The sequence below is a fragment of the Macrosteles quadrilineatus genome, unplaced genomic scaffold (genome assembly GCF_028750875.1).
Source record: "Macrosteles quadrilineatus isolate MER2022 unplaced genomic scaffold, UCM_ALF_1.0 Scaffold_1__1_contigs__length_201487025, whole genome shotgun sequence".
Taxonomy (NCBI): domain Eukaryota; kingdom Metazoa; phylum Arthropoda; class Insecta; order Hemiptera; family Cicadellidae; genus Macrosteles; species Macrosteles quadrilineatus.
The window spans coordinates 140,971,477-141,107,206 of NW_026542594.1; the positions used below are offsets into that span (position 1 = coordinate 140,971,477).

The window sequence follows — 135,730 nt, forward strand, 5'->3', positions numbered from 1 at the left end:
CCGGCAAAACCTCATTTTCGGCCCTATGTACGAAATATACTATTTCAATCCATTGGGTGCTTCATCCGTGGCCAACCTTGTTTCGGGTTAGGACACAACATTGCAGAAATTCAACAATAGTCCTCACTATTCTGGCTCTTACTTCTTCAATTTATCACCACCACAACTCAAAACAAAAAAAAACATGTCGCCTTCAATAGTAAACTAAAACAATACTTAACAGATAGGTCATACTACACAATCTCCGAATTCATTGTAGAGCACACTTTCCATCACCTGAGACACGAATAGGCCTACAAATCCATTTTTACCCTGGTCCCAAGAAGAAATAGATTTCTTCCCCCCTTAACAGGGGTATTTTATTATTATTATTATTTTATTATTTTTGGGGGTGTATTTGCCCCCGAAGGGGAGGTAACTGCTCGGTGTTGAAATCGGCACTGCAAGTAGGCCATAGCTATGGACCTCTGGATACGCCAGCCCCTTAGGGGGAGTTCCCAGTGACATTCCTCCATCCAGGTTGGTGGGATGTTCAGCTCTGCAAGAGGTGGAAGTGCTCCATCAATCTCTCACCTGCCTGTGGCTATGGTTCTATGGGTTTAGGCCCGCTTGCTGTGTGCGAACAACATTCTGTGTGGCAAATCCCCGACTTTGGAAGTAGCCTTTCCTGGAGGTGAAAACGGGCGAGCACCCGTAAGCTCACGGGGACACTCTAGGGGAACGTAACTTTCCGCAGTGTGAGGGTAACGGCTGTGGGCACTTCCTCAGCCAATCCCTGTCCCTGAGCCCGGAAGGTATGGTTATCTAGAGTGTGGGGGTTCTCCCTGGAACCTCAATTGAGTTAAGGGTGTCGCCACCTTTGGTGGATAGGTTCATCCGGGTGGGTCCCACTTCTAAACCTGCCTCCTTTTGGGAAACCCTGATGGCCAGGCAGCGATGTTGGGCTAGTTGGGCAAACGAAGTAGATAGGGTGCTGGGTTCAAGCCCGCCAGGGGTAGCTGGGGATCTATCGCTCTTGTTATCTCTGGTTCCCAGCAATGGGTTGGCCTCGATCGGGTAGTGGTGTAAATAGGTGGTGGCCCCCCTCCTCCTGGCTATGATGGCGGGTTTCGGCCTGTCAGGGATTAGATAGGTCCCGAGTGTTGCTTGCACTAAATGCGTCAGGGCATTCCACTATGGTCCTTCTGGGTTTTGTACCTGGGGGAACCCAGGTGGAGTGGACGCTTGACCAAGTAGTCGGTATCTCTGGTTAGGATTGAGGGGCAACCCTCTTTCCGATGGGAGTACCATTTGGCAGCCGATGAGCCTGATGGCCTTAAGCCATTCACTCATGGTGTCGTAAAGGTCAGTGCGCAAGTTCTGGCTGGCATCATGGGTCCCGGGTTATGTAATATGTACCGGGCGACCGTCTGAGAGTTTCGGCTCTTTGGACAAACACTAAGTCTAAGTCTAAGTAAGGGTCCCAGGAAGAAGTTTGACGATTCCCCGATCCCTGGATTGTGGAGAAGACACCGGATGGTAAATGGACATTGCTTTATCGGCCCCAAGCAGAGAAGAGTCACCTTAACCTTCCATTTCATGAAATCCGTCAAATATTTAGAGTCCCGAATCCCACTTTTAATTATAAAATACGACATACCACATCTATGCTTTTTTACTGACAAAAAATGTATTCACCTTATCTGGAACTTATCTGGAAAATAAGATTGTATCGTTAATGGACAACCAGATAGAACATTAAAGTCTCATGGGTATAAGCCCCAGACCACCTTATCTGCAAGGAAAAAACCCTTATTATTATCAGTTACTTTAAACTCGACGTTCTGTACCCACGGGCACATCTACTTCCACATTATGCACAGGGTAGGGGAGGATCTGGGGGAGGGGAGGATAGCAGAGTCGCTCGTGGGTACAGAACGTCGAGTATTGGATAGTTGTCGGCTGTCACTGGGACTGGGTTAGCGGTTAGCTTTCTGCTTTCTTGTAATTGGCTTATTTGATTATTCTGTGTTAAAACGTAGATTTGATATTAGGCCTTAGGCCTATGATTGATACCTGCAACAATTTATTAAACCTATACGAGACCCGCTCTTTATGAACAAGGTTTTAATTTAACGTTGTCATGAAAACCTTCGATAATATTGAGGTAAGCTATGCGGTGATAACGCCTTGAAAGGTTATCTTTAATCTTTTGGATTCTAAGAACATGTAAATTCAAATATTATTAAAATTACCTACGAAGTAGGCCTACATACACTTTAAGCTTTGAAAACTTAAATATAACTTTGTAAATTCATTGACTAGCCTATACTGTAATTTGTTAATTATAATTTGTAATTATACCGTAATCTACTACTACTACGGTAATAGCTTATTCCCTATATGGGAAATTCGCTAAAACAAACCAATATACACAAGTTATGTATACGCACAAAAAAAAACTTTTCCAAACGCAATATTGCAACAAACCCACATTTATATAATCCATATGATTAAAACCTGACAACATGCCTTTCTTTTTAAATTTTGGTGTTTGTTGAGAAAAAGATTTATAAATTTTGTGAGGGCTTTAACATGTACTAGTTGCTCTGCCCGTGCTTCGCTACGGGGTGAGAATGCAGAACAGAATAATTCGGTTTTACTTTAAGATACTATATTATACTAAGAGAAATAGTTACACCACACTTACCAGGAAACATATAGGCAAAGACTCAATCATGCTTATTGATTATTTAAATTAAGATATCTTAATGATTAAAGATATCTTAAATTATAATCTTTGACTGGCTGGGTAGCTGAGTGGTTATAGTGCTCGCCTAGTAATCAAAAGGTCGCCGGTTCGATCCTGAGAAAAGTTAGTAGCTTTTTGATGGTTCGAAACTGGACCCAGCTGTTCCTGATCATTGGGCTTTAAATAAATGATCCTGACTAATGAAACCGCTGATCTTAGTCAGTAACAAAGCTACACAGGTCATCACACACCATTCTACACTCATCCTTCACTCATATTTGGGTTAAAATACGCACCTAGGTGGCGTCCCCATCTCAATAATTGATTGATTGATTGAATCTAGTTCTCATAGCCTATTGCCTGCTACTCGATTATGTTGAAAGCATTAAGATTAACTACCAGACATACCTATTAAAGTGTCCCAAGATGAATCACTCACAGAAAGTGTTGTTTTTTTGTTTTTATCTAGGGTATTAATTGTTGCATTGTTATCCTTTGTTGTTAGTAAGAAATCAAACTGTTTTGTTAATTTTTTTTCAATGACTCAAGTTTTTGTTTTGGATCCACATGTCACTTATAACGGCTGAACTTTCTGTCCTACACTCATTCGAATGAATCAATATAATTTATCGATTATTTCATTCGATAGGCCAGAACTTAACTTATATCAAGTTTAGTTAAGTTAACCTAGCCTAAACAACCAAATGAAATAATGGATATGTAGAATAATCTATATATCGATATTTTTCATTCGAATGAGTGTAGGACAGATTTTACTAAAGTGCAACCCTCATATAACTCTAACGTTCTAAAAACGATTTGTCTTCCACCTGTAAAGGAGGACTATCAGAATCATCTATGGTCTCTCCTACAAACACACTTGTAGAGGTGTGTTTAAATCATTATTAATTTTAAAACACTTTAACCGAAACACTGGACCTGAGGGAAAATTGATTTTTCTGTAGTGGCAAAACTGCTGGAAGAGCGTGCCCCTACCCCTCAGTACCTACCTTTGCCCCCTCCTACTCTTCTCCCTACCCCACTCATCAGCGCCATTCACCAATCAGCGGTCATTGAGTGAACATCTCCATTTTTAAAATGTGGTGGTCTCTAGTGCCGGACCTTTCGAGCTCAACGTATATCGCGCTTCCGGTTTCAAGTACCGGATGTTTCGATTAGTGGATTGTTGATCTGTTGTATAATTTTTTAATCCCTTATAATTTATTACGGTACTTTACTGTTTTTTATGCGGGAAAATTTAAGCGATGGAAAGACAATCAACCTATAAGAGTGTCAATGTTCATGACTATGACTTAGACACTCGCATCAATAGAATGCTTTATAACAAAGTGTCCAAAAATGAAAGCTCATGTGAAGAAATAGACGATTCTGACAAGGACCCAGCCTTTGTTCTACCAAGTGATCATGAAAGTAGTAGGCCTAGTAGTGAAGATGCAGTAGTTGAAGATGCCGCCCTTCTTGATCTCAAGCTATGGAAACTGATGAAAACGTTCCACAAGCACCTGCACTGCCTGATTTATGTTTACAGACGGTTGAGGAAAAAGGAGTTTGGGCCTCCCTACTGGTTGATAACTAAACCAAGACAACAAAATGTGCGGACACTTGCACGAAACATCATCAGGGGACATCTCTACCAGGCTTAAAAGGACCAGCTCCAGTGTTTGGAAACAAACCTGCAAAAACTCAGGCATGGAATTTGTTATTTGATGAAAGTATGCTCAACTCAGATGTAAGTTTTACAAATCAAAAACTTGCAGCAGTAAGATCTACTTTAGAGGCAACAACAAGTAAGTCAAATTACCGTGCTACAGATAGTGTAGAAATGAATGCCTTCCTTGGCATTGCCTACTTGCTAGCATCCTGTAAAACAACCATGAGGATATGACTTCACTATTCTCAAAAGAGCACACCACAAACAATCAAATAAGGCAGCAGCAGTGAGTGAGATTTTTGAAAAGTTCATTGAGAACTGTCAGAAAGTAAATTGTTTGAGTGAATACTTGACAATCGATGAAATGTTGATTCCCTTCTGTGGAAGGTGTGCCTTCAAGGTGTACATGCCAAAAAAGCCAAACAGATATGAAATCAATGTCCAGTGTTATTGTGATTCTAGAACGTCATATTTGTACAATGCCTACATTTACACAGGAAAAGACTCAGACGGCATTGGTCTTACTCCTACAGAGTTGCAGCTGCAAAAGCCAACTCAAGCAGTCGCTTGTCTTTGCAAACCCGTGGAACACACTAACAGGAATGTGACCTGCGACAACTGTATTGCATCTATTGAGTCGTTGATGTGTTGGCAAAAAAAAAAAGGGTTTTACCATGGTTGGCACCTTATGGAAGGATAAACTTGTGATTCTCAAGGAGCTTTTAGCAAGCCGTGAGCGACCGGTGGGATCATCTTACTTCGCCTTAAACAACAACCTAACTTTGGAATCAAGAATTTTTATTCATCGTAAAGCGCTATGTACCTACATAACATGCAATGGATGAACGTCATTAAACTAACAGTAGCCTAAGGTTTACAGGCAATATAAGAGCAAACTTAATATAAACAAGTGCAGTGTATACATGCAAAGTATCACAGTCATCTTAAAATAAAATACTGTAGGTTATAAAAACATGCAAAGACTAGAGCAAACATGAAAACCGGTGCACTGTGTATACAATACATGCTGTGTGTTTTGTAATAAATTAGTAAAAACATAGCAGGGGCAAGAAAAGATAAAATTTAAAATACAATACTTACAAACAGACATATAAACACTTATAAAAGAACTCAGCCTTTGGCTATATCACAGACAGACAGAATTTAAAATTGAATATCAACATCAGGTAATTCAAAGAATTTGGTATCATATGTTCCAAAAAAAAAAAAACCGGTCGGTCGTGCTGATCTCATTTATGCAAGAAGTATAGGAAATAGATGAGGAAAAGAAGAAGCCTGAGGTAATCAATTTTTATAATAGGACAAAGTGTGTTGTAGACCTGTTGGACATGAACTGTGCCATCTATGGATCAAACAGGCGGACCCGACGATGGCCTATGGCAGTAATCTATCGACTCCTAAACGTTTGCAGTGTGAACTCATTTATATTGTAACTTTGCTACAGAGACTCACCAATTATTACAAGGTTCAAGTTCCTGAAAGAACTGGCTCAGGAACTTATTGAGCCCCATATGAAGCGCCACCTTCGCGCTGTAAGAGGAGAAAAGATGCTTGGGGGAGAAGATCCACAAGTAACACGCAACGGAGTGCCTGATGACAAGACGCCGAAGAGAAAAACGTGCAGCAAGTACCCATCGGCAAAGGAGAGAAAGACTCTGCTGCATCCGGTGCACAAAACCAATATGTCTGGAATGTAGCTGCAAAGTGTGAATAGACTCCAGATTGTATGTAAAAGAGTTCAGGCAAGTACATTCTTATGATTTATTTTATGTTGTACGTTTTATGTTGTGTTATGTTTTGTGATTTGTAGGCAGTTGTTTATGTAATAGGTAGCTTTTTTTTTAATGAGCAGTAAAGTGTGCATAGACTATAACGGTATGTAAAATACAAGTTCAGACAAGTAGATTTTATGATTTGTTTGATGTTTTATGTTTCATGTATGTTGTATGTTTTATGTTGTGTTATGTTTTGTGATTTGTAGGCAGTTGTTTATGTAATAGCTTTCTTTTTTCAAAAAAAGCTGTAAAGTGTGCATAGAGTGTGACTGTATGTAAAAGACAAGTTCAGACAAGATGAATTTTATGATTTGTTTTATGTCTCCAGTATATTGTATGTTTTATGTTTATTTTAGATTTCATTACACTTTTTGTAAATTGATATTACTTCTTATAATACATAAATTTTATACTAAAATGTTTGTTTTACTTTCCTTAAACCCGCATATACTAAAAAAATACTAAATCTAAGATTTTACATTAAATTCGCTGATGACAAATCGTCCGGTCTCTAAGACCAGTGTCAACATTTCCCTGTAGGCCTAATAAGTTATTCTGAAAGCCCTCACTTTTCTAAAGTCAAAAGTAATCTATTTTCACACTGTAATTACCCAGTCATATCTGCTTTGTTATTTAACTCCAATCTGAGAATACCAGCACATTCAACTAAGTTGCCTTCTTTGAAATACATCTCACTTAACTTAATGTCATCAAACTTTTCAATGTTCTTCCTCATAAAATCCAGTCCACATATCAGACCTGGTATGCTTCAAAAGGCAGGGCCACTTAAAAGACAGTTTTTGCAGGTTAAGGCTATAAAGTGTCCATTCATTTCTTGCTGACGAACAGATTCTATAAATTTAAATTTACACAACCCTCTTCACTGAATATTTTCTGGTTTTCCAGGGGTTCAGACCTGTACCCCTTGCACTGAAGTCCAAGGCACTATGTTAACCACTAGGATAGCTATTAGGTTTAAGTTTTGTGGTGTTTAAGCTACGTTGTTGGCGATTATGGTTGATTGATTGACTGTTACGACCAAACAGTTCGTGTAGGAAACGACAACTGAATCACATCCCTTTATCTAACCAGACGAGACAATTTACCGCTAATCGCAGGTCCAAAGAGCCAGCTTTGATGATTATTAATATTAACTGAACCATTTTAACTAACTTACAGAAAAACTATTGTCTTTGAATATATGCATTAATTATTAATCAGACAACTAGACACAAAGTTAACTAAGATTTGAGCAAATATTGAGATTGAAAAGTGACACTACAAATTAAGATAACCATTTTTGACTACAGATCTGAAAAGAACAATTGTGGAATCTAGCTGTACCTACGGGCTTCACCCCGTTTGACTTCACAAGTATTAATAAAACCATCGATTCGTTAAGTTAAGCTGAAATAAACAAAACAGTATACAGTAATACAAACAAATAAACTTTAACTGCAGGAGTCACCAGGTTATTTGACAAATTCTATGGCGTGCCAATTAGTTCCTTCAGTGATTACAAATGCCTATTAAGGAGACTCTGGTGAAAGAGGCTTTGTTTTAAAATCACTTTGTGCGAGGACACTTGTTTGCACCGTATTAAGTAGTTTGATGGCAAACCATCGATAAGAGTTTATTGTGTGACTAGGCTGATTGTGAGGTAGATCTATGTCACACGCTTTATGAGTCCCATAGTTATGTTGCATGCTTCTAGCTGAGAAAATTGTCGTGTTGTGTTTCTAGATTAGTAAGGTGTTAAATACGTCTTGGCTGTTAGACAATTAGAATAATTAGCTCTTTGAAAATAGGATGAGAGCGGTCAGTTATAGGCCTAGTGTGTCTTAAAGTCTTCTTCTGTAGCAGCAGCTTCACTGGGCTGCACGGCTATGTTCACACTTTGCCAAACAAGAAGATAAAGTCAGAATAGTTGTATAATAAACGTAGAGTGTATTGTAGTAAGTCTTGTGAATCGTTTTTGAGTCTTCAATCATTATAAGTTTAAAGAAATTGTATCGATAGTTATTAAACTCAGCAGCCTTACATATTTGCTTGCAGTTGCCTTTTGGCCCACCTCCTGTACTTCCAGATGTAACAAAACAACTAGAAGATTATTTATTGAATCCAGAACGTTTACCGATCCATGACTATAAAGAATCACAGGTGTTCTGGCCAAGGAAGCCCAATCCATCAGCATTATACTTCGCTGAACTATGCCCACCGGCAACAACACTCAAAGTAAGTAGGCACTAGTTATAGGTATAATACCCCCGCCGCAGCAAACCTGCAGACTAAGCGAATTTCAACTTGTCTGATTATATTTCTGCTAAAATATTTCCATAAATAAGACATAGGTTATGTATTCCCTATTTAAATAACATTAGATTTAACGAGTGCTTAGGTTTGCTGCTACGGGGAAGGTAAAAAGTGTTTTTGGACCATACGTCAATAGTATAGGATGAAATAAATAAATTTGCATAATGTTATCAATATATATCCATAAACAAGTAAAGTACAACAATTTTCATTTTCTCCATAAGAATAACATTGGAATGTTAAATTACACTATTTTTGAATTTTCTCCGTGACAGTTAGGCATACAACAGCGCTTCAATATACTAAATTATTTCTTTTTTTAAGCTCTACAAAACGGTTTAGAAAGAAATTGCAAATTTTTTTGTTTTTAGGGTCAAAAATGGGAAAAACCCATTTTTACCCCATAAAACCCCCCATAAACCCCTGTTCCCATGGTCCGATTATGCTAGATCACGAACTCGTTCGAATAAATATAGGTTTACACGTTTGTACCAAATTTCATCAAAATCGGATCATTTTTGCTTGAGTTATCGCGCTAACGGACATATATATATATATATATATCTATATAAATAAAATTACAGTTTTGTCTGTACATTGCTTAGAATCATGCAGTTTTTGGTTATTTTTACGTTTCATAGCCTAAGAAAGCCGAAACGAGTCTTATCTCAATTTCTGTCTGTATGTCTGTCTGTCTGTTTGTCCATTCTGTGACTTCGTCTGTAACGCCAAAATGTCATTTTACGCGGCCTACTCCTTGAAAACTAGAGTAAAGATCAAGATTCCAATTATTTTTCTGTATTCACTGGATTGGCGAGAGTGTCTTTGGCTATTAAAATATGGCCTAACTACTTTTGAAAAAATATAACAAACAATCAAAAACCCAATTTTGTTAGATTTTTGTCAAATTTTCCCCCAATGTTTACTATTACATTTTATGAAATAACGATCTGCTGTTTGGATTAGTTCTCATTTCTAGCTGTCACTGATATGTTTACATTAAATACTGTTTACAAATACCGCAACCATTTCCGATAAAGTTTTGTTAGCACATCCAAACCAAGTTAGATTAAAACCGTTGTGCCTTACTTAACCGGTTTAATTAATCGCAAGTGCAACGATTGTTCTTAAGTTTTTATAACCGGGGAAAATACTGAGAATCAGTGTTGTGAATCAGTGCTGGGAAACTTACATTTTTTTAATCATCGTCACCAATAGTTTAAAAAAAGGTTTCCATTCAATGACGGCGTAACAAAGACAGTTGTGTAAAGTGCAAAGTAAAAAATCAACTGCAGTGGGTGATCGTGGATGTTGCTGTTATCTTGGAAGTTCTTTCTAATTTCACTGTGATCGTAACATATGTTTAACTTACAGATGTAGCTAAAATCGCAACTAGCTTTTTCCAATGTGTCACTTTCGGTTTCTACTTACTTACATTTCGACAACGACATCGGTACTTTTTCTACTTAGGAAGTAAAACTACAAACGTCCAAAACCCCAGATTTGTGCGTTTTTTGTCACATTTCCTCCGAATGATTGCTAGATATGTGTACCGATTATAGTTTAGAGATTACGTAATCTTTTAAAAAAGAAACCTTTGTTTGGATAAAGGTGGTTTCTTCAAACTGTCATTATATGTTAACATTAAAAGTTGCTTACAAATAAATGGGAAATAACTATAATTTTCGAAAACTTAAAAAATTTAAAACCAAGGGAGATTAATAGCTTCGGTATTGCACCACATCAAGTGAATGTTTTTTTTAGCAAACCATATATAATAATATAATAGTGAGTTTTTAAAGCTTTACGTCGTTAACGTTACATGTTTTGTGGCCTGTGTATTTATTTATTTATATATTTTCCAACGAATTACCACCTATAATACAGTTTTATTAGAAGGACAGTTTGAATTGGTCGTAATCGTAAGTACTATAGTTCTTTTCTTAAATGTAAACGTTGGTTTTTGGTACTGCTACTTTTCCTTAGAACTGGTGGTAGCAGCAAGAATAATATTTACGTACAAACACATCACTATTTACAACTATAGTTATCGTTAGTGCTGTACCTTATTTCTTATTAAATTTAATTGATGTCTTACTGTATATAATTTTATTGCGTTTTCTGTCTGGACTCCAAAATGTTACTTTATGCTATGAAAATGATAATACATTAGTGAACGATTTATTTAGCAAACCATCATGAATTTTTAAAGCTTGGCGTTGTTAACGTATAAATGTTTTGTGGGCTGTGTATTTATTTAATTATTTATATATTTGCCAACGGATTTACACCAATTTTACAGTTTGATTAGGCCTAAAAACGGTTATTATAAAATTTGATGACACTATCATAACTTTCAAATAATTGTAATTTGCTTTGGTTAAAGTGTAGTAAATCCCCTAATTCATTTCTGTATTTGTGTGTGTAAGCCTGTTGGTAACGCATTAATCTCCTTATTACTCAGTGTTTCGTGAAAAAAGAGCACCTTTGTTAATGCAAATTTCAACCCGAATAAAGTGTGCAGTAGTGAGGTTGAGGTAGTATTTTTACTACTTTTAACCAGTGTGAAAAGTAACTTTCAATTACAGGCCTCCGTAAGTTAAGGGCTATGCCTCATAGATCTATAAAGCAGTTCCTTTTATCATTAGATATAAAATATGGACTAACATGATCGGTTGACACTTAATTGCGAAGCATTCGTTTTGGCTATGAAACTGTCAGATATTGTGTTTGCGAAGGTTTATTATGTATTCCTATACAGTAATAGTTTAACCAGCATATCTGGAAAAATGCACACTAAATATGCAAACCAACTCCTGTTCTGAATATAAGGTTTCAACCTACTACGGGCAAACAGCTAGTATATATATATATGAATTTGAAGGGATGGTGTTTTTGGCCTCTAGGGACCTCAAAACGAAAAAAAAATCGGTGCCGCGTCCAGGTTTTACCATGAGTAGCCTACTACGGTAATAGCTTATTCCATATATGGGAAATTCGCTAAAACAACATGCTACATCAATAATCAACTAGGTAGGCTATCAACTATAGAATAAAACTATTATTCATTCCCACAGAGTCACGAGCCTTAAGTTTGCGTTTGAGTTAAGAAATGTGTATAAGTTACAAAATGAATAGGTAATGCTTTAGTAGTTCCTTTTTAAAAATAATTGGCTGTAACCATTATTGTAGTACATTACCGTACCGTACTCAAAAACTAATCAAAATGTTGTATTTAATCTTTTACCCTCCAAAAACTGTTTGATATTTTTTCATCAAAATCCATTTTTCAATGAACAGTAAATCATTGTTCTTAGTTAGTTGGCCCGGATCCCTTACAGCATGGGCTCTGTCCTCTCTTGCAGGTACTGAACAACGTCACTGAAAACACTTTTTAAGTGTAAGTTAGCTACTACAGTTTTCATTTTTAAATGTCAATATTTCATAAATAGTTTTTCTTTGTGAATTATTTGAATAAGCCTAAAATTCTGTGTTATTTCTTGAGTTTTGAATATAAGTTTCTTATCATTTCACAGTCTATAACTAGGCCTAATGTATCTTTGTAATTGTCCAAAGGTTATACGAGACCCAAACAGTGGTGAAATTCTGGATATTTGTGAAGTGGAGAATTTAGATTCAAAGCAAAAAAAAATCTCTCGAGAGGACATTGATGATGATTCTGAACTAGATGAATTGTTGAAAGTTCCCACGCTTACAGATTTTGATTTTGAAAGCAGTAGGTATTCTAATATTTTTTGGGTGCATTATAGGCTAGTCGTCACAGTAGTGTTGCATGAAGTGTATGGTCTTTGTTCATACCTATAGTGTTTTATGATATTTTGCTACTGTGATAAAGAAATACTTAAATTTTAAAATAATCACTTACTATTTCATATTGCTTATTAAAATGAGAAACAACACCCTCTTTAAAAATAGGCTATGTTTAGACACTATTTTTAATTTGTACTTTTATAAATCTGCTGTTTGATATTTTATGAATGAGAATGACAGTTATGACTTTAGATTATCACATTTTGTTAGACATAAAATCATCACATTTCACGTAACCCTCCTTGTAATATTACTTTGGATACATATAGCATGTTTCAGTTATCCTCTTCTGACCCCAATCCAACACCTAACATGTAATTTTTATTTTGAAACATTTCCTGAGTGGTTACATCTATATCATTATTAGGAATACAGTTCACAGTAGTAAGTTACGTAAGTAAGTAAGGGTTTTAATAGTGAAAACCCAACCCCAGTATCAATCCTGAAAAACCGAGTTGCGCACAGTACATTATGGATGCTCAAGGAGGTCCTTTTATGTAGAGGATTATGGATGAAGATCAAATCATTGGTGGAATTGAAAATAATTAATATATAATTGAAGCTTGCAGCAAATATTTCATACTTGACACCCTTAAAGACTCATATTTATGAGGCCCTAAAATAGGAAAACAATATTTATGTTCCTGCCTAATTTTTTATAAAATAATCCAGACATCTCAGGATTGACGGCCGGGTCCATCTAATGTATTCTCTTACTTTTATTTGGTCACTGTCTTTTCAGATTTTCTTACAATTCCACCTGGATTCACACAAGGATTGGAATTTGCCGAGGATGGCTGTACCCCGATTAGCAGAACTTCTCATGTCAATGATGAAACTCTTCCTGTGGTTGACCTGGTTCAAGAGAAAAGTGTCGTAGAAGAGAAGAACGTAGTTAATTTAATAAATTTATTGAATCAAGAGCAGGACATTCTTGGCCTGTGGAAAGAGCCAGCCAAGGAGCCAGAGCACATCAACAATAAAGCTCCCACTATTGAGCTGAGGATATCACAGAATGATGAAGAGGAGGAAGGTGTGATTCCAAAGGTATCAATTTGTTTTTCTACTATATTTTAAATAATTTCTGTATTAGGAGGTTACTAGTGGCTTGTAGGGGCAATAGCCCCTATATATACAGTATATGTAATATATTCTAATAATTATTTTGTACAAATTATTTGTCTCATGGGTTACCGTACCCTACCTTGAATTATCGTTTAAATTTTTTGTATATTATAATAATGTATAACAGTTATCACATACCTGCATAATTCATTTTTATGTCTGCTCTGTTTAGGATAAAAATTCAAAAGGACTCTTCATGTGGTGGGTTTGTAACATAAATTTTCTAATCATAATACAGCAAAAGAACATTTTCAATAATCTTCACTATTAATTAAATATATATACATTTTTTTTTAATATAGACAAATTCACTTAGAAAAACACAACACATAGAGATAATGTCATCTTCCAAATTGTAAAATACTAATTCTGTAACAAAATCTCTCTGAAAACAACATTTGTTGTGTAGTATCCATTTTGGTCCATTCCTTGGTCTTTATTTGTTTCTATTTCTATTTTAACGTCATCTGGCCGCTTTACCTGGCTAAAAGCAACATAAAGTTGACCATGGGTAAACACTGTTTTTTTTTTTTTTTTAATAAATTCCAACTTTTGGGAAGGTTTGGCCTTGCGCTTTATTTATAGTAATGGTGAAAGATAATCGCAATGGGAATTGAATCCTTTGTAAATTTAAAGGGCATATTAGGATCTGTAGATATTAGTTTTATTTTTGACATGAAAAATATGTTCCCTTTCCCTACTCCAGTAATTACTACTAACTTTACACTTTTTTCAGACATACCCAACACAACCAATCGTACTCCATTAACTAATCCAGACCCTATTTCTTATGAGCATCACTATTGAACCAACTTTTAAAACTAATTTGTGTAGTGGCATTCCAGATGGTGTAATTGAATTTATAAACTCAATTGGTATGTTCAACCTCTCTGTAGGGTCTTCTGAAACTACTTCATAATTACTGTAGTAGATTTTTAATACTTCTTCATTTAAATTATCACAATGTTCATTTAAAGGGCATACAATTATTTGATTGGAGTAGTTTTGAATATTTTCTGGATTTATTGAGTTGCCATAAACTATTGCACAATCAGAGAGAACAAAGTTATCTGGAATGTCAATTGCCGGTGTTGCCCTATTGCTCTCTAAGATTCCATTACCTAATATAAGCGTAGAAGCCAATCACAAAATGCTGTTTCATTTTCATTTGCACGCATGTTTACTTTCAAATGCACTATAGTTACATACAATACATATATTACATACTACCTTTAACACTATTAATACAACTTTTGTAGCCAATAGTAAATGATATTACCATATGCTTTAAATAAATCTAAACCACATGTTTTAAAGTAAACAAATCGGACATGACCTGGATTCCCATGCTATTTAAATGTGATTTATTTTATCCTGTAATAACCTTTTGGTGCATAAGTAAGAAAAATGAGTATTTTTCCCCAAAACTTCATGCCCAGACCTTTAAAATGAGACCCCTTCCAGCTTTCTACGGCCTCCCGTTCGCTCACAATTTCATTGTAAAATTTTGGGCTTACGGAATTAGATATATAGATAATGAGACACAAATGTTCCGTTGAAGTGGTCATTCAACATTTGGAGTTCCAAAGGCTAATGGGTCGAATCAACAGCCGAGCGGTCTAAGATGCTCTCGTAGCCAGGAGACAGCCCTGTAGATTGAGGGCTTGGTCATGAGGATTTTACCTATCAGTATCAGAGTTTGGTAGGAGAGGCCCATCTAAAATAAAATTACATGGGAATAATAAATTACCAACCAATAATAAATTAAGGAACATCTAAAATAAAATTACATTAAAATAAAATAAATATACATCAATACATCTCAAATACTTTTGTACAAAAACCCAGTATTATTAGTTTATTAGTATAGCATGTTCATCTATTTACACTTGACTCTGTACATTGTACTTTGAATTGTATATTATATCCATTGACCTGGCCTATTGTATGACATGTATACTTAATGGCAATAAACTATTTGAATTGAATTAAAATAAACGGTGGGGTCAATCCATATCAAGTGATCCAGAAATAAAATAATTGGTTGCTTGACCATTTTTAAAATAAATAATAATTTTATCCTAGATACCTCTATCAATTCTGGGTTCAAAAGTGATTTTAATTTTTTTTTATCTCTTTTGTTACTTCTACGGCGGCCATTTTTGTTTTGCGGAACACGTAAATTTTTGCTCATGTAAGGGTTTGCGTTAACTTGCACAACTCGGTAACCATGAACACTAGAGTGATGAAACAAAAAGCATTTTAATCTGGAAGAAACAGCCTAAATATTATGTTCAGTACATATTTATTGAAATGTGTATCAAAAACAGTTTTAAACCCATCTCAACATTTCACAAGAAAACGGAAAAATTTCAACTTTTGAAGGCGTATTACCATTGGAACGAATAAAATCTCAGACTTGATTTTTTTTGTGTGTGTAGCAACCCAGTAGAACTGTTTGTATTTCAAATATCAACCATGAGACTTAATTCCTTTAAAAGTTATCATTTTTCAAAAACTGAAATTTTTAAAAAAATTCAAATTTTGAGTCTCAATATCTTTGTTGGGACAAAGTTTAAAAATCTGAAATTTTTACCAAAAACCCCTCTTATGGTTGTTATACTGCTGTATGAATTTCATCTTTGAGATTTACTTTTAAGCTAAGTTACAGTATCATGAAAATCACAAAAAACCCATAAGCTCGGCCAACGTGGCTAGTACTGTAGGTAGCTTAAAGATTAATTTATAGGTGTAGGTAATTATTTTATTTAATGTAAAATTATCTTAATGTATATTTCAAAAATCCAAAACAGATTTTAACAGTTTAAGTTAACTTTGTACCCAAGTACAAATTAGGCCAATATGTACCGCTACGGTACTAAAAATAAATAAAATCCTGTTAAATTTTAAGTTTTATTCATCGTTTAACTAAAATAAAACTTAGTTAATTCTATTTATATTGAGGTCTTAAAATTTATTTTCCATTTAGATTTAATATACCGGTACCGTAACCTGTATAACACAAATCAATAAAGTGGTATTTTGAAAAAAAAAACCACTCATATTCTGTGGGAACTGATACAGTCTCCAGTACCTACAGGAAGTCGTAAATGAGTCACAAAACACAGTTTTTCTTAACAAAATAATTCATTTTTATAACAGATGAAGAAATCACTCAACACCACAACAACAAACTCCTGGACCGATTTGAGAACTGTTTAAAGATTACTGGAACAAGAAGCTTCCATTGTTTTATTCCTGTACCGGACAGTAGTAATGTTAGGTGCTTCGTAACCTCACTAGCAACTGAAAGCTGTAAAAATTACACTTCATACCAAAGACTCTATTGCATTTGTGTATGACAGTGGTGGGTGGCAGAGGTGATTGACATCAGTTATCAAAATAAAGATCCAGCAGGACCAACAACCAACCGCCTTTAAAAAAAATTAGAAAGACCAAGCTTGGGTGCCTACAAACAAAGTTTTGAGAAAATTAAATCTCTTTTAACTGACAAAAACCACTGGAAGGACAAACCCAAACTGAATGAAGAAACATCCAAACTTCCTAATTAGCATGATCAAAGTAGAACAAAAAACACTAAAAAGTAAAAAAAGTTGTATACTTTAAGAACTTGTCTTTCAAACAGCTTTTGTATGTGAAATTTCTAATATTCTTTATTAAAATGAAAGTGGTTCAATAAATTAATAAATGAGTTCAAAATATTTAGGCCTATTGAAAAAAAGGTGTAAATCTGAATGAAAATAATCTGATAAAAAGTTTTTTTTTAATTTCACATAAGACAAGAAATTTGCAAGAAAAGGCTATAGATTACTTTAAAGTAAGTTAGGTAAGTTTACATTAAATAAAATAATTACCTACACCTATAAATTAATTTTTAAGCTACCTACAGTACTAGCCGCGTTGGCCGAGCTTATGGGGTTTTTGCGATTTTCATGATACTGTAACTTAGCTTAAAAGTAAATCTCAAAGATGAAATTCATACAGCAGTATAACAACCATAAGAGGGGTTTTTGGTAAAAATTTCAGATTTTTAAACTTTGTCCCAACAAAGATATTGAGACTCAAAATTTGAATTTTTCAAAAAATTTCAGTTTTTGAAAAATGATAACTTTTAAAGGAATTAAGTCTCATGGTTGATATTTGAAATACAAACAGTTCTACTGAGTTGCTACACACACAAAAAAAATCAAGTCTGAGATTTTATTCGTTCCAATGGTAATACGCCTTCAAAAGTTGAAATTTTTCCGTTTTCTTATGAAATGTTGAGATGGGCTTAAAAGTGTTTTTGATACACATTTCAATAAATATGTACTGAACATAATATTGAGGCTGTTTCTTCCAGATTAAAATGCTTTTTGTTTCATCACTCTAGTGTTCATGGTTACCGAGTTAAGTGCAAGTTAACGCAAACCCTTACATGAGCAAAAATTTGCGTGTTTCGCAAAACAAAAATGGCCGCCGTAGGAGTAACAAAATAGATAAAAAAATTTAAAATCACTTTTGAACCCAGAATTGATAAAGGTATCTAGGATAAAATTATTATTTATTTTAAAAATGGTCAAGCAACACCTGTTGGATCACTTGATATGGATAGACCCGGTGGACAATTGCATCTAAATTCAGGCATTTTGCTATTTTTTGTTTATCGTTGATGAGTGTGTGTCTCCCCATTAAAATCTTGTGTTGAAAGAAAGATTTGATTTTTACATATATTAGACGAGGGAAAACGTGATAAAAGTGTGCATAGTTCAATCTCTGAGTTCAAAAGATTTAAAAGCACACTCTACAAAATTGTTTCTGTGGTAAGCTCTTCTTTACTATTAAATGTTAGTAGGCCTATGTAATTTAATTAGGCCTAACTTTAAGTCAGTATTGTTTTTATAACAATGTCTGTAAAATATTCTGTTGTAACAAATTCCTATGTGCTGCAGGAAGCCAATATGGGTCCTGTTCTTAACATCTCGAAGGCAGTGGCAACCAAAGCTGTTGATAAAACTAAGTGGGCAGAGGAGATTGACATCAGCACTCCAGTAACTGACTTCAAGCAGAAAGTGCCTAACCCAGCTTTTACTTGGCCTTTTGAACTTGATACTTTCCAGAAGCAGGTCAGTACGAGTGCACTATTAAATATTATATCAACTATTGCCTGGTTTGTAAATAGATTTAATAAGCTTAGTACCGTACTCTAATAAAATGATACAAAGTTTGCATGGTTTAAAACATACTTAATTGAAAGAAAACAGTTCGTAGAGATTGATATTCCTTGAATAATTATAATCAGTTAATCCCTTTCGGTTCACCATTAAGTACCGTTTAGTTTGGAATAAAAACGCTTTTTACTCCCTAGAGAGTAAAAATGCTACTTAAGAACCGCAACGCATGCATTTAAAACGACTGTTTTTGCTGCAGTATGACAAAAATAAATTTCAGCTTGAAATATTTTTTGTTGTTCTGGAACCAAAAATTGTTTTCGGCCTAGAACCGAAACGGAACCAAACCGTAAAAAAATGGAACCGACACATCACTATAAAACACCAGTACCAAAGACTGCACATTACTTTTGTTTTGCTAAATTATTATTACCTATACATATTATTGCTATATGATTATTTAATCAACCAGTTTAAGTTGCAGTTAAATAGTAACCAAAACAGTTTTATAAAATAAAAAACTCAAAATTGTTTGTTGCTAAGGCTCTCAGGTACCGATAGCAGACCTACGTTGCTAAGTCCCTCAGGTAGTATTACAAATAGCACAGTGTTACTTAACAGGTAGCCTCTAACTAATTTTCATCAAGACAATAAACTGATTTATTTATTCAATTTTCTTTTACTGAAGATTAAAAAAAAATTATGGCAGAACAAAAGTTAATTTATTTTCAGTCGGTATTTTACATAATCTTCTCCTTATGTTTAGGCTATATTAAAACTTGAAGAAGGAGAAAACGTGTTTGTGGCTGCTCACACATCAGCTGGTAAAACAGTAGTGGCAGAGTATGCCATTGCCACATCGTTGCGATCAATGCAAAGGTGAGTGGGTTTAACTCATACTAGTGAAAACAAATGTACATTACATTTCAATACAGAATCAATATACTCAAATATTATTCTCCCAATAACAACAAAAATGTATTTTAGTGGTGATTGGTTTAATGTTATAAATAAAATTAAAAACCTCTCAATATCTTGGCATCACCTTAGACTGCACATTGGCTTTTAGGACCCATTCAGAGAAAATTGCTGGAAAGTTGACAACCAGAGCATATTGCAGCCTCAATACTCAGTTCCATGTTCACCAGTACAGGTGAACATGGAATGGTCATGGCCTCGACCATTGCAGGGAAGAGGCAAGGGACTTTAACTCAGGCAATGAGTCATATGTTGACAATTGGTCTTCACAAGCCTTTACAGTTGAAGAAAGGTGAATAGGACTAGATAGCTCTAAAACAACAAGGCTATTGTTCCTGTAAATTGTGTCGGTTACTTCTCAGGTTTTGTAAATTTAACACATGTAATTGGTGTCCAAAAAAGATATTTTTGAATTTGATATGATTAATATTGAAAAAATATGCTAATTAATTTAAATTCTTTATTGAATCAAATTAAAAATTTTAATATGTTAATACTATACTTCCATTTTGTAAAGATCAAGCTCAACTGCAAAATTGTTTTTAGGGCCATCTATACCTCGCCCATCAAAGCTCTGTCGAACCAAAAGTTCCGAGACTTCAAGAAAGTGTTTGAGGAGGAGCACAAGCTAGGAGAGGTTGGTCTGATTACAGGAGACTCACAACTCAACCCCAAGGCTGGATGTCTGATTATGACCACAGAGATCCTCCGCTCTATGTTGTACAAACGCAACGAGGTCATCAATGACTTGTCATATGTCATCTTTGATGAGGTCCACTATATAAATGATAAAGAGGTAGGCACATTACTTACAATGTTTATATTCCGTTTAGATAATGAGAAAAATTAAACACATTCATAAAATTGTTGTGCTTACACAACAGTCTGTGTCTTGAACGGCTTTCTTTGCCAATGTTGAGGCATTTGTTGCGGCACTTGCATTCCTTCCACAAGCTGATGGAATTTCTTATACACTACAATGTTGGATACACAGTGCTGTAGGCCTACCTACTGCAGTAATGCAGAATTTGACATACAATGTTTGTTGTGACAGCGTGGCCATGTGTGGGAGGAGGTTGTGATCTTGCTTCCTGCGACAGTCAGCATTGTGATGCTTAGTGCCACGGTACCCAACACCATGGAGTTTGCCAACTGGGTGGGCTGCACCACCAAGCGCAAGGTGTTTGTTATCAGTACACTCAAGCGACCAGTCCCTCTGCAGCATCACTTGTACACTGGTACTGGTCGTGCCACACGTAACAACTGCTTTCTAATTCGAGACGGTGATGGACCACTTATTTTAGAAGGGTATGTATCTTCATCAGATATCTTTCTTTTACAATAACATTTTTGTGGTAAAATTTATAGGGGTTTATGCAGTTTTTTATGATTTTTTTTTATTTTGACTAACAAATTGAAATAGAGTTGCCCCTTAATAGTCCCACACTTTGTAATCCGATGTACTCGGACACACTGCTAGGTTGGCAGTATTACCTAAACAACCTTATTTCAGTTAACAGAACAAGTTTGTAGGGACCTGAACCTCTTCCCTTCACATCATACACTCATGTCGTTGAAAGAGAAGAAACAGAAGACAATCACTGTTTTTAGCGAATTTCCCTATAGGGAAGTAGCTATTACCGTAGGTCTCATGGTAAGACTTAGGCCCGGGACCGATTTACTTTTTCATTTTAATGTCCCCAGAGGCCAAAAACACCATTCGTTCAAATTTTTATATATGTATATATATACTTTTGTGCCCACCCGGTTTGGCAGTCAGTGCGCTGGTAATTTACTCGGTGTGGCAGTCACCCGCCCGAAAGCCAGTCAGCTCTCCCATAAGCCAGTCAGGTATGGCTTCCCGTGCACTTTATACGTATGAAAACAGCAAACCGGTGCTGCTGCCTGTGTCGATAAGCGTAACTGCAATACCAATGCGGAGACTGTCTCATCGTGTGTTCTATCGTGGAGTAGTGTAGCCAGTACGGCACCCTACCCTACTTTGTAGCGGTAAAACCCAGCGGTCTGTAACCTTCGTTTACTCCTTGTTACTATTTGTGTTGGGATAGTGATTAACTACGTGTTAATGTTTAAACATGTTCATACTCCAAATAAATATGATGCCTCTCTAATAAGGATCGTCGAATATTAATTAATTATAATTGGTTGAATCTTGATCCTACCCGTTCATCATCTCATATTTTAAGTTATTTTGATTTTTTTTACCTTCAGTTGAAATTTTAGTCAACTTCTCCTTTATACAATATTTTTTATCCTAGTATTTACAGTGTTTCAACGGACCGGGAACTATACGGATTTTCTTTATCTCGAGAAATATACGTGAATCTTGTCCGAGATACTGGAACTGTTTTTTACGCAATTGCGTAACGCGAAGGAGTAACTATTACATATGACAACGATATTATTCTATCTGATAAGAATAACCATGAAACTACACTCGAAAGATAAAATATTTTTATAATAATTTTAATTTTACAAACAAACTATTACAGGAATTATATTTTGGGACGGATGAATGATAAAGAAGCAACAAAAAGTGGTCACGAGTGCAAATACGGGGGGGGGGGAGGGGGGTACAATATAACGAACGCCAGAAACGATTATTTGTTTACTTTTCAGATTCCTTATCAAATCTCTCTCTCTCTCTCTCTCTCTCTCTCTCTCTCTCTCTCTCTCTCTAACAATGTACAGATTGTGGACTCTACGATTTAAGTTTTCCTGCAATTATTTCAGTTCAATCCCATACCTAAATAAGTTATAATTTATTTTGTATAATACATCGGTCATTGAATACAAACCATAATGGGTTTTCTATTTGTAACTTTAACTTGCAAATACAGTAGAACCTCGCTTAACTGGAGTCGCATCATCATGATGCCTATATATTATATAACCTCACAAATCCCAAGAAAATGTTTTATTTACTGTGTTTTTCAGTCTAATATTTCGATATGAACGATATATTTAACTATTTACGGTAATTTTTATGTGCAGTAGGTTCCCAATTATTGAAATATTACAGTTCATTTAACAAAAATAAGATGGAAGCAAAACGGAGAAATATCGATCAGTATCGTCAAGGTCAACCTATACGCTCGCACCTACAGACTGACAATCTTGCACTGACACTGACATACTGACAATCGTCTGCTTCTGTCTGCTGTCACAACACTACAATATTTTGTGGTTGGGTCGTTGGGTGATTAGTAACCATGACAACTTGTGGATGTAGAGAAACCAAAGAAAGAATAGAACAAAGAGAAATAATAAGAGGTGTTTTACATCATTTTTATCTTTATCTTATTTTTATCATTGTTATTATTACCAGAAAGACTTAAGTACAGTACTATGATTTTATGGTGTTTTATGAGTTATTTAATATTTTTATCCCCATACTTCTGTTCTGAAACATCATGTAGTAGTAGCCTAGGATGACTACGGTATCAGTAGTCTTCTAGTCTGCATTTTCATTTTGTTTTGTTCTTTACGTGATTTATTGCTGTACAGTAAGCAAGTTTTGTTTTGTTTGAGTAAGCATACGGTGTAGTTTTTATTAGTAAACCAAGGTTAATGACTTAACATATCACGGTTGCGCAATACCTATTGTATTTTGACTATGTAAAATGCAAATTTATAATCACGTTAACGTCCATTTATATAGTGTCCCGGAACGGAATTGTTCCTGAGTAAGAAACATATAAATATCATATTTAAATTATCCAGAAGTCCTTAGTTACTTACACGGGGAAAAAAGTTGTAGGCCTAAATCATTTGAAACCTGTACATTACATATTTTTGGTCGAGTTTTCGACCACTGGACGACCACTAGTTAAAGTTAATTGTATTACAACAATCTTTATAGTAAGCAATATAAGCTTGAATCGGACTTATCTGCCTTCAGCTAATCCATCATATGATAGTACGTTAGAGAGTATGCCCATGCTGAAGTTTTACTTATACTTTAAGAATGACTTAATTTAGTACCAAGAAATAAATCACACCCCTTACATACACTGTGCTGTTTTAATGCTGTGTAGTTGATTGCTACTGTATTAACCTGGGATTAATTATTAATTAATTACCTGTATTAATTCATTCATTAGGAACGTATTTAAAAAAATACTACTTTTATTTATTTATTTTTTTCTATGATTTATTTACAATAACAGAAATGTGTAAGATTAAAATAAATTAATGTGTTGCATTGTCCATTTAAAGTTACATCATAGTAAATTAAAATTCCACTGAAACTTAAACAATAAAAGCCGAAATTAGTTATAAAGAAAACATGAGTTTCCTTTATATTGCTTTTACAATCGAAATATACATACTGAGCCACGGCTCGGTCCCCCGGTACTTTTCATTTTAAATATTCAAATAAAGTCGATTATTTTTAATGTTTTATGAAACGTGACATAGCAAATTTCCACGGAACTTTTTTTGTCGGCTACTACTTTATTTTATTTTTTGGTCAGGTTAGTTTAAAAACAGTGGATTCTGTATACAAAAAGTGAAATGTTCTTAATCATATTTTTTTTATTTTTGGCTTATGTACGTAATTTAAATTGTACGAGAGGGGCTTCCCACCGTGCCGGATTGCGCCGTGCGGGCATATTTTGATCCAGTGGCGGGTGTTGGGTGTTTTGAATAAGAATACTGAATTGCTCGTTTTAAGATCGTATCATTACAAATCCTATCATTTTAAGATTTGCTTACACTTACGAGAAATGCATTTTCCATTTGTACATTTCTCAGGTACAAATTTTATGAAATAACGTACATTATTGCGTTGTTTGACAAGTAGCTGGGGACCGAGCTTTGTTCGGGAAACTTTACACTTTGAGAGTATTCCTTGGTCAATGTAATGCTATCCCAAAAATAATAATTTGCGGTATTTTTTTTCTTGACATTTAACTTCTATTCAAATAATAATATCATAGTTTACTGAAATGATGAGATAGAAGAGTTTTTAAAAATTTTTTTGGTTCCCCTAAATGGCCGAAACTATAGAAATTACCCAGTATTTTTCACGCTGAATTCAAAGAAGGCTATTAGTAGTATGAAAATCTTCCCACCTTCCTTCCTTTGAAGTATTAGTCACTGCAAGAACTTGGACTCGCTCCAAAACCAGAACCGAAACGTTTAATTTACCCTCAATTTTTAAAATGTAATAAGTTACAATTTTCTGGAAACTCAGGACACTTTCTGACTGAAAATAATTACGGTTGATCCTTGTTGGTGAGTACCAAAAAGGAACCTTAGGTATAAACATGGTTGTATATCCAAGTTTGGTTGTCCTTGATATTGCACTATTTCATTGACACTGACAAATTAGGGCTAGGCTGCACTATAAGTTAATTGGGAGTTTATTTGATATCTAGTCCTAAGCTTATAGCCATCTTAAGGCAAACATAACCAAAACCTAACCACAGACATATAAATATAAGTGATATAAATATAAACACTCATCCTCTGTAGGCCTAAAGCGACCTATCTATATTTTTTGGGTTAGGATTAGTACTTTTTTGAGAGAGTGTCATTATGTACTGAGCACACTTAGATGATATAGGGTATCAGTGATTTATGAAATTATTTATTTATAAAAAGCAACCTAACGGAGTTACCTTAATGATGCACCCAGTATTTAATACAAAAATTAAAGCTTATGCCTATGTATATTAGTTTTAAAACGGAGTAGAATAAGGCACCTATAATCTAGATTAGGCATTGATTAGTGTTTATAAACTAAACATGGATGAACCACAAAGTCAAGCTACTAATCCGGTTGTTCAGGCTAGGCTAAACTGAACTCTGAAAGCATCAATCTCAAAACGGCCACAACTTAAGAACAGATCCTAGAATTTGATTTATTTTAAACTTTATTTTTCTGAAATAGATAGCTAAACTGTCCAGTGCAATCATCCCACACTGCAAATAGTAACACTCAAACTTAGTTAGGTAAGCTAGTGGTAGGTTACAACTAATTATTATCCCTGTGACCGATTCAGTGTAACATCTGACATCAGTCAGAATCAGACGACATTATTGACAACGACTCTCGTCGTGTCGTTTCTTTAATTTACGGTATAATATAGTATAAAACATCTACCATATCCATAATAATGTTCTACCACTGCACCTAAACAGCAGAAAAAAGCAAATCACCAAATTCAAATCACCAAGATTCGCACAATATGACAAATTATTTATAAATCAAAAACAGTATATCTTATGTGCCAGTAGTTAATGCGTGATTGAACTTCAAACAAACAAACACACAAACTTTCACATTTATAATATTAGTAAGATAAGATGTATTAATTAAATATTAATTAACGGGGGGTTAGCTGTGTGCCCGTTCTACGCACGGGGATCCTCTAGTGGTCAGTTGGTTTGCATATTTTCAGATATGCTAGCCAAACTATTATATACAAACAAATACAGTATCTGACAGTTTCAAGTAAAAAAAAAAAAAAATGCGTAATAGATCTATGAGGGGTACACTTCCATATCTGTTGGCACAAACAACTAAATTAGTAATATTGATTATTCGATTGTTTAATTCCATATATCGTTTGGTTAGTTAGGTTAGGTTAACCTTACCTAACTAACCAAACGATATATAGTTATAATACTATACCTCAACCTCGCCATTAAACATTCAGGTTGGAAATTTCACTATCAAAGGTGCTCTTGGCCTGTCCGTACGGAACACTGAGTTATATGCGCTACCAACTTATAAATAATTGTTTAAGCCTACGAACCCAAGAGATGGATAATTGGTCTGTTGGACGTATGGTCCAGCGAGCAGCACATAGCGTTGAGAAGACACATTAGAAATACGATTTGAGCATAATCCGTAAACCTCTGTTACAATCACCCACTGCAGTTGTCTCTAAACACTTTACACAACCACCATTGAAGTGCCGTCAACGAGTTGAAACCTTATATGTAAGCTATTGGTAACGCTTATGTAAAAAATGTAAGTTTCCCAGGCATATAGAACACTGAGTCAAAGTCTTTTCCCCGGTTATAAACCGAAAACTCGATAGAAATTCTATACACAAAGAAGCTCTATTTTCATTTACGGTTACTCTACACATTATTGCACTTGCGATTAATTAAATCCGTTATGTAAGGAAAAACGGTTTTAATCCAACTTGGTTTGGATTTGCTTTTGAAACTTGATCTGAAATGATTGCGGTATTTGTAAACAATATTCAATGTAAACATATCAGTGACAGCTAGAGAAAAATAATCTTGATCCGAACAGCTGTTCGCTATTTCATATGATGATTATGTGATAAACATTGTGAGAAAACTTGACAAAAATCGCACAAAATTGGGTTTTAAACGTCCGTAAGTTTTTTTTACAAAGTAGCGAGGCCATATTTTAATAGCTAAAGACACTTTCGCCAATCCAGTGAATACATTAAAATGATTCGAGGATCTTGATAGGTACTCTCGTTTTCAGGAGAAGGCCGCGTAAAATGGCCTTTGGACCGTGACAGACGGAAGATAGACAACAACGGAATTGAGATAATAATTGATGATTGAGATAATAATGGAATTGAGATGAAACTTTTTTCGGATTCTTGAATGTTTAAAACGTAAAAAACATCTAAAAGTTGATGATTCTGAGCAATGTACAGACAAAACTCTAATTTTATTTATATAGATTAGTACCTGTGGTGATTTTTATTAGAAATTTATTGAAGTAAATAAACAGCAAAGTTAAAAACCATCTGACCAGTGTTTTTATTTAAAAAGTACGTAGGCCTATTTGATTGGCTTTGTTTTCTGAACTAAAATATCTATTTCCTGATCTATTTTTAGTTCCTGTTTTCGAAACATAATTTGGCAAAACAATTATTTATTCATTAAACAACTTGATCGAAAATAATTTCTAAACATTGGAGGACAATTAAAAAACTTTTGAATTCTAATAAACCTAGCTGCCGTACCTGTGTTTTACATCGGAGAGGATTTTGAAGAGAAAAAGTTTGATACACGTCACATATTTCAAATCCCACTGTCATGTTAATACGTTTACTTCCTTAAATTAAGAATGTCAGAATCTCCAATTAACAGGCCCGTAGCAAAAGTTAAAAGTTTCACAAATCGAATCGTTTCTACCTTTTGGACCGCAAAATCAAAGAACTTTATTGACAGCATTTAAAGCTGACTTCGTTAAACATTCTGTTATCTATATTCTTCAAAAATGTAAACATTGTGAAACTTTGGAATCCCATGGGGCGTAACTCAAAGAAAACACGTTAAATGTAATCGGTATATTTGTTAACCAGGTACAGGGCTACCTCTTGAATTGATATAGATAATAAATCGAAAAATAAAGAAATATAAGTTGATTGATTATTGGCTCTTACAAAAGGGTAAACAATCAAGGAACATGATTTAATTAAGTAACCACACATCACTGAGTTTATATCTTCATTCTTTCTTGTAAAAATCGCTTTGATTGTGGCTATATAAAATAGGGAAGTAATATTTCACTGTACAACAAGCTCAAAAAGCTCGAGAACCAGCAATAAGATGGAAATAACCGGCAGAAACTTTAACCATCCACTGGCTCGCTAGTCGCTACCCCAGGTCGGTCAGTAGCCGGGTAGCCCATCAATGGAACCCGTTAGGCTCGCCCCTACCTCTCGCCACAAAAGAGACAAGAATTTTGCCTTGTTCCACACGCCTTTGATTGTTTGAGGCGGGAAAACTATTTGTGTGCTACGGCCCGCGCAACACAGGATATTGTTTTCGTATTAGTTGGCCTTTTTCCAAGATGACCGTGACCGTTAACTTATTTTATGGACTCCCTTGGAGAATAATTCAAAACTACAAAGAACATTTCTAATCCCACAGTATACTAGCTATTTAAATTATAAACACTTTGGTGTTTGAAAAATATTTTTGGATGATAAATTTTGCAGCTTTTTGAAATCATCCAAGATGGCCGCTTGCCTCCAAGGACTCAACAATAGGCCTAATAGTGCGACTATAAAGCAATAACTTCCCACCTTACGCTTGCGAATTAGTACGGTACATATTTGTATCCACAGTTGCCAGGACGACTATTAAGACGACCAAAGATTACATTGACATTTAGGTATTTAATCTGTAGAATAGTAATTGTTAAGTAATCTGGAAGACAACTAATTAAAATGAAGTGCGAAAGATGGGTTATGAGAGTGCTCAATGCCTGAAGCATAATCCATTTGTTTGAGGTGCGGATTTTCAAGCTTGTAGAACAAATAAATATCACAAAGTAGAAGGGCAGGGGTGAAAGTGACTGAAGTGACGGGATACCCGGGTGGATTTTCAGTGACTGGATTCCAGTGGTATGCGGTAAAATATATAGTGACTGGCTTAGCAGCACAAATTTTACGTGACTGGCTTTCCCATGCAAATGCGGTGGTGACTGCATTAGCATAGCATTTTTTACGTAATTATATTTTAGTATTTTTAAGAAAAAAAGAGATATATACGTTCAGATATGTCTAGGCTTAAGATATTTACCAACATATATTATATATATATCATAGTCTTGAAATATATTGGGGGGTGCAACTGACTGACTTCCAGTGTATATTTTATGTGACTGGCTTCCCGGGCGCGGCCGTGTATATATATATATATATATATATATAGGTATATATATCTATATAAATAAAATTAGAGTTTTGTCTGTACATTGCTTAGAATAATGAACTTTTTGGTTATTTTTACATTTCATAGGTCAGAGAAACCGAATCAAACCTTATCTCAATTTCTGTCTGTCTGTCTGTCTGTCTGTCTGTCTGTCTATCTGTCATTCTCTTGGTAACGCTAAAATACGCACTTTATTACAACTACTCCTCAATAACTATAGCACTGTCCCGCCTGAAACTTATTTTCCAAATACTATACATATATGAGATGGTTTTAGACGTATTTCATCGAATATGAGACAGTTAGATATTTAACAGTAAACCCTTGAAAATCAAGTTTTTGTCGATTTTTGACGTGGAATTTCTGGAAGCCCATGTTAACCTTATGAGAAATGAAATTATTGAATCTTAACAGCTGTTTCAATTAAACAAGTTGGTTCTGTTCTGTGATGTTCAATAGCATTAAAGTTACAAGGATTACCAACAGGGTGCAGCACTAGCACTATTATTTCTTTTACATTTATGACAACAGCTAATTTGCAACCTGGAGGCGAGTGAGCGTAGCGAACGAGCTAACCTGAAGGCAAGTGAGCGTAGCGAACGAGCTAACCTGAAGGAAAGTGAGCGCAGCGAACGAGCTCCAACATACAGGTGAGTGAGCGTAGCGAACGAACTTCAACCAGGACGTGATTGAGCCATGCAAACGAGATCAGATAGTAAAAATAAAAGTAAGCCTACCGTTATAGGATCGACCGGCAGACACAGAGGTAATTTAACCTTTTATTGATTGTCATACCGATCCGGAACAACAAAAAACAACATAAAATGAAGCTATGTATAATAGTTTGGCCAGCATATCTTAAAATATGCAAACCAACTGCTGTTCTTTATATAAGAAGGTTTCAACTGAATATTATAAGATCCCCGTGCGTAGAACGGGTACACAGCTAGTATATATATAGATTTATATATATATATATGTGTCCGTGAACACGATAACTTGAGTAATTTTTATCCGATTTTGATGAAATTTGGTTTGAAGGTGTAAGGCGGGATAAACTTGAATGAGTTCGCGATCCAGCATGATCGGACCATGGGAACAGGGTTTTATGGGGGGTTTTATGGGGTAAAAATTGGTTTTTCTCACTTTTTACCCTCAAAACACAAAATTTCCCAATTTTTCTCTAAACCTTCTTAAAGAGCTTAAAAAAACAAACAATTCAGTATATCAAAGTGTTTTTGTACGGTTATTGGTTACGGAGAAAACTAAAAAAAATTGTAAATTTAAAATTCTCATGTTATTCTTATGGAGAATATTGTAAAATGTTGTAGTTTGCTTGTTTATGGATATATTTTGATCAAACTTGGCAAATTTATTTATTTTATAGTAAGCTATCAATATTTTACTAAAAACACACTACTTGATTAGTTTCCTTGTAGCAGCAAACCTAGGTACTCGTTAAACCTAATGTTATTTAAATAGATCAATTGAAAATCAATTCGGCCAAATGGAAATTCGCTTAGACGGCAGGTTTGCTGCGGCGGGGGTATTAGCGAATTTCCCTATAGGGAAGTAGCTATTACCGTAGGTCTCATGGTAAGACTTAGGCCCGGGACCGATTTACTTTTTCATTTTAATGTCCCCAGAGGCCAAAAACACCATTCGTTCAAATTTTTATATATGTATATATATATATATATATAGATTTATATATATATATGTGTCCGTGAACACGATAACTTGAGTAATTTTTATCCGATTTTGATGAAATTTGGTTTGAAGGTGTAAGGCGGGATAAACTTGAATGAGTTCGCGATCCAGCATGATCGGACCATGGGAACAGGGTTTTATGGGGGGTTTTATGGGGTAAACATTGGTTTTTCTCACTTTTTACCCTCAAAACACAAAATTTCCCAATTTTTCTCTAAACCTTCTTAAAGAGCTAAAAAAACAAACAATTCAGTATATCAAAGTGTTTTTGTACGGTTATTGGTTACGGAGAAAACTAAAAAAATTTCCATTTGACTGATTGGATTTACACTGAAATGTCTACCTACTTAAAAATATAACATTTATTCTTGATTTAAATAGAATTAGTTTAACAAGTACTTAGGTTTGCTGCATCAGGGAGGGTAAAACAGTTTTTTTTTTGTAAAATGTGAATAGTTAGTAAGAAATAAAAACATTTTCCAAATTTGATCAAAATATGTTCACAAACAAGCAAACTACAACAGTTTGCTTATTCTCCATAAGAATAACATGGGAATTTTAAATTTACAATTTTTTGGAATTTTCTCCGTAACCATTAGGCGCATAATAACGCTTCAATATACTAAATTATTTGTTTTTTTAAGCTCTACAAAATGGTTTGGAAAGAAATTGCCTAATTTTATGTTTTTTGGGTCAAAACTGGGAAAACCCTATTTTTACCCCATAAAACCCCCCGTAAACCCCCGTTCCCATGGTCCGATCATGCTGGATCGCGAACTCGTTCGAATAAACGTACTTTTACACGTTTGTACCAAATTTCATCAAAATCGGATCATTTTTGCTCGAGTTATCGTGCTGACGGACACATATATATATATATATATATATATAAATATATAAATATATATATATATATATGAATTTGAACGGATGGTGTTTTTGGCCTCTAGGGACCTCAAAACGAAAAAAAAAATCGGTCCCGCGTCCAGGTCTTACCATGAGTACTACGGTAATAGCTTATTCCCTATATGGGAAATTCGCTAAAAATTGTAAATTTAAAATTCTCATGTTATTCTTATGGAGAATATTGTAAAATGTTGTAGTTTGCTTGTTTATGGATATATTTTGATCAAACTTGGCAAATTTATTTATTTTATAGTAAGCTATCAATATTTTACTAAAAACACACTACTTGATTAGTTTCCTTGTAGCAGCAAACCTAGGTACTCGTTAAACCTAATGTTATTTAAATAGATCAATTGAAAATCAATTCGGCCAAATGGAAATTCGCTTAGACGGCAGGTTTGCTGCGGCGGGGGTATTAATGTGTAAATGCTATACATTGTATACATTTTACTTAGCTTGCCTTCTGCTTCCGTAGGTATTTATTTTATAATCTTCCTAGCTGTTGCCCATCGACTTCTCCAGACATAATTATGGTTTTTTTACTACTATGAACCCGTTAAAGTTGTAACTTGGCTTCAGGCTAAATTGACATTTTTGCATCAATTATCCATAAAGTAACAGTTACTATGGATTAAATACATTTGCATGCATCCTAACCACCAAAGCTACCTAAACATATGGGAATACTGAAGTCAATCTAGGGGAAAAATTAATGGTGGTCTACCAGGAGCTCTAACTACTCTCTCTGGATCAACCTATGTAATGTTTTTACCAAAAATATTATTCCTGTTCTATCTCCTTTCACTTATAATAGCTGTAGCCTGCCCTTAAATCAAATTTGACAATGGTACAGTTGGTTTTCTCATAACTTTATTGAAAAGTATTTGAGATAGTTTATCTTAAAGTAGCAATAAGTAACGTAAAACATGACATAGTGTTTTCTATCACTGTCTCGACATGCTTATGATTTGATATTATTGTTGATTTTTTAACTGAGTTTATAGCAGTCCAGGGAAGTTATTCTTGTCAAGCTGTAGCACTCATATTATTAGAAGTTTTTGAAGAGACTGTAGAAATAATTTATAAATAAAAAACGTTTTTAAAACAAAACGTTTTAAACGCACTAAAAAGTAGAAAATAATTTATAAATATGTGTAGAGTATAAATACTTGTAAGATTTAAAATGAAGAACGTGGGGTGCATGCAATAGATAATTTACAATTATCTTCACCTTTTAAACTATGTATTATTAGCCTACCAATTGCATTCACCCCAAGTTTTTCGTTTTAAATCTTACAAGTATTTATTACTCTCCACATATTTATAAATTATTTTCTACTTTTTAGTGCGTTTAGAAATGTTTTATTTTAAAAACGTTTTTTATTTATAAATTATTTTCTACTTTTTAGTATTTAATGTGTATGGAGGATGTTAAATCTATTTCAAGCATCTATATTGTATTAAGACAGAGGCATGTGGAAAATCTAATGTTTATTTGAGTTTCTTTTTATATAATTATGTATTAGATTGAATGTATGGCCTATCTACTAACTATAACCGTTTTATCTATGCTCTAAATATATCAATCTATTTGATTTATTGTTTACTTTATAGAATACTAAATAAATAACAATTGGCATTATTAACAAACACCTTTATATATGCAATCAGATTGTTTATCTTTATTTTGAAATGTTTGTTTGTATAAAGAATATCTTGGGAGCATACCCTGTAGCACAATTTTTATTTCAGCTGCAGTTATTTTAATAAGAACAAAATGAGAGCATCCTATTGGCTGAGGGAACACCATTAGCGCAATGAAACGGGCTGATGCTATCGGCCTCGGTGGTCTTGTGGATAGCGTGCCGGATTACTAAACTTATGGTACCGGGTTCGAAACTCATCGGGTGCACAAACTTTTTGTCTAAGATTTTTGCTTTATCAGCAAGTTTGGTTAGTTTTGTTAGGTTATAACAGTTAAATTTTATAATTATAAAACCTTATAAAATTGAATTCTAGCTATTTATAGTTTTATTTTATGAACAGAACTATTTTTTCGATTAGTAAACCTTCATTCAATTTTTTCATTATCAGCAAGTTTGGTTAGTTTGGTTAGGTTATGACAGTGTAATTTTAAAAAATTAAAAAATATTAAATTTAATTTGAGGCGTTTATAGTTTTATTTTATGAACAGAACTATTTTTTTCTATTAGTAAACCATTATTCAATTTTTTCATTATCAGCAAGTTTGGTTAGTTAGGTTAGGTTATGACAGTTTAATTAAAAAATTAATTATATATTTTTTTAGTTTTAGGCCTATAATAATTTTTTTTTTAATTTCTAATTTTTAAACTCTTATTTTGTCCTTATTAAAAAACTGCAGCTGAAATAAAAATCGTGCTACCCTGTACCTCTTAACCTCTGCTCTTCAAACTGTCAAATTTAAGTATTTACAGCTGACTTAAATTAATTGATATATTTACATTCTTTCGAAATGTAAACATGGAAAATTTGGAAGCCCATGTGGCGTAGCCCAAGGGAAATATGAAAATTAAATTATATAATATTGCATTGTCATCCATTTGTGAGCTATGTTTCAAATTTAAAGTATCTAGCTCATCGGGAAGTATCAAAATTTGCAAGAAAGCGAGTTAATAAAAACAAGCCCATGGGAAATATGAAAATTAAATGATATAATATTGCATTGTCAACCATTTGTGAGCTATGTTTCAAGTTTCAAGTCTATTGACAAAAATGTAAACAAAACATTTGATCAGCTGTTATGATCTTATCTTGGTCCCAGCTTTGCTATAATTTATCCCTGTATTAACTATCACCATTTTACAACTGTAAGGCTAATGGTAAGAACTAAATACTAAAACTGTGAAAATTGACTTTGTCCTCATGTTTGCGCTTCAAAACAAGGCAGTGAATCCTGGGATTTTTTATTTACTTTCAAAACTTAGGTTAGAATCATAGTGGTTTATAGAATAACCTGTACACTTAGGGTTATATTTCTAGTAAGCTATTTCGTCATGTCTAAGAGAGAAGAGAAAAATATTTTGATAAGAAACTTTTTAAGATTCATTATAAGAGAATAGTAATTTTTTTTATTTTTTTTTGAGGTTACATGTTTTATTTGAAACGTATTTCGGAAGAAATAGCATGAGTAATAACTCCTAAAATGTAATTAAGTGTTTAATTTAAGCACTTGTAAGATTTTTTAACCACTTTTTATTGATTTATGTATTTTTATTATGTAGAATATACTGCTTTTTAATTTAATAGAAAGTTTGGTAATCACAGTTGAATAGGAACTGCCTTGTTTTGAAGCGCAAACATGAGGACAAAGTCAATTTTCACAGTTTTGACAAACTGATTTTACTTGAAAATTGTTTGACATAGTAAAGAACTTTAAATACAAAAGTTGTAGATAATTTAATCCCTCACTAACGACTTTTCATCAGATTTAATATCAAAACATTGGTTCATCTCATAGTACAGGACATACATAACTTCATCAAAAATCACTATAACCCCCCTCACCCCTAAACACCCCTTAAATTAAGAATTTAGTAAAACCCGGTCTTATTGCACATCTACACCATACAGGGACCTCCTATACCAAATTTGGTAATTCTAGGTCGTGGGGATCACCTGTCAGTCAGTGGTATGCACCATAATTGTGATAGCCTAGTTTTATTAAATTGCATGTAGGCCTGCTGTTTTTTACTTCATTGTATTTGTTAATACCATCCCAAATGCTCAATAGGTTATTAATACTTCTTTAGAATACAATGGTCATAATTTATTTTGACCAAATGCATTTAAAAAAACCTATTATGATTATGATAATCATCGACATTTTCAGTAATTCAACACCCTCCCGGCATCATACCTGTGGGATTATTGAAGGACAACTGTACTTCTCATAGATTAATTAAATGTAGTTATAGTTTGTTCCAGAAATCTTTACATCTTGGTCAGCTTCCCTTTAATATAATCTCTTACGCTACCAGTTTGAGTAAATGTGATAGCGCTTATTTTAACCATTTAGTATTTACCATAAATTTTCAGGTTGAAGAAAGCAATCGCCTCTCGGGAAAAGAAGGAGAAAGAGCCAGGACAGGAGGGTGGCCGTGGTGGAGGTAGAGGTGGAAGAGGAGGAGGTGGGTGGCGAGGAGGAGGAGGTGGAGGTGGCAGAGGGGGCAGGGGAGGTGGAAACTCTGGCTACAAGTTCATGGGACCCAAACAGGAAAAACAACTGTGGGAGGGACTAATCGAGTTCCTGTCAGAGAGAGACCACACAGGAAAAGACAAACTACCTGTAAGTAGAAGAGTTACTCTGTGTGTTTGTCCCAGTCTAGTCTAAAAGCTAAAATAATCAAGCACCAAATCAGAAAATTGATACGGGCTGAGTTTTTAGGTGGTTTTTGAATAATTTGGGAAAATTGCCATACTATCCTAACAGTGGAGGAAGTCTGTTAAGACTGAACAATCGAAAATTAAAAATGTTACTGTGATTTCAGAAGATAACCTCATTGTTGCAAATAAGGGTCACATTGTTGATAATATGCTCGTGTTGTCCCTTAAAGGAGGGGGACTTCTTGTTTGTGTTTAGTAACAGTGAGTCTTTTATTTCACAACAAAACCCAATTCTTTGTGATTACTGATTAGTTATCCAAGTGAAAAGAATTTTATACTATTCTTTAAAGCTTTAAACTAAATTCACTTATTTAACTAAGAGATATTTATTTGTTATGTATTTATTTATCCAATTATCTCATATTCTGACGAATTGTTGTGTTGCCGCAGGTGGTAGCTTTCACATTGTCTCGCAACAGGTGTGACACCAATGCGGACCTCTTGTCAAATGTGGACTTGACTTCAAAAGAAGAGAAACATTACATTTATAAATTTTTCAAACAAAGTATATCAAGATTAAAAGAAGAGGACCAGAAACTACCGCAAGTACTTATTTTTGTATTGTTCTTATGATTTTAGCTAGAAAATATCTCTATTCAACAAAAAAATTTCTCTATTTAAACAATACTGGTGTACCATACACAATTCTAATTTCCCAATGAATATTTGAAACTTTAAAGTGTATCATCTAGAAAAAAAACTAAATACAGTAGACTCCCTCGTTTGTATACAGCGGGACCGGAACCTTATTCAAACTTAAGAAGTATTGCACTGCTATCAAGTCCATAGAAATAAAAAAATTGATGTGACTTTTGGCTGTTGTAGTAACATAAACTTGACTAAATTTAAGTTTTATTTAAAGGAAAAGCCAAGTGGTTGATTAGTTAGGTCGTGGAAAGGAAAGGGATAGAGTTCAGATAGATTATCTGAGCAAATTAAAGTCCAGAGTTTTATAGATACACAATGCAAGATATAACATAACCAGTGGCGGCGGTGCAAGGGGGGGGCCTAAATTTTTTTAAATTTTACCGAGGACACAGGCTTGCGATTGACATGGACAAGCTCAGCAACACGGGCCCCTTACCATAACGATATTTACATGAGAATTACCAAAATTTACTCATATTGATGGCGAAAATTTTGTAAAACCAGTATGAGCACTAGGACAAGTAATTTACAACAGCTAAACTGACACTATTACTTCACCGATCGATATAAATTCTCTACAAACCTAAGTAAAAGAATTGTCATCAGTCATGCAGGTTACATTCCTCGTGGACTGTGTGAAGGCGCTATAATAGGACCGTATTTAGAACCAATGTGGCCCCCGGCCAGTGGCGTAACAAATTTTTACGGGCCCCTCTGCAAACTTATTTTTTGGGCCCCCCTCTCATGAGTTATTTTTAGACCACCACCGATACAACATAATCAAACGACTTCCCCCTCCCCCCAGAGTTATTTTTGGACCACCGATACAATGATCAAACAGATTAATTATAAAAAGAGTGGTAAATAAAGTATGAAAAAAAATATTAAATATCAATTAAAAATATTAAATTATATGTTCCATAAAAGTGTGTGTTAAGTATTTCAATTGTGGTTTGATGAAAATGAGTTACATGAAATGCTACACAATCAATATCAGTGTTTGTAAATAGTTTTGAAATCAAATAAATAATAGTTATTTGTGCAACTAGTGAGAAAAGTGAGCAATTGACTCACTCGAGAGAAATCCTTACTCACGAGCCGTAGGCGAGTGAGGAATGGTTTCTCGAGTGAGGCAATTGTACTTTGAACTCGAGTTGCACATTATACTTTTCCTACAGTTACCATAAAACAAATAAATTTGTGAAGAAACATAACCTATTTTTACACAGAAGTGAACTTTTAATATAACATTTAATGTGAAGTGACGAATACAACAGTACAACAGCTGACCAGCTGATTTACAGCCAGTGCTGCCAACGTATGTCGCGCGCATACGACGTTGCCTGCATGTTACGCGCTCACTATTTCGTGCCTTCACGTTGCAAATCTGGAGTGAGACAAAGTAATTAGAGTGAGACAATGTTACTGATGAGCGAATTGGCCACTTTGCTTTCTCAAATCAGTGAGAGACCATGTACATTGTTAGGTAACTGTAGGAAAACTTTATTTTCCATCCGTGTATCAGATTGTTTATATCAAGGAGGTTAAAGATTTTACATTTAATTTATCACACATGTTATCCATTTTTATTACCCTGATAATTAGATGACTAATTCGTTAACTACAAGGCAAAAATGTGGTTTGAATTCCCCTAATTAACCCCCTTAGTTGCCTTTGGCTGTATTGGCTTTTAATTAACAACTGTGTCTAAGGAATATGCCGGCCTTAGTCCCTTTCAAAACTAAAAAGTTGCGCCACTCTTCCTATCCTACACTCATCTCCATTAATTCTTGGCTTAAAATGACATTGGTATGGTCACCATTTTAAAGTAAAATATTAAAGTATTAATTTATTAGGTCAGTTTAATCTTTGGTTATAATTAACTCATACACTAAAAGCTGGTTAATTTAATAGATTGACATACTTTTATCACAGGCTAATAGCCTATTACATTTATTTGATTTTATCTTTGTATGGATTTCAAGCGTTTATCTTACCACAAAATGTCTTTAGGATTGGTTAATTGTGAGGTAAAATAAGATATGAGCTAACTAACACAGTCAGTAGAACATATTGATGATATTGTTCTCGAAAGATGCTGTGCCAAGCTTAAGTGCAAGTTTAGACGGTAATACATGTGATTTTTAAAGATTATTGGCAGAGGGGGCCTGGCGAACAAACTTGCGGGGGGGCCTGCGGGCTCTTATCTCTGCCACTGAACATAACATTACACTGGTATTTTTTCCTAGCGTAAATAGTCCCATGGACTCTAATTTTTCTTGGTAAGTTAGGTGAAGTTCACCTCTTTGATTAAAATTGAGATTCTGCTCTTATCTGTTTTATAATCAATCAGTGTTACATTTACAAGACACAGAATAGCTCACAGCTCTACAAATAGCTCTCATAGCTCTAAATAGCTCACACTGCTGAATAAAGGACTTTGACTTTGACATTCTTGTTTAAGCTTTAAGTGAATCGAGGTAAATTTCTTTTTAACTTTTCTTCACAAGTACCAACCTAACAATTATTTTATTCTTAGATCCTCAAACTACAAAAGATTCTTGAGAAGGGAATTGGTGTACACCACAGTGGTATCCTTCCAATTCTCAAGGAAATAGTTGAGCTACTCTTTCAAGAAGGAAAAGTTAAGGTAAGAAAAATGTTTATACTGTAGTTTTTCTTAACACGTTTCACTGCTGAAAACTTTTACACAGGCGCTCCTAAACTGCTGCAAGCCCGGCGCGCTAACTGAATCAGCGATCGCTATTGGCATTGAAATATCTCAGTAAGACGAATCACAAAAGAGCAGTCGTGGTTGTTCTGCGTTACCCCGAAAGTGGATGTAGTTCACTGAAACACCCAAAGGTATCAGCACTGCCTGGATCAATAACCAGAGTCTTTGTAAAATGGCGCGAATAGAGATAATCCCCGAAAACGGGACAAAAGCATTGCCAGAAGGGATTTTACGGGAAATTTTAGTACCAACCTTCACCAGATTAAAGCTTACATTCTAAGCTACAGGCTGGCAACGATTATAACTTTCCCCGGCAATGGCTGAGTTCACGTTGAAGCAAAGTTGTTGGCATTGGAGAAGGACGACATTTCCCACCCTGCGCTAGTGGTGCCGGTACCGCGGGGCGAGAATTCCCGCCCCTCGTACCGAACGTGTTAAATTGTTTATAATAATTCATGAGCAATCCACACTGAAAGATATTGACTGACATTGAGGAAAACCAGTCTGGTTTTAATATCAAACAGACAGATGTTTATCACAGTTGATTATCTATAACAACATTATTTTTGTAAAAAGATCTTTTTGTTCTAATATATCTTTAACTGATGTACAAGGAATGTTTTTCTGGAAGAAAAAGAAATTTAATGAAATTTTTTTTCAATGTAGCCTAGTGTAACAAAAAAATTAAAAAGGATTAAAAAAATTATTTTAGACAAAAATGCTGAGAAGGGTTGGAATATACTTCAAGCAAAGTGGAACCCTGACAGAGCCAGGTTCAGGCCTATGTCACTTCATCACATGTCCCAATTTTCTAATTAGTATATAAACTATTCAGTTGTTCTTTTGAAGTATATATCCTTGTCCATAAGCAGGCAGTAGGAAATCTGAATCATAGATAATCTTCTCCTGAAACTGGACTTATGAAAATATTTGGTATGTTCTTTACAGTTGCTATTTGCAACAGAGACCTTTGCTATGGGAGTAAACATGCCAACACGCTCAGTCGTGTTTGACAGTGTGAAAAAGTTTGACGGAACAGGAACACGAGCGCTGCTGCCTGCAGAGTACATCCAGATGGCAGGACGAGCAGGTCGCAGAGGCAAAGATCCTACAGGCACTGTCATCATTTTGTGTAAACAAGATATACCAGATGAGCATGTTCTTAAGTCAATGATGTTTGGTAAGTCAAGATCAACAAAGCAGGTATTTAAACAAAACAGAATATCCAATCGTACAAAGTAGATACTCTGGGAGGGCATATTACATACATGATACTCTTCAATGCGTGTACTAGGGTGTACTAGGGTTGAGCATCGATAGGTCAACCATCAATGTTCACCATCGATGGTAACATCGACGTCAACTATTGATGTAACGAAAACATCGATATTTTTGGGACTACACCATCTTTGTTTTTAGTTTTTCATCTGCTGTGTGATGATGTGGAGTAGTATGAGTGTAAATGAAGATACCTGGGCCCTATATATCCTCCTCCCACCACTACCAAATCACGCACATTTCCTGTCGTTGCTCAACTCTACTACAAGGAAACTAGCTACCTCGTCAAAGTGCACAACATTATCTTAGCTGCCTATCACAGCCAGCTTTTATTTTATTTAATATATCTAATTGTAATATAGTGAACAGAGAAATAAATATATATCTGGACTTATTCTAATTCGTGAATAGTAACAAGATTTAGCAAATGTGAATTCTAATTTTGGGATATTGATTTCCAGACCGCTGATTACCAGACCACGACCATTGGTGAACCTAATAAATTACATAATTAATTACTATCTGCCCTAACCTACACCCTTCCCCAACCCCTACGAACCTATCTAGACATAATCTTATGTTAGTACTTATCCGGGCTAGTTGAACTGCTGCTGGTCGACACACTACTGTGTACTCTATTCTCTCCGGCTCGCCGCAGTGCTTACCGTAGCTGCGCACGCAGCTAAGTCACGTGACTTGCGTTATTGTAGCGAGTCGCTACAGCTTTTTATACCCTCTAGTAATGGAAAACATTGATTTCTCAATACTTGGCCAAATACATCCATGTAACAAAAACATCGGTAACCTACAATCGATGTAAAAACTTCGAACATCGATAGAAAAGCATTGATGTTTTGAAAACATCGAATATCGATGCTCATTCCTAGTGTGTACTATTATTTTATTATTGATATAGTAAAAGTAAAATATTTAAGGCTATCTACAAATTTACTTGGTGTAGGTACGGTAAATGCTTTTGACTTGAAAAAGAAAATTATTAAAAACCACTATGTCAAATTGATTGTTCAAATAATTTCAAGCATTGTGAACTGCCCATTGGGAAGAGAAAAAGAAAGAAATGTGTTAAATGTGTTTAGTTTGGTATATCATTTGAGGGATAAACTTTTATGTTTTGCAACGGCTCATCTGACTTTATCAGTAAAATGCTTAACGTTAGCGTTTTTTATCTTTGGTGACAGACAAGCCGATGAAGCTGGAGTCACAGTTCAGGATGACTTATGCTATGATCCTCAAGAACCTTCAACACAACATGGAGGCTGACGTCACTGTAGAGAACATGATCACCCGCAGCTTCAAGGAGTTCCCTGAAGTTGCCAAGCACTCAACTTACCGGTAAACTATCAGTTGTATGCCTTTTAAGAAGAGCAAGATAGGTTAGCCTCCTGTGTTCTAATATCACGAGACAAACAAAGAAGTGTGTGTTTGTACCATGTAAGTTTTCTGTATTGGTCTTGGAAGTGTTAGACCCTGTGAGTAAATCCCATCAGGCACACTTCTCTAAATACCCTATTTAACAGAAAAAATAAAATATTTGTTTGAAAACATAATTAATTTGTTATATACCAATGCCGGTTTCTAAGTTATCAGTTATCACAAGACAACTAATCGTGTTTTTCCCATGTTTATCACCCAACTTTAAGTATAGGAATAGGAATAATATGTAGTTAGTTACAACACGTTGGGTGGTTAGCATTGGACAAAATAACTTCTTGATCAGCATTGTACGTGTTATTAAATTTATGGAAAGTAAATAAAAGAAACGTCTTATAACACTTAAAACATATATTTACGCTTATACTGTTACTCACAAGACGGTAGATATACAAAACAGATGGTAAGTGGTGATCGATTTCGATTGGACACTCCAATCATCATCAGACCCAAGATGACATTCGCCTATTGGGTCTGATGATGATTGGAGTGTCCAATCGAAATCGATCACCACTTACCATCTGTTTTTTTATATTTACCGTCTTGTGAGTAACAGTATAAGCGTAAATATATGTTTTAAGTGTTATAAGACGTTTCTTTTATTTACTTTCCATTGGACAAATGCATAATTAGTTGTCTGTTAAGTTTTTTTTTTAGTAATCTGCTTTATCACCATTATAAAACAAGCTTAGTAAAATTATAGCTTTCTCTACAAAAGTACATCAAGAGATTAAATCATCAGATCTTTTCCACTCTTGATAGTAGTGCTTGACAATAGACAATTCTTTTATTACAATTTCATCAAGAAATGTTACAGCGTAAAATAAAAAAAAAAATAACATTGGTATAATAGATAAAAAGTGAAATGGAAAAGCTTCTTCAGTGTTGTGTGTGGTCTTGGCATGCTAAGAACTCCATTAGAGAGTAGAAAGCTTTGTCTAGCAGCCATCTCCGTAGCTTCCTCTTCATCAGCACAGGGCCTCCAATTTTCAAGTGGTCTGGTAGCTTGTTTACAGCTCCAACATAGGAGCTGTTTACAACTCCTGCATACAGTGGTTTCTTTTCAAACATTGCTATTCTGTGGCCAGGCAGCACGTAGTTTCCTGCATATCTGGTGTTGTATTCATGTATATCTCTTTGTTTAGGCGGGTCTTTGGTTACACAGTAATAAAAAGTTTCTAGGATGTAGATGGAAGTCACCGTCAGGATGTTCAGGTTTTTGAAGGCATCTCTACAGCTTTGTTCTTTACTAATGCCTGCTATTATTCTGATAGCCCTTATCTGCATAACCAGGACCCGATTAAGTAGTGGATCCACCCCAGACAGTAATACCATAGAGTATATGGCTTTCAAACAATGTATGGTATGCAGTCCTCGTTGCCTCAGGGGTACTAGTCTCTTGATTTCTAAACCTTGAGATACCCCAACTACAATACAACTAGGAGGGATCCCCCCCCCCCTCCCCACTCAATTTAGTCATATTAACAATTTCAATTTTTGATACTAATCAACGGAACATTTTCTCTTTAGGGGCTCTTCTGCAGTGCTCCATATCGAATAGAGCCATGGTAATGAGATATTAATAACCGACATAGTTGCTATCTAAATAAACAAAATCTTACAAGCTGGAGATTTTTAAAAACCTAACTATTGTAACTAACTAACTAGACTACATCTCAACTATTATTATAGGCAGGAACTTGCAGCTTTGAAAAAACTTCAAGAACAAGAAGAATTTAAAAGAGGTGGTGTGAAAAGACCAGGAGAAGAAAAGCTAGAGCAGTTTTTTGATGTAGCTTTTGATTACATCAGGGAAAACAATAAATATCAAGTGAGTTTCATTACTGTACCTGGTTTGGTTGTTAGACAAATAACTAATAAATAATTTATATAATATATTTTAAGTTTGTAATCCTGATAAACAATATATATATATATATATTAGAGGAATGGGAGCGGCTTGATTTTCAAGCCGAGCCGAGCCCGGCTTACAATCTCGATCACTAAGTCAGAAGCTTTTACGATTGCGATCGTAAAACACATCTGCAAAGTTCACACGTTTAAAAAACTCATGCTTTTTAATGTGATTGCGGAAGACTATGATGACGTTTCCATGACCAGTAATGTTCCATGAACAGTAATGTCTACAAACCGCACGAGATGTCAGGATTTTTCCTTTGATGACGATAATAATTATAAAAATAAAACAACAAAACGGAACTAAGTAAAAAGTTATTAATATAAAGTAAGGAAGTAATCCAAAGCTACTGGTCATAAAAATTTATTTAATAAACTACTCAGCGATACCATACCTCCTCAGGGGGCTGGCCTCGCTTGGAGTCAGTCAGAGGAAAATTTTAGATCTAAGCATGGGTCTATATGCTCATAAAATTCAAGATCTTTATTAGTAGAATACAATCTCGAAAGAAAATTTGATGTGCTTTTTATGTGCAATCTTCAAATCCACCACGTAAATAGTGTAAATATCTTATCTTAATTCTAAAATTCATTTAACGGTTACAATAGACAATAGACTATAGACAATGTTCTTTATTTACATATTCGTGGGAGAATAGTACATGCGTCAAAACAAAAGATTTTAGATTGTCAAAGTTATACAATGCTCAAGATTTTTTTTTATATAGTTACGTAAAGAGGTTTTAAGAGTTATAAGGTTATAAAAAGAGTAATGCAGTAAAGCACCAATTTTCAAACAACAAAACACATTTTAGTTTAGTTTAATAAAAAAATTTAATGTTTACAACTACAACAAATGTGTTCATGAATTGCAATTTTAATATAACCAGCTCTTTCCTTTATTAATATGTAAATTTAAAAGTATACATCTGTTCAACTGTAAACAAATCTTTTCCAACAAGGGTAACAAGGGAACTTTAGAGGCTACTTGGGTAGAACCCTGATGGAATTTCTTGAAAATGCTTCTTATTGCACATAGAGCTTAAGAGGAACCTTAATTTTAATTCCTGAGTTGTTACGGTTTGTAGATATTCAGAAATTAAATGAGATTTATTTTCCTTTAAGCACTGTACAAAATGCAATGGGCATTGTCAAAATGTACAATTGTCAATATATACAATCACTAACAAAACTTAACCTAAGAAAAACCAAGCAAACACAGCACGCAAAATAGGCTTATACTCACATTATGCTTCAATGTCAGGTAGCTCAAGAATCTGACTCTTTGAAAAAAGAAAATTTACAGTTTGCATCTTAACTAAGCACACCATGCAGACAATGGTGTAATCAATTGTGAGCCAGTCATTTAGTCAGTGAGTGATATTTTGCCTTTTATAAGTAGATAGATGTAAATGTAAAACTTTAAAGGCTGTGCCCGGAAACATCTTCCAGTATATTATTTTGCATCCAACAACACTGAAATTGTTTTATTTTGCTGACAAATTTGGAAAACACGTCCCTATATCTAATTTGGAGGAAAAATATCCCTATCACATGGTAAATTATGTGACTATATAACAAACATTAAACCATTTGATGTTGTTCAGGCGTTGGCGATGATCCAAGCCAAGGCAGTGAAGGAGTTGGTGATTGGTCGCATGGTGTTGATATCTTATCAGGACCATGTCTGCAAGTATGGCATCGTGGTGGGCAAGACTAGTCCAGACACACCGAAGGCTGTTTACAGAGTCCTAGTCCTGCAAAATCAGGATCACCCGGAAAATCCTGTAAGTTGGTATTCCACTTATCTATAATCCATTTACAAAATGTAGGTGGTTTTAGGGAAAGAAATCTATCCCCTCCACTTGACCATACCTTTAAAACAGCCCAAAAGCTGGGGTTTGCCAAAACGTCAATCAGCTGCAGCGTACATTACGAAAAAAGTGGTGAGGAACCTCCCCTCAAACCGGAATGGACCTAATGGATCGGAAAACCAAAATAGGTATCAATATATCGAAAAAATCATCGGTAATAATGAATGTTCCCGTTAACAGGAAAGTACCAAAATGAATTTCAGGGTACTCTGGTTTTTATTATTTTACTTATTTATTGAAAAAGTAGTCCTAAAAAGTGAGCAAAACTAAAAAATATATATATATATATGAATTTGAATGGATTGGCCTCTAGGGACCTCAAAACGAAAAAGTAAATCGGTCCCGGGTTCAGGTCTTACCATGAGTACTACGGTAATAGCTGATTCCCTATAGGGGGAATTCGCTAATATTCCCTATAGGGGAAATTCGCTAAAAACCATACATCTGATACAAATTTTCAAAACAATGTGCCAGATGTGTGTAAATATTGGTTAATAAATACCAATGAATACAAAACCAATAAGAAGCACAATGCGTTTGTTCAAAATTCAGTCTTGGAATATTTGAATTTTGGATAGCATCTGCGGCAACCACTAGGTAGACTATTGCGAGCGCGCTGTCAAGTCAGCTACGTGAGTGCGAGAGAGTGGGGCAATGGATCGGCTTAGAGAGAGAGAGATGGAGTAGCGCAAGCGATACTGGCGGCGGCCGGGCGAAGCTCATTTCGGTAGCAAAATTCCAGTGACTATTCTCCATAAGAGTTTAGCTTCTTATATGTTTTGTATTCATTGTTTGTAAATACTAAATAGGTTTTGTAAACTACTATCACTACTTTCCTACAGAGAACAAAATTAACAGATACAACATTGTCTATCTATTTAAATGTTGGCAAGAGTACTGATAGTTAATTATTGTAGACATATTAAACATTGTTACTTTAAATCATACTTTTAGTGAATTTCCCTATAGGGAAGTAGCTGTTACTGTAGGTGGCATGGTAAGACCTAGGCCCGGGACCGATTTACTTTTTCATTTTGATGTCCCCAGAGGCCAAAAACACCATTCGTTCAAATTTTTATATATGTATATATATATATATATATGTGTGTGTGTCCGTGAACTTGAGTAATTTTTGTCCGATTTTGATGAAATTTGGTTTGAAGGTGTAAAGCGGGATAAACTTGAATGAGTTCGCGAACCAGCATGATCGGACCTGGGGAACGGGGCTTTACGGGGGGTTTTATGGGGGAAAAATTTCTCACTTTTGACCCTGAAAACACAAAGTTTCCCAATTTCTCTTTAGACCTTTCTAAAGAGCTTAAAAAAAAAAACAAATGATTTAGTATATAAAAGTATTTTTGTACCGTTATTGATAAAAGAAAAAATAAAAAAAATGTAAATTTAAAATTCCCATGTTATTCATACGGAGAATATTGTAAAATGTTGTAGTTTGCTTGTTTATGGATATATTTTTATCAAACTTGGCAAATTTATTTATTTTATACTAAGCTATTAATATTTACTAAAAACACACTTTATAAATTTCCTTGTAGCAATAGCCTTGTAAAAACCTAGGTAGCCTACTTGTTAAACATAATGTTATTTAAATATATTTTTTATTGAAAATCAATTTAGACAAATGGACATACGCTTAGTTGGCAGGTTTGCTGCGACGGGGGTATTTATGTAATTAAGAGCCATCCTATAATTTGACACTTATAAAATAATATTAAATAAGAACAGCCAGCAGCTGTGTATTAAAAGAAGAAATTTACTTTCCTTCCTAAGTTAAGACAGTTAGAAACTTTGATATCAGACCACGTTGTCAGATTGTATATACTTTTCAATAAAAAGTATTGTTCTCGTACTAGTTTACAGTGAAAATATAAAACCTGGTTGGTGTTACTATAGCTCAATAGAAGTATTGATTTAAAATCTATGATACAGAGGTAATAAAAGAATACTTACCTGACTGCCTGACTTTGACACCCACTCAAGTGAACACAACATGATGAGTGTAGAATGAATTACACAGTCCACTCGTTATTTTTTAAGGAAGTTAATTGGCAAGAAATGACAAATGTTGTGTTGATTTTAGGAGCACAGTGAACTGTACTACCAGATGGTGGCTGTGATGAAGCCCAAGCAGAGGTTCATGTGGGACGGTAAGGGAGGCCACACCATCATCAAACTACAACCTGTCAACATCCTCAAACTGACACCAGAGATCATCAAGATTGATGCGGAAGGAATCATCAGAGACTGGGAAAAAAGACAACTTCCAAGGTTTAGGTAAGTAGTGTAAAGTATTTCATATTGCTGTTATCTTACAAAAATATGTATGTGAGACTGATTCTGCCATAAACAACTATTTGCACTAAAATGAGGATGTCTATGTATACTGTATATTTTTGTATGAAAATTATTATAGAATGGTTTGTAGGATTTTTCCTGTTAACAATTAGGCCTATATCATTTGTGAAAAACTGTAAAGAATCATTAAACAACTGACTGGACATATTTAGTTTAATGTGGCATGCCTGACAAGTAAACGGATTTTGTTTACGACTTCGAATTATGCTGACTGACTTAAAATTTGAATCCAGCATGTTTAACAACAGCTTCAGTTTAGCTTAAAGCATTCTGTACTCTTCAAGTATGTAATTGCTTTTTTGTGTGAAACCACAACTTACTCAAATTAAGCCAAGTTAAAATACTTAACAAATAATTTAATTTGTGAAGAAATGATCCTGTTGGACCTTCCTGCAAGTCGGCCATTCAAGAGTTGGCGTTGTACGGTGAGACTCGCATCTACGGTAAGTGGCATGACATCAAGGAGGACAAGAACCTGGACCTGGCTGAGATGAGACACGGTCTCTACTGTCTGGAGCAGATGTTGGAGAACCTGAAACCTACAGAAGTACTCAACCATCAGCAGTTGGTAAGTTGCAATATAATACATACTTGGTACGTTAGTGGGCAAGAGTGCTACAATTTAGGTGGGAGTGTTACTGAAGGTCTAAGTCCCTTGATTTTGAAGTTTACTGAACAATTTAATTCCCATGTAATGAATACTCTTTTCCAAAGATGTTGTATAATAATGAGGGTATATTGGTAAACTCTGATTTCTAGTATTGTAAAGGTGGCTACTTTTTTCAATAGAGCACAATTTAAATTATTTTTTAGGTGACACAGAACCTCAAAAATGAAGATACACGATACTGCAAGTATTTTTAAATTTTTAAATACTTCATTACATGAGCTTCCAGGCTGTTTAAGTGTCATGGCTCTTAGGAATTTACGAGGTGTTAGCCCGTCCTACGTACGGGAATTCAGTAGTCAGTTAAAACCATGTACATTTCAGATTAGCTAGTTTACACATATAAAGACGAAGTTTCTTGCAATTTTAATGTGAACAATCATCTTGTAAACAAATGTTGTGTGACCAAATATGTTTTTATTCCATCTCAAATCCGATAATTTTACAATAAAACAGCATTTTCATTCTGCATTTTGCATTCTGCAATTTTTACGATGTGAAAAGCGTTGAAGTGAGATTTGCAGCCGATTCGCTCAGACGCACACTGATTATAAGTAGCCTACAGTAGAGAGAGTAATAGTCAATTGAGAAGTGTATAGACCAAGTCAACGATACCTCCTTCCATAGCATACCTGCCTCTTCCATAATTATTATCACCACAATACAACTACTATACACAATTTCCAGTAGGTCTGAATAGAAACGACCTAAAAAAACGATAATATCCAATAAAATTCACAGTACACTAGTACACATAATTTAACTTTGGTGTCCTAACATCAAAACTAATCGTCACACCTATCCTTTATATCAATTTCACTGCATTAATTGCTAAATAAATAAGTGTAAACAAAGAAAAGTTAAAACAATAACAGTTTGTTTTGAAACAGCTGTTTGGTTCAAATAACATTCATTTGAAAAAAACAACTGGTCACATGTAGCAGGAGTATAAAAAGTAAACACGCTAGTAAAGCTAATGACGTAATTGTCAATGTTTATTATCCATATCGTTATCAGTTCTATCCTTGATAATTACCCACCCTCATTGAATAAATGTACATAGTAATTTCCCATATTAGTTAATTTAAACTACAATATATTCATAGTTGAAATAAAAGTGAAATTTTTACGTTTGGGGGCGCTGATATAGGCAAACGTAACCACAACTGAACACGATTTCATAAAAAGGATGGTTTGTCTAATTGCAGTATCCTAGGTCAATGTTGACGTTGTGTTCAATCTATGTCATCCACCTGTTTATCTTTGTATAAAACCCGGCTGAGGTTGTGGTGGTAATTTAAAATCGTGATTCCTGACTATTATCTTCTTTTTATGACTTCAATATTTCCGGGCCTAATCCAAACAAAGTTAAAGCAGACAAACATTAATTGTAAACAAAAAGCTACCATGGAGAATTAAAACATGTAAACATTGTTAATTTTCTATTCTTTCCTTGAAAAGTGGAGCAGTAAAATAATTTGCATTTATCTTTTTCATTAAGACTTGTGTACAGAGCCTCGATTTGTACTGTGGTTTAATTAATTTTGGTCTAAACTATTTTAAACTGTGGTCTAATAATCTCTACTAATCTTACTTATTTCCTATAATCAATGACAAAATAAGAGTAAATAAAATAACCTCATAGTTCCATAGTTTATATTTAACCAGCTGTTAGTTAAAACAAATTATATTGCTCTAAATCAAATCGAAGATTACAAAGATTGCTTTAAAAAATAATTCGAACATCCTAGTATTTTACTATGTATACTTTAATTAATCTGTCATCCTCTTACAGAAGAATTGAACGTAACAATGATTAGCATTACACATAGTATAAATAAGTCAACCCTAAGTTTGTCGTTACATTTTTATCCAAATGCTGAATTTGTGACACAAAAGCTGAATGTTTACAGCTGTTATGTTAAGCAAATTATTTTATGCCAAAAGCTAGTTTGGAATCTTAGCGTCGGCTGCTAGACTTTTTAAAAATTAAAACTTAATTTCAAAAAAACTGGGTCCCTAAACTAAAATTATGGCTTCGACATTCCCTAGTTCTCAAAATTATCTTTCTTTCAACACAAAAATCATGAAAATCCGTCGAGTGGTTGATTCAGAATCGTGAAATAAAAAAACACTGTTTCGTTTTAATATTCTAGATTTTGCACTTAGGCCTACATAAAACACTTTTACAATTAATACATTTTTTTATTAAATTTTTGTGCGCCATAATGTTATTCCATATTTCACCTACAGTAACAAATTTGCTCATAAAGAGATACATAAATTTATTTCAAACTTATTCTCCATAAGATTAAGATATACATTCTAAATTTACAGTTTTTTCTTTTAATTTCTCTGTAACCAACAGCACTTCAATATGTGAAATTATTTTATTTGTGGTTTTTTTTTTTAGATCTAAAAATAGCTAAGAAAGAAGTATATATGTTTTGAAGGTAAAAAAATTAAGTAAAAAAAAACTATTTTTACTGCTGTAAAACCCCATACTCATGGACCATGCTGGTTCAAAAACTCTTTCGGATAAATAATGTTGATTTATCTTTGCCCCGAATTTCGAAAAAACTGGATAATGATAATTCGTCCAGATAAAACATATTCCCTTAGTAGATTTCTCATCCTTATCGAACAGCTGAAGCCAATTTTATTGTTAGTTGTTCTGTATGGTGCATTGTAGAGGTTGAGTTTTGTTTCCAATTTGTTTCTTGTTATTTCAGTCATTTAAAACCTTGTTTAACCAAATAATACAATCTAATCATAAAAAATAACTCGTCCCCTAGTTACATAACCAAAAACAGTAAAGCTCAAATCATGAAATTAACCTTAAAATAATAGAAACAAAATTTCTTCAACACTAGCGCCCAGTGTCACCACCGTACATGTACTGGACACGAAAAACAAGCTTCAAAATGTATAATGGGATGAGAAGTCTACTTATGTTGGTTAGTCTATGATAATATTATCCCACTTACTGACATATAAAAAATCAAGTAAAAGTGTTTTATGCATCTGGGGACATCCAAACAAAAAACTAAAACGGTCCCAGGTTTAGGTCCTTTTCCCGACCCCTGAAACAAGATACTAGTTTGGGAGGGAAAAGCAGCAGACAAATTTTACAGCCATCAAAATGTAAGGCTGATATACTTGACTCAAGATGGCTCTTTTTCGCCCTTGGTAGAAAAGTAGTAAAGCTGGGTTTTCCTAGGCGCGGAACCGGAGAGAGGAATGCGGAGAGCAGACTCCTCTTGTCTTAGGTAATTTAATGTTACTGTTTTCCTAGAAGCGGAGCGTAACGTCATGTTAATCGCTTCTCCGATCTCCGCGTTCCTCTCTTCAAGCTCCACTTCCACGCATAGGAAAACCCAGCTTTACTTTGTTTTACCCACAACACATGTATTAAAAATAACCTTTATCACTGCAGTAAGACAAAAATATATATTGCAAAAATGTTTAACTTAACTTAGATGGTATGTTTCAGTTCTTGGATGTATTCTATCGCAAGGATCTAGAGAGACAAATTAGGCAAATAAAGCACAAATTGTCCGCCCAGAGTTCATCTCTATTCCCAGACTTCCAAAACAAACTCATGTTCTTACAGGAGTTAAAGTACATAAATGCTGATAATGTTGGTAGGTTTATTCCTATAAAATTACTGACCTGTAACTATTTGATTGGGTATTGGTTATTTGATCTGAAAACCTTGTTTCAGGCTACCTAAGAAAACAAACCTTGAAAATATTGTGGCCTTGAAATTTTTATAATTTTTACTGAAATAAAAAAGTCTAATTTAATTTTCTTTTGGGCTAGTACACTTGAATGGTATCACTGATACCACAAAATACAGGACATCTCCTGCAATAAGGGTATTGACACTATTGTAATTCTTGATGATTGCTCAATAAAGAATATTGTATTGTATTGTATTATTGTATTGCAAAACATTATCATTATCTACCGTGATGAAAGAAATATCATAAATGAATCCTACGGTCTTGGAAAAATTCTTTATCGTCTTCGGCAATCGGGGCAAAACATTTAACATCTCCCCCCTGAGGGCAAATCCTCCTTCTTTTATAAAAGCTTAGGTTGATGTTTTATGGAGGGTCGGTGGATAGTGAAATAACAAGTTTAACAACTGCTGTTTGATGATCCAGCAACAGAACTACTGTAATGCTTAACCTTAACCTTGCTCACTTATCTCTTTAGGTAGTTGGTAATAATGATTTTGTTGAGTATTGTACATAATTTAAAGTATACAGGTTTAGATATACTTTGGGTGGTAGATTAGAGAGACAACGGAGATGTCATGACACTGTCGTAATTTCTGGCAGTCTACTTGGTTCTATATATAGTAGATGGGACTATATATAGTAGTAAGTGGGAGTATTCTTTATAGTCAAAAAGATTGTCTACTTTGCACTGTCTTGGAACAAATTATTCTTCAATTAACCCTTTAAAATAAATGTCACATCTGTAAAACAGAATTGCTTAATGCTTACAAAAAGGAAAATTGTAAGCTAATTTGTTATTGTGTCCACTAGATATATGTGGCTTAAATCTGTTAACATTTCAGTGCAAATGAAAGGGAAAGTTGCTACAAGCATGGGTACCAATGAGCTGATGATTACGGAGCTAGTGTTCCGCAATGTGCTCACCGACATGCAGCCGACAGAGATAGCTGCTTTGTTATCGGGCCTTGTCTTTCAGGCCAAGACAAAAGAAGAACTCAGACCAGACTTTCTGGAAAAGGTAATTTCTTCAAATTTGTTTAACAGAATAAATTACTGTAACAAGAGATTCTTGAGCAAAGTTTAGTTAGTTGCGATTTGCAGTTGAGGGGGAAAAAAGTAACAGGAAAGAAAAGGGAAATCATGAGATTCTTTAAATAATTAATTCAAGTTTGCTCCATGATAAATGTACTTTTCCATCATAAATGGAAATATTTGTGTACATTTCTTCCTCCTGCTGAATTCCCACTTGTTTTATTTTGTTATTATTAAATATTTTGGGTTTTACAGGCGAACCTTCACGTACAGTAACAATACTTTAAAGGAATGGACCAAGAAATTAGCTATGCCATGGAATTCACCTGTTGTAAAACATTGCATTTCATTACATATTTATTTATTTAATTTTAAACTTGGAACTTATTTCTAACTTTCATTGTGCCAAAATATTTTCTAATTTTTTTTCATTACATGTAGGGAAGAAAAGAAATTGAAAAGGTGAATCAAGAATTGATCCAGATGGAGAGAGAGTGTCATATAGGCACATTCGACGATTCCAGTGAATTTGATAAACTTAATTTTGGGTTACTAGAAGTTGTTTATGAATGGGCCTCCAACAAGGTAAGTTATGTTGTATTGTAAGTTTATTGTAGCTTAAGTTTTATTTTATCTTTGTTACCACCTCACATAGAAATATTTCCTGTTGAAAGATATTGATCAATAATTATCCTATTCACAGAATATTTATAATGTAATAGTTCTAGCAACAAAATAAGCGACAAATTTGGTATTTACTCAAGGGAGGTACAGAAGAGCCTTCGATGCTGTCAGCTGTCAGATCTGGTTGAGGGAACACCATTACCGCAACGATACGGAATTCAGTCATCGGCCTCGGTGGTTTAGTGGATAGTATGTCGGGCTGATAATCCTAAGGTGCTGGGTTCGAATCCCGCTGGCTGCACTAACTTTTTGTCAACAATTTTTTTTCATATCAGCAAGTTTGGTTGGTTTGGTTAGGTTATGACAGTTAAATTTTATAATTAAAAAATTATAAAATTGAATTTTAGGCATTTATAATTTTATTTTGTGAACAAAACTATTTTTAGATTAGTAAACCTTCATTTGATTTTTTCATTATCAGCACGTTTGGTTAGGTTATGACAGTTTAATTTAATAATTGATAAATTTTAAGATTAATTTTATAATTTTTCTTAATTTTATAATTAACTTGGCCTAATAGTGAAGTAAAAATTACGCGCTGTGCTCTCTACTACAACGCTATTAACGGAGGAATTTTGAACTAAACTATGTCATCGTTGCCTCAATTTTACCTCCCTTAAGTCAGACTCGAAAAAAATTTTTATGAGCCATTCAGCACATGCCTTAAAGTAAAAACTTGTCAAGGTGTCTTGACATCTCATCCACATTCCAGATGGTGAACAACCAACACCTTTTTCTCTCATCACTCCTTGTGTAGCATAAGGTTAATTGTAGTATTTACCGATTTACCCCCTAGCGAATAAGGTCAGTTGTAGCCTATTTAAAATATCATTAAATTCCATGTTGATGGCTCCTGGATAAATGACTTAATATTGTGGTATAATTACCTCGTCAAGTAATCCAAATGTTGCTGATGTGGACCACTACATGTTTCACCGTTAATTCGGCATTGTCAGTGGTGGATCCAGAGTGGGTGGCGAAAGGGGTGTTTCTTTATCACATCATCTTTGGACAAAGAAATTGTATAAAACTGCCATTTTGGTGACTTAGTTTACACAAATTTTTCAGGGGGGGGGGGCTACCCTGAACCCCCCGGTTCCCTCCCCCCTTGTGACTGTTCTAGATCCGCCACTGGGCATCGTCAGGGTACACATAACATAAAAGACATTATTATCAAACAAAATGTCTAAGACAAATCCTTAAAAAACTTGACAATTAGTTGAAGGCTAAAGATTGCTTCTTAAACGATAAGTTTTTATTTAGCTTGTGTATTACGATTCTGGAATTCTATAAAACGCCCACAGTTCTTTGATTCTTTACCTACCGTAAAATTTGTCTGGACTTAAGACAATCCTCTTGATTACATAAATACAGGGGTTTTTTAAAAGAATGCTGGGATTTCAAACGTCGTTGCTCGGGGACTATTCAAAGTTAATTAAATGATTTAAACGTCAAATTGAAGGGAAAAAATAAAATTTTCTCATTCTTTGATACAATTCAGAATGATTCAATAAAATCAGATTTTCATAGATAACATCATAAAGTGAACAATTAAGGTTTGTTCAACTGGTTCAACTGAGGACTTCGTTGGGCAATAGATTTTTTCGGGCTTTTGATGCAGAATTGTCAGATTTCTTCGACTACGTCATTGCTTGTTTTTAGCTGGCCAGGTGAATGTCTTTTCAAACACTTCGGTGTCACAAAACTCATTAAACCAGCTTCAAGTTTCTTTATCATCAAGTAGATATAAGTTAAATTTTGTTTAATTTAGCAATTGATATAAAATCTGCGAACCACAGATTATAATCTGTGCCTTCTGTTGCGCCGTAATGTCGTGGCGACTGGCGTCAGGCGTATGAGTCACAATAGCGGCCTACCACCGCGCACCTGTTTTGCACATGCCAAGGTCAAAGTTTCCTCCCTTGCTACAAGGGAAACAAAACTTATTTAACGTATACTTAAGTTATTTTAGCTTCAATTTGACGTATAACACGTTTAGTTAGCTTGAATAGTACCCAAACAATCTATTATAATATTAAAATGATACAATCAAATTTTATGTAAACGGTTAAGGCCATTTACCAAATAAAAATATAGGCATATGGAACATCAAAATGAAGCTTAGAGTGTGTAGATTTGCCGAAAAGTGTTGATATGGACGAATTTCCAAAGGGCTCTGCCCCACAGGCTAATTTCCAAAGGGCTGCTCCTGGCATGCTTCCAATGTTTACATGATTTAATTTAATTTAGTTAATGAAACAGCTGGCCAGTACAATGAACTGGCGTTTGTTTATTTACTCGAATAAGATGTTTGTGACGCTTTATGTAGATTGAGGAGGGTTATGTTTGGTTTTAAGGTGAGGTTGTATACGTTTTGTAAAGTATTGCTCAAAGCTCCATTTTTTAATTTATATGGTACAGTACCTAATCTACATTTGAAGAAGCTTGGATAAAATGGAAGAAAATTGTAAAACATGTCATTCATAAAGCAAAAGCATCAATATGAAGCAATAATTGATGCTATTGCTACACTAAGGTATGTTGTCATATTCTTAGGGATCTCTATTAACATCAAAAGTAGGGGTTTGAAAGCAAGTAGGTTTACGCTTTTAAATCAGCTTATATTTTCAAACTAAATCATAGAGTTGCTGTATGTATTTTAAAACACACATCAGCACCACTTTAATAGCTCTCTAGGCTAGGTAACATGTTCTTCCTGTTGCAAAGCACGGGTATGGCAGCTTGTCATCATTTAAAATCCCAGCATTCTTTTAAAAACACCCTGTATTAGAGACTTCTTAGCTAAGTGATTCATGGGTCTCCTCAATAAGTTAGAAAATATGGAAAACGGTAAAGTTAAGAACTAATTGGAAGGCAACTATTACAGGAGATGCAAAATCAAATTTGTGTTAGGATTTCTGTCAAACATCTCAATATTATGTATCAACATGTTAAGGGGTAGTGTCTCAGTAGTAGTTTTAAGAAACTACTTACATGTAAAGCGAGCCAATATCATCTTGAACTATTTTTCTTGTGTTATAAGATGAGGGGGAAATAATAATAAACCTAATGAAATGTGAATCTGGGAATTATTAATATCCAAAAGAAGTATGATGTGCCCATCAAAACACAACTGTCTAGACTTTAAGCCAGACCCACAGTTGTTTAATGAGGCTGACATAGATAACGCTGCGAAGTGCAAATATAATAATTATGGATCTACAAAGAAGATGTTTTTTATTATATTTGTGGTGATATAGTTAGAAAATTTGAAAAATTATGTCTTGTTAAGACTTTTTTCTGGTTCTCCGTGTGAGGCCGCACACAAATCTCACATATCCTATACTCTAATACGAGCAAAGTTTGCTTGTATGTATGTATGTATGCTTGCACCAAGATCTCGAAAACGGCTCCGACGATTTTCTTCAAATGTTGTATATAGTTTATTTCTGGCCTAAAAACGAGTTTACTGCAATTAGAACTGCCATCAAAAATCTAATTACGTAGTAAAATGAAATTGAAAATCACATTTTTTTAACATTAGTCTTATGGGTTGCTAGGTAACCATGTTGGCTGAATTAAATAACAAGGAAAAAGTAAACAAAAGACTTGTAGCTTGTAATTTGTCTATCCACAGTATACTAGCAAAACAAAATACAGTACAAAAGGAAAAACATCAGTTGTTACTATTGAGCAAAGATTATACTGAAGATTACTAGATTCTATAGTCAAGGGTAGCAGTGTGGAGTGTGGGATCTGTTTATGACGATTAGATTACGGTATCTGCAATCCTTAAATGCTATGGAAAGGGAGGAAAACAGGTCCACGACATAGGAAGTGGTGAAGGAAGTAGTAAAGGCGAGCAGTCTGGAGTGTGGGAACTGTTTATGACGATTAAATTAAGGTATCTGCAATCCTAAAATGTAATGGGAGGGAGGAAAACAGGTCCATGACGTAGGAAATGGGGAAGGAAGTTGTAAGGCTAGCAGTGCAGAGTGTGGAAACCGTCTGTAGCATTTATGTATCTGCAATTTTAAAATAGTATAAAGAAGGAGGGCAAACAGGTCTACGACATAGGGAGTGGTGGAGGAAGTAGCAAGGGTGAGCAGTCCGGAGTGTGGGAATTGTTAATAACGATTAAAACAAGTTATCTACAATCCTAAAATGCTATGGGAAGGGAGGGAATCAGGTCCGCGACGTAGGAAGTGGTGAAGGAAGTAGTAAAGGCGAGCAGTCTGGAGTGTAGAAACTGTTTAAGACGATTAGATTAAGGAATCTGCAATCCTAAAATCCTATGGGAAGTGATGGAAAGAGGTCCGTGACGTAGGAAGTGGTGAAGGAAGTAGTAAAGGCGAGCAGTCTGGAGTGTGAAAACTGTTTATGACGATTAGATTAAGGAATCTACAATCCTAAAATGCAATGGGAATGGGGGGAAACAGGTCCGCGACGTAGGAAGTGGTGAAGGAAGTAGTAAAGGCGAGCAGTCTGGAGTCTGGGAAATGTTTATGGGAATTACATTAAGGTATCTACAATCCTAAAATGCTACGAGGAGGGAGGAAAACAGGTCCATGACGTAGGAAATGGTGTAGGAAGTAGTAATGCTAGCAGTGCAGAGTGTGGGAACCGTCTGTGGCATTTATGTATCTGCAATTCTGAAATAGTATAAAGAAGGAGGGCAAACAGGTCTACGACATAGGGAGTGGTGAAGGAAGTAGCAAGGGTGAGCAGTCCGGAGTGTGGGAATTGTTAATAACGATTAAAACAAGTTATCTACTATCCTAAAATGCTATGGGAAGGGAGGGAATCAGGTCCGCGACGTAGGAAGTGGTGAAGGAAGTAGTAAAGGTGAGCAGTCTGGAGTGTGGAAACTGTTTAAGACGATTAGATTAAGGAATCTGCAATCCTAAAATCCTATGGGAAGGGATGGAAAGAGGTCCGCGACGTAGGAAGTGGTGAAGGAAGTAGTAAAGGCGAGCAGTCTGGAGTGTGGAAACTGTTTAAGACGATTAGAATAAGGAATCTGCAATCCTAAAATCCTATGGGAAGGGATGGAAAGAGGTCCGCGACGTAGGAAGTGGTGAAGGAAGTAGTAAAGGCGAGCAGTCTGGAGTGTGAAAACTGTTTATGACGATTAGATTAAGGAATCTACAATCCTAAAATGATATGGGAATGGAGGGAAACAGGTCCGGGACGTAGGAAGTGGTGAAGGAAGTAGTAAAGGCGAGCAGTCTGGAGTGTGAAAACTGTTTATGACGATTCGATTAAGGAATCTGCAATCCTAAAATGCTATGGGAAGGGAGGGAAACAGGTTCACGACGTAGGAAGTGGTGAAGGAAGTAGTAAAGGCGAGCAGTCTGGAGTGTGGAAACTGTTTAAAGGCGAGCAGTCTGGAGTGTGAAAACTATTTATGACGATTAGATTAAGGAATCTACAATCCTAAAATGATATGGGAATGGAGGGAAACAGGTCCGGGACGTAGGAAGTGGTGAAGGAAGTAGTAAAGGCGAGCAGTCTGGAGTGTGAAAACTGTTTATGACGATTCGATTAAGGAATCCGCAATCCTAAAATGCTATGGGAAGGGAGGGAAACAGGTTCACGACGTAGGAAGTGGTGAAGGAAATAGTAAATGTGAGCAGTCCGGAGTGTGGGAACTGTTAATAACGATTAGATCAAGTTATCTACAATCCTAAAATGCTATGGGATGGGAGGGAATCATGACCGCGACGTAGGAAGTGGTGAAGGAAGTAGTAAAGGCGAGCAGTCTGGAGTGTGGAAACTGTTTATGACGATTAGATTAAAGAATCAACAATCCTAAAATCCTATGGGAAGGGATGGAAAGAGGTCTGCGTCATAGGAAGTGGTGAAGGAAGTAGTAAAGATGGGCAGTCCGGAGTGTGGGAAATGTTTATGACGATTAGATTAAGGTATCTACAATCCTAAAATGCTATGGGAATGGAGGGAAACAGGTCTGCGACGTAGGAAGAGGTGAAGGAAGTAGTAAAGGCAAGCAGCCCGGAGTGTTGGAACTGTTAATGACGATTAGATTAGGGTGTCTGCAATCCTAAAATGCCATTTGAAGGGGGAGAAACAGGTCCGCGACGTAGGAAGTGGTGAAGGAAGTAGTAAAGGCGAGCAGTCTGGAGCCTGGGAACTGTTTATGGGAACTACATTAAGGTATCTACAATCCTAAAATGCTACGAGAAGGGAGGAGAGGAAAACAGGTCCATGACGTAGGAAATGGTGTAGGAAGTAGTAATGCTAGCAGTGCAGAGTGTGGGAACTGTCTGTGGCATTTATGTATCTGCAATTCTAAAATGGTATAGGAAAGGAGGGCAAACAGGTCCACGACGTAGGGAGTGGTGAAATAAGTAGTGAAGGTTAGCAGTGTGGAGATTGGGAGTGGATTAATGTATCTGCAATACTTTTCAGAGTAAAGTAATAATTTTCCCCGAGCAAAGCTCGGTCCCCAGGTACTTTTAACTTAAAGGGTAAATTGATTGGCAAATAAAAATGTACTAATCTTCTATATATTTAATACACAGTTGTAACACTGTTTTCTCAGTAATTACTGGACCGATCTACAAGATTTATGTATCAAATTAAAGGGGATAGTGTGTAGATTTGCCGAACTTCCTTAAAATTTACGTTTTTTCTAAGGGCTACGACCTACAGCCCTTTAAAGGTCGAGTCAATACGATTCTTATTGAAGAATATAATACACAATTTATAAATTATTCGTCAGCTGTTTAATGTTTGTCAGACATTTGTTATTATTTTTATAACCTCACTTTCAGTATGCAATTATTAAACTTGGAGTTTCTGTTTATAAACACACGATTTTGATCAAGGAAAGTGTATTTGTTAACTTATTTTTGAAATGTTTTAGTTTTCCTGCAAAGTGATCTGAAGGAAAGTGGTAATTGAGTTTAAGTTTGAGTATGGAATGTGAAATAATACCCATAGTAGGGAACGGAAACTTATTGTTTTGATCAATATAATTTATTCTCTACGGCCACCAGAATAATCATGGGGAAATCCGCTTGCAAGTTGTACATATAATTGCTAATGAGTGGGAAACATACAAACATTTTATAGTAGGTGACGAATCTTACTCAAGATCAGTGTTAGACGGTCAGTGGTACCAAACTTTATCTTCTCGAGATGGCGAGTACGCTGGGATATTTGAAATTACAATTTATCAGTGAACTATACCCTAACTATATTTGTTCGAGTAGGCCTACACAGGGAAGTTGCTTGAGAAACTGTGACTTAAGATTTCGGTTCTGGCGAAGAAGTATCTGACTTGATGTTTAATGGCAATGTTGACTCGGGTCATTATAGCGTTATAAAACTTTATCATTAACCCCAGGGTGTGAAAAGTACAAAAAGAAAAAGAAAAGGTAATCATTAGCCGGGCGTAAAGAGACATACAGAACGAGAAAAACATGTAGAGAACCATCGAACTAAAAAAGTAAAGAGCAGTGATGGTGTTAAATGTGCTCTGGAAGTCCCTTCTAAAAATACCAATTTTTTTTTAATTGGGGTCGTTAGATTGGATTTGTCAGTTTCAAGTTCACTGCACACATCCAGTTTACTGCAAATCTAAGAATTTTGAGTCACAACAGACTAACTGGGACACAAATATATTTTTCCTTATGTTGTCACAAGGGGAAGGTAAAATGAGCTCCTTATCAACATTTTGAGTTTATGGAAAATCTTATCAACAGCGACTATAAAAAAAGTATTAAGGGTCAAAAGAGACAAAAAACTATTTGAGTAAAATATAATACAAATCTGCATTTGAAATAGCCAGTTCTAAGTCTCACTTGAATCAACATCTTTCTGGTAGTGGTAGTCTACATAGTTTTAAAATCCACTCCTTTTCCATCAAATTGGACCGTTAATACCCTCTAACATTGAACAAAGTATGCCCAACTTTATATATACGACGTAAACACAGCTTTTACTCACAGTATGGGTCAAAGATTCGTGAAATGCGACCAACTGCTGATGCGTGATTTACATGTAGGCTAAGTGACTATCTTTATTCCATACAACAAATGTAATGAAAAAAAAAACAACGACGAATATAGGAATATACTTGAGCAAATTATCTTAATATCATAAATAGCTGCTTATTAGGTTATCAGCATTGCCTAGTTCGTATACTATTTATTTTTCAAATGAAACTCGAATTAATATAAAACATTCGGTTAAAATAATATATCGGTTTGATTAACATAAAATAGTTTATACAGGCAAACTATCAGTTTTATTTCATGTACAAAATTAAACAACCCCTAAATAAAATACAAAGCTAAACAGTTTTTGTTAATTATTATTTCTTTTATTGCTGACAATATTCCCGTGGCGGAGCACGGGCGTTTAACTAGTAATAGTAAAGTTTGCCTTCAAAACTAAATTGTAATATGAGGGACTCTAATGACAACCTTAAGTTAACTATGCATGTTTGTAATCATTGTATCAACAAAATTTTTAGAGATCATATACCAATGACGAACTTCAAGCATCACATGCTCTGATGGTGACAAAATACGTTTGCATTTATTTGAGATATTGTCCCATCATCTCACAAAGATGGAAACGGCAGGGAGGACTAAAAATTAAACTTAGGTTTCAGGCAAAAATGTATAAAGATAGTTTAGTTTTGTACCCTGTAAATTGTGCAAGTGTTTAGCAAATGTTTTAAAGGCAATTATATCAGTTAAACCACTTATTATTTTGCATGTAATCTGTTTTTATTTTTTCATATCACACAAAATAATATACGTAATAGTAAGAAAACCCTCAGTTTTCAAATTTTTTACCAAGCAAAACCTTGCTTATGGACAATATCTTGTGATTCACAGATGAAAGCCTTAAGAATAAGTGGTAGAGTACTTTATTATGTTTACAAATTACTCTTAATTGTTATTGGGCATGTCAAGAAGATAGATTTTTTGTCAGCAAAATTCTGTTAAAACTTGTATACTGTATAAGGTGAAAACAGCTTTTACGCCACACTACACTATTTTGACGAAGTTCCCACGCAAGGATTTAGTCCAGCTGTTTGCCGCCAGCTTATTCAAATGGGGTTTCATTGCGTACTACTGTACTGTAATGAGTTTTGCCGGACACCAATCAGCTGATTATACTGTATTTAGGTGACAATGAATGAATATTATAAACAAAAACATAACCTCTCTTAGAGGTTATGACTAGTGATTTTTAGTCCTTTAGTTGGGGGTAATATATAAGGATTTGTACAGATTTAGTAGTATGGCGTAAACTATCGTACGTCACTCGTCCAAAATGTGTTTACCGGACTCGTATGGTAATCCCGGGAACGACCACACTTGTCCGGCAAACACTTGTTTTCAGGACTAGTAACGTAATATACTATTTTAACATGTGCTGCGACAATACAGAAGCAATACGCTGTGGGGTGCTTTTGACCACCGTACCCCTTTAATGCCTAGAACGCAACCTCCGCTGGCGACTTGGGCAGTCTAGTAGGCCTGCCGATCCAGTAGTTATATATCGATGTATATGTGTGATGATCTCATGCCATTTGTTTGTTCCAGCCTTTTGCAGAGATAATGAAGTTGACAGATGTGCAGGAAGGAATCATAGTCCGATGTATACAACAATTGAGTGAAACTCTGAACTATGTCAAGGGTGCCGCGGCTCAGGTGGGAGATCGCATGCTCGAGAATAAAATGGAAGAAGTCAAGGATCTCATCAAGAGAGACATTGTGTTTGCTGCTAGTTTATATACTCAGTAACCTAGTTTACCCAAACTGTTCTTAACTTTGTTTGTTCTTAACTTGTTTGTTTGTTACTTTCAAAACTTGTGATACTGAACTGTACTTATATTATTTATGGATAAAGACAATTCTGAACTAAATGTTGAACCTTTAAGTAATTTGTTACATTCTATATTATTATGCTTAGGTCGCTTACTATACGTGAGTGTTCTACATTTTTACAGTATTTGCTAAATAACAAAAGAATGGTAAAAGTCTTAGTCAGAGGGCAATAAGTTTTATACTAATATCTTGTGTAAATAATGTAATATATTCTTATTTTACTACTGTTATCGGTACACAGTTAAATAAATTAACTTTGATTAGATGTATAATTTCTTTAAACCTGTCCAAAGTGCAAGTTCAAATTAAAACTGAAAGAAAAACATATTAATACTTAACACGTTTGCGGGCCACTCACCGGCGAGTGCTCTAGTTCCTTTCTGCCACGCTGAACGCTCACTGGTGAGTGATTGCATCGCCTACATTCCATTCAATATCTAGGCTGCAGTACACCGGGAAGAACGGGTATTTTTATGTCTGTGTTTAGCTAGGAATAAGAGCTTTATTGTGGTATAGGTTGGTAGTAAATTTCTCCGCAAAATCCCCTTCTGGCAAGCTTCGATATCAACTTGTTGTTCCGTCTTTTTCCCTTCAATTGGCAATACAATGGGACCGGCTAGTTCCAGGCAGTGCTGCTATCTGTGAGTGTTAGCAAACTACGTGGACTCTCGTCGTAACACAGCACATCACCGCACATCACTTACTATTCGTCAGACCGAAATATTTGAAAGCCAAATGGGTTTGTTTGGTGCTACACCGCACTGACTGAGACCACGCCTGCCATTTCGTGGGCCGCAGCAAACGTGTTAATAAAGAATTTTCATTTTTTAGGTGTTGCCTTTCAGATTACTTTTTAACAATATATTCTAGACGTTAAAAAAATACCTTTTTTGCCAACGTAATCTATTAATCGTCTGGATAGCGACCGGTTTCGACACTCAAGGTGTCATTGTCAAGCCTTTGAGTTCTGTTCTAGCTCCTAGGAGGTCGTCAAGAAGTCTTCAAAACATGAACACGAGACAGGAACACACATTTTTACAAATAAATAAAACATTATGGCCAACCAAAAACACTGATGATCACGGCGCGGCTGCGGGTTCAGTGTGTAGGTCTAGAACAAGAGACACTGTCTAGACCTACACTCGAATCTACATTTTCATGGCTGCTCGAATTTAAAATACAGTAGAGTTTTAAGGTCTTTAATAAAACATATTCATAATAATAATTGATTTATTTTAGCACTAGGCTAGTTAACTTGTTTTATTAATTATAGAAGAAAGGATGCTAGGGTTGAAAACACAGCTGGAAAACTTAATTGAAACTTTAAGATATCTTCTTAACAATTGTATTCAAATTTAAAAAGAGTATTAATTGATGAACCCTTGGTTGTTTCCTACTTTCAGATCTTTACTAAATAAAAACAACAGTGTCAGACCTATAATTAGTAATTACACAAGAAAGTTTTCCAGTGAAACTTTTTCCACCCCATGTTGAATTATTTACAATAAGATGTTCCTTATAGGCTAGATATTAACTTAATAAAAGAAAATATATGAATGTTAATTGAACTCTGTTTTCATTAATCATCTTCTTTGCTTGCATTTTTTTATTGAACAGGATCAACTAGAATTTTGGTTCTGAAAGGAAAATAGCTGTGATTGTAGTAGGGATCCCAATGATTCACCTGAAAAAAATTTCAACAAATGTTAATATATTATGCACTTTTTCTTTACTCACATTACAATATTTATAGCACATAGCATATATTAAGTGGGTGTGTTGCTAGCCTCTTGGTTATCGTCTCAGACATCAGTGCGGGAGAGACAGGTTCAATTCCTAGCATATCCACAAAACTTTATTCTCACATTGACCTCTTGTAAAATGCCACAGTCACAGGAAAAAGGTTATAGACTGACAGACAGTGGCGGTTCTAGAACCTTGTCAAGGGGGGGCTGGGGGGGTGTGGAGCACCCTCCAATAAAGCAGGGGGTACGGGGGGTCCTCCCCTGGGAAAATTTGGAATTTTCAAAGCCGTTTGGTGACTTTCTAAAGCCATTTTTGACACGTAAAACCGTGCCAAATTGTCCATAAAATCCCATTTCACCTATTGTTTGTCATGAGCAAATGGACATTTTAAAAATTAAGCTATGACGATTGCATTCATGAAATTCAAAACACACTGTAGACTACTGCCATATCCTCCTAAAAGCCGTTGGGTGACTTTCTACAGCCAGTTTTAACGTCTAGAACTGTGTGCAAAACCTCCCATTTCCCCATTTATTTGTCATGAATAAGTAGACATTTTTAAAACTAACTATGATGATTGCATTCATAAATCTCAAAACATATTGTAGGCTACGGCCATATCCTCCTAAAAGCTGTTTACTGACTTTCTAAAGCCATTATTAATGTCTATATCTGTGTCCAACTGTCCAAAAACCTCCCATTTCACCTGTTATTTGTCTTTGTCATGAGCAAGTAGAAATTTTAAAAATCAAACTATGACGAACTTACATTCATGAATTTCAAAACATAGGCCTACTGTAGACTACGAAGCCTGAAGCCATATCTCCTAAAAGCCGTTTGGTGACTTTATATATAAAGTAATTTCTTACGGCTAGAACTGTGCCCAATTGTCCTAAAACCTTCCATTTCACCTGTTATATGTCATGCAAGCAAGTAGACACGTTTTTTAACCTTACGTTTTTCTCCATTTTATAGATCTGTCACAATATGTATAGTATCAAATTCAGTAATAGCATTGACTATAAACTTTAACACTAGTGTTTATATAGTCAATATAGGCTACTGGTGCTACTGCTGATTGCTGATTGATGCCTGTGTAAAGTTAGTGGCTAGCAGACAATTTGACAACTAACTATGGAACATCAGGAAATCAGCTGTTTCCCCGTCCTAGCTCGCGGGTATTTACTCAGGGGAGGTATAGATGAGCTTACGATGACAGCTGTGGGCTTCTCATTAGCTGAGGGAACACCATTACCGTAACAATACGGTTAGTAGCCATCGGCCTCGGTGGTCTAGTGGTTAGAGTGCCGGGCTGATATGCTGAGAGTCCTGGGTTCGAATCCCGCTGATTACACTAACTTTTTGAACATGATTTTTTCATTATCAGCAAGTTTGGTTGGTTTGGTTCGGTTATGGCAGTTTAATTTTATTATTAAGTCATCATAAAATTTTAATTTCAGAGCAATTTCTTAATGAACAGAATTATTTTTTCTATAAATAAACTTTTTTTAGGCCTATATTATTTCATCATCAGCAAGTTTGGTTAGTTCGGTTAGGTTATGATAGTAATTTTATAATAACAAAATTATAAAATTGAATTTGATGCATTTACAATTGTATTTTATGAACAGAACTATTTTTGCAATTAGTAAACCTTCGTTGCCAAAATGCTCTCTACTACAGCGCTGTTCACGGAGGAATTTTGAACTAATGCCTCAATCGTACCTCCCCCCCTAGTCAGACCCTAGCTCGCACGCTCAGCGCTCGCCTTTGCCCTAGCATGTCTACAGCTGACTGCTGTAAAAATTGGATGATGCGTACAACTTTCCATAGCATAATATTGTTTTATTCGTTGTGCTATTGTCCCAAAAATTTATCTACTCCTGCCATCTCTTATTAAGTTTAATAAAAACTACATTGATGTCTGTTTTATGACATTGCGTGTTTTAAGGACGAAATTTACGTTTACATTTATTTTTCCAGGTTCCAAGGGGACAGGGGTCTTTAGCCCCTGTAGCCCCCCCCCCCCCCTTGGAACCGCCACTGCTGACAGACAGATAAGAGAAGCTTGATATGTCTAACTATTCTTTCCTGAGGCTCGTTACCGCAAAAGAAGGGATACCTTCTTTGAATTCTCAATGTTAATGAAGTTGTAGCCTACACACTCATTGCTTGCAAAGAATCACCATTTTTTCAAGTACATGTTAACCCTCTGAGTGGCCAACCAACCTTATCAGTAGGGAACAACCGATTCGATTTGTTCGGGTCCAAAACTTTTGTGACGTCGCCGATTGAACATTTATAATGAGCATAAAATTGACTAAAACCTACATATATCGAAATATACGATTCTGAAGTCTCATTTTATAAAACCAATAACTCCAGTATGACTATGACCGCCGCTATGACTATCAGCAGTACTATCCTGATAATTAGACGAATTTGCTAGTTACAAGGCAATAAGGTGGTTCGGATTCCACTATAAACTGTAGGTCCCTTAGTTACCATTGGCTGTATGGGCTATATTTAATTAACAGCTATGTCTAAGGAAGATGTCAGCCTTAGTCACTAACAAGACTACAAGATTCCGCCACTCATCTTTATTCAAACTTGGCTTAAAATACCTTAACCGTCATACTGTAATATTTCGGTACCAGTACTAATGCTTTAATTTAATACTTTCTTATGAAATGGCTACCATACTAATGTAGGTCCTACATTAGTATGGTAGCCATTTCATTAGAAAGTATTAAAGCATCAGTACCGAAATATTACAGTATGACGGTTAGAATAAACAACATTTTACAGCTGCAAGTTAATCCAGCTGAAGACAATCAAAAAACGTCAAAAATGAGTTGGTCCCTAAGACAAAGGGGCATAAGTACATACAGTAGACTCCCTCCCGACCCTAATGGGACCAGACCTAGGCCAAATAACTCAAAAGGTCAGTTAAAACGGGCAATACCTAAAAATTACAACAAACAAATAACAAAATGAGGAGTTAGTATTTATTTGGAATTGTATAATAACTAGGGGTAACCCGTCGAAACGACGGTTACTATTGAGATTTTATGTAACTTCAGCTAACTGCGGTGATAGAGTGAAAATCTTATTTAAATTAAGGGAGGATAAGCATAATAATGAATATGAGATTGCGTAACTACCTTCAAAAACGTGGTTGGCTTTAGGTTGCCCAAAAGGTTTTTGAGGAGTCTTATAATAATTGTTTCTTGTTCATAAGTTTTGTTCATGTTAAAGCCACTTTCACTATATGGGAAAAGGAGTTCATATAATTGGTCTGTCATCTTACGGAAACAGTCTATATTACTAATAACTGGTTACATCTGCTTTGGGAAAATCATTCAGACCGTATTTGTATTGCATAAGTGAATCACCATCTTTGGCCATAAAAAACAGAATTTCATCAGCATATTAAATCAGTTTATTTTTTTATTGATAAAAATATCTGATTCACCAGAAGGCATGAACATTCTTACTTCGATCCAAGCAATTTTGATTCATTCTCTTGCCACATCGACCAAGGTATTTAATCATCCTGTACTTATTTGCCAATTGATTAACTTCTGGCGTAGTTTTGCCTTGGCTGTATCGATCACATAAAGTTGTGCGTTTGACTGTGTTAATAGACCCATTCTTGTAGACAAATTAGCTCATTATGGTTTTCAAGGCTGTGAATTAGATTTATTTGTGTCATATCTTAGTAATCGTAGGCAAATGGTTGAGGTCGATGGTATTACATCGCAAGTACTCATGTTAATTTTGGAGTTCCGCAAGGTTCAATTTTGGGCCCCATCTTATTTTTAATACTTATGAATGATTTATCTGTTAATGTTTCTTGTAGTGATGTCACAATCTATGTGGACGACACAACACTGTTTTGTAGCCACAGTGACATAGGGCAGTTGCACTGCCTATCAGAAAAGGCCTTAGGTGAATCGACAGAGTGGTTCTCTACAAATGGCTTGCTTTTAAATGTTGACAAAACTGACAATTTATTGGTTTCAACCCATGACATCTGTGATTTTAGTTCTGTTAAGCTTTTAGGTATATATTGACAATAGGCTGTCTTGACAGCATCATATTGATTTCCTCTGTACAAGGTTATCCAGAGTCAAATGTTTATTAAGCAGTTTAAGGAATCATGTCACTAATAGCTATTTGAAATTAGCCTATTTTGCGTTTTTTGAGAGCATCATAAGATTTGGTATAGTGATTTGGGGTAATGGAGTAGGTATTGGAAAAGTGTTAGTGATACAGAAAAAAGTCATTAGAATTGTTACCGGTGCCAAAAGATTAGACCATTGTAGGGTAAATCTCTATTCATAGAATCTAGTATATAGCCTATTAACTGTTGTTATGTTAATCTGTATATATATGAAGTCTCCATTTTTGTGAAAAAGAACTCAAACAAACATGTTTTAAGAGGAAATGTCCATAGCCACTTAACTAGGAATAGAAATTGTATTGATGTAAGTAGGGTAAGACTGTCTAGATCTCAAAACTATCATACCCACTTGGGGATCAAAATATTTAACATGTTTTCAGTTGATTTTCGTGCATTGCCCTTAAAAGAATTTTTTAAAAAACTGCTCTCTTGGTGTAAAGCTAATCCTATATACAAATTAGGCCTAAGTGATTTCTTCAATTTACAATTTGTAAACAAGGATTTAAATTTTATAGTTGTTTATAAATCATGTTTCTATTGTTTAGATTGACGATGTCTATTGTAATTCTTGTGGATTAATTAATGACTAGTAAACTTGTCTATTGTCTATTGTCATGCTACCTACGGTAGGCCTAATAGCTACTTCCTTAAGTTAAGTTAAGTTATAGGAAAATTCGCTAACAACAAAAAATAAATAGGTACCTTTTACAGAGCCCTTTGTTCGCTGCCTGCCATTTGCCCTTGTCCTTTGGATACTTCGCTGATACATATCCATTGTCCTTCATTATTTTCTCTCCATAAACTAACTTTGTTATCTCCACCTGAGACTGCAAGGACATTGCCTGTTAGAGACCAACTGACGTTCCAAACAACATCATCAAAAGTGTGTAGGATCGTTGAAGCCCAGTTAATGTTATCTTCACTTGTCCAGATAACAACTCTTCGATCTTGAGAACAACTTGCAATGGTACTGCGTGGCAATCCTATGGAAGGTGCCCACGCTACATCCCTTACCCAGTCTGAATGAGCTTCTAGTTTTGACTCCTCAATCCATCGGTCACCATCTTCTTTCCATATTTTTACCATATTATCACACCCACCACTAACTAATCTTTTTGTAGGTGTTGCTTTAGTAGGATCTGAACCTGGTAAGGTTGATGTTACTGGGGCCCAACTAACTGCATTGCATCCAGTAGTATGTGCATTAGGTATTTTCTTAGACTCCCAAGCTGAACCATCTGGAGAGCAAGACAAGATTGAAATTGTTGCATCTGAACTACCGCAGGCCAACAGAAGTCCATATTCATGTGGGGCCCAAGCAATTGAGTTAACTGAAGAGTCATGATTATTGTACTCATAAAACTTGACCCAATCTCCAGGTCCATTTTCTTTCCAAATTATGACTTTTCTGTCATAAGAGCAAGAAGCTAGAAAATTTCCAAATTTTGGATGAGCCCAAGCAACTTGCCAAACTGGGCCGTAGTGGCCTTTAAGGTCGGCAATTAAACTCTGGGTTCCGTTTTTCAAATTGTATATTTTAACAGAACTGTCAGAAGAGCAGGTTGCTAGACGAAGTCCATAATAATCCATTTCTGCATCATGTATTAAATCTTCGTGTCCAGTGTCAACCGAGTTTAGAATGGTTACCATGTTGTATGAATTTAAGTCTATAATCTAAAGATAATTTCACTGATTCGTAAACAAAATGAACCTATACATCACACATAAACTCACGCTTGGCTTCAAAACTTCAAAGTTTAGAACTATTGATTTGATTTTGATGTAAGTAATCGAGTATCTTAGGCTAGGCGTAGACGTCATATACCGGATTCAGTTTGTCTTCTTGTCATTATTTTGACTTTTGAGGTTAGAAAAGACGTGGACATATTGGTGTTGGCATTGACATCCACCGCTGTTAGTATAAACAGGCAATATTTTGCTAAGTACTATAATAATAGTCTAAGCTTAATTTTATTTGGCACTAAAGCACTTTTGTTCTAACACACGACTTAAAAGAAAGCAAAAGCCAGAGATATTGGATCAATTCAATAAGACTCTAAAAAAGCGTATGAAATTAGTATTAGTTTAAGGTCATTTTATTTGCAAATCCTATCTTTTAATCTATGATAGTTTATCATTTCTATTTATTCCTATATATTTTCCCAATAAAAGATCTTAAGTTAATAAAATGGTTAGTCTATGGTTACTACTACGGACTATGTTTTATCTATGCTACTATAGTTCGACCGCTTAGAAAACAACCTGCGCGCTATTGCGCTAATGCTAAACCAATGCTGGAGGAGGTCGCTTTCTAAGCAGCTGAACTATACCCACGAATACTTCCAACATGCACGAATACTAGAAGAAAAGGGCTTTTCTAGTAATCGTGCTACTACTTATACAAAACTATGCTCTTGGTATTTAAGCTCTAGAAAAAAATATTATGAAAAATTAAGCCTTGAGAGTCAAAATTTGGGAAAACTGATTCTCAAATTCTAGGCCCCCTCCCTATCAAATATCGTTTCAATAGGCCGATGGTGCCCCGACACATCTTTGTTGTTAAAATATAGAGCACAAATAATTTATTAAGCACTAAACCACTAAACTCAATAAAGCAATAATTCCAACAATAAAACTAATGTAACACATATACCACGGCCACCCCATATATCACGCTGCGCGCTTATCAACGGCCACCTTTAACTACAGGCCGCGGCCTGGTAGAATGGGCAACGTCGCAAGCGGTGTTGTTTTTATAGTGACATACGTCCCATAAGATAACATGGCAGACAGGTGACATCAGCTCATTCATTCGCACTATATTGATTTAAATTTATGAACATAAATTTATAAAAATATTGAAAATAAAACATACAGAATTGAAAACCGAAACAATCTATATATTTAATACGCGACATGAAACTTTGTGAACAATAAGGCTTTTTTATTTTAAGATTTAACCCCACATATTATATACCAAAATGTTCGTCTAGGTGTGTAGATGTGCAAACTGGCTTTAGATTTTCGAAATATTTTGTAAGTGCGTGGGCTGCCCTCAAAGTTCCTTCCATAAGGATAACATTGTGATTGATTTGAATGTTATTATATTCTGAAACAGATGTCAATACATTAGTTTAAAAAAGTTAAATCCCAGCTGTTTTGTTTGGTTTTGAAATGTAAACAGTTTGCATGTTTTTAAAAATAATTAGAAACCCGGCAAAGAAATGTTACCTATAGGACACGACGGGAGAAAAGTTTTACATTATATTTTCGTTTAAACATGCCAAGGACCCAACGACAAAGAAATATTGCCGGTCGGACACGGCGAGTCAACATACGGCAAGCAATGCAAAACGTAGGAGCCCAGACAAAGAGCTGGAACAGTTAGTGGCAACGCGTATTTACAAAATTACACTGACAAGAACAAGAATTCAGCAGCATTCACTTGGCGAGATGGCATTAAAATGTCAGAAATGTGGTGCGCTAAATTTTAAAGAAGAACAAAGAGGACGAGGCGAAAGATTTTTATCCTGCTGCCATAAAGGAAAAGTGAATCTACCACCATACCAAGAACCCATGTAGCACAGATGGTTGGGCCAACGTTGGTAAATTGTGGAGCCACACAGTTGGCCAACGGTAGAAATGTCACCTCTTTAAACTGTTTTCCAGCCAACCATTGTCCAACAATGGCCCAACCATCCAAAAAAACTGATGGCCAACTAACCATAACACAACTGATATCCAACCAACCGTTTTATTTCACACAAAATAACAAAGATTTAGTACGAAAAGCATAATTATTAGTTGAGTAAATTGATTAAATAGTTCATAAAAACAAATTTTGAAAAAAAGCTAGAACAAAATTTTTTGGCCCAGACGGGTCTCGAACCCGGGTCCTTCGACTTATCAGCCTCTTACCTTACAACTGAGCTATCTGTGATTGTTGATATAGAGAGTTTTCAAGAGGTGAAAGAGTAGCCGACAGTTGCAATGGTCGCAATACTTCAAACATTTTTGATACTACACAGTATAATATGATTCTGTTAATCTGTTAAGGCATCATAAGTAGTTATTTTTTTTTTTGGAGTTAGTGAGGATACTGGTATTTGAATATAGATTAATTAATTACCGTTAGATTATTAATGCTATTACAATTGACTGTTATATGATTAATTACTCTTGTCCCTTAAATTGTTGCAAATAAGTTAAAGAATATTAATTAAAAAAATATTTGCATTATTATAATATTATTAAAATTCATTGTTGTAGCCCCGGAACTGTAATATATAAAATATCTGGTTTTACTATACCTTTATCAGTTCCAAAAACTTTTGGAAACTTTTGGAACTGATAAAGGTATTGTAAAACCAGATATTTTATTATAATTATGTTGTGAAAGCTAGACCCAGAGAATGAAAGTCGTGTAAACTCAACTATGGACCATCGTTGGTCCAACAAAAGTATCTTTTGTTGGTCCAACGGAGTGAAAAACGGTTGGACAACGGTTGGCTTGATGTATGATACCCAGCAATGCATATTAATGTATTTCATTAACAATGAACCAATGTTGGTCCACAGTTGTAAATATTGGTTGGCCCAACTACGAGATATACAGTTGGACAACGGTTGGTTGGTTGTGGAAGCTCCAACCAACCATCGACCAACTGTCCCACAGTTGGCCAACGTTGGCCCAACCATCTGTGCTACATGGGAAATCTATTATATTAAGAGCCTACTTAATGGAGCAAATCATTTGAGCAGAAACTACAAAGAGAACATTAGATCGTACAACTCTGCGCTAGCAAATGGTCAGCACTCGAGCTAAAATTGAAGAACATAACGGTGAAGGGCCTTTCATGTATAAGGTGCAAGACACAGTTTATCACCCAATTGTCACCTTTCAAACGTCAGAAGGGGGGCATTCCACATTTTATGCCCAAATTTATACATACGGACGTCGAAACCGCTGTTCAAGAAAGAATGCTTAACAAAGCTAATGGCTCTTGCAGCACTGACTCAACTTGATATTAATCCATACGCGCAAGTTTTCAACATGATGAGCTCCGTCCTGCAAAATACCCCTACTGAATAACAAAAAGAACTTAGAACGCATATAGTCAACGATCGAGCTCAAGACCAACGTCGATACAACGACGCAACTTCTAATGACGTTGCTATAATATCCTAATTTATTATTCGTGCGGATTCGCACAGGTTCACCTAGTAATAATTAAAAACCTATATCTGTACATTTTAAGCGGATTCAATATTCAATATTGTCATAGTCCAGTAACCAAGCTTTCGTAAATACACAAATAACATTAGCTTATTCCAAAACAAAACAGCTGTTACAACCCTACTTGCGACGTTGCCACTTCGAATCCCATGGAGATAAAGGTGGTCATGGCTGCATCCGGTTGGTAAATCTTAAAACGTAATGCTATTTAATACCATAAAACCCCCGTGGGTAACAACTAGTTCCTTTTAAATGTGAATACTCAAAAGGTTAACATGGGAAACTACAGAGCCAATGGGGTGGAGCCCGACAGGATTTTTGAAATAAGGATATGTATATATGTTTATCGGGAATGTGAGCTATCGCCATACAAAATTTCAGCCAACTCCGACCAGAAGTTAATGCATGATAGAACTTCAAACAAACACACAAACATTCACATTTATAATGTTAAAGTAAGATTAATGGTTAGATATTTTGCCGTCATGTGGCCATGTGGGTTGCGTTAACTGTCTTCGTGACCCGCGTGAAGGTGCTCCAGTTTTTATTAATAACTCAATCAATCGTTTATTCAACCAAAGTAACAAATACATATTTGCATTAGTCATGTCAAACAAAATATATCTTAACGCCTAAAATTAAAATAAAACAATTGTGCTTCAATCAAACTAGATTTACGAGTGACAACCTTCTTCAAACTTAATTAAAATTAAACCCATCAGTGACACATTTACCGACATTGTAGCAACATTTGGCCAGTGGCGGATCTAGAACAGCCACAAGGGGGGGCAAGGGGCGAACCAGAGGGTCAGGGGGGCTGGGGTTAAAATTTGTGTAAACTAAGTCAAGTCTCCAAAATGGCAGTTTTATACCATTTCTTTGTCCAAATTAGTTTACACAATGTGTGTGCACTACCACGGCCACCTTTAATTACAGGCCGCGGCCTGGTAGAATTGACAACGTCACAAGTGGTGTTGTTTAGTGACAGATGTCCTATAAGATAACATGGCAGACAGGTGACATCAGCTCATTAATTTGCACTTTATTGATTTAAATTTAAATTTATGAACATACATTTTTTTAATATTGAAAATAAAACATACAAAACATATAAAAACAATATGAATTAAAAATCTATATCTGTATATTTTAAGCCGAGTCAATATTGTCATAGTCCAGCAATCAATCTTTCGTAAATACAAAAATACCATTAGCTGCTTCCAAACAAAACAGCTGTTAAAACACCACTTATGACGTTGCCACTTCGAAGGCCGCGGCCTGGGGTTAAAGGCGGCCGCGGCACTACTGTATTACATGCAGTAAAAAATATATGGATATGTATGCCTGAGGGGGGCGGTCACCCCCTTGCCACCCCCCCCCACTGGATTCGCCACTGCTTCTGGCCAAGAGTATTTTTTTTACTTGCCTTTTGAAGCAGACCAAGTCCGGCTCCAGCTGTTGGGTGGGAGGAAGTAGATTGAAAAGTGTAATGCCCTTGTAATGGAAACTGGAAAGGAAGTGTCTCTTGAATGATGTTGAATGAGATGGCAATATTTAAGATGTGAATTGTTACGTAATGTATATGAATGAGTAGGTGAAGATTGATATTGGTGTAGGTTATTTTTAATGAGAGTCAAAGTTTCCAAAATGTATATTGAGTGAAATGTTAAAATTTGTGATGAAGCAAAGTACTGTTTGTAAGATGTTCTTCTATTCAAACTAAAGATTATCCTGACTGCCTTCTTCTGAAGCCGGAAGAGGAAAGACGTTTTCCCACACTCACACCCCCACACCGGCACTGCGTATATCAGGTGTGGAAAAATGACTTTTGTAATATGCTGTAATTAATACATCATATTTTGCAAACTTAGAAAGTTGGCGGAGGAGAAAGATTCCTGAAGAAATCCTTCTACACATAGTGTCAATACGGGTATAAAAGCGCAGGTTTCTGTCGAGCACCAATCCCAAGAATGTGACATGATCAGTTGCCTCGAGCTCAACATCATTCAAAATGAAATTGTTCTTGTTTTTTTCAGCTGAACTTATTGAAAAATTTAAAAATTCAGTTTTCTTTGCATTTAGATTTAGTGAGTTGTTCTCGAACCACTGCATCATTTAGCTCGCTTGCAAAAAGGTTTTTATTTCGAGTTCGTCGAAATTTTTATCAGAAACTAAGAGCGACGTTCCATCAGCAAACAAGCAAATGTTTCCGGAACTAACAACTGATGATGGAAGATCATTTACAAAGACAAGGAACAGCACCGGACCGAAGACTGACCCCTGAGGCACTTCACGGGCAGACTCGCAATGAGGCGATTAGTAGGTTTTCAGGTATCCCGAGTCATCCACTGCCTGTATCATCACAAACTGTTTCCGACCTGTAATGAATGAACTAAACCATTGCAGTGCCAGCCCCCGCACTCCAAGACAAGAAACGCTTATCAAGAAATAACATATGATCCACCATATCGAATGCTTTGCTCAAATCAAAGAAGAAGCCCATTGTATGTTCACCTGTATCCAATGAATTTACCAAAGGCACCAAAGCATATTCTGTGTTCCCTGGCCCAAGCAGGCCTACACGAAACCATGTATGAAACATACGAGTATGTTTTATCTATGACAAAATGCAGAGCGTACACCCAATGAGCCAGTGGAAATTATTGCAGTCTGGCATTTTCCTTATCTCTACCCTTGCCGTCAAAACGACGGGTCTAGAACAGTCACAAGGGGGGCGAACCGGGGGGCCTGGGTGGTTTGGGGGGGTACCAACCCCTTAAAAAAATTTGTGTAAGTTAAGTCTCCAAAATGGCAGTTTTATTCCATAATTTTTTCCAAAGTTAGTGTGACAAATCATTTTACGCAATGTGTATGCAATACTGTATTACATACAGTAAAATATACATGTATGTATGCCTGAGGGGGTGGGTTCCATAATATCGACAACCGTAGAAATTGATCGAAACTGAATTATTCCCAGTTTGTCGACACTGGAATATTCCCACTTAACCGACATCCCAAATAACCGACGTCGCAAATGATCGACACCACAAATTGTCGACATCCCATATTGTCGACAATGAAATAGTTTCACTTTGTCGACACTGAAATAGTCCCAGTATATCGACAAGCACCCGTTCTTCGGAGCTACTCTTGAAAAGGAGTTGTTCTAATTCATCGTTCAGTTCCTCAACTCACGAGTCGCAATCGCAATATTTGATTCCGAATTCCGAATTCCGACGGACATCTACAAGCTGTCCATTTATGGACTAAAACTTTTATATTGTAAATATTTATCTTTTTTATTTCTTTCCTTGTTTACAAGAAAATAGATGGACTCGAGTGTTACAAACAATAGTTTTTAAGGAATAATGTTTATAGGATAAAAAACTTAAAAACATTACCAGACACTAACTTAGGTAAGTCACCAACAAGAAGGTAAGAGGTAAGATACCAACAAGAACCTAAGATACAGCTTGTTCGTAGGCTAATTAATTATGGATCATAATTCATAGAGCAATATTATTGCAAATGTCTGAATAGGCAAATCCCTAGGCTATTAGGATTGTCTCTTATCCCCACTGACCCAGTGTCAACTTCGAGAATTTGTTTATGTAAAAATATTTGGCTGCACTTTAGTTTAGGCTATGTCCTACATTTATTCAAATGAAAGATATTAAATACATAGACTATTTAGTATTTTGAATATTGCATTCCTTTAGTTAGGTTAGGTTTTACCCTAACTAACCAAACTTGATATAGGATTAGGCCTAAGTTTATCGAATGAAATAATCAATAACTTATGACTGGGACGTGTGGCGTCGTCCTGTAATCCAGCTACTAAGTTAGTAGGTCACGAATTGTGGATATTTATAGGCATGCACTGTGGATTCGATACTCCCTGGTGTGGATTAACGTCCGCACGAGTGAGTACTTACTACGACTCTCCGCAGTAGGCCTACTATCCTGATAATTAGACCAATTCGTATAAGTTAGGCCTATACCAAGGCAATAATGTGGTTCGGATTCCACTATAAACTGTAGGTCCCTTAGTTGCCATTAGCTGTATGGGCTATTAATTAACAGCTGTGTCTAAGGAATGTCGGTCTTTTAGTTACTAACAAGACTACAAGATCGCGCCACTCATCCTATACTTATCTCCATTCATACTTGGCTTAAAATACCTACTTTGTATGGTCGCCAAGTAATAAGTTAAGAAAGAAAGTATTAAAGAAATATATTCATTGGAATGAGTGTAAGTAGGACGTAAACTTAAGTGCTGTAAAATATTCTAGAGAGGTTTGTATTTGGTGTAAGACTAGTCTTGGATTATATCATTCATTGCTGATGACTTCAATGTTAATTTTATAGATGATCCTGGAGCAAAGGCTGTAATTTGACCTGAGCCCAAATTGGTCTCTAGTTTAAATACCCTATTGTCTTGAACCAATAAGTTAAGAGGACTAACCCTTCTGGACGACATTGCCATCGACATCACTGCAGATGAGAGATATAGAGAGACCAGAGTTGTGTACCCTGGAGGCTATTACCATACTGCCGTGATAACAAAGTTATTCAAAGTTCAAATCGGTACTTTGGTAAGTATTATCCGGAGGCTACAGATATACAGCGCTTTGCGGCGGTTATGTTAGGTTGGGTTATCGTAAATGGAAAGAACATTTTTATGTCCTAGGCCTAATGTCCATATTTGTGTGGGTTTATTGTTAACTGTACAATATCTTTGGTTTGAATTGTTTGCGTTTATAAATTTTTTTTATGGACAGAATTCAACCTTCATTCGGTTTATTTCATTATCAGCAAGTTTGGTTGGTTAGGTTAGGTTATGACAGTAACTGCCGGATGCCTAATCCACGTCCGGTTACCGGACCCGTATCCTCTGCGTAGTATTTTACGTACCGTACTGAATCCAAATAGACTACTATTTTTCACCGCAGATGAATATTACTGAAACGGAATAAACCGCCGCTCAAAATGTTTGAATAGTCAAGGTAGGGTGGATGACATTGACAAGTAGAATGAACTGTGGGTGACATTGGCGTCGTCAGCATCAAAAGATTGAGGGGGACAAATGTAGGAAGGGGGTGCCCACCGGGGGGCTTGAGGGGTGCTCCGCACCCCCCAACAAGGGCGGGGGGTCCAAAAATTGGTAATTTTCAAAGCAGTTTGGTCACTTTTAAAGCCATTTTTAACACCAAAAACCGTGCCCAATTGTCCATAAACTCCCATTTCACCTGTTGTTTGTCATGAGCAAATAGACAATTTAAAAATTAAACTAAAGACGATTGCATTAATGAATTTAAAAACACGCTGTAGACAGGTCATATCCTCCTAAAAGCCGTTTGGTGACTTTATACAGCCAGTTTTAACGTCTAGAACTGTGTGCATAACCTCCCTTTTCCCCCTTTATTTGTCATGAATAATTAGACATTTTTAAAACTAACTATGACGATCGCATTCATTCATAAATCTCAAAAAATATTGTCGGCTACGGCCGTATCCTCACAAAAGCTGTTTACTGACTATAAAGCCATTATTAATGTCTATATCTGTGTCCAACTGTCCAAAAACCTCCCGTTTAACCTGTTATTTGTCTTTGTCATGAGCAAGTATACATTTTAAAAATCAAACTATGACGAACTTGCATTCATGAATTTCAAAACATAGGCCTACTGTAGACTACGAAGCCATATCTCCCAAAAGCCGTATGGTGATTGGTGACTTTATAAAGCCATTTCTAATGGATAGAACTGTGAACTGTGCCCAATTGTCCTAAAACCTTCCATTTCACATGTTATATGCCATGCAAGCAAGTAGATATGTTTTTTTAACCTTACTTTTTTTCTCCATTTCTTAGATCTGTCACAATATGTATAGTATCGAATTCAATGACGTTTGAACACTAATATTTAAACTCACAATCTTACATTTTTACAAGCAGGTTTTTATATAAACAATTTGTTTTCGGCCTTCTGCTCGCTTCATTAGACAATAAACAGTTCAAGGTTCAAGTATCAACTCTTCCAAAAAGTATCAACTAACCTAAAAGAACTATAACCGATACTACCGACAGATACAGCACACGAGGAGAAAAGGGTTAACGTAGGCCTACATATAAATGTATGTAGTATCAACGACTGACGGTGACGGAACGGACTGAAACGCGAGAAGACATTCAAGACAAGCGTCTAGGCATCCATAGTGCAACTCGAGGATCGTGAATCAGAACACCCCTCCACCACCGCATCATGTCGTACGCTTCCGAATCACACAGCGAAGCGAGCACCCTGCTTGCTGGCAACGATCGATCGGGTGAACACGCATTCTGTATGATTATTAAAATTCCTTTTAAAATTTGGGATGGGGGACCAAACTGACTTTTCAAATATTGTGGGGGACGCGTCCCCCATGTCCCCTATGGCGGCGACGCCCGTGGTGGGTGAAGTAACTTTAGCCTGTACAGCTGATTGTTTTCAACAACAAGCAATTGGAAGTGACAACTTTATTTACTAAATATGATTCTGTCTTCGCTCATAGGATTGGCCCCGATTAATATTAATGACTGATCATATTTATCGGCGTTCCAATGCTCAGTCATAGCCTCCTACATATTTTATAGGCCTGCCTAATGCCTACAACTGACTAAATTCTTTACCCTAGGGGAGCGAGCAGAACTTCAGTACCGGGCTCAAATCCTGGCAGATGACCAATGGATTTTATTATTTATTTTTATTATTTTCTTTTGTGTGAATACCACAGCCCTAGACCTAGGCTGAAGTGTGAAATGTGAATTAAAATTCCGGACTAGTGCATGTAGCTTCATAGGACAAAAACAATGTGTGTATACAGTTATCACATTAGTTATAAACTAATAACTAGGCGGCCTGTGCGTAAAATTACACATTTTAACATGATAACAGTAATAATAAAAAGGTTGTTTAAGTCAGTCATTCACAGTTTTCAAAATGAAGCGCATGTGAATTATTTTTCCAACTGTCACCTGACAAAGTGGCCTTCCTTGCACTTATTATAGCACAAAAAGTTGCTAATTGCTGCAATTTACTTACTTTTACCGCACTCTTTTTTTTGCCACACTCCAGTATTCCAACCAAACAACACAGAACAGCAAGGTTTTATTAGACACATAATACATACGTACACTTGAAAATAAGTTGGCTACCCATTCAAGATATTACGACTACGATACATACATACATGATACATGATCTCTCCGTCCGTAGTCCTTTGCCTTAAGGAATTGGACAGGTCAGGGTTAATACAAAGAATAACCAGCTTAATACTAATTTTTGTCACCGTCTAGGTAACTGTCTATGTCCTCTAAACTTAACTCTACTAGATATTTTTTTAATTCTGATTTGAATTTTGTTAAGCTCTGAATTTCAAGTAATTTTTTCGGTAGGGCCTGGTACAATTTCATTCCCATGTAATCTGGTTTGTGTTCAAATTTTGTGAGTTTATGTTGGACTGCATGTGTGCCCTTTGTTCGTGTGTTGTAAGTGTGATTTGTAAAAGTTGGTTTAATGTTCTGTGATTTTATATAGCAAACTGATTCATAGATATAAAGTGAAGGGACTGTGAGAAAGCCAAGTTCTTTATCAACATTTTTGCAGCTGGTCCGAGGCGGCATGCCCAAGATTGCTCTTACTGCCATATTCTGCCAAACAAAGATCTGGTCAATATTCTTCTTAACAGCTCCCCATAGAATGATTGAATACAAAATGTGCTGTTCTATTAGGCCAAAATACACAAGTTTAGAGAGAGCCAGGTTTCCGAAGGTTCTTATTCTTCGAAGTACAAAGACCCCTCGAGCCATAGACCCCTCCAGTTTTTTTTTATTTGTGCATCCCAGCTCAATTTATCGTCCAATCTCACCCCCAAAAAGTCGGCAGTTTTTTAAATTTGAATTTGATCCTCTCCAATTAATAGGTTCGGAGTCCTATTATTTTTTAAATTTTGTCTTTTTGCAGTTTGGATACACATGTATCCTGTTTTTTGTGAATTTAATTTGAGTTTGTTTGAGGAAAAAAAGTCAGCCAAATCATTTGCTCTTTGATTAGATTCTGCCTCCAGGGCCGCGTCGTCAGTTCCCCTTACGAACAACGTTGTATCATCCGCAAAGAGGTAGACGCTGTCCTGCGGAACAGTATCTGTGATGTTGTTGATGTAGACCAAGAAAAGGAGAGGTCCAAGGACAGATCCCTGGGGGACGCCATTGGAGATCAATTTTTTTGTTGATGAAATTCTTTCAGTTTTTGAATTTGAGTTTTTTTGAATCTCAGTGACTTGGAATCGGTTGCTCATATAGGATGTGAGCCACTTCAGCGCAAGTCCTGAGATTCCAATTGATGCCAATTTTTCCAATAGAATCGCAGGTTCGACACAATCGAAGGCTTTGGAGAGATCAGCAAAACAACCAACTACCGTCTCTCCAGCCTCCATTGCGTCTATACTGCTGTTGATGAAATCAATGAGTGCCAATTTTGTTGATTTGTTGCGTCTAAAACCATATTGTCTGTCACACAATATGTTATTTTTTTCCAAGAAGTTGCTAAGTTGCTCCGAAACAACTTTCTCAATCAATTTTGAAACAACTGGTAGGAGAGAGATTGGGCGATAATTCCCCGGATCAGTTCTGTCTGACTTTTTAAAAATTGGTTTTATTTTTGCAATTTTGCAATTCTGAGGGAAAGTTCCAGATGTCAGTGAAAAATTGACAATGTGGGTAAGAGGAACTGCCACTTCCTCCCTACAATATTTTAGGACATGCATACTGATTCCATCTACACCACTAGAGTGTTTAGATGGTAGCTTTGAGAACAAATCCAGAAGGTAGGCAGATGTAATCAAATGAAATTCTCCAAGTTCAGCAGTGCCATTCCTCCTAAAACCAGATAAGGCATGGGTTTCCTGATCCTTGTTAACAAGCTTCGAAACATTAACAAAATAGTCATTTAGGGTTTCACACACTTCTATAGGATTTTCTATTTTGTTACCGTCAATATTCAGTATAATATTATTACAGTCTGAATTTTCTTTTGGCCTAATGCTGTTTATAATCTTCCAAGAGTCTTTAGATTTATTTTTTGAGCTGGATATGCAATCGTGTGCCCATTTTATTTTACTTTCCTGTATTTTGTTTTTATATTTATCTTTAAGCTTTAGGTATAATTCTTTGTCAGATATCATTCCTGTCAGCCTCCATACAGAGTATTGTTGGAACATTTTTTCCTTTGCACCTATTATCTCATTGTTCATCCATTTGTTTTTTCCTTTGCGACTAAGATTAAGTTTTGTTTTTTTATTCGGGCAGCTGATATCAAAATAATATTTGAATGTTTCTATAAAGCTATCATATTTGGTATTAATATCAGGAGCATCATATACTGAGTTCCAGTCCTCTGACTGTAGCCTTATTTTAAGTTCATGAAGATTTTCATCAGTAATTATTCTTTTTTCTAAGGTTTTATTTTGGTTTGAGATAATTTCAGGTAGGCTTATTTCTATTGAGATAGCACAGTGGTCTGAAATATGGGGTTCTTTTACTGCTGCTGATAATATTTCAAAGTCGGTTAAAAAATTGTCTATGCATGTGCTGGTTGTGTCTGTAATTCTAGTTGGTTCAAAAATGTTTGGTTTCATATCAAAACTTTTAATCAGAGTTGCAAATCTGTGGTAAGTGTTGTCATCCTTGATCAAGTCGATATTGAAATCTGAGACTATTACTATATATTTATTCTTAATGTTCAGTTTAAGTAGATATTCATTTAATTTGCTAAAGTATTCATCAAGGTTGCTGCTGTATGGAGACCTGTACATGGAAGCTACTACAAACTGTTTATTTCTCACAGAAAAACTTATTTCAGCACACTCAAAAATTGTTTCTTTTGAAAAAGTTATTCCTATGTCTGTGGACTTAAGGCTATCGAGTTTTATGGAATTTTTATTTTTGAAAATTGCTACACCACCCATATTTTTATACTCTCTGCCATAACCAGCAATAAATTCAAAGTTTTCTATTCTTAATTCTGATAGGCTATTTTGGTCTAGACCATGTTCATTAATAAGAAATAAATCTGGGTTTTCTGATTCTAAAAAATGTTCGATTTGTTCAATTTTATTTGTGATTCCCCTTACATTCAAATGAGTTATCTTAAAATTGTTTTTCTGTGTGAACCTTATTCTGTTCTTACGATCTAAGTGTTTTCTGTTTCGGTTGCCGGTTGCAAGTTTTTTGTCATGTTTTTAGAGGTTTCGATTGCCGATTGTGAGATTTTTTTAATTTCAGAAGTGTTGGCTGTCAATTGCAAGTCATTTGTGATTGGAGAGGTTTCAGTGGTAGATTGTAAGTTTTTGTAGTTTCAGAAGGCTTAGGTAAATCAAGCTTCCTCATTAGAGTTTTTGATTTCAAATTCAAATCAATTGAAGTCAGGTAGGCTAGTATTATACTGCACATAGTTTCTTTCCCAAGCTTGTTTAGGTGCATTCCGCTTTTTGTGTAGCAATTGCGATCAATCATTGAGTTTAGGCTTAGGTAGGCTACCTTGTTCCTGACACAAAATTCTCTAATCAGGGTATTTTGTTTCTTTATATTTTCATTTGGGACAGTTTTTGATATCAAGGTGGGCGTTTCAACGACGATCAGGTTTTTTGGTTGGATCAGAGTTTGTTCTATTTCAGCAAGCACCTGTTTTACATTATTAATGGACTGAGCCGTTACATTGTTAGTTCCACCAACCACAACACAGGTGTCCTTCGGTGTCATATCCTTAAGCTCCTTTTTAGCTGTAACCAACACTGTGGCCATGGGTGCTCCGGGCAGCACGATAGCCTGAGCTTGACTACCGCACCCCCCTTTGCAGCCCATGTGTCTCAACTCTTCCCCACAGTGTCTCGCATGGCTGTCTCCAACAATTACTAACCGTGGCTTTTTTTGCCTACTAAGTTTAATAGGCTTCTTCATCAGGTACAGCTTACCATTTCACCAATGTTTGGTTTTAACCTAACCTAGAAACGTGTTGAACAGAGTTTGAAAGACTAATTATTTATATGTTTTATAATAACTGTAAGAAAAATATAGTTTGTAACACAAGTGCAAACTGCCTTTGCTGCACTCAAGATACTTTCGTTTAAACATTTCTCTGATGTGTAGCAAAGTGCCACTTCGCCCACTAGTTGCAATAGTTTTTGGTGGAACATGAGGATAATATATAATCTGTATGCAAATTTATAGTTTTTTATAACAATTTAAAACTAGGCCCCTACTTAAAATTTATTTGGATTACCGTACATCTCTTAACATGTTGTTTTAATTAGGCTATAGCTTGCATTCTTGCAAATTGGGAAATAACAATGAATTAATGTTTGAAGCAATTTATTTTGTCCAAACCAAATTATTGATTAAAAATTTTAATATTTATATTAGCTTGACCCAGATTGCTAACAAATTTTCTTCTACTAGCTGTACCTATTTGAATATCGCAAATCTAGAAGGAGTCTACACTCTTGTATTATTTGTTAGACTAAAATTATTTGTATAACACTATTTTTTATTTTTTGCAATATTTCTGTACAGAGCCTGTAGCCTACCAGTAGAATGGGGGCGTTGTAATTAATATCCTCCGACATTGGAGGATACAGGGGAGAGTTGCCAGAGGTAGAGGAGATGGAGGATGGGGCGAAGTAAAGACGAAGATTGAAGAGAACTAACTTATGGTAAGTTTTGCCATTTCCTTAAATTTAATACTTATAAATCCAGGGCCGTGTCCTGAAACCTATGTCGCATAACCCTCCTGAATTCCTAGAATAACGAGCATTTTAACAAGTACTGAAACAAAAATTATTTTAAGAGAAATGGAAAAGCGTTGCCAACAGAAGCAGTTGAAACAAGTAGAACAATTCTGATAGATCAATAAGGTATTTAGTACGAGCGAGGTTCAATAAGTCCTTAAAAAAACATAGAATAACAGTTTTGGGATAAATTTGATTTATTTTGTTATAATCTCCTTTTATTTAGCTCTATACACTTATCTTAAAGTTTCTCCAACCTCCTTCAAATGCTGTTCAAATAAATAGTAAGTTACCCTACAAACTTGAAAAGCCTACAAAATACTCTTCTGTTTCAGTGATGACCTCATCATTTGACATAAAACGTTGCCCAACAAGCCAATTTGTTATCTTAAGAAATAAAAAAGGTCATTCAGGGCAAACAAAATTAATTACCGGTAATTAATTTTTTTTGACAAACAAAATTATTTGACGGTTTTCTTTGCCGCCCTGTCAATCCAGTGTGTGGCGGAGGGTGGTGGAAATAGGGGTGTTACAAAGCTAATGTGCGAACAAATTTTAGTAGCCATGGAGCTGTGGACAGCTGAGCACCATGTATTTTTGAAGTGGAAGTGTTTTTAACACGTTCACTGCGGGCGTAGCCGATCGGATATGGGCCGAGCTGTGTTCAGGTGCTGCCGTAACAGATCAGATACGCTCGGCAATGCCTTTCGTATATCTTCGTTTTTCCTCTAGCGTCGGTCAAAGGCAGACCTATACTTTGTTAGCGTGTAGTGGGTGACTTGCTTTTGGTTGTGTTGTAGGTTTGTAGTAAAATTTCCCCATAAAATCCCTGTCTGGCAAACTTAAAAATCAACTTGGTGTCCCGTCCTTCTCCCTCCTATTGGCAATACAATGGGACCGGCTATATTCCAAGCAGTGCTGCTATCTGTGGGTGTTTAGCAAACTACGTCAACTCTTGTCATAAAACAGGTCATCACGACATGTTATTTGATATTCGTCATACCGAAATATGAAAGCCAATCACCCGGCAATCAAGTTTGTTCGACGCTGCGGGCTGCGCCGCACTGGGGCTACGCCTGCCGTTTGATGGGCCGCAGCGAATGTGTTAAAAGTTGCTATACCTGTGTAGCTGTTCAGTAGACGTTTCAATGTGAATCAAAGAAGAAAAGTCCCAACTCGCAACATCATTTTGGATAGCAACTTTAGAGCTACTAGTTCAGCATTGAAACTAAAATCAACAGGTCAGCCCGGACGCCAGAGAACTTAGAGAGTGAGGGAGGAAGACTATGTGTTGTGGTTGAAAGTGTGATTCGTCACTCATAACGCAATTTTGTCACGTTTAATCAAATCAATCACTTGTTCTGAAAATGAGATGCACTTTGCTTAGCCCCTGGGCTTTAACTGTTGCACGATTGCCGTTTTGTATGAATAAAAAGTGCAGGTCATATCATAAAATTCTTCTACTGAGTGGCCAGACATGTGCAGAGCTACAGCTTATCTACGTGCAGACCCACAGCAAAATGTTGTTTCAAGTTAAGACTTTTCCCCTTGGACCCACGTTGAAACGTCTACGGCACTACCCCTGAACAGCTACACCGGAATTGCCACTTTTAAAAAACACTTTCACTACAATTTCATGGTGCTCAGCTGTCCACAGCTCCATTGCAACTAAAAATGTCCGCACGTAGGCCTTGAATCATTATCCCCCCCCCCTATCCCCACCACCCTCCGACAGGCACCGTCTTCCGTGTTTGAAGGGTCATCATCTTTGTCTCCCACGGTCGGCAGTGGTTAAAATCGTGGGCATCCTCGGGGCAATCGTGAACATCTTTCGCGGTTGCGAGGCCTGATTATCGTCATCCCGCGATCGCTGGTAGTCGTAAATTTTGATCAGGCAATCTTTGCAGACGCTTTCGGCTATCATGAGAATACAAGTTAAACTTGGATTATTGTACCCCCTATTTCTAACAGATTGTGAGAAAATTTATTAAGAGAATAAAACATTCTTTTGAGGCCCCAAGTGAGTCCCCTTCCCAGGCCGAAGCCCTCGGAAATCACATTATCTGCCATTAGGGCAATACGGCCCTGATATTTGGAGGCCTATGTTGGTGTGGGGCCTGGTGCGAACCCCCCCCCCCCCCCCCCCTCAGTACGCCACTGATCACAATAAATAATAATAGAAGTATGCATAAAAAGACTAGACTTGTTCAGAATACAGTTTTTAATATTAATTTTTGTTCTGTTATATTCCAGGCCTGATGACAGGGTGGATGACGATGGAGGCATGGAGGTTGGGGGAGAGGAGGCTGAAGAAGTGGAGACAAATCAGTTTAGATTCATTATGTTGATTAGTTTAATATTTATTTTGTACATCAGTATAGGCCTACTTTTATTTACATTTTTTTCTCATTTAGATTATTAAATTCAGATAATTTTATTGTTTTTATGAAAATGTTTTCTTAAATTTTTAATATTTGTTTGTACTTCTGCCTGTTGAAAAAATATACTGTTTATTAAGTTTGTTAAAATGATTACTTTCACTAACTGACCTTGTCTTGGGTGAAAAGAGACATCTTGATATTTAACTAGCAGGGTGCCTGTTCTATGGGCGGGGATTGTATAAGTCAGTTGAAACCTTCTTATATTTTGATACTTAGTAAATTAATCATTTACAACTTTATATAGTATAGATCGCTATTCCTGTATTGATGTACTGAAATGAATAAAATTATATGAAATGAAATGTTGTTAGCGAATTTCCCATTTACTCATGGTAAGACGTGGACCCGGGACCGATTTAATTTTTCGTTTTGAGGTCCCTGGAGGCCAAAATATTTATGAAAAAATAGTTCATATTTATTTGTTTTGTTCATTTTTACATTTTTCATTAATTTCAATTTGCTTGAAAACATTTGTACTTGTAACGGTAGGCTACTGTTTGAGCCAAGAAAAACTAGTTTGAAAATTCACAAATTTTCTGCGTTCTCCTTTTCCTTCTCCTCCTTTTCCTTCTCCTCCTTCTCCTTGAATGTTGACGGACCTACATCCCAAACCACTGGCTCAATTTTCATGTTTTTTATATTGTTTGAAAGCCCTTAACGTGTAGATGTGCCTTTTGAGGGTCACAAGTCGGTGCGTTGACCCATAAATAAATAAATAAAAATGCCTTTATTTACGAGCGTCTTTCAGTAAACCCTTGGCAAGTCCTCAAAGTACGATTTTGGCCCATTTAAATAACATGGGATTAAAATCAAAACATATGAAAGACCAGCTGCGATTAAATCTCAATTAATTTAAATGTTAGAGAAATTCCTAGGAACATCATTATTAAAAACTTTTATAAAGTATTTTTTTCAGGTATACCGAATGATTTGAACTACTTACTATGTAAAACTATTACTTAGAGCAGTGATATTCCCCGATACTTTCCATTGAAAAATGTAGTGTACCTATGGTACACTGGTACAGCAGCTCGTCATTTTTAACAGTTTAATACTACTTATCAAAACATATTAAACCTAGGAACTTGAAACGTAGTACTAGTACTAAGGTTTGTTTTATGTTTTGATACACTAAAACAAATAAAACAATCGGGAATATCACTCTATGTATGTTAAACAAGCAATTAAAAAGTGATATGTAAATTTAGGGTAAATTAGTTTTTCAATATTTGTTTTGCCTTATGCTACCTATTTCTAACACACCTAAACTGTTTGATTACATTTTTACTTCTATAATAAGAGCTCAATTTACACTAGTCTTTAGATGCATGGGTTTAATTGAGCGGAGCGAGCGAAGCTCTTATACGTCGACTCTTGTGCATTTCGTAATACGCAAACTCCTCCTAGACGGCTGAATCAATCGTTTTCAAATTTTGCATGGTGATAAAGACCATATCGGTGAGTGCCAACATCTATATGGCGTTCAAAAAGTCTCTCAGGAATCCGCCCCACTGGGTCTCAAAGTTTCAACGTAATCCTTATGGAAGCAGTATTTGACACATAAACAAAGACATATGATCAGCTGTTGACTTTTGAATGCAGTATATAAAGAAATAGCTGATAGCATTATTCCACAGATATTAGAACAGAAACTGTATGGATCATAAATATAATCAAATGACAACACTAGCTTCAGGTCGAGGCGAAGTAGTAAAGGTAAGCAGTCTGGAGTGTGGGAACTGTTTATGACAATTAGATTAAGGTACTGTATCTGCATACCTAAATTTCTATGGGAAGGGAGGAAAATAGGTCCGCGACGTAGGAAGTGGTGAAGGAAGTAGTCAAGGCGAACTGTCCGGAGTGTGGGAACTGTTTGACGATTAGATTAAGGTATCTGCAATCATATTATGCTATTGGAAGAGAAGGAAACAGGTCCGCGACGTAGGAAGTGGTGAAGGAAGTAGTAAAGGCGAGCGGTTCGGGGTGTGGGATCTGTTTGTGACCATTAGATTAAGGTATTTGCAAACCTATGATGCTATGGGAAGGGAGGGAAACAGGTCCGCGATGTAGGAAATGGTGGAGGAAGTAGTAAAGGTGAGCTGTCTGGAGTGTGGGGACTGTTAATGGCGATTAGATTATGGTATCTGAAATCCTAAAATGATATGGGAAGGGAGGAAAACCGGTCCGCGACGTAGGAAGTAGTAAAGGAAGTAGTCAAGGCAAGCTGTCCGGAATGTTGAAACTGTTTATGACGATTAGATTAAGGTATCTACAATCCTAAAATGCTATGGAGGAATTGAGGGCGTAGGAGAAAAACAGGTCCACGATGTAGGAAGTGGTGGAGGAAGTAGTCAAGGCGAGCTGTCTGGAGGGTGGGAACTGTTTATGATGATTATATTAGGTAACTACAATCCTTAAATGCTATATGGGAAGGGAGGAAAACAGGTCCGCGATGTAGGAAGTGGTGGAGGAAGTAGTCAAGGCGAGCTGTCTGGAGTGTAGGAACTGTTTATGACGATTAGATTAGGTATCTGCAATCCTAAAATGCTATTGGAAGGGAGGGAAAGAGGTCCGCGACGTAGAAAGAGGTGAAAGAAGTAGTAAGAAGTAGTAATACAAACGGTTTCCAGTTCCCAAACTCCACACTGCTCACTGTGGAGTTTGGGAACTGGAAACCGTTTGTAGCAGTTTTAATGTATCTGCAATGCTGAAATTCTATGAGAAGGGATGGAAGCATGCCCACTACATAGGAAATGTTGAAAGAAGTAGTAAAGACTAGCCGTACGGAGTGTGGTAATGTTTGTGGCAATTAGATTAAGGTATCTAAAATACTAAAATGCTATGGAAAGTGATGAATACAGGTCCACGACGTAGGAAGTGGCTTAGGAAGTATTTAAGTTTTAAGTATGAGCATAGTGTGAGATCCGTCTGTGGCAGTTAGATTAATGTATCTTCAATCCTAAAATGTTTTGAGAAGGGAAGGAAACAGGCCTCACGACATAGGAAGTGGTGAAGGAAGTAAGGCTGGCAGTGCAGAGTGGGGGAACTGTCTTTGGCAATTACATTAAAGTATCTGCAATCCTAAAATTCCATGGGAAGAGAGGGAAACAGGTCCCCGACGTAGGGGGTGGTGAAGGAAGTAGTAAAGGTGAGCAGTGATGAGTGTGGGAATGGATTAATGTATCTGCAATGCTAAAATGCTACAGGAATAGACTGTAGACTATATGTTAAAATGATTACGAAGCACGAATCGATACATATTTTCGATAGGTACATGCAATCATTTACAATCGAAATTTACAACTGAGTTGACAACAGCTGATTTTTACTTCATAGAGGCTAAAAACGATTTTTACTCCCTTATTATTACAAATGCTACTTAGATAGACGCATGCATTGAAAACGACTGTTTTTACTGCAGTATGACAAAAACGATATACTATGAACCCTTGATGACTCCGCTCAATTTTGTGGATGCCTCTGCGAACGCCACCTAGTTATCAGAACACTTATGTAACACCAACGCATTTTATGTGTTTCAAGATGAACATTGACGAATTTACAGCCAGCCCCAAACACAGAACCTATATTAATGGATGATGACTATAGATTAATTTAATGCAGTTGCAAAGTTTGTGTTTAGTGTAAAATAAACAATATTCTTGACAAAATCAGAAATAGAAAAAACTGCCCTGTTGACTACACGTTTAACACGTGTTTTCAAAAACTTTAAACGTAGCAATTTGAAACTGTTTCTGTTCTAATATCGGTGATAACAGTTACAATAATTCTTTTACCTACGACCTTTTTTAAAGTAACCGTTTCAGTTAAGTCCTTAATAAGTCAACAGCTGATCTTATGTCTTTGTTTTTGTGTCAAATACTGCGTCCATAAAGATAACATTGAAATTTTTAGAGCCAGTGGGGCGGATTCCTTAGAGAGTTTTTTTAACGCCATATAGTTGTTAGCACTCACCGATATGGTCTTTATCACCATGCAAAATTTGAAAATGATTACTTCAGCCGTCTAGGAGGAGATTGCGTGAGTCGACGTATAAGAGCTTCGCTCGCTCCGCTCAATGAGTTATACCATTTTAGATAAGGTAGGTACGGTAAGGTGTTTACATATTTCCAGCATGTAGAACCATTTTGAACAATATTTTTGAAGACTTTCAGTGTTTGTTCGTGTGTCTGATTAACATGGATATATGGATGTCACTGAAATAGCCACCCTGGAAAATACACCACACAAACTGACCTTGTGAAAATAGGGTCAGGAAAGTAAAAACCAAAAACCTGTCATTGTTAGTGTTAGCCCGGTTGCCAGGCTAGTCAAACTAACCAAAATCTATAACTGAACAGGTTACACACACCTACCATGCTGGTTGGAATATACAGGCAAATCTCAATTATTGAGTTTTGTCTGTACATTGCTCAGAATTATATATTTTTGATTATTTTTACATTTTATAGCTACATTAAAGAAGCCAAAACAACTCAAACAAGTCTTATCTCAACTGTTCTCCATCGTTGATCTCTCCAGCCGGTATACAATGCCCGAGCGGAAATGCCGGAAATGCCATTGATATCATAAAAGGCTCGTCCAACGATGTGAGGCTCCCAACGGCTACACAGTTGCGGTCAACCTATGATTCAAATTGTCTAGGTCAAATTGTCAATGCGGAACTTTCGCACGTTATTAAAATAATACTGTACTGTAATAATAATATCAAGTATAAATAACAAATAAAAAATTATTTAATATTTTACTTTACTTCAAACAGAGACATATTAATAACACGTAATTAATTATTGTTTTCCAACCGAAATATTAATTTAGGCCTAAACGACCTTAGGAAATTTAATATTACACTACAATATGAAATATTTTGTCCAACTGAAAAGAAGAGTACTATAATTTCGAAACCTCCTTATGATTGTACATTTAAAATACAGCAATACAACATATAATTAAATCTCCATATAAAGAATTGTGTCAGTAAAATGGTCAGGATGGTTTTATTCGCCAAATCAATAAAACATGCAGTTAACGTAATCAGTATATTGCTTTAATTTAACAATATACAGTAAGTGTACTATTCTTCTTGTAATTGTTGAATATTCCGAGAATCTACAAAATAATCACTAACCAGAAAACTATAAAAAAGTTATTTTAACAAAAACCTCAATGATGTTGTTTTTACAGTTGCAGTTGCGTTGGTTAAATCCGCACACGGGCGCGACTATAATTGAGTTGAGACAGTGAATGAGTTTTAATTTTGTTATTAGCGAATTTCCCATATAGGGAATAAGCTATTACCGTAGTACTCATGGTAAGACCTGGACGCGGGACCGATTTTTTTTTCGTTTTGAGGTCCCTAGAGGCCAAAAACACCGTCCGTTCAAATTCATATATATATATATATATATGTGTGTCCGTCAGCACGATAACTCGAGCAAAAATGATCCGATTTTGATGAAATTTGGTACAAACGTGTAAACCTACCTCTATTCGAACGAGTTCGCGATCCAGCATGATCGGACCATGGGAACGGGTGTTTACGGGGGGTTTTATGGGGTAAAAATAGGTTTTTCCCATTTTTGACCCAAAAAACATAAAATTTAGCAATTAATTTCCAAACCATTTTGTAGAGCTTCAAAAAACAAATAATTTAGTATATTGAAGCGTTGTTATGCGCCTAATGGTTACGGAGAAAATTCCAAAAAATTGAAAATTTAAAATTCCCATGTTATTCTTATGGAGAATGAGTAAACTGTTGTAGTTTGCTTGTTTATGAACATATTTTGATCAAATTTGGAAAATGTTTTTATTTCTTACTAACTATTAACATTTTACAAAAAAAAACAGTTTTACCCTCCCTGATGCAGCAAACCTAAGTACTTGTTAAACTAATTCTATTTAAATCGGGAATAAATGTTATATTTTTAAGTAGACATTTCAGTGTAAATCCAATCAGTCAAATGGAAATTCGCTTAGTCTGCAGGTTTGCTGCGGCGGGGGTATTATAACGATACTGTGTACTGTGTATGGTGTTTGAAATGAGTAATAGTGATGGTGAAGCCCTGGTTTTTTATAAACAATCAAGAAAGCGTATAGTAGAAGGTGTTGGGTACATCCTTATGTTAAAACAAATATTTAATTTAGGCTCTTTGTAGCTGCTGCTGCATTACAAGAAACAGACGCAAAATTTCAGTCTATGTACACAGGATGTCAAAAAGTGCTTACGAAGAGTTATCACAGTCGGTATATCTGATCCTTGAAAAGCGCAATACAAATATGCGAAAAGTTGTTCAAACCAGGCGACTGAAATCACCTAGCAACCGGCAGGTCCGGTTGCTTCGACTGATCGCCGACTGGTCCTCAACTGGTCGCATCGCAGTCGCACCGTGTGCACTGTCCCACCTAATTACATTGGTCGGGACGAAGGCGACTAGTTTGTCCAACTGGTTGCCGATTTCAGTTGGAAAACAGTCTTCCCGTGTGTCGACGGCCTAATCGCGTCACAAAACAGTTGGTTCAACTTTAGTTGGGTTTCAGTCTTCCCGTGTGTCGACCGCCTAAATTCAACTTTAACTCTATCAAATCATCTGTTAACAAATCATCTGTTAATAAACAATAAATTAATATTAAGCACAGACTGTTAGAAACATGATTAGAGATATTACTAAATTTCAACAGTAATTGCCCGATTGCACCTATGGTCAGGGATTAGTTCCACCCTACGATTGCACCGACAGCCCTTTTTTGGGGTACCCGTTAATACTATAATGTTTGCATACTTTTAACTTTTCAGTACGGTATTAAAACGATCTAACGCGGTAAATATTGTTTGTTTGTTAAATAACAAACCAGGTTGATTATACATTGCACGAAAAATACATAGAACCTAAATTGCTTCTCGCCGAATACATACCAAGCCCATACACAAGTCTGGAAATTCTGCGTTAGCGAACTATAGCCATAGATGAACTAATATTAAAATTAGTACTGTATATTAGTTCATACTATGGCTACCCGAAAATTTTGCTCATAATGATCACTAGTACTTTTGGTTGAGTGGGCCTTCAGGGAATTTTGAATAAGTCACAGACTCCACATAGAGGCGTGCGTAAACAGAGAGATTCTTTCTAATTTTTCTTCTGGTCCAAGAACTGTAAGTTGAATAGTTGAATGGCCTTTGTGAAAAACGCGTAATATATGAATATAATTTGAGTGAAACTAAAGTGTTAAATAGTCGATGGTGTTACGTTAATTCAACTTTACAACTACCCTACCATATACGTATGCCATATACGAAAGAGGTCGTCCAGTCACCATAAACTCGACCAAAATAATCTACAAGGTACAGAGTTTTCTATTTCCACCCCGCACTGTAAATAAAACATGTGATTGGAATTTCTTCCATTTGTTTTGATTTTCTGTTTATATTTCGTCACCAGCATGGCAACCCATATGACCCATATGCAAATTTGTTTAATTTTTAAATCCATTTTGTTCTTATTTTTGAGCATATTTTAATTTATAAAAAGATTCTACACATCTACAGGAAAATATATTTTCAACAGTATGCATAAAATTAAAATTTCCCTGCGATGATGCACACAAGCTGAAAACAAAGTTTTAAAGAAACATGGTTGCGTATGACTATGAATTACGCAATTATAGATTGGGTTAGGGAGACCGAAAATGGATATTTTTATTCAATCCACAAACTCGACAACTTTGGCAAACATACCATAGATTCACATACTTCATCAATAACAAATACATCAGTACTTACTCCATATACTTTGTATGTATAGGCATTGACTATATATACCTAGTCAATGGTATAGGGGAAACAGTAAAAAAGGCGGAATTAGATAATACTAGTGTTCATGTTGCTCGAATTCGAGCAATTGTAAAGTATTACAGGATTTGCAAACCAATAACAATCATACTAAGCTATCAACATTTCAAGAAAAACACACCTACCTTCCCTGTAGCAGCAAAACTAGGTACTCATATTAAAATTAACTTAATGTTTTTTAAATAGGAAAAAATGACAATTTTCAGGGAATATCTTTGTAGAAATTAAGCCAGGTAAATGGAAATTCGCTTAGTCTGAAGGTTTGCTGCGGATACACAATTTTAATAACAGCAATGATTGTAGAATCTAAATTATCACTTATTTCCATGAATTTATATAACAATTATTTCCTGTAAAATATTATTACAGCAGCTCAAAAATATTGGACAGACTCGGTCAACAAATGACGTAACTGAAAGAATCCAATACTAATGACATTAACTAATAGTTTGATAGTTCCATTTAATCAATGTTAAATGTTCACATTCGGGCGAGTGACATATTTTATTTATGTTTATGATCCATACCGTTCCTGTTCTAATAATCATGCAGTATTTAATATATTTGGACCAGCTGTGTGGAATTGTGAAATCAAAATTAATTTGACAGTTAGTTCTGCTTGTTTACATTTTTAAATTTTGTGGGTTTGTTCTTTGTTACTATGGATACCATCAATAAATATTTCACTTTTAATTTCTGACAACAGCTGGAGTTCCATAACAAATTTTGTTTCCCATGTTAATCTTATGGATAAATACGAAACTTTAAAGGGCCCCAGGGCCTCACTCTCTAATTGTTTCCCTAAAAAGAAAGTTTCCTGCACAACTTCACGTTACGCTCTTTCCAATGACACCAAAAACATGTCAATCGGTTCAGTAGTTTCGGAGGAGTAATTGTCACAAAAAATCTGCTTGCGTATTAAATAAGTAAAAATAGATATAGATAACATTTTTGTTCTAAATGTAAGTATTTTAAATATTTTTCCAGCCTAGCAGTTAATAAAAACTTTAAAGTGGCGCCTTAATTTTCGAAATTGATGGAAGGAAGTATGGCGTATCGACCAAAAAGCCTCTGAGAAATAATGTACATGATGTCTATCCATCGCAAACATCGTTTTAATTTTTATGACACGTGCAAAACTCATATATAGACGTTGTTACATTTTGTAATTTGACGTCCTATGGAAAAAGTACATTAAATTTAACGTTTCATTTATAACAGTGTTATACCTATGCTTTTATTTTTTACGAAGAATGCAGTTAACTGACTGGAAGTTACTGACTACTACAGAAATACAAGACCATGAAAACCATTATCCAGTTAGCATATTGCAGTATATTTTTAACCATCCAAATCTTTATAAATTAACTAAGAATAAATATGATTATGCATTTCTTTTACGATTTAATTTCTACTCAAATAACAACTTGTAAACAATTGCGTACCTTTCGTTTTAATAAAATGGTACCAATGGAACGTTAAAATTACCTTAAGTTAAATTGATTGGACAAATAATTATTTAACTAATACAATTTCCTTTTAACACATGCTACCTTAGAGATAAATTTTAAGAAGTTCAGTAAATGTAGAAGAACAACAAATGTCACGTATAGTTTGGTCGTAGAGGGTTGGTAATGGATTGGCTGCTAGCTGCTAAATAATGATTTTTAATTCAATTCAGCGAGACTACGCCCCTGATTTCAACTTTCCTCCCGCAGCATGGCTACACTGCTAGGCAAATGCAGTGATGTAGTCAGTGTGTTGGAACGAAATTTCCCGTTCGAGCCCGGCTTCCAACGCGATGACAAAACGCTAATTAATATTGTAGCCTACTGTTTTGATTATGATTGGAAGTCCGGCTCAAATTATGGGGAAGATTAACTAACTATACTTGTAGGGATAGAAGTTAAAAAAAAATCTATGAACCTCCATAGTTTACTAAGAATTAAGTGGATGCACTGTTTCATGTCATAACTCAAACTCAACTCACTTTATTTACCTATTTTCAAAACATAGAATAACAAAAAAAAAACATATGATTATAATTAACAGAAATTAACAGGTGTTATATGAAATAAACTGTTCTCACAACAGTAGTTCCTTAGACACAGCTGTTGATTAATAGCCTATACAGCCAATGGCAACTATGGGACCCACAGTTTATAGTGGAATCCGAACCACATTTTTCATTAACTATCTGCCGTTTTAACAACTATATATCAAATTTTGTGACCCCATATTGCACGAAATAAAATATGCATGTATTTTATTATTTTGTTGTTTATTTGGGCAATATATTGGCATAACATGTATTTATAACTTTAAATAATTTTATCGTTGACACATATATAAATGACTGGCGTTACATTTTCTGTAAAACATGGTAAAACTATGCAGTATCGTAGTCTAGGTGGTAAAAAGAAAAACATTTGTTGTTACACAAAATGTAGCCTAACACTATGCAGCAAAATGCGCTCAACCGGTATTACAACTTAGCAACACTTGCAGCAATGAACATATATGGATCCATATCAAATGGGGCCTAACATCAGAGATGAATTTGTATGTACTTATGAACTGTATGTACTTTCATGTCCAAGAATTGGTTAACGTTTCTGGCTAACGTAATTGGTTAACGTTCTAATCTGTTGTTACACAAAATGTAGCCTAACACTATGCAGCAAAATGCGCTCAACCGGTATTACAACTTAGCAACACTTGCAGCAATGAACATATATGGATCCATATCAAATGGGGCCTAACATCAGAGATGAATTTGTATGTACTTATGAACTGTATGTACTTTCATGTCCAAGAATTGGTTAACGTTTCTGGCTAACGTAATTGGTTAACGTTCTAATCTGTTGTTACACAAAATGTAGCCTAACACTATGCAGCAAAATGCGCTCAACCGGTATTACAACTTAGCAACACTTGCAGCAATGAACATATATGGATCCATATCAAATGGGGCCTAACATCAGAGATGAATTTGTATGTACTTATGAACTGTATGTACTTTCATGTCCAAGAATTGGTTAACGTTTCTGGCTAACGTAATTGGTTAACGTTCTAATCTGTTGTTACACAAAATGTAGCCTAACACTATGCAGCAAAATGCGCTCAACCGGTATTACAACTTAGCAACACTTGCAGCAATGAACATATATGGATCCATATCAAATGGGGCCTAACATCAGAGATGAATTTGTATGTACTTATGAACTGTATGTACTTTCATGTCCAAGAATTGGTTAACGTTTCTGGCTAACGTAATTGGTTAACGTTCTAATCTAAAGTAACTTCTTATATTTCTAAAACATTTTTTTATGAAACTTATATTTCATACAAATATTTGTTAGGCTTATTATGGGTTAAACCAATCAAATCTCTAATTTAATTCGAGTGTTTATGATAGAGCGTAAATGGAGTTATGAAACTTGTAGCATTAATAAAATCGTACCATTTTAGATTGTAGCATATCTTTCCTATTTCCAATTTTGCCAGCTGTATACTTCATAACTTGTAATACAATGAGGCAAGCTTTGAGAAATTGAAGACTGTTCTGAGCAAACGGATTCACTAAATTATTATTAAATAAAATACTTAGCCATGAGAAATACCACTAAATATCAATAGATATATTTTAATAAACACATTAGCTATGTAAATGAATTTAGAGTTTTCGATTTTACCATACCATACCCGCTGCCAAAAATGACTGCTCTGAGTTCTCAATGTGGTTTATTTAAAAAATATTGTAAAAAACCTTGATCAGCATCGATGGTTTATATGTAGATTTTGACTCTATTCAGATACACGTACAGTGTGTAAATTAAGTCTGGCACACATTTTTTATCTTTTTTTCTATAGTAGATAGAAGAAATCAATTTGCGGGACTGATTAATAACAAATGTTAGGCACTTTTTACAAATTTTGAAAATAAAAATTCCCTTAAGGGCAAGGGGGTGGGGGATAACTAAACATTTTCAAATGACTTCCCCCATCTTGTGACCCCTCATTTTAAAGGTCATTGGAAGACAAATCCAAAGATGTGTCTGAAAAAAATTTTTTTGCACCCTATCCAAGATGGCGGTTTAAAATGTACTTAGGGTTGAACGGGTAAATTAGGTATGGCACACATTTCTTATCTTTTTTACTCTTTGTAGATAGAAAGAATTAATTCACAGGACTGAGTAAGAACAAATGTTTGGCACTTTTTTCATAATTTTGAAAAAAATCCCCTTAAGGGTAAGGTGGGGGTGGGGGGTAACTAAAAATTTTCAAGTGACAACCCCCATCTTGTGACCCCTCATTTTAAAGGGATTCGGAAGACAAATTGAATGATGTGTCTGAAAATGTTTTTTGCATCCTGTCTAATATGGCGGCTTAAAATGTACTTAGGGTGGAACGGGTGAATTAAGTCTGAAACACATTAAAATTTTTTCAGACACATCATAAAATTTGTCTTCCAAATACCTTTAAAATGAGGGGTCACAAGATGGGGGTTGTCATTTGAACATTTTTAGTTACCCCCCACCCCCACCTTACCCTTAAGGGGAATTTATTTCAAAATTATGCCAAAAAGTGCCAAACATTTGTTCTTACTCAGTCCCGCAAATTAATTCCTTCTAATCTACAAAGAGTAAAAAAGATAAGAAATGTGTGCCATACCTAATTTACCCATTCAACCCTAAGTACATTTTAAATCGCCATCTTGGATAGGGCGCAAAAAAATTTTTCAGACACATCTTTGGATTTGTCTTCCAATGACCTTTAAAATGAGGGGTCACAAGATGGGGGTTGTCATTTGAAAATTTTTAGTTACCCCCCACCCCCCCTTGCCCTTAAGGGAATTTTTATTTTCAAAATTTGTAAAAACTGCCTTACATTTGTTATTAATCAGTCCCGCAAATTGATTTCTTCTATCTACTATAGAAAAAAAGATAAAAAATGTGTGCCAGACTTAATTTACACACTGTATCACTGTATCACTGAATCTTTGAATCTCGAATGCTAGTAACTTATGTAAATCTGGTTAAATAAATGAATTATGACTTTAGAGTAAAAAAAATAAATAGTTTAGTTTATTGAAGTGTTGTTGCATGTCTACCGGTTAAGGATATATAAGAAATTCCCAAGTTATTCTTAAGGATAATAACAAAACTGTTTTAGTTTTAATTGTTCTCGGATTTTACTTCAATCAAATTTGGTAATCTTTGTTTACTAGTTGCTCTGCCCGTGCTTCGCTACGGGGTGAGAATGAAGAAAAGAATACTTTGGTTTTACTATAAGATAGAATTATATAGGTACTATAAGAAACAGTTAGAACACACTTACCAGGAAACATATAGGCAAAGGCTCAATCGTGCTTATTTAATTATTTAAATTAAGATCTCTTAATTTATTACAATCACTTTATATAGTGTATTGCATTAAAAATATATGCAAAATAATAATTCATTGAACACATGGCACCAAGAAACAAATCTCCTTGTAAACAAATTAAATTAAATAGCAGAACAGCATTTCTGACAACAGCTGGAGTTTCATAACAATATTTGTTTCCCATGTTAATCTTATGGAGAAATACACAACTTTAAAGAGCCCCAGGGCCTCACTCTCTAATTATTTCCCTATAAAGAAAGTTTCCTGCACAACTTCACGTTACGCTCTTTCCAATGACACCAAGAACATGTAAATCGGTTCAGTAGTTTCGGAGGAGTAATTGTCACAAAAAACCTGCTTGCGTATTAAATAAGTATAGATTTCATACTGCTTAATAGCCAACAACCTTTCAAAACAAAAACGCACCGAAATTACCTTCCCCGTAGCAGCAAACCCGAGTAGGTACTCATTGAAATGAACGTTATTTAACGAGGAAATAATCTGACATTTTTCAGAAAATACGAGCTGCTATAGTAACCGAGCTTCGCAACGGGAAGAGAACGTGGTTAAATCGGATGTATAGTTTACAAATCTAGGCCTGTTATGGATCTAAGAATAAACACTTAATTTTAACACCTAACTTTGTGTGTAATAAAATTCTACACAGAAACAGGTACTTTTCCATCCTGTGGATGGAAAAGTTACCCTTTGCCATGCCTACACACGGAAAAGTTACGTAATGTACTTTTCCCGTGTAGTTAGTCAGCTGTTGGTGTTGAAATAAACAGCTAATTTTAGCGGCCTATTTTATTTTTTGAAATATAATATATGTTCTGTCCTAAATAAATTGTGTTATGAATGAGTTAAATATGTACTGATTTTTCTGTGTAGTATGATGTAAAGTATCGTGTTACTCACCTGGTACTATAGCTACCGTACTCGCACGAAAATCCCGCACTCGGCTACGCCTTCGGTGAAACACCTTACCGGGCTAGAATACTCTAGTAACCAAATACAGTAATTTTAGGCATATACTATTTCTTTATACCAACTGCATTTAGACAAGGTGTTTACGTTTCCTAAGCAGCCATTACAGTTTACAAGTAGTGGTTTGTGTGTTTGAAAATACTGTTACAACTCTATGATTTATTTTAAATACCCCCTCCCTCCGCAGCAAACCTGCAGACTAAACGAATTTTCATTTGCTTGATTGGATTTATATCATCTCCTTAAAAATATCACAAAATTATTCCCTAATTTAAATATAGCATTAGTTTAACAAGTACTTAGGTCTGTTGCAACAGGTAGGGTTTAAAAGGGGGTTAAAAAATGTTATTACATGTAGTAGTTTAGTATGAAATAAATGCATTTTCAAAATTTGATCAAAATATGTTCATAAACAAGCTAACTACAACAGTTTACATATTCTCCATAAGAATAAACATAGGGATTTTAAACTGTTCGAGTTTTCTCCGTAACCAGTAAGCGCATAATAATGCTTCAATATACTAAATAATTTGTTTTTTAACTCTACAAAATAGTTTGGAAAGAAATTTGCAAAATGTTATGTTGTCATTACTTTTTATGGATCGCCATATTGGCAATGGAAAGGTTAACAAAAGAATCAATGCATCTGCAGTTTGTTTAGATAAATTAACGCAGTTTTTACATTTCCTCATTTCCGGTGTAAGTTGCTGATACAAATGTACTACAACTCATTTAATATTTCAAAGTGTAACAATGAACAACGTAAAATCGTTATTTGGGTTAATCTGTTTGTAACACTAAGCTAGCAAGTTAAATGAAAACTATGTATATCGTTATAAATTTCAAATTAATTTCTGATTGAAAAAACGTTGGATGGATACCACAACTAACTATCCTCAAGCAACGTTTGGCCTATATAGCAAGTTTTAACTACTTTCTTGCACGAAAAAAACAGTATAATAAGTGTGAAAAATGACAAATTATTGTAAAGCCTTCAAACGGCAGAACACAATTGATATACACAAAATAGTTGAGATAGCATTGACAAATTTGAAGGAGACTGCGGCTGCAGGCGCCGTGGATAGAAGTCGTTCGGAGTTTAAAAAAGAACGACTCTTATTCTGGACTCAACCGAGCTGTTCAGCAAGAGCTGTTCACCTTCAATTTGAATCTCCCGCTCTTTGTCGATCTGTTTTGCTGTCGACATTTTGCGTGTCGATAAAGTGGGAAAATTTACACAACCGTCCCACATAACAGACATCCCACATAACCGACATCCCACTTTACAGACATCCCATATTACCGACACTGTCGAAATTTTGAGTTGTCGACATTATGGGACTATTTCAGTGTCGATCTTTTGAGATGTCGATAAACTGGGACCCCACGGCCTGAGGTAGGGCTGGTCGCCCCCTTCCCCCCCCCCTTCTGGATCCAACAGTCCAACACTGCGGCCCGTCTAAACTGCTCACGGGCGGGAGGTCCACGTTTAAGCTTATGTGTCACGAGCTTACTGCAGTACACAGTGACAGTACTCTATTGATCTGTCTATAATCTGCAATATAATATATCTGCAGTAGGCAATCTCTCTCTCTCTCCTCTCTACTGGTAACACTGCTTCCTACAAGTCTCCCAACATTTTTATTCATGATCTTGTCTTCTTTAACTTCTTTTCCCTCGAGCACAGCACAGCACGTGTACCGTGTATTTTATCGGCTCGGCTTTCTGCTGTACTGTAAGTCTTGAAAACTTCAGAAGACATGGGTCACTCCAATATTTGGTATTCTCATCCACGAAAATATGGACAGGGATCCAGGTCGTGGTAAGTTTACATAAACTGTAATTTGTTATTGTTTACACCCTCACACTCAAGGCCCAAAGCCAATTCTTAACCACAAAGAGACCTAGGCTTGTGGACTGGTTCACTAGCTTCCGCCTAGTTGGCTTGATCAATTGTTTTATGTCCCTTGTAATCAATGGTAACCAGGCCTAGAGCTGAATTGAAACGTTCAGATCTCAATTAACTTACCTGTACTTTGAATGCCCATTTGTTAAATGCTAGACTTGGCTAGTCCCCCCTTCCACCATCTCGCATAAGGCTAGGCCAATTAGCCTTAGGTTGTTTGTTAATCGATTCTAATCTAGGGTGTAAAGTTTCTTAACTGGGCTATGCTAATATGGATTGAAACTAACGATTGGATTAGTAGCCTAAACCTTCATTCAATTTGTTTTATTATCAACAAGTTTGGTTAGTTAACTTAGGTTACCGGTAGGTCAGTGCCGGACTTACCACTAGGCCGATTAGGGACGCAAGCAAAAGAGGGCCGCAGAGGATTGAGAAAAACATTTATTTAGATAAACAAATAATTTATTTTAAACCACTAGTTTTCCGCGATCACAGGTGACCATTTAGGCTAATCATATCTCAGCGGACCTAGGGAGATGTTCACGATTTTGCCACAGCCGCGGGTGTCGGTGATAATGTCTCGGTGATTGCGGCCCGAAGGAGACGTTCACTATTTAGCCGTGGCCGCAGGTGACTGTGATATATATCCTCATGATCGAAGCCCTTGGAAGACGTTCAAGAATTAGCCACTGTCATGAGTGACGATGATGATGACCCCTTCATTGCGGCCTGCGGCAGATGTTCATGATTTTACTGAGGCCGCAAGTGTTGATGGTGACGTCCCCGTGATTGTGGCCCGCAGCAGATTTCGCTTAGGCTGGGGGTGTCAATGAGGATGTCTCCGTTTACGATTTTGCCATTTTCGCTAAGGCTGGGAGTGTCAATGAGGATGTCTCCGTGATGGCTATCCGAGGGGGTTGTTTACGATTTTGCCACGGTCGCGAGTGTCGATGATGTCCCCATGATTGCAGCCCGTGGGAGGTGTTCACGATTTTACTGCGGTCGCGGGTTACAATGATAACGTCCTCAAGAGGTCACGAATCACGGGATATGATCACGATTTTGCCGCGGTTGCGATTGTCGAGGATGATTTCCCTTTGTTGCAGCCTGCGGGGGATATTAAAGATTTTGCCGCGGTCACGGATGCCTATGATAGCTTTGACTTTGTTTAGGAGAGATGTCCACGATTTCATCCACGATCACGGGTGTCGATGATGATGTCCCCTTGATGCTTATGAGATATTCATGATTACTTCCGCGATCGCAAGGAATTGTCCCACAGGGGGAGGGCCGCTCAAGTAATTTGGCCTTGGGCCGCAAGTACCCTAAATCCTGCACTGGGTTATGGCATGATAATGTCGCTTTTTAACTGACTAGCTGTCCCCGCGGGCTTTGCCCCGTTTAACTTCATAAGTATTCGAATGGCTCAATCATGTCCTGGTTGAAGTTCGTTCGCTACGCTCACTCACCTTTAGGTTGGAGCTCGTTTGCTGCGCTCACTTGCCTTCAGGTTAGCTCGTTCGCTACGCTAACTTGCCTCCAGGTTGAAGTTTGTTCGTTACGCTCACTCACCTTTTGGTTTCAAATTAGCTGTTGTCATAAATTTAAAAAAATAATAGTGTTGCACCCTTTTGGTAATCCTTGTAACTTTTATGCTATTGAACATCATAGAACAGAACCAACTTGTTTAATTAAAACAGCTGTTAAAGATTCATTAATTCATTTTAAATATGAAAAATCATATGGTTAACATGAGAAACTCTAGAGCCACTGGGGCGGAGCCCAAAAGCCTGATCAGAATAAAAACTTAGTTTAATACTTAGTTTTCCTATTTAATGCCCAAAAATCGGTGTACCGAATTTCAGCCTCCTAAGTAGGTAAATGGGAAGTGGAAGATTTAAGCCGGGTTTACACGATGCCAGTTGGCGAGACAATTGTCTTTGCCAATTGGCATCACGTGGTTTTGGAATTGTCGTAGGCCAGGCAAGTTGAACGAGAACCTGTTCACACGTGGCCAACACTTGCCCAGACATTTTACAGTGAACCAGGGTACTACCGCCAAAAGACAAGACAGTGCTATTGGCCTCTACACCGTTTACACGGCGCCAATTGTCACGACAACTGGGTTTTCGAGGGGTGGGGGCCTCACTGGGCCCAGCTCATTGTCCTCAGTGATTGGAGACATTTGTCATCTGACGTTGTAATGCGATAATATTTCGTCTAGCTATTGAGAAGGAAATCACATATTGTGCATGTTAGGGTAGGCCTAGTGGGTTTCTAAATTTTGCATTGGTCAAGGTTCCTGCCGATATTCATAATTTTCCACTGGGGCTTTATTTTTGCGGTTGTTGACGTTCATCTTTGCATCTGTTGTAGCATGTTATACATTTAATGACATCGAATAGAATAACAATACTGAATGTACTGTGAAATTGTGGAAGGAACCTAACCTCAAAATTTTGCTTGTTCTCATGTTAGCGGTATGTTTGATAGAGTATCCGGGAAGGCGTAATTCACACCTGCTTTTTCCCTCCATTTGGCAATACTGAGGGCGGACTAGCAGTTTTGTTTAGTGCTACCCATTGGGTTTTATGTAAAAAAAACTACGTCCACAACGACTGGGACGCTAAAATCCATAGATAAAATCCATTGGTGACTTGGCGGGGATCGAACCCGGGACCTCAGGGACTGAAGTCCAGCGCTCTAACCACTACGCCAGCTCGCTCCCCGTGCCTCTCATATTGGATGAAACTAAAATTAAACATTTTAGCGCACTCATCCACACAGCGCATAGCTGCCTACGCTCCCGGCAGTGTTTTAACCCATTGGCGCCGACTTGTGAGCGTTACTCGTACGGCCGCTGCAGGCCTGTGAGCTGACTTACGAGAGCTTGTGTCACCGCTACGCAGCACCACTAGTTATTTTATCATTATTTTTACCGTACCGCTTTTTGTTTCTTCTTACTATTATGTTGTTATAAGTTATCTCGCTTCTTGTTTTGCGTATTTACTCATTTATTTTTACGAATAACAAACAAGATTGTATTACCATTGAAACCAGGTATCGCCTAAAATCAGCTGCGGTAGGGCCTAAGGTAAAAAAAAAACAATTCTTTGTTTATGTTAACTTATTACTTATAACCTTAACAACTTGTGATTTTTCTACGTAGGGAATCAGTTTTAATCTTAGTTATAATTTAATTTTTATTTTAGCCTTTGATTATCCAATTATAACTTTTCTGAGGACAATTTTACTGTGAACAAAATAGTGAAAGAATTATTAATTTATAACCTTAGAAGCTTTTCTTCTTATAAGGCTAGGATTATACTAAGACGTTGGCGTCTGGGACGCTCATTAAATAAAATGGGGGCGATTATACTAGGGATGCCAGCGTCGGACGCTAAAAAAGCCACCGGTCTCTCGATTTTGATGTCCCCAGAGGTCAAAAACACCATCCGTACATATAGATTTAAATATTATATATATGTCTATTAACGCGATAACTTGAGTAATTTTTGTCCGATTTTGATGAAATTTGGCTTATTGGCGAAGGGTGGGATAAACTTGAATGACTTCGCGAACCAGCAATGGGAACGGGGTTTTCGGGGTAAAAAAGGGGTTTTGTCATTTTTGACCCTTAAACCACCAAAATTCCCAATTTTCCTCTAGACAATTTTAATGAGCTTCAAAACAAATAATTTAGCATATTAAAGTGTTTTTGTACAGTTATTAGTTACGGAGAAAATTCAAAATAGTGTAAATTAAAAATTCCTATGTTATTCTTATAGAAAATATTTGTAACTGTTAGAATTCGCTTGTGAATGGGTAGGCTATATTTTGACCAAACCTGGCAAATTTGGTTTATACTAAGCTATTAATATTTTACTAAAAACACACTTTATTAGCCTCCTTAAAGCAGCAAACCTGGGTACTCGTTAGACCTAATGTTATTTAAATAGATATAACAAAAAGTGACAAAGCATTGAAATAAAATTGCAGTCCGAGAGGCTAGCATCCCAACACAAATCACAACATTTTCAGCTCGAAGAGGGACGCCAGCGTCCTAGTATAATCCTAGCCTAACAATTAGAGTAAAGTTTACAAATTCGATGACATCTTTTCTTCCACAGCCACAGCGCCTCCTGGCCACGGCATCAAGGGCCGGGGGCGGCCCTGACTATTTGTAAGATTTTGATCATAACAGTTAAAACTGTTATGATAATATTGTAGAAAATGTTAGTTACCTAGGCCTACTTAAGCTACGGGATGATTGTATTTTTTGCAGACTGCACGGGTACAATTCCAATCCCGCCAAGAACCTACAACGTAGCCTAGCCTATATTGGATAGGCCTAAAGTATTTGTTTGATATTTAAAATAGTATATAGTTTTTACCCAATAATAAATGACTTCTTACACACCCTACTTAGGTTAGGTTCTAAGTTTATTTCCTAGTTCAGTTTGGTTGTATTTTATCCTTTTTTCATAAGATAATTTTGTTTCAGCCGGGCTTGTGCTAACGGACATGGTCTAATCAGGAAATATGGTTTGGACCTTTGCAGACAGTGCTTCCGAGAATATGCTTCAGAAATTGGTTTCAAGAAGGTAATTCTAGGATTTAATATTACTATTAGGGTGTGATTTTCCTAGTCCTAAAACCATTGATATTAGGGTTCCCATATGTGGCTTTTAGATTAAATTTATGTTTTCCCCAGTGCCCTGTGTACAAATAAAAATTCTGGAAAAGTTATCAGCCATAAAAACTTTTGTTAGAAAACCACATCTAGTTTTCTTATCTATTTCTAAGCTTAGCTACTTCCATTTAGGTTGTATTGATGAGGCATGTCTTTTGCATACTAACTAAAATTACCTAAACTACACTTAAACTTCCAAGATTACACCTACCCTTATCATATCCCATACATGTGCAATCCAGATTCTATATAGTTTGTGGCTAAGCTCGTGTGGGGGGGCCCACCTTACAGGAGTACAGTATCCATATGCGTTTTTGAATCAGTATCCAAATACGTTATTGAATCAGTAAATATGTTTTTGAATCAGTATCCATATACGTTATTGAATCATTATCTAAATACCTTTTTGAATCAGTGTCCATACGTTATTGAATCAGTATCCATATACGTAGTTGACTGTTACATTGATACTGTTACTTTGACTATCAGTATCCATATAACTTATTGACATTATTCAAATGATTGACATTAATTATATAAGTTATTCACTGAGACATTGCTTAGCCATACAAGTTATTACCATCCAAGTACATGGCATACACTGAGACATTGCTTCGCCATACAAGAAGTTATGTATACCTTGTAGTTCTGATTCTATCCTCTTATTTTATCAATGTAAACCAATTGAAAGATTCAGTATTTAAATCTTACAAAGGTTTCTATATGTTTACACCCAAACATATCTTTATTTATAAAACCAATAAAATAAAATAGGCAACATGCTTAACAACATGATACTGCAAGTAAAAATTATGAAATAGGCAAGAAGCTCATTGATATTTCCATAAATACTGGTTCTTCTAATGTATGATTGAAAACAGATATTTCACTCCACTGACAAGTATGAATAGAAAAATTCCATTAAAATTCATTTCCATTCTAGCTCCTGAGCTGTTGTATTCATTATAATAAATAGGTTACATACCTTATAAATCCGACAAACAGCTCATTTTAATTGAAGGTCGTTTACATGTTTCGGCTTGTATCGGCCATTGTCAACTGCAACGTTTTGACAATGGCCGATACAAGCCGAAACATGTAAACGACCTTCAATTAAAATGAGCTGTTTGTCGGATTTATAAGGTATGTAACCTATTTATTATAAAAAATTCCATGTTGCTTCGAATCGAGTTACATCAAAATTTTTTAAAATCGAATCGTTGCTTTGAATTGAAATGTTTTGCTGCTTCACACACCCCTACATTTAATACGGGATTTTCTCGGCATGTGATTCGTTTCGATCGTCAGTGATTTCGCTGCATCGCGAGTGACAACATATGTTGATAAAGATACCGTGACCGCGAGACGGGAAAAGGTGTAGTAACATGGAGAATGGACCGAACTTTTGGTCGGTATTTAAATAAAAATGGTAATGAAAAGTCGGGAAAAAGTCGGGAATTCCATTTGAGAAATCTGGTAGACACCCTGATCCTGTTTTCGGGATAATAATCCCACGTATGGAAACACGGCTAGTACCGCGATGCGCGGAAGGATAGGCCTACATTCATCGTTTCAATTTCAATACGATACTGAATACAATTCCTCATTGAATTTCCTACCAATACTGATTCAACCTTTAATAAACTAAAAAAAAAACTGCACTTGTAGGAGTTTATAAAAAAAATTATATTCTGTTAGTTAAAACATTTAATGTTTTACACATTTAAATTAAACACATTTGTTTTAACATTTAAATGTTTGGTACTACTTTTTGTCTCCCCGGTACAAGCATGGTAGTTATTTTTCCAATATCACATGTTTCTTCCGATATAAGCCGATGATATCGCAAGCAAAATATCAATATATATCAGTATCAGAAGCACCGTATCGTCTATCTGCTAGTGTCAAGTCAAGGCCAAGTAGAACATAAAGTGTGAGGTTAAGTTAGTTGGTATACTCTTAATCTTCCAGATTCCAGATGTTAAATTCTTTTCTTATTGGTTTTATGAGTAAACTATTTAGGCCTAAATTTTTTCTAATAATTCTTGATTCTGATTATTCGATATCATCTTACGATATACCTGGAAAAAGTATAATATCAGTCTGAAAAACCTGAAAAAGACAGGGAATTTCATTTTCCAAAATCAGTACCAACCCTGGATTGGCAATTTCGACATTTGCGCTGTGTGTGGGCATCATTGGTAAGACCTAGCCGGAAATTCGAGAAAAATCGGCTGTGTTTACATCGGGTTTCGAGCATTCTAAACGGTGCAGCCAATTGAGACTGCCGCCGACTGTGAAGTGCACACTATAATTAGATTTTGAAGTGCTTAAGGTGTGAAAGCTATTGAATATCATCAACAGATTAGTGAAATGTATGGCGAGAACATTATGAGTGACGGAATGGCATATTACTTTTGCAACTAATTATAAGATTGGGAAAAATTAGATAAGTCAATAATAATGCATAAGCCTAATAATAACGCATAATAATGCTTTTTGCGTGAGGACGGGCGCTTTAGTCTTTTGTAACCTTAGGCTCTAGGACGGGTGCCGCCCTTCTTTAGGCGGGAATGGGATAAAGCATTTTACAGCCCTATATTATTTATACATTTTTATACATATTTATGTATAGAACCATTTCGGTTAACAGACCGAAAATAAATCTGAAAGGACACCATCGTTAACTGCATTCACTGCCTGTATTATTGTCCGTATTTATTTATTGCATGTTATTGTCTGAATTCTATTGAGCGTTTTTTATTGCCTGAGTTATTCTATTGCCTCTGTATTTATTGCCTGTTGTTCTATTGCTTCTGCATTTTTATTGTCTGTTATTTTTTGTATGTATTTATTGCCTGTTATTGCTTGCTGTATTATAGCTTGTACTATAGTCTATTAGTTATAACCTGTCATTATAGCCTTTCATTACCTGTTATTGCTTGCCGTATTTATATAGCTGGTATTTATAGCCTGTTATTTTTAGTCTTTCATTGCCTGTTATTGATTGTTTTTTTTTGTTGTTGTCTGCATTGCCTGTTATTATTGTCTGTTGTTTTCATTGAATATCATACTTACCCAAAGTTTTTTCAAGTTCAGTTTTGTTTGATATAATTGCATTAGTAATGTAGTGTCGTTGTTAATTATGCCATCTTGTAATTGATTATGCTAACTACTATTGTATAAATGGTGTTACCGTGAATAAATAAATAAATAAATAACAGGGGTTCTACTGTAACACAAAATATTATAACAGAAACTGTATGGATCATAAACAAATGGCGTAACATAATAAAGTGAATCCTATATCCTGGCCCGAATTCTATACTAATAACATTAAAATATGATTTGCACGGTGCCATTTATTTAAGTAATGTTGAATAATGCTTTCTTTCAGGTCAGTGTCATTACTGTCATTATTTGTTTATGTTGGTGATCCATATGTTATAATATTTGTGGTTCATATTAAACTATCACTGAACATTTCACATAAAATCCATAATATTGCCTTCCCTGTAGCAGCAAACCTAATTTGGCTACTTTTTAAACCTGATGTTAAATAAGGGATAAATTTGTCATGTTTAAGGAAATATTTGAGTAATAATCAAGATCAAGCAAATGGGAGTTCTTTTTACTGCAGGTTTTCTGTGGCAGTGGTATTTTTATGTTTATACTTGCAACAGTTTGGCCACTGTGTTGATTCTGGTTTTGCTCTTACCAGGATATGTGTTGGTTTTGTTCAAAACTAACTTATGTTAATTTGTTTCAGCTTGACTAAGAATTTTGGAATGGAAGAAGTTTGTAAACTGGATACACCATCAGCCAGAATCCATACCTTTTAAAGTGTAAATTAAAAACTTCTTTTTTTAATGTATTGTTTTTTATTACTTGCCCAGAAAAGTTGTTTTTATAACTTCTCAAGGTTGGTTTGTAAAAGTGGTTCATAACAAGGTTTAAATTATCAACATAACGCTAGTGTATAGCTAAATTGAAAATGTCCAACTATTTGCCCTGGACCTGGACAGCTTTGAAAAAGAAATTCAAATTAGATTAGACTATCTATCTATCTATCTATATATTAATAGGCAAGCATGTTTCTTTAAAACCTTTTTTCTCAGCTCGTGTGCATCGCAGGGAAAATCTACGCATACTGTTAGAAAGATATTTGCCTGTAGATGTGCAGAATCCCTTTATAAATTAAAATAGGCTAAAAAATAAGCACAAAAAACGAATTTGAAAACTTCAAAAAATTAACATGGACCAACTGGGTTGCCATGATGGTGACGAAATAACAACAAAATGTAAACAAAAAATCAAAACAATTGGAGGAAATCCCAATCACATGTTTTTATTTACAGTGTGGGGAGAAAATATAGTAGTCTGTACATTAATTATTTTTGGTCGAGTTTCGACCACAGGACGACCACTAGTCTATATATTAATAGGCAAGCATGTTTCTTTAAAACCTTTTTTCTCAGCTCGTGTTCATCGTAGGGAAAATCTACGCATACCGTTAGAAAACTATTTTCCTGTAGGAGTGCAGAATCCCTTTATAAATTTAAATAGGCTCAAAGATAAGCACAAAAAATGAGTTTAAAAATTTGAAAATATTAACATGGATCTTATGCGTTGCCATGCTGGTAACGAAATAACAACGAAATATAAACAGAAAACCAAAACAAATGGAAGAAACTCAAATCACATGTTTTATTTACAGTGTGGGGTGAAAATAGATAAGTGAGTACATTACGTATTTTTGGTCGAGTTTCGACCACTGGACGACCTCTCGTAAAATATAAATACATACACAACAGGGCACAATAAGATGCTAGGGTCTTGTTTTACTGCTGTTTGCGTGCTGGTAATGTGGCAAAAAGTATTGTACACGACACATTTGGAAGGGTGTTAAAAGCATAAATTCTCTGCCCTTGGCAAACCTCTCACAGGACCTATCATGCTTTCACTAAATTTCCCGGCCACATAGTGGAATATTCAGGGTTTTAATTTTCAATTATCTGCCTATAATCCAAATTACTTGCTTTACCCCTGACGCGCCACCGAATGCAAGGGTTTGCAAGATATCTGTTTTCACCTGCTACATTGAAGGAAGAATCAAAGTTAAGGTATCATATTAAAGAAGATGACATTTTCTATAGTTCTGCGTTTCATTATAGAAATTATTTTTAATACACACCTTATAAACTTGACTTGTAGGACAAGAAAAAAGGTCTTTTCAACTAGCCCTAACTTATAAAAAAACGTTATTTGAAAAATGCAGAACTATAGATTGGTCTTTGAACTACTATAGCCGTTTAGAATGCGTAGCTATCATTATTGGTTAATTCGAAAACAGGAATCTTGTAAACCTCTGCAAGCGCTTCTCGCGGCGCTGTTCAATGGTGCAACACAGCAACTGAAGCCCGAGCTGAGGTAGAGCGCACCCTTAAGTCATCTGGGAAGGTTGCGATGGGAAATTGACCATCAATATGATGGCATGTAGTGGCTCCCAGGGACATATTTAAGTATCTGCCGCCTCTACGAGACAAGGTTGCCCCCCCCCCCACAAAAACATTTTGCCGCCCCTAAAATTTGCCGTCAGTCCGCCTCTTCGGAAATATGTCCCTGGTGGCTCCTATGATCCTTGCGGGAACCCGACCCATCCTTACAGAGCACTGAGCTAGAGAAACTAATGTAGGTAGTACTGAATGAGTAGAGAATTGAGAGACAGCCAGTCAATGATACTACCTAAAGTTTTATCTCTAGCTCAGTATGTTACACAGGTTTCCTCAAGGATATTAGATAAGGAACAGGATGGCAAAAAAATTACATCATTTGCTTGAAAGTAAATGTACATGTATCATTATTTACTAGGTGAACCTGTGCGAATTCGCACGAATAATAAATTAGGATATTATAGCAACGTTGTTAGAAGTTGCGTCATTGTATCGACGTTGGTCTTGAGCTTGATCGTTGACTATATGCATTCCAAGTTCTTTTTGCTGTTCAGTAGGGGTGTTTTGCAGGACGGAGCTCATCATGTTGAAAACTTGCGCGTATGGATTAATATCAAGTTGATTCAGTGCTGCAAGAGCCATTAGCTTTGTTTAGCATTCTTTCTTGAACAGCGGTTGCGACGTCCGTAGGTATAAATTTGGGCATATGTGGAATGCTCCCCTTCTGACGGTTGAAAGGTGACAATTGGGTGATAAACTGTGTCTTGCACCTTATACATGAAAGGCCCTCCGCTGTTATGTTCTTCAATTTTAGCTTGAGTGCTAACCATTGCGAGCGCAGAGTTGTACGATCTAATGTTCTCTTTGTAGTTTCTGCTCAAATGATTTGCTCCATTAAGTAGGCTCTTAATAATAGATTTCTTGGTATGGTGGTAGATTCACTTTTCCTTTATGGCAGCAGGATGAAAATCCTTCGCCTCGTCCTCTTTGTTCTTTAAAATGTAGCAGACCACGTTTCTGACATTTTAATGCCATCTCGCCAAGTGAATGCTGCTGAATTCTTGTTCTTGTCGGTGTAATTTTGTAAATACACGTTGCCAATAACTGTTCCAGCTCTTCGTCTGGGCTCCTACGTTTTGCATTGCTTGGCGTATGTTGACTCGCCGTGTCCGACCGGCAATATTTCTTTGTCGTTGGGTCCTTGGCATGTTTAAACGAAAATATAATGTAAAACTTTTCTCCCGTCGTGTCCTATAGGTAACATTTCTTTGCCGGGTTTCTAATTATTTTTAAAAACATGCAAACTGTTAACATTTCAAAACCAAACAAAACAGCTGGGATTTAACTTTTTTTAAACTAATGTATTGACATCTGTTTCAGAATATAATAACATTCAAATCAATCACAATGTTATCCTTATGGAAGGAACTTTGAGGGCAGCCCACACCCTTCAAAAATCTAAAGCCAGTTTGCACATCTACACACCTAGACAAACATTTTGGTATATAATATGTGGGGTTAAATCTTAAAATAAAAAAGCCTTATTGTTCACAAAGTTTCATGTCGGGTATTAAATATACTGATAGATTAGAACGTTCAAAAAACTTCCAAAACAGATGTTACTAGAACTGTAAACGATTTGGACCAGTGATATCAGTTATGATCCATACCGTTTTCGTTTTAATATCACTGCATTTTCTTAAATACTATTGGATTTGTTGATAAAGTCAGTGCTGATATGGAGTGATAATAAATTACAATTTATTTACAACACTTATTAACATATGTACATCAATGTGATTTTCAAGATGATGTTGCTTCATCCAAACCAGTCTAGTCTTCTTTGTCTCTGCAATAAAAAACATAATCTCTTACACTTGTGTACTGTTTTAAAAAGAAAAAAAATCACAGATAAGCAACCATTATGACAAATGATATAACTAATTGTATTTTTCATTTTAGGCCATATTTACTTACTATATCTGATAGTTTTGGTTGATCAAGAAAATAATGGCATAAAAACAGTTAATTTGAGATTTTGACTACAGTATCACATTCATTTACAAAGTTATCAGTTTTTTTTTTTTATTTCAAATTTAACTCTTCCACAAATGTGATGTGGGAAGCGAAAAGGGAGCTCTTGTCGGCAATGCAAAATTGTCAGTACGGCTGATACAAGTAATTAAGGTCTAAAATATCGAAATTCAGGTTTTTATCGATTGTTAGATCTCATTTAACAAAGAACAGGACAGTATTGGTTAAAATATCGAATTGAAGATGTAAAAGGTCAAAATAAATTATTTTGTTAGCCTCTGCACGGTCTGAGAACAGGTACGTCTTGTTGCTCAATGTTATTTCGCGGTAACGACAAGAGGTCCCATTTCTAATATTCACTTTACAAACAGATTTTAGTCCAAAAAATGAATTGTACTGCATTCTAGTGGAACACCAAAGTTCAGTTGACGGGGAACAAAATATCTCACAAATTTTGAGGTCTCGACAAGAGGTACATTTTTAATCTTTATGGAGAAATAGAACCGACAAGAGGTCCCTTTTCTGAAATTTTTTATAACATGCTTCGATAAAACAATTATTCAAAAGAAAACTTCTGTCAGTTAAGGCAAAAATTGGTATTGTCTCCAAAGAGGACATTATAAGCTTTCTTTTAATTGATACCAAAATTGTTTCGTAAATACGAAAAAAAACTTTTTATGCATACAGTATTTGAACTTTTCGAAATAGTTTTTTTCAAAATTACCCTCTTCCATAACACAATTTCAAAGTCTTATAACTCTAACAAAAAAAATCTTGGATGCATGGCACTTGCATCGGGTGATTCGGAATTCAAATACAGTATATATATTATATATAACTCAAAATCGAAAATTTCCAACAAGAGGTCCCTAATCGCTTTCCACATCACAATTTTTAAGTAAATTTGATATGATTTCAAAAACTGTACAGCAACCAAACATTGAACGAAATGGGAAAATGCTGCACCAGCTCCAACTGATCGTAGCTGTAATATCTTTAAGTGTTGCCAACTTATTTTAAAGCGGTCACGGATTACATAAATAATAAAAGTAGATGCTGTTTTGTGTTGTTTGGTTGGAATACTGTTGTGTGCCAAAGTAAAAACTGGACGCCAAAGAATGTATGTATGTATGTAAGTAACTCTCTGTACCTATGTACTATAATCTGTACAAGGAAGTCCACTTTATCGGGTGACTGTAGGAAAAAGTTGTTGTGTCTTTATAAGCGCTAAAGAATGTAAGGAGATCGCAATAATATTTTATAGTCTGTACTACTGTACTTCTGTTCCTGGTATACAGTACCTGCCCTAGAGTGGAGAGCAGAGCTAATATTGACTTTTTTGGTGGTCTACAAACTCTGCGATCTTGCTCCTGACAGCAGAGGTTGGGGAAGCAGTCAAGTGTAGACCGACACTGTTTGGGGAACAAGTCGTAGATTGCTGGAGGAGGCGGAGTACACTGCATGTACGCAAGCATGTTGCGCATTGCTGCAACAAATAAATACAAGGATTGTTCGTAACTTATAAGGTTTCCAACCAACTCCAATGTGGCCAAGGATAAACATGGCTCTATGTCTATACCACCAACCTAACACATGTTCAAACGGAATAGAACTAAAATTAGTTAATGTACGGTACAAATTAGAATATAAATATGACACAAAATATACTTGACAAAAGCCCAGTTAAAATATGCATTATAGGATTCATTTATCTTAACCAAGATGGATGTCTTGAATTATAAACTTTTAATTATAACAAATGAATAGTAATTTTGAAGTTTAGCTTGTATATTTTTGTAAAATAAAAAAAACAAGATTTTTCATTTATAAAATATGATATGCGTACTGATTGGGCGGAGCGAGCAAAGCTCTTATGCATTTCGTAATACGCGCCATTTAAATTGCTCAAGATTAGCTTAAATCTCATGCATAATTTGTTTTTAGTAACTACAGTAGAGTGCCGATTATTTGAATTACTACAAACAATTATTGTAATAATAAGATAATACAGTAGACTCCCTATTATCCGGACTCCTCGGGACCGAGGCCAGTCCAGATAACGGGTTTTCCGGGTTAAAACAGACCGTTTAAAGGCATATACTGCATGAAGTAGTTGACTAAAATTTAGGAGAGCATTAGATTTAGACATGTGAACATTCTGGTCTCAAATCTTTCCCACGAGAACAGTCGTTTCAGTACCGCCCACTTCCTGTCAATCTAGTCCGGTTAAACCGATGTGCTGAAAAAAATTTTCCGGTTAAAGAGATGTCATTTCCGCCGAGTGTAGTCTGGTTAAACCGATGTCCGGTTAAAAGGTGTCCGGATAAGAGAGAGTCTACTGTACGAATCACTATAAAACATTAACATAAGGGTTGGACGATTTTTGACAGTAATTTGAATAATAATACAAACATGTGTGCCTTTAGCGAATGGTGAGGTACCTATTACCGTAGTTGGCACGGTAACACCTAGTAATTGGTAATAATCGGCCCGGGACCGATTAACTTTTTCATTTTGATGTCGCCAGAGGCCAAAAACACAAATCGATCAAATTTTCATATACGGTACGTGTTTATATACATATATATATATATATAGCTATATAGATTTATATATATATAATCAATATTTTTTTATAATCTGATCTTTTATGTCCGTGAACGTGTTAATGTACCTGTGTTATGTATAGCGATCAACTAGAGTAATTTTTGTCCCATTTTGATGAAATTTGGTTTAAAGGTGTAAAGCGGGATAAACTTGAATGAGTTTGAGAACCTGCATGATTGGACCATGGGAACAGGGTTTTATGGGGTAAAAATTGTTTTTTTTCCATTTTTGACCCACAAAACACAAACTTTCCCAATTTCTCTATAGACCTTTTTAAGAGCTTAACAAAAATAGTATATCAAAGTGTACTCATTGAGTGTATGGGAGTTATTGGTAATGGAGAAAATTCCAAAAATTGTAAATTTAACATTCTTATGTTATTCATATAGAGAATATTGTAAAATGTTGTAGTTTGCTTATTTATGGATATATTTGGACCAAACTTGACAAATTTATTTATTTTATACTAAGCTATTAATATTTTATTAAAACACACTATTAGTTTCAGTTTCCTTGTAGCAGCAAACCTAGGCAGGCTACTCGTTAAACCTAAATGTTATTTAAATAGATTTAATTAAAAATCATTCAGAGAAATGGAAATTCCCTTAGTCTGTAGGTTTGCTGCGGCGGGGGTATTTATGATAAATACAGTTTCTGTTCTAATATTTGTGCTGTTAATAATCTTAATGTACTAATTAAAATTAAGTATATGTGATCAATTCTCGGTTTCAGTTTGAACATGATTAAATATTTATCACCTACAGAACAAGTTGATTATTAGGTGTATTTGTACGAGTGTTTTATTAGTTTCACCAGCAAACCAAACATTGTTATGGCTGTAGACAAAAAAGTCAGTGGTTTTAAATGAAATTGTAAATACGCAAACGGAATCAACCCATGGTGACAGCAGTGTTCTCATATTAGCAACAATTGGTTGTGCTCCTTCTAATGTTAATGGCCAAAAAATAATTGAATTTACAAAATGTTGATGAACTACAAAGGGGGTACAACAGCAATGGTGCTGTTGGCACCGTCCACGATGTTATATACGAAGGTGAAGAAATCTTCACATTTTTGGAAATGCAGCATTTATGATTATTAGTTAATTTAGTAATTATTATAGATGACCCAACACTATGCAATAAGGAGGTACCGCGGGATTGTCCCTTTTGAAACTAAATTTGTAAACGTTGCATTAAGCGTACCCGAAAACAATTTCCATTGGCACCTGACCTATTCTCTCACAATTCACAAATTCCAATGCAAGAACCAAGCAGTTGTTAATATATTGAAACAAAGGTTTCTTTGATGTAGTCCTATTCTTTTAAAATCACTTGACTTTTAAGGAAACAGAGAAATGGCCTTGAAGTGTCGGTTTTATTTCGCCTTAGATGGTTTTCCTCTGCAATGATCACAAAGTTGATCCATGTTTATTCCTTCAAAAAATGGTCACCCTTCTCCTTCTGCTAATATTCTCGTTCACCATTTGTAGGAACCAATGTTGTGTTCTTCATTACGCAGGAGCGCAGTTGTACATGGCTTGCCAACAGATACTCAAACCCAGTTGAAAGCTGCTTGTTCTTTGGGCAGTGAGTCAAACTTTAGGGCAGTTGCACAGGCTAATGCAAAATTTTTCAAAGTTGGTTTTTAAACAGTGGCCAAAAAAAATCTTTGTATGACAAGGAAGACCACGTAGCACGTTTATGTCCCCATCAAAATCGTGAATCAAAAGTATAAACTGTTACAGTAAGCGCACTGTTACAGTCTGGGCGCGCGGTTCCGTCTCTACTACCCGTCCTGTGTATATTTCACCGACCCCCCACCACCACGTCTAGCCATAAAGACAGCTGAACAACCCCAGAGCTGTGTGGGCCAGATATTTTGGAAATGAGCAATAAACACTCCCCCCTACACCCCGGGCCATGGCACAGCCACGCGCCCAGACTAAATGCGATTACCGGTACTGTACCAGTGCGGGGAGGTAGGACATTATGCCACAAAAACAATTTCCAAAAATGAGTGAATGGAGCTGCCTTATGTTGCGCGGTAGGCCCAATTTCTTCAGCGCAATTCCCTACATTGATGATAAGTGTGTCGGGTTTAAAAAGTTGTGCCTTGCTGGTCTCAGGTTGTTCAAGGAGCATGTGTAATCTATTTTAGTGAAATATGGAGTAGAATTGAAGCCAGTCAGTCAAAGGATTATACCTAATGATGAATGAGGAATCAGTTGAGTGTAACATGGTATGTACGTTACAAGTTTTCATAATGGTGTTCCGCTCACACTGAGTTGTTTGGTTGCCAGTGTATTGCCAAGGTATGAGATGCTTCTAGGGATGGATGCAGTGACTGCAATGGATGGGGTCACGATTGATGGAGATGGCATTGTTACGTTCAGGGACGTGGGTATCAGAGGGATGGCTGAGGCCAAGGAGGAGTTGTGTGTGAAGGAAAACTCTGAGAATGGCAACGATGGGACCTCTATTAATGAATGTGACTCGGACTAATTGAGTTTGTGGTCCGAGTCTATTTTGCATTTGGCGACGGATGCCGAGTGAGACTAAAGAACAGAGTTAAATTCTTACTTGGATTGTTTTCAGAACGAGGTCCACCCCAAGAACTATTAATAGACAATAGCGCAACGTTCAGATGTGAACAAATTGAACAAATGTGTGAGGGGGGTTATCCGTCTTTTTAGGTGTGTGAACCGTTCGACCGGTAATGGAATCATTGAAAGAAACCATAGAACAATAAAGAGAATGACAACAAGAACTAGAAGATGTGATTAAGAAATGGTTTATTGGTATAAACTAACACCAAAAGACCAAACTCTAAATTGTTCTGGTACAGGTGGAGGTGTACAGGCAAACCTGTAAATTGTGAGGAGCAACTAAGAACTGAGTTTTCACATGATGAACCTGTGTTTGTCAAGCCAAAAACTCTCTCTTTACTACAAGATGGAAGCCTGGTTTGGTCTCACGGCAGCTCTCACAAACCAGTGTAGAGGTTGATGGTATGCCACACCATATCGCTGATGTCCGTCATGCTGGTGTTGACACCACAGGTTCGTGTGCTTGTAATATAAATTAGTTATCAGCTGTTTGCTATTGTGGATATTTTTATGTGTTTATCTTTGGATGATTTTTATCGATTCTTGTTGTCATAGAAAAAATAATATTTATTTGTTGAGTTTTTATTGTTCTGATGAGAAGCAGTGGATGTTATACCTTGTTAAAGCATTAAAAACTCTTTTATTATTTGTTTTCAATTTGCATGTTAAATTAATTACAGTACAGCAGAGTCCCGCAAACTCGGCACTCGATAACCCGGCAGTCTGGATAACTCGGCCATCACCTGGCTCAGAAAATTAGTGATTTTTTGAGTCCAAGTTAAACATGGACTCAAGCCAGCTCAAGTCAAATCATTCTCAGCTCATACAAATGATTTTTTGTACTATATCTGATGACTTGATACTTACTTGTAATATAAATATGAATAAAAGAGGTACTTAATAAGCTTAAAAATGGCATTGTTCTTGTTTTTAACGCTAGTTCCCGATAACCCGGCATTTCACAAACTCGGCATCCTTCCAGTCCACATTACGCCCAGTTTGCGGGACTCTACTGTATATAAAATTTTTGTTTGCTTTTAAGATAAGAAAAACTTTTAGATATAGACATGTGAATCCTTGTGGATCATTCTTTAAGTTATTTTGACATGTGTTGAGAAATTAACACCAAATGTAAAAGCCTATTTCAATCTGCTATGGGTGTAATTTCCTACTCATGGCAACTTCCTTCTTTACCAGACAACAGTAGATAACCTGACTAACGTGTAACTATTCTCAGTGGAAGTCTAAGCCGATCCCACACGGGCGCAGGTGTGCGACAGAAGCTTCTGTCCCCAGCAGTATCCGGACAACACAGTCTCGGCCAGCAGTCTCTGTCTTCTGAACAGTTGCGGATAGGTAGAGGCTCTGGCACCGGGTGTCGTGGACACTGACGAGGAATCAGGCCTAGGAATGCTGTGGAACATATACGAGATATTAGCTCTGTCTTCTGAACAGTTGCGGATAGGTAGATGCTCTGGCACCGGGTGTCGTGGACACTGACGAGGAATCAGGCCTAGGAATGCTGTGGAACATATACGAGATATTAGCTCTGTCTTCTGAACAGTTGCGGATAGGTAGATGCTCTGGCACCAGGTGTTGTGGACACTGACGAGGAATCAGGCCTAGGAATGCTGTGGAACATATACGAGATATTAGCTCGTCTTCTGAACAGTTGCGGATAGGTAGATGCTCTGGCACCGGGTGTTGTGGACACTGACGAGGAATCAGGCCTAGGAATGCTGTGGAACATATACGAGATATTAGCTCTGTCTTCTGAACAGTAGTTGCGGATAGGTAGATGCTCTGGCACCGGGTGTTGTGGACACTGACGAGGAATCAGGCCTAGGAATGCCGTGGAACATATACGAGATATTAGCTCTGTCTTCTGAACAGTTGTGGATAGGTAGATGCTCTGGCACCGGGTGTTGTGGACACTGACGAGGAATCAGGCCTAGGATTGTTGTGGAACATACAATATCAGCTAGTCTGTGTATATATTGGCATTCCTGTTTTGTATGATTTAATTTTTAGCCTGAACAATTATCTTTGATTTAATATGATTTTTTTATTTTTGTTGAACAGAAAACAAAATAAACTACTCTTCTACAATTAAGAAAAATACACACAATTTTACATATTTTCATAAATATTATATATTTCTTAGTAATCAGAAATCCTTGTATTCTTAGAAAAACAAAATTTAAAAATTGACTGAGCTTCTCAATGTTTTTATAAAGCTTGATGTATTCAAAATAAATCTGTGTAATTTACGTAAAGTCAATATTACAGTATATGTAAAGATAAGTTAATAAAACAAATAAAGAGTTGAAATAACAAACAGAAACCTCAAAAGTTCTGTATGACTTCAATATGCCAAAAATTAAGATGGCTCTTGCGATTTATGAGTAACTGTCTACAATGCTATCAAAACAGGTAAATTAAAAGCCCAAGCGTAGTTGGTAGTAGATCTAAACTTTACTTTCAGGTTTCATGATAGGTTAGGCATAGCTTTTGTACCATGTTACCATACTTTGATACTTCTATCATAATAAATTAACATAATCTAATATATATCGTACTATCAGCTATGTTTATGTTGGCAATATGCAAAATCAAGTGATGTTTTAAATAAAAGGAGCTCTTAGCTACTTCCATAGCATCATATCATGCCACCTTTGCCAATACAGCCTAAATACTGTCTCCTCACATCAGTCCAAACCAGGTAAACACCCATGTACCCACACAGCCCTCTGAGCAGTTAAAATGTAACTCGTGTTATTATTCACATGAACCTACCCCTAACTCTCAGGAATGGTTCAGCTTTCAATAGTTTTTGTCTCCGTATACTTGATTAAATAGTTGAATAAAAAGTTCAGTTAGTTAGACTTATGTCTCATATATACTGTCTTGGACTTTGATGTGAGGATCATAGCTACCAAAGATAAGGCAGAAGAATTCTTACGTGTATGTTCCTCTTCAGTTACAACTTTGTGTTTGGTTCTGGTGCAGACCTTGTGCCCCGCTGGTCCGCAGCAGCGACTGCCGAGTGCCTCACACTCCCCGTGACTCTTGCAGGCAATGCCGTCCTCCTCCTCTGTCACTGGGCACTCCTCGTCCTCCTCCCCATACACTGTGAAAACATCACACTACATTACTTATGTAGCCTGCTCCATGCAATTCTGGTACACCCACCTGACCGTTCAGGTAGTAAAGAATTTTGTGATTTTCGAAACTGGTAAAAAACATTATATTGTTTGCTTTATTTCTGTAACCTACCCAAATTGTTATAGATAAGCTGAACCACAGAGAAGTAAGGTATGGAGGAAATATTCAATGATACACTAGGTGTGTAGCACCAGAGCTGGTGTCTAATGGCAAAGACCAACATCGCCCTCCCTCATCCTCTTGTTCAACGACGGTCTTCTTGGTGGTGGAAGACCCTGTTTCCTGTACGATAAGAATTTCAGCAAAGTCCTCGCGGTTCCTTGCCCGTCACAATTATATTTCCAGCACAACATACCAGGGCAGAAAGTGCACTGTCGTCCCATAAGCTAGCATGTTACCTCCCAAATACATCACAAGTATGAAACCTGTATACACAGTAATGAGCAATGACTTGGTTCCATTTGGTGGTTCAAGTGTTGTATATAAAGTGCCCTCAGTTGCACAGCCGCTAGTGCCTTACCCGATTTCAAGTACATCACGATTCTCAGCTAAAACCATTAGAGACATATGTCTCATGACTGATGCTGGTCACACCTTACTTTCTTTTGTGTTGTGGTCAGACAGATAACAAGCTGCCATAACTTTCTACAACTAGCTTGGTGATTATCATATGAATGCTACATAGCAATATGGTTAGTTGGCCTACTGTACTGTTTATTTAATATATTTTAAGAAACTCAAAAATATGACATTATAGTAGACTAGGTGGCGTTCGCAGAGGCATCCACAAAATTGAGCGGAGTCATCAAGGGTTCATATTATATTGTTTTTGTCATACTTTTTAATGCATGCGTTGCGGGTCTAAAGTAGCATTTTTAATATTTAGGGAGTAAAAATCGTTTTTAGCCTCTATGGAGTAAAAATCAGCTGTTGTCTACACAGTTGTAAATTTTGATTGTAAACGATTGCATGTATCGAAAATATGTATCGATTCGTGCTTCGTAATCATTTTAACATACAGTCTACAGTCTCTTCCCGTAGCATTTAAGCATTGCCGATACATTAATCCATTCCCAAACTCAACACTGCTCACCTTTACTACTTCCTTCACCACACCCTACGTCATGGACCTGTGTTTCCCTCTCTTCTCATAGCATTTTAGGATTGCACACACATTAATGTAATTGCCAAAGAAAGTTACCACACTCTGCACTGCTAGCCTTACTACTTCCTTCACCATTTACTACGTCATAGACCTGTTTCCTTCCTAGCTCATAGCATTTAAGTATTACAGATTCATTTATCTAACTGCCCAAACGGTTCCCCCACTCTACACTGCCAGCCTTTACTACTTCCTTCACCACTTCCTACGTCGTGGGGCCTGTTTCCTTCCCTTCTCATAGCATTTCAGTATTGAAGATACATTAATCTAACTGCCGAAGACGGATGTCACACTATGCTGATGCTCATACTTTACTAATTCCTAAGCCACTTCCTACGTTTAGGACCTGTATTCATCACTTTCCATGGCATTTTAGTATTTTAGATACGTTTAATCTAATTGCCACAAACATTCCCACACTCCGTACTGCTATAGCCTTTACTACTTCTTTCGCCATTTCCTATGTCGTGGGCATGCTTCCATCCCTTCTCACAGCATTTCAGAATTGCAGATACATTAAAACTGCTACAAACGGTTTCCAGTTCCCACACACCACACTGCTCACCTTACTACTTCTTGCACCACTTCCTACATCGCGGACCTGTTTCCCTCCCTTTCCGTAGCATTTTAGGATTGCAGATTGCAGACGCACCTTATTCTAATCGTCATAAACAGTTCCCACACTCCGGACAGCTCGCCTTTACTACTTCCTTCACCACTTCCTACGTCGCGGACCTGTTTTCCTCCCTTCCCATAGCATTTTAGGATTGCAGATACCTTAATCTAATCGTCACAAACAGCTCCCACAGTCCGGACTGCTTGCCTTTACTACTTCCTTCCTACGTCACAGACCTGTTTCCCTCTCTTCCAATAGCATCATAGGATTGCAAATACCTTAATCTAATGGTCACAAACAGATCCCACACCCCGAAAAGCTCGCCTTTACTATTTCCTTCACCACTTCCTACCTCGCGGATCTGTTTCCTTCCCTTCCAATAGCATTTTTGGATTGCAGATACCTTAATCTAATCGTCATAAACAGTTCCCGCACTCCGGACAGCTCGCCTTGACTACTTCCTTCACCACTTCCTACGTCACGGACCTTTTTCCCTCCCTTCCCATAGCATTTTAGGATTGCAGATACCAGTATCTAATGGTCACAAACAGCTCCCACAATCCGGACTGCTTGTCTTTACTACTTCCTTCACCACTTCCTACGTCACGGACCTGTTTCTCTCTCTTCCAATAGCATCATAGGATTGCAAATACCTTAATCTAATGGTCACAAACAGATCCTACAGTCACAACAGTCAGAACAGCTCACCTTTACTACATCCTTCACCACTTCCTACGTCGCGGACCTGTTTCATACCCTTCCAATAGCATTTTAGGATTGCAGATACCTTAATCTAATCGTCATAAATAGTTCCCACACTCCGGACAGCTCGCCTTGACTACTTCCTTCACCACTTCCTACGTCGCGGACCTGTTTTCCTCCCTTCTCAGAGAATTTTAGGAATTTAGATAGGGTACCTTAATCTAATATGTCATAAACAGTTTCCACACTCCAGACTGCTCGCCTTTACTACTTCCTTCACCACTTCCTACGTCGCGGACCTGTTTTCCTCCCTTCCCATAAAATTTTAGGAATGCAGATACCTTAATATAATCGTCATAAACAGTTTGTCATTTGATAAACAATAATGCTATCACCTATTTCTTTATCTACTGCATTCAAAAGTCAACAGCTGATCATATGTCTTTGTTTATGTGTCAAATACTGCTTCCATAAGGATTACATTGAAACTTTGAGACCCAGTGGGGCGGATTCCTGAGAGACTTTTTTAACGCCATATAGATGTTGGCACTCCCCGATATGGTCTTTATCATCATGCAAAATTTGAAAACAATTGATTCAGCCGTCTAGGAAGAGTTTGCGTATTTTGAAATTCATAAGAGTCTACGTATAAGAGCTTCGCTCGCTCTGCTCAAAAAAGTATGAGTTCAAAAAGTTGTTTTAACTACCACCGGTACTAATCAACTAAAATCTTTGTAAAAAGATGTTTTATTGGTCAGTAATAGAGAATGGCTATCCTATGATTGGTTTAATTCTAAAACCACTTGTGAGTTTTCTTCTCCCCACACATGTGTGTTATGGAAGTTGTTGATTTCATTGTAAATGAAACCTTGTCTGTAAATAAAATATTACTAATGAAGAAACAATTTCCATAGCTTGCTCATTGCTCAACCTTCTACACATTGTTGCTTCTTACCTCAAAATCACGTGGCAAAAGAACCTGAGCTTGCTGCATATGGAAGAGGTACAAGAGTTGATCATGTAATACTTGCCATAAAGTATGACAACAAATGCCATGTTGCAGAGCAATTCTTCTGGTGAGCTTTGGATTTTCATGGAAAGCTTCTAAAACCATTTCTTTACTTCAGGAGACTACACAGACATGAAGCGTCCATTCGGATGAGCAAGTGGTCCAAAACTACCAGTCTCTCATAGAAATTGTTGATGGACTTTGTAAAACCTTTTTGTCAGAATCCTTTCTGTCTGGATAAGTTTCAGCATATAATTTACTTAATTAACTGTAGCACTGATCCATTATCTCGACCATACATGAAATGCATTTCAGCTATTCCACAGAGGAGGCTATGCTATAAGTAACAGCGATTTTCTTACGATATAAAATACGTGGAAATAGAATAAATATGAAAGTTATAACTAAATATCACTGTGTAAGCGAATAATAATGCCAAAAATGTGGTTAGTGGTTGTTGATATTTACAACAATGGACAGCTACTATCCCAGCTGTTAATAGACTTACAAAATCTATGACTCATGGTTTATAAATTCTAGGTAAAATTCAGTTATTCTTTGTACAAACTTACTTTGGCTAAACTGTAGCTTGATAAGATATCGAAGTCTCCACAAAATTCACTAAATGTTTGTATCTTTAGATTTGATGGTAAAATTTAAGGTTTTGTGAAATTTGGCATTAATATTTGTTTAAAAAGCTAATATTTTGAAACGGATTGTAAATTTTTATTCTTTTTGCACAAAGATAAAGGCCAATAATGAGAACTTTTTTGCAGAATTGCAATGCTGTCACTCAAACCATTTAGTAACTATGAATGTTTTGTAAAAAACACACACATACCGACAAACAGACTGATAGAACATTTTGCATGTTAATTTGACCCAAGGAATCGCAACTTATTAAATTATGTACCCACCTCTTTTGATAACTCTGTATACAATTTTGTTCAAACGCTTTTGTAAGCTAAAGTTATAAATTTGAAATTATGGCGTAATAACTTGGAATTTGATGATTCTAACAGAACGTGTTTAGTAAACTGGAGTCCACAGAGTATCTGTGAATAGAGTAATATATAATTCTCCTATACTCTCGAAATTCGGAGCGACTTTTGTTTACCTATTGCCATTGACCATTGGATACTTAAGTTGTAAAGTCAAAGCTATTACCGGTACTGTACAGTACTGTATTTACAAGTCTGTGGTCACGTGACCGAGGTCTGCACCAGTCACGTGCTCAGTCTCATACTGATGACAGCACATCTTGAAATGTTAGGAACCACGGTCGCTGCTCGCCGCTAATGTTGCGGTTGTTGCGACATCAAGGCCAGCTAGTCGTGTGCCGATACTTTAAACTACGAGCTCACATAGGGAAAGAGGCGATCTTTACTGTTTACGCACACTGTGTTTTGTTTTTAACTATGTTGAATTGGGAATTGGAGAAAATAAGGGCTGTGTAAAAGTTGCTCAACAATACTGAGGACATACGACGACTTGATTTAACCAGGGAAACATGCGAAAGGAGAGTGATCACCCAAGTCCCCAAGGCATCAATGTTATGTTGTAAGCAGAGGTGCTCATCCCCCCCAAACCCAGAGGCGCAATCCCCCCCCAAGCCAAAGGAGTAGTCCCCCCCCCAATTTATGCTGCCGTATATTTAAACCTACCCTAACCTCACCAATTTATCTGGCAATTTTCCCTTTACCTCATAAAACAAGCATTTAAAGTATTTAGTAAACTTGAGGTACGAAAAACAAACTTGCTGATAATCAAAATTAAATGTTTAATATGAAACGTCATTAAACAATACATCAATATAAATCTAACTAATGGACGAATTAGAAGTTTTTCAATTTACAGTTCAGAATCTGTATTGTCAGCCAATATGTGTGCTCAGTATTGCAATAGACAACGTCTTCAAAACGTACAACAATATAGGCCTACTCGGTGAATTACTCTACTCCAACACAGTACTGTAACTGTACAATATATTAGGTGGCGTTCATTTTTACAGGGCCAGGGCTTAAGAATTCAAACAGCTTTAAGTGCATTAATAATACTTTAGCAAAAAGTATATTGTTTCAAAAATTATAGGCAGAGTCACGAAATAAGACAGACTTGTTGCTCGCCACTCCCAGGCTGCCTTCTACAAAAATCGCCGGGAAAAATACCCACAGTAACTCTTAATAATTGCCACCAGTACAAAAGGTTTTTGTGACAAAGTAATCTTATAATTAATTTTGATAGCCCCAGGATTGCCTTTTATGACTAATAATGGTAGAAACGCATCTTGTCAGACAATCCGTTTGTACACAAAACGATAACAGATAGGCCTATCAATTCACGCATGTATTGCCGCGGGCAGGACTGGAAATAAACTGAATCAGGTAATGACGGAAAGACGTGGTCTCTGGATTGGTGTTTGTGTTATCAAAAGCTGAAATTGGACTAATTCTAGTGACGGAGGAGAGTGTTGAAAATATAATGGGATTCATAATTGATTTTTCCATTCAAAATTATTGACAATAATAACCAATTTATATGCTGGGTGGTCTTGACATTCTACATTACTGCAGAAAAGGAAATGTATTAAATACTTTGAGGAGTTTGAAATACACATAAAACTATTGACAGCACAAAATTTTTTAGTGAAAACACTCAATTAATTATGAATCCCATTATATTTTCAATTCTCTTCTCAGTCACTACAATAGTCCAATGTCAGCTGTTGAAAACGCAGACGACAATCCAGAGACCACGTCGGTCCGTCATAACCTGAACCTGATTCAGTTTACTTTACTTACTTCCAGTCCTGCCGACGGCAATGTACGAATTGACAGGCCTATCTGTAATCGTTTCGTGTTTTGTATTAAATGTTTGTTGTATTCTGACGACACCTCCAGAAGTGGATCTTTTTTAAATCCTGACGCTGGTGGAGTTAAAGAACCACCAAAACATAAGTAGCAAGTAAAATTCAACACTGGTATATTAAGGATTGTCTGTCAAGGTCCGTTTTTACCATTCTTAGAAGCTATCTTAATTACGAACGGCAAAATGTTGTTGGTGGTGATAGTGAGCTACTTAGAAACACTTTTTCGGGCTGCTTATACAAAATTATACATTCATTATGACAGCTAGCAAAAAAATATCCCCCCCCCCAAAATCTCAAAATAAGTCCCCCCCAAAAATTCCTGTGGCGCAAACGCGCCACAATACCCCCCTTCTGGGCACCCCTGGTTGTAAGGTACAGTTTTAGTGACGAAGATATACCTATACTATAACAGTACACACTAAAGAACTGTAAAGAAGCATTCCTCGCTGAAGTCAATCAGTTAACAGACGGGGAAGTCCATAACCACTGCCCGGTAGCATCTCAATAATTAATTAGTGGCGGAATGCATCGAGCCATTGGCATTTCCATATCCCTCAAACATGTTAAACAACAAGCAAGTTGAAGTTCAATAAGTATTGATAATTTGAACTATTTTATTTTAACTTTTCTTGATCTTAATGTAAAGGCATTGCCGTACATTTAAATCGTGGACAAGTTAAAACGTTCGCACCAAATCTGGGGCCTAATAAAATAAACTCAAACTTAAATATTCATAGTAAATTAGATTTGAGATTTGATTTCTCAGACTTCGACACATCAGAGTGTGTCTTTAGTGAGAATATAGACTCAGGGTCCTGCATGTCGACCGAAGCTTGTTCATTTTATACAGATTGAATATGAGGGAACAATTAGTAATAGATGAATGGTATGGCAGCTTTCTGGTTCTTTGATAATTTAAAACTCCAATGATCAAGGATAGCTGAATCCAGTTTCAATATAAAAAAATATCTAACTTTTTCAGGATCGTACCAGCGACGTTAATACTAGTGAGCACTCTGGAGCACTACCACCTCCTAGCCGCATTACTATGGATGGTATATATTTATGTATTTATAATGTTCACTCGGCCTATCCTGTTGTATTAAAAACTTGATACTGTAACTTATTTAACTAATCATTGGCATCTTTAAAAATGTGAATACATGATCGCAGTATATAAATGTCGTCGGTAACGCCATTGATATTTTGTAAATGAATTCGTAAACAAGAATAGATAAATTAAGATCGTAATAGTTAGTTTATATAAACCTACGGCGATACAAGATTGAAGCAGGTTGTGTGTAGCCATAAGTCTAGTTTTAAAATTCATTATTCAAAGTGGTGTTTGCCAGAATGTAAATAAGGTTACTCAAGTGAGACAATAGTGAGAAGTCACTGTGGGAGAGTGTCTTGTCGTAGACACGCCTCGCGCGACTTGACGGTACCCGGGGAGTTGCTGACGATTTATCGGTAACTCAGGTTAATAATCCAAACATTATTAACTGCCTTGTTAAAAGGGACAACACGCTAAAAAACAACATACAATTTCTCTCCTGAATATAATAACCAAATCCCGCTGGAGTACGAAGCTGTTACCCGAGGCGTATTGGTGTCTGTGACTCCTAGTGGCCAGGCAAGCTTCAATAACTAAACTAGCGGATAGTTGGCGTGACGTAGTGCGGAAACTGACGTTACACAAGTGCGATTTGCGACTCAACGCGGCGAAACACGGCCGGGCGACAGAGAAAGCCCGCGGGGACAAGAATATCCTCTCCGGGGAGATAAGCAAGCAGTGCGACACACATCTGCTCTCCGCCACTTCAAGTCAAAGGTCTACATGCGTACGGCCTATAGATGCCTTGTACATGGGACAAAAAGTACAGAGCAACAGGTACAATGACAAAAATGGAATATATCATGTACTATTAAAAAAGCCTGATGTTAACCTTGAGAATATAATACTATTATTGGAAACTTTGTGAGGGTACAAAATATCGATCGGATTTTAGGAGACATAGTCAATACGTGCACACTACGTCAATAGATAAACTGAGGACTACAAAAAACAAGATAAAATAATAACAAACTTATTCCCTCCATGGGAATTTCGCTAAACGATTCTAAAAAACTAAATTAAAGGTTATAAGAAATCAAAAGGTTTCCCAATCTAAGATAGGCAGGAAATGTGTTTGCAATACGTGAATGTTATTATCAAATCAGCAGTCATTGAAAAAATCTAATTAAATCTATTAAATCATTGTATAGTTAGTTATTAAAGTTATTACTTGTTTACGACATTAACTAAAAGAAACCCTAATACCAAACACCGATAATAATAATGCATAAAACTCAATATTTTTTAGGCAAGACGACCGCTGGACAGAGAGACACGTGACATTGGAAGGTGATAATTGGCCTTGTAACGCTGACAACAGAACCGGTCGTGGTAGTCTAGTCGTGATGTGATATGCAGGTGTACTTGACCTAGTGACGAGTAGCTAGTGCAAGTAGTGTGACCTGTGAGCTGTTCTCCAGGGCAACTATTACCTCAGCTGTTGTCACTAACACAATGAGAAGCGCTGTTACTGCACGTACTGACCAGACGTATGG

At 36.1% G+C, this 135,730-nt stretch overlaps 4 protein-coding genes and 1 long non-coding RNA gene across 5 annotated transcripts in view; 3 read left to right on the top strand and 2 right to left on the bottom strand.

The window, feature by feature from the left end:
• Positions 1-1,968: 1,968 nt before the first annotated feature.
• Positions 1,969-65,190, top strand: LOC128985822 (SKI2 subunit of superkiller complex protein). Its single transcript, XM_054405738.1, has 21 exons — positions 1,969-2,146; positions 8,255-8,434; positions 12,089-12,248; positions 13,086-13,390; positions 18,421-18,594; positions 19,406-19,518; positions 20,164-20,413; positions 20,672-20,925; positions 35,995-36,244; positions 36,733-36,888; positions 39,530-39,640; positions 40,673-40,904; positions 42,202-42,355; positions 44,147-44,285; positions 45,979-46,158; positions 48,344-48,537; positions 48,988-49,186; positions 52,779-52,929; positions 53,874-54,049; positions 54,505-54,648; positions 64,332-65,190. The coding sequence occupies exons 1-21, from the start codon at positions 2,123-2,125 to the stop codon at positions 64,530-64,532; spliced, it is 3,747 nt and encodes a 1,248-aa protein (XP_054261713.1). The 5' UTR covers positions 1,969-2,122; the 3' UTR covers positions 64,533-65,190.
• Positions 65,191-65,832: 642 nt separating this feature from the next.
• On the bottom strand, positions 65,833-72,390 carry LOC128985829 (protein SEC13 homolog). Its single transcript, XM_054405750.1, has 2 exons — positions 71,251-72,390; positions 65,833-66,300 (listed from the first exon to the last, which is right to left on the bottom strand). The coding sequence occupies exon 1, from the start codon at positions 72,196-72,198 to the stop codon at positions 71,254-71,256; it is 945 nt and encodes a 314-aa protein (XP_054261725.1). The 5' UTR covers positions 72,199-72,390; the 3' UTR covers positions 65,833-66,300; positions 71,251-71,253.
• Positions 72,391-80,270: 7,880 nt separating this feature from the next.
• On the top strand, positions 80,271-90,353 carry LOC128983102 (uncharacterized). Its single transcript, XR_008489795.1, has 3 exons — positions 80,271-80,382; positions 87,396-87,535; positions 89,864-90,353. It is a non-coding gene; the product is annotated as an uncharacterized LOC128983102 (long non-coding RNA).
• Positions 90,354-105,966: 15,613 nt separating this feature from the next.
• Positions 105,967-114,765, top strand: LOC128982924 (40S ribosomal protein S29). The gene is made up of 3 exons (XM_054401997.1): positions 105,967-106,118; positions 110,707-110,806; positions 114,665-114,765. Exons 1-3 carry the CDS (start codon positions 106,057-106,059, stop codon positions 114,671-114,673), a joined length of 171 nt encoding a protein of 56 aa, XP_054257972.1. The 5' UTR covers positions 105,967-106,056; the 3' UTR covers positions 114,674-114,765.
• Positions 114,766-118,087: 3,322 nt separating this feature from the next.
• Positions 118,088-135,730, bottom strand: part of LOC128982925 (uncharacterized) — a 25,930-nt gene continuing 8,287 nt past the window's right edge. The window contains exons 2-5 of the mRNA XM_054401998.1: positions 126,560-126,727; positions 124,819-125,010; positions 119,684-119,868; positions 118,088-118,197 (exon numbers count right to left, since the gene is read on the bottom strand). Coding sequence (XP_054257973.1) covers positions 118,168-118,197; positions 119,684-119,868; positions 124,819-125,010; positions 126,560-126,727 — 575 coding nt within the window. The 3' untranslated portion in view covers positions 118,088-118,167. The remainder of the gene's footprint in view (positions 118,198-119,683; positions 119,869-124,818; positions 125,011-126,559; positions 126,728-135,730) is intronic.

What these genes read in the sequence shown, in the direction of transcription:
- LOC128985822 (XM_054405738.1), top strand. Translation starts at nt 2,123, where the DNA reads ATGAAAACCTTCGATAATATTGAG. An exon ending in AAACCTTCGATAATATTGAG is followed by an intron (nt 2,147 to 8,254) that starts GTAAGCTATGCG and finishes ATTTGCTTGCAG; the next exon opens with TTGCCTTTTGGCCCACCTCC. An exon ending in GACCAGACTTTCTGGAAAAG is followed by an intron (nt 54,050 to 54,504) that starts GTAATTTCTTCA and finishes CATTACATGTAG; the next exon opens with GGAAGAAAAGAAATTGAAAA.
- LOC128985829 (XM_054405750.1), bottom strand. Translation starts at nt 72,198, where the DNA reads ATGGTAACCATTCTAAACTCGGTTGACACTGGACACGAAGATTTAATA.
- LOC128982924 (XM_054401997.1), top strand. Translation starts at nt 106,057, where the DNA reads ATGGGTCACTCCAATATTTGGTATTCTCATCCACGAAAATATGGACAG. An exon ending in GGACAGGGATCCAGGTCGTG is followed by an intron (nt 106,119 to 110,706) that starts GTAAGTTTACAT and finishes ATTTTGTTTCAG; the next exon opens with CCGGGCTTGTGCTAACGGAC.